General features: G+C 44.6%; 6 protein-coding genes across 6 annotated transcripts; 2 read left to right on the plus strand and 4 right to left on the minus strand.

Annotated features, from left to right (window-relative positions):
- Positions 1-5,324: 5,324 nt before the first annotated feature.
- Positions 5,325-25,369, minus strand: CFAP221 (cilia and flagella associated protein 221; the record flags this gene model as incomplete). Its single annotated transcript, XM_082284763.1, has 24 exons — positions 5,325-5,448; positions 6,061-6,090; positions 7,329-7,448; positions 7,646-7,735; positions 8,261-8,355; positions 8,758-8,916; positions 10,386-10,541; positions 10,659-10,766; positions 11,197-11,277; positions 11,722-11,849; positions 13,787-13,877; positions 15,083-15,178; positions 16,045-16,134; positions 17,246-17,333; positions 18,096-18,204; positions 18,418-18,529; positions 18,616-18,733; positions 19,160-19,319; positions 20,223-20,326; positions 22,423-22,523; positions 23,414-23,509; positions 23,615-23,701; positions 24,699-24,799; positions 25,234-25,369. 24 exons carry the CDS (start codon positions 25,367-25,369, stop codon positions 5,325-5,327), a joined length of 2,580 nt encoding a protein of 859 aa, XP_082140889.1.
- A 5,593-nt stretch (positions 25,370-30,962) lies between these two features.
- Positions 30,963-50,709, plus strand: SCTR (secretin receptor; the record flags this gene model as incomplete). Its single annotated transcript, XM_082285243.1, is given in 17 exon segments — positions 30,963-31,001; positions 31,005-31,025; positions 31,027-31,086; positions 31,089-31,136; positions 31,140-31,187; positions 34,693-34,819; positions 39,011-39,121; positions 42,983-43,086; positions 43,381-43,478; positions 44,438-44,570; positions 45,394-45,547; positions 45,637-45,697; positions 46,242-46,311; positions 48,968-49,059; positions 49,153-49,291; positions 49,470-49,511; positions 50,533-50,709. Coding segments are annotated over 17 exon segments (1,524 nt in total).
- Positions 50,710-57,905: 7,196 nt separating this feature from the next.
- TMEM37 (transmembrane protein 37) lies at positions 57,906-59,335 on the minus strand (the record flags this gene model as incomplete). Its single annotated transcript, XM_082284949.1, has 2 exons — positions 59,311-59,335; positions 57,906-58,478 (listed from the first exon to the last, which is right to left on the minus strand). Exons 1-2 carry the CDS (start codon positions 59,329-59,331, stop codon positions 57,906-57,908), a joined length of 594 nt encoding a protein of 197 aa, XP_082141075.1. The 5' UTR covers positions 59,332-59,335.
- Positions 59,336-67,753: 8,418 nt separating this feature from the next.
- DBI (diazepam binding inhibitor, acyl-CoA binding protein) lies at positions 67,754-70,853 on the minus strand. The gene is made up of 4 exons (XM_082285560.1): positions 70,792-70,853; positions 70,582-70,699; positions 68,770-68,832; positions 67,754-68,049 (listed from the first exon to the last, which is right to left on the minus strand). The coding sequence occupies exons 1-4, from the start codon at positions 70,798-70,800 to the stop codon at positions 67,976-67,978; spliced, it is 264 nt and encodes an 87-aa protein (XP_082141686.1). The 5' UTR covers positions 70,801-70,853; the 3' UTR covers positions 67,754-67,975.
- A 273-nt stretch (positions 70,854-71,126) lies between these two features.
- LOC309575234 (UPF0538 protein C2orf76 homolog) lies at positions 71,127-81,576 on the plus strand. Its single transcript, XM_082285559.1, has 7 exons — positions 71,127-71,262; positions 71,363-71,499; positions 72,727-72,879; positions 74,594-74,644; positions 78,126-78,163; positions 78,300-78,381; positions 81,383-81,576. The coding sequence occupies exons 3-7, from the start codon at positions 72,747-72,749 to the stop codon at positions 81,457-81,459; spliced, it is 381 nt and encodes a 126-aa protein (XP_082141685.1). The 5' UTR covers positions 71,127-71,262; positions 71,363-71,499; positions 72,727-72,746; the 3' UTR covers positions 81,460-81,576.
- Positions 81,577-91,869: 10,293 nt separating this feature from the next.
- Positions 91,870-112,996, minus strand: STEAP3 (STEAP3 metalloreductase). Its single transcript, XM_082284583.1, has 5 exons — positions 112,965-112,996; positions 101,222-101,705; positions 100,229-100,756; positions 98,502-98,666; positions 91,870-92,642 (listed from the first exon to the last, which is right to left on the minus strand). The coding sequence occupies exons 2-5, from the start codon at positions 101,702-101,704 to the stop codon at positions 92,352-92,354; spliced, it is 1,467 nt and encodes a 488-aa protein (XP_082140709.1). The 5' UTR covers position 101,705; positions 112,965-112,996; the 3' UTR covers positions 91,870-92,351.
- Between the last annotated feature and the right edge of the window lie 29,729 nt (positions 112,997-142,725).

The following is a 142,725-nucleotide window of genomic DNA, read 5'->3' on the forward strand; positions in this document are numbered from 1 at the left end:
TCTGACTGCAGCACAAAAAAGCTGTCCATGCTAGTTTCAACCAAGGTTGATTTAAATGGGAGCACCAGGAGCCTTCCTGGATGCTGAACACTGACCAGTCTGCACTGAAGCCTGTCTTTTTTACTACCAGGATTGGAACAGTTCAGTCAGCTTGGATCTCTCAGTACCATGAATAGAAGCTCACAGCCTCTGTATTACCTGCTTTTAGCAAGGCAGGAATGTGACTATACTAATTTGAGTGACAGTAAAATGATGGATAATGCACTGGGAATAGCACTGAAATTGCCCTGGTTCCATAAACCAGTACTTCCAGTGGTGCAGATTAAAAGGGAAGGCTGCAGACAGGAAAACCGTGCTGGATTAGGATCTCAGCACTACAGGCCAGGTTTGAAAGACAACTCATCTGTAGGATCTTCAGTGTGTTCCAGGAAGGATCCACAGAGGAAGGGTTCATCCAAGCAGCTGGAGAGGTGCTTGCAGAAGGGATAAATGAGTGACCAAGTTGGGTTTTGCTGTCTTAGCAGACACAGCTGCTTTGTTCCCTTTCAGCTGTTCTACAGTGTTACTAAACAGCTACTGCAAATTATGCTGTGCTCCCACAGGGGGATGGGAATACTCCTCACATTGACATGGAGAGGTTATTAGCAGGAAGAACCAAGCTTCAGAAATATGAGATTCTCTGGTCTCTATTCACACAAGGAACCAGAAGCTTTTCAGTCACTAGTTCTGGTGGTGGCAGCATCCTGAGCTTTCCTGTACCAATATGGAAAACAACTATCTGTGAGTGCTGACAGTACCTGCACAGGGACATCTGTGCCTGCTGTATCACCAGAAGTAGGAAGGAGGTTGAAATGTGATGCTGCCTGCAGGGAAAGGTACTTCAGAGGCAGGGAAGGAAAAAGAGAATTGTTTGAAAGCAATTCTCTCTTGATACTTCATGTCCATTTTCAGGGTAACATACAGAGAACTAATCATGCAAATCCAAACTCAAGGGAAATAAGCCTTGGTTTCTTCATCTGGTGCTCTGAAACTCAGCCAGTAACACATACAGCCAAAATCCCTGAGGTGACACAGTGCATTGTTGTTTTGTAGGCAGTGCATATTGGATTACTGGAGACTCCACACTGTGAAATTATTATAAACCAGTAATTAGTTGGTGATGGTGATAATTTGGTTCAGAATTCTGATACCAGATAAAATGATTAAAAATAATGCACTGTTAACTCGGTCTCTTGTGCAATTAAAAACTCATAGAAACTGACTGAAACATTTAGAAACATAAGGAAAAACCGTAACCATTTAAAAATGTGCTCAGCTAACAATAGGATTGGGTCCTGAACCGGAAATTTTGTTTCTTTAAAGGCAGAAGGACATGCTATTGCTCTTCACCTCGGAGAGCTCTCACTCACTTAAACAGAGTTTACCCTTTGGATGGTAAAAGATGAACCTGCTGGAACTAAACAGTGTTTGGCACAAGTGAGAAGCTCATCAGAAGATGTTTTCTGATGTACCAGTGCTTTGGAAAAATACTTCCTGCAGGTGTTCTGAAATCACCTGGAGATTTTCAGGAGCTGCCTGATTTAATTTTCAAGTCCCTGCTGTGGCCATATAGACATAATCTGGTAGGTCCCTCACGACCAATTACCTTCTGCAGGTGTTAAGTGGTAAAGATAGCACCATCAGATGTGTCTGGCTTCTTTTTTGGCCAAATTCAGCTTGCTTAGAGGACACAGAGGAACACAGCCAATGAAAGGATGGCTCAGTACAGCAATATTTATGGGAGACTTCCAAAGAATTCCAGCTTTGGAGAAATGACACACTATTTGAGATGTCCATAAAAACGAAGAATCACAAGACAATTTTGACCAAGTCCTTCAGTCTGTGGGAGTGGTAAGAATGGGACATGAGGTCCTTCTGAGCAACTCAAGAGACCCTGCTACTGACAATATCCCAAATCACAAGGCCCAGAGAAGAATTGTGTGACCATAGCACTGACCTCCTGATGGTTCTCCAGGCCCTACATCAAAGCAGCTAGCACTCACCACCCTTTGGCAGCAGGCAGAGCTGGAGGCTGCCAAAGAGGTTGCTCAGACTGGAAGAGCTGATTTCATACCAGACCAAACACTTGCAGACACTGGTCACTGCTTAGAATTCCTCTCTGAAGGCTTTTTACATTTCAGGAAAAAAAAAACCCCAAAACAAAAAAAATATTTTGAGAAGGATGTCTTATCAAGCTTGAAGAAAAGGACTTATTCCAAGCAACCAGTGCTGCTAGCTAGTGCACACACAAACAGCAGGACAAGCAGAAAACAGGGGAGGAAAAAACAATTTTTAAACCAATTCCGCCTTAAAATTCTATGCAAAACAGGTACATCAGCAACAGCTGTAGTTTTCAAAGGACAAAGAAGCCCTCATAAGAACTGTTTGGTGTCTCTAAAGGAACTGTAAAAATTATGCACTCACAGATTGCAGAGCAGCACTTTACAATTACATTTGCAAAGAAATTTACCCACACTTGTACACAGAGAAGTCCTTATTCTCTACCTTTATCCAGCTTCCTAAGGAAATGACACCATTTCCGTATCACCCAATAAATTAGAAACCTGCTGGCTGTTTCCAACTAAACTGAAAGAGCAGGACAGGGCCCAGCAAGAGCTAAAATTCTCCATGCTTAAATAGCTGGAGAGAAGCATTTGAGGTGTTCCCATAAAGCAAAGGATGCAGTATGAGCACAGACAGAAGAAAACCTGTGCAGGAAAAAGACCAGATGACAAAAAGCTCTTCAACTGGATCTTGGAATAACCAGACCTTGCATTACAAATTCAAAGGTAACAAGGTTTCTTTAGTTCATGAAATATGAACTGAAAATATAATTTCACCATTTCTTTACATCAGACACACACTGCTGTTTTTCTCCCAGCCTTCTTATAAAATATAATTAATTTACATTTTAAAGACCTTGATGGGTTTTCTCTCATCATGGAACAGTAAGTGAGATTAATAACCCTGTTACTGAGTACTTAAGATCATGGATCATTTGCACAGTAACATTTTCTTAATTTTTAAAACACACCTTTTATTTGATTTAGAGATTAGTGCTAATTTATGTAATAAGAGGCAGAAAAGCTAAAGAGTGAGTCAGTGTTTATTAACCTTGCTAATAGGACAGGCTCTTTCAGGAAAAATGGATATATCTTAATTAGTAAAACAGTTGCACTGTTATTTAGCCAATTAATCCTTTCCAAACAAGGGAAGCAGTAGCAATTTTACTTGCGGTGAATGGAAATAAACTTGTCTGCACATTCTGCACATCAATTTACACATTTTGACTTTCCCACCTCCATCAGTAAAAATGCAGCCCTTAGATTCCCAAAATAAGGCACATTTTCCACTATATCACTCCTTTTTCTTCCAATTAATTTTCTGTAACATTTCAGTCCTATTCATCAAACACTGAACATAGAAGTGTGGAAAGCCACTAACTGCAGGTTATAATTCTTAAGGTTTATGTCCCATTTCTGAAAGTGTTCAGTAGTCATCCAGGGGTTGACTTAAGAGGTCTCATGAAAACCTAAGACTTCAGATTATTTAGCCAAATTTCATGTTCTTAGACACAGTGGGATCGGCTCTGATAGCTCATCACCTGCATATCCTGGAGGGATATCATGCACAGATATCTGCACACTACCATCAATCCCTTTGAATTTTAGGAAGATTTTAGTGCAAGGTAATAGCATTTTCTTACCTTCTCTGCACACTGAAACCTGACCCCTAAAAGCCTTAGAACACAGAAAGGAGAATCACTTCTACAGAAAGGCGGTTCATTTCCTTGGAGGCTGGTGTCTACTGCTGGAGAATGGAGAAGCATGATTAATCTCCATTGAGATGACCAGGAAACAGTTTTGGAGGAGGGAGGGAAGGTGATACTGATGTACGAAAAAGAGATTAACTTTGTTTAATCACTGTTGTTTCTGGACACTTATTCCTTCTTTACTAGACTAGACATTTAGCTGATAGGTAACAGTTCCAAAGAATTATCTATGCTTGATTTACCTAAACTGTGCATTACGAACTGTGAACGCTTTCAGTGTAAACTGTAAAAATGTTTTTGTCATGGCCATGTTAAGAAACATGCTCAACTCAGCTTACCTCTTAAAAGATCAACTGCTTCCCTCAGGAGTTGCAGAAGAAAAAAAGCAATGTGTACAAATTCAAGCAGTTGTTTGTAGTCAGAGAAATCTGCAGATATCCAGACCTGCATTCTGAACAATCCCTTGTCAATTAGACATTTAGCAGAAACTTAACAGCTTTTTATTTCTTTGAAGGGAGCAGAGATAGCTTGTAGCTAGTATAATACAGGCTATTCTGCATCTTTTTCACCCTACTTTCCCATTTTCTATCTCCCTGGGCTTTTTACAGCTTTTCTACACTGATCACTCTCTGAAATAAACTTCTTTTCTTAGGGGTTTTAAGTATGCCTGGAAAGAAGTATGGATCCTAGGAATGTAGTGTGTATTGCTGTGATTTCCATGCTTCTGAGTACAGAAGATTTGTGCTTTTCAGCACAAACAGCCTGGAGCACTCTTTAAAATGAGCAATCAACTCACTATGAATAAAACTAATTTTGTCTGAAGTCTGATAAGAAACTAGAAGACACCTCAGCTGCAAGATGATATGCTGAGAAATCTCCTTTCCTAGGGAATACACCCTGACCATTACAGATTTCTCATGAGGATCTGCAGTTCATTCACTCAACCCATGCACCCTTTTGCCAAGATCCGTGCACTGAATTGAATCCCTGAACAGCTAATGAGACTTGTTTGGACGTTGTCTTTGTGGACAGTAATGGTGTTCAAGTCTTCCTTTTCCTTAAAAATATCAAATATATGGTTTATCGTCAAGTCTGAGATTTAGCAACTTACCTGCAAAAATTCAAGGACAGGTCGTAACTAAAAAAAACAAAATCAGAAGAATTCGGTCATAAAGTCTTTTCACATTTTATTTGACAACAGTGGGCTGTAAATTAATTACCAAACTATTTACATGGTATACTGAGGTTTTCTGGTCCTTCACACCACAACAAAATAAGCAGGTGCAAGGCTGAGGTTTCTGACTGGAGTAATTATTGTGTTTCGGGTAGTGGGCACAGTGAGAGTCCTTGACAGAGCCGGCATTACTGGCAGGCGGCATTACTGGTGGTTCTCTTCTTATTGCGTAAGAAGTTGCTGACCTCAGTGAACAAAAGTAAATGCAGCTGGGACAGAGAAGGCCTCATACATTAGCAGGATAAGCAGGGCCAGGCCATGGACTTTGTAAAATTACTCTTATCCCAGAATAAGACTTTTATTAAGCGCTTTCAGCTTCAATGCCTCCAGATGTTTTCGAACTTTCTCTCCAAGCTCATTGTTTTGGGGTCGAAAATGTCCACCTGGACCATTGCATGTGTCTCTGCAAGAAATTTAAAGCATCATTTGTATTTATAATAAACAGGGAAACTACTTGGGAATGCTGACAAAATCCAAAGAGGCACTCATGATTTCTTTTTTCATAACGAACACAGAGGTTATTCCATTACTTATGCAGAACTAGACAAGTAGTGAAACTGCAGAAAGAACACTTAACTGTTGGCTTGGCCAGTTAGGAAAGTTAACCATCTGACACAGGTAAACACAGACTGACCAAGTTTTACATTTTATCCCTGTAGGAACACAGGATGTGATTGCCAGAACAAGAGTAACCACATGAAAACCTGGTTTGCCTTAAGGATAAAAGCGCTGAAACTTCTGTAGAGGAGCAGTATGTTCTCTGTCATCTAGTGAAATACCACCCCCTCAACAACAACAAAGAACCTTTCAGTGACAACATAAAGGATTGGGACTTCAGTGTTTGCTAATAAATTTTTGCTTCCCTCTTTACAAACCCAAAATAATAGGGAAGATTTCAACAAGTAAATATCAATACCCAGAGTTGTCTAACGTTGAAAACTGTTTTCATTTTTTTTCTGAAACAGATATCTAAGATTTAAAAAAGAAAGACACTTATGGTTATAAAACCACTCACCCAAGAAAGGCACCATCCCGCACTGTATTGCTGTGGAGGAGGAAGGTCACTCTTTAGTTACACAAGCTGACCCAAATCCCCATGTTCTGACAAGCAGTGTCATAAAATGTAAAAAACAGCACTGAGTGTGACACATCTACATTTTTACAGCAAATTCTTTTCAATCAGTGCTGTAGTATTCACAAGACAGCAATCAGTGTTTTGTCAGAGACCTCACAATACTGTTTTAAAGTTTAAAGGCTGAATGGGATTTCAATGCCAATCAAATTATTCCCCTCTAAAAGTAAAGCAGACATTCAAATCTCTTGACAGCTCTGAAAGTTTCAGGTTATCTTGCACATCCTGGTATCTAAGCCACATCATGACCACTTTAAAGAGAGGACAACTGTTGGACAGAAATGAATTCACTTGCTCCAAGTCCCACAAGGACTGTGAAAACAGAAGGTTAGAACTCAGCACTTTAACCTGTGCTGCTCTGCAGTCACTCATCACCCACACTGCCGGCTGCAATGTGTGCTCGGGGAGGGTGAAGCTCGACAGAGCAAATGTGAAACACTCCCAGGAAAAGCTGGAGAAAAAAACACCATGCCAGGGGGAAATTCTAAGGGCCCTTTCCTCTGCAAGCTTTAATAAACACCTAACCAAAAAGGTCACTGAAAAGCAAAAGCCACTGGTCCAATATTGAATATCTCTTGAGAAAGCAAGCAACTGCCCCAAGTGTTAGATCATACTGATATAACCAAAGCCAATGTGTCATGTTCACAGCTGCTTTCTGAAGTAAAATGCAGAGACTGAATTTGCAGTGCAAATTTGCTCAAAGTACTAGATCTGCATCCCACTTGTGATAGAGCCCCTAGAGGATCTCAGTATGACTTTCTATGCAATTCTGAAAGGGATGCTTTGTTGTGCATAGGTAAAACCCTATAAAATGAAGGCCTTGTTGCCTTTGTAAAATCATGGCCTAGTCCTGTTACTTTGGCTAAGTAGAAAAGGATTCTGGGTAATGACTCAGCTGGAAGAGAGGTGGAAAACAAGTTATATAACCATCATGTGTTTACGTCGTGGTTTATGGTAGTTGGTTAAATTATGTTTGTTGTATTTTAAAAGTATGCAGCTGATAAAAGCCTAATTGCTTAAAAAGGCCTGGTTTTTGCAATAAATGAGCTCCCTTTTGCACCTGCCTGAGGACTCTTCGTTGCTTCTTATCACAACAATGCTGACTTCAGATTCCTTTCCATTTCTCTCTCCTAATTTCAAATTATACCTACCTTGCTTTTTTTGCTGATTCTTCTTCATCTTCTTCTGAGACTGCCTCCCCAATCTGTGGAAATTCAGCTCTCACCATCTCTGAAGTAAGAATCATGTTGAACTCAGCTTCATCTGTCTCACTAAAAATTAGTAAGATGATGAACAGTTTGTTTTTGTCCTTTTGAAAGTATTTTTTTTAGCCAACAATAACAAAAGTATGTTTTATGTACTTTTGCCTTTGAGGATCTCTTAGGACAGGTTTTGACACATCCATACATCTTGGGACTGGTTTAGACACAGTCAATCACACCATATACAGAATAGAGGAGAAACTTACTGGTCAATTATGTTCTCCTTGTCTCTCTCAGGTAAGTCAGACAGCACTGGTGGTACATCTCTTGGAAGCATATCTAAACTGTAAGGATCCCTGTGATGGAAATGGTACCAGTTTAATGTACAATACTAATGGTATTTTTGTATTTTGAAGCTCCACAGCAGTTGCAGTTACAATGAAGATGATGTACTTTAAAATATTTGCAGAAAATCTGGGTGCACCAGAAACTGCTGTGATATGAGGGAATGTGAGCCTGAGAGATGTTGGCTACCACTGGGTGCAAGTGTCTGTAAGTTAAAGGTTTTACAGACAGACTGAGTTTGCACCTCCTGGGGTCTTCTAGGACTGAGTCAACAAGCTTTCAGGAGAGATGTTATCAAAAGCCCAGACTGGAATTCTCCTTCCTTGGGCTAGCCATTTCTTCTAATGATACTGCTCTTAATCTACCCTTCTAGGAGTCCAGTAGGAGTTTTTTCTGCTGGTTTTGGATTTCTGAGCAGCAATTAATTCCACCTGTAGGGCCACTTTCATTTGTGGGACTAGTGACGGATCAATACAGTTACAGGCAGCTGAAACTAGTGTAGGGTAGAGGCATTGTATATTCAAATTCTTTCTTACCTAGGTATTGTATTTGTCAATGTGGGAATGTTAGAAAAAGTGGAATATTCCAATGGTGAGAATTTTCTCCATTCCATTACTCCACAAATCACTTCCTGAAATGACAAGTGCTACAACAATCAGACCTCTAACACATAATGCAGTGGGGAGAGAGGTTTGCAGGACAGAGCATCTTGTCTGAGAATTGAATTTGGGGAGCTGAATATTTCAGATCCTTCCATCACTGTAAGGAAGTGAGAATACAACACTGAACATATGGAAAGAGCAAGAAACCACTCAGGCATAAATAAGAGACGTGGATAAAGCCTAAGTAGAACTAGTTATTCTGACCTGTATACTGACTATTTAGGTGCAGGCATAATTTATATTTGAAAATATCTTCGGATTCTAGACTTCATTTAGAATGTCTCCACCTTTCAGTTTGATTCCTTAGAGCAAGTTCTCAGCAAGAACATACCCAAGGCAGGTACTCATACAACAAACCCAAAAGGCCATACCTTGTGATCCAGAAATTTCTTTTGTGTGACTGGAATACTGGATCCTTTGGGGCATTCCTTGGTAAGGGTATATTTTGGATGAGGACAAAGATGATATTCAATATTTGATTCACAATAGGCCAAAGGAAGTAAAAATGGAACTAATCCTGGAGTGGGGTTCTAAAAACAATGAAGAGATAATTTTAATAAATTGTTCTGAGCATCATAACAAATAAAATTAGTGAAAATTCAGTTCTTACAATTAAGGTAGTCTCCCCATATGAACAGCTTTGTCTCACTGTGACTGTTCTGTTTGGTGTGATCCTTCATTTTCTGTCTCTTCCCCTCATCCTACAATCTTGTCTGATTTATATGTGATCCCTACTGTCTAAAATACAGCAATTTAGCTGTTGTCTCCAAGTCTGGAAGAAAAAACTATTGCCTAATTACTCTGAAATCCATTGCTGATTCTCTGAACAGTTCAGAATCCAAGAAGGGAAGCTGGGCTCGCTGTGGTGGAAGCTAGTGAACATTTTGCCATCAATTTCCCTGCACTAGCATCTGTTTCTGGATAAAACCCAAAGCTGGGTAGTGTGGATCAAGCTGTGCCTGGCTTTTACACTGATGTGACAGAGGGATGAAAGAGGTGCACAGAGGATCTCATCAGCAAGTCTACTGGAGTCCTGGCTGCGTGCAGGGGTGACAAGTCTACATCACAGATATTATGCCAAGATCACCAGACTAGCACAGTGGGCTCTGGCCCCTTGCAGCTAAGAAGTGCTGGGAGCCAGAGCCACCCAAGCCAGGCCCAGTGCTATGCTGGCTGGGAGATCTGCCTGTGCCCATGCACAGCACTGCTCTGAGCCCTACAGCTGTCTCTGCCTGCTCAGAGGCACCTCGGGGACCTCTGGGCTGTGCTGCACTGTGTGGGAATTATCTCTTGCAGCTGGTGCCAAGTAGCACAGTGTACATGACAACAGTAACAGAAAACCCTCCCATGCAAGTGGTGGTGATTTCTTGAATCTCTGTGCCTAATAACTTGGAAATGTGGTTTGGGATGCTCTGAGAACTCTTAGAAACTGTAAGGCAGCAGGATGCAATGCGAGCAGAGTTTGACTTCACTTTTCTCCGTTCACCCAAGGATTAGGCAGAACTGTAGTCCCCCAGCTGAACAGCAGGGAAAGACTGCACCTGTCCTACCGACCTGGGCAAGAGTGTGAGGTTACAGGAGGACTGAGATGCCAGGATCATGGCTTTTCCTCTAACATCCAAATAGGGAAACAAATGGAGAAGCAGGGAGGGGCTCCACGGTGTTCCCAGAAATCCTGTGATCACTGATCATTTGTGGAGTGTCAGACTGAAAGGGTCTCCAGTTCTCTGCTTTCACTGCAATTTTGTCTTATTATCTCTCCCCTAAACTGATCAAAACACACCCTAAACTGAAATGGTGCCCCTCTCAGTGGGATTGAGCTCTGTGACTCCTATCCACCAGAACTTGCACCATGAAGGATTACTCTCACTCTGGATATATCGTTTTATAACCAATCTGAGTAAGAAAACTGCCCACAAATTCCACATCAGGCTTCTGATGAAACAAGCACACTTCTGCTCCTTCCTTAGGTTCTTCATGGAAGTCAACTCGTACTTACAAAAATGCGAAGTGGGTTGCTCTCTGTTGGGTGGACTAAAGCTTGGGGAGGAACCAAGTTTAAGAGGCTGATATCCCCTTCTGCTGCTTCTTTGTGAAAATCTGTCCTCTGACAGAGCTGCTTCTCAGGAGCAGGAACTACTTGAATCAATTCATCCTTGAAAAACACAGACATCAAAGGTTTTCAGAGTGTAGTAAATCTTTCAGTATAAAATGCCGAGGTAAAATTAATCAAATAATTGTAGAAATGTAGCATTAGGAGTGACTTTGTTACCTGGGCTCCCTGCCTCAGTGGTCGAGAAAGTTTTACAGGTTTGTAACTTGTAGCTGCATAGTGTGTACAAAATGGCTGATACTTCATAATGTTGCAATGCTGAGGAACCTAAATTCAAAGAAAAAAGATGTGCAGCAGGAAATGACAATAATCACTTTCTGTTAACTCATAAATGGAATGGAATGTTTGGTTTTATCATGGACACATCACATCTCCGTGGTAAAAGACACTTGGAACACTACTGCAGAACACAGTATGAAACCAAAACTCTGAGAAGCCATAGTTCACCAGGACTTTGATGTTTGAGATACAACAATTCCAGCTGAGGTGATTCATCTCTGTCCGGAGAGAGGGGACTATTGCTGGCTGTAAGCTGGTTACTTACAGAACTGGTGAGATTTGGTTTTAATAAAAGCATGCTAATCATACAGCCTTATTAAGGCAACATTTTTACTGGGCTGCACAGAGGCCACTGAATCAGGCTGAAAACGCTTAACTGGACAGGTAAGAGAAACATGAGGGAGCTGTACTGACTCACCTTCAAGTCATAAAAAGGAAGAATGTGTCTGACTTTCACGTCTACAGATTCAATAGGAACTACGCCAAGAGCATCAGGTGTCTGAAACAGAACAGTATTTAAAACCAGTAATATGGATGGCATTTTGTTTTGTATTGGCAGCAATCCATGAGTACAGCTAATTGAAAACATACGGAAATAATTATGCAAATATTTATTTTACAGAGTTTGATATTTCTGCTGTTCTTTCTTGGACTTTGGCATTTCAGTTTTTTTCTTTCTTTTTTTCTGAAGAATGGATGTTAATCAGCTTTGAACATTAATGTATTGCTCACAATTTCAGGATACAATTAGGAGAATGAAAAGATTTTTTTACTGTTTTCAACAGAACCCTCAGTAAATCTGAAGTCCTGAACTAATTTGTCAGAACCCCAGAACACCAGCCACATTGTGAAATTTTAATAAAGGGACTACCAACCCTGGAGCCAATGTCTTCAACAAAATTCTATCTAGACTGCTAACTAACGTTTTAGTTACTGTACCTACCAAATAACTGTGTAGTTCATGTGAACCGTAAAAGGGGAATTCAAAAGGCAATATACGATCTTCAGATATGCTGGAAGAAAAGCCCTTATGTTCTTCACTCTTTTCTGGTTTCCTGAAACTCCTTCTTTCTGTCATGATTGGAAAGCAAATATTAAGATTTTGTAATATATCTTAATGCACTGTTTCAGAAATGGAATCAAGTCACAAAACGTATTTAACATTTTCCTAAACCAGGATGTCTAGTAATTTTAATATAAAAAGTAAGTTAATACTTCCTAAAGACTTTAAATGTCTCATCTACAAGATATGAGCACAACACCTTGAAATAGCAGACAGATTTAATTTCCCCTTTCCTAGAAAGACATTACAACCCACTCCTTCCAGCACAGTTCTCATCAAGGCTGAAAGAAGTCAGAGGCCTTTCTTACACTAAATGTCATTACCCCTTCTATTTGTAGCATTCCTGCATCTTCTGCATCCTGGGAATTGAAAGTGCCTATCTGCAGAAGCAGGAAATGGCCGGAGATGGAACAGTGTTATGGGGAATTATAAGGTAGAACTGGGTTGTGAGCTGTAACACCTGCCTGCAGAGGCACATGGCAGCACAAAGGAGCACATGGCAGCACACAGAGGCTCGTCTCCACCGGAGCCCGGGGGGAGGAGGTGTCACACGGCAGAGCCCTACGGAGAGGAGCCTGCCGGGAGCTGACAGAGGAGTGAACAGCAGCGAGCACCCCACAAAAGGACATTGAGAAAGTGTTGCTGATGTGGCAACACGGGATAGGTCACATAGTGAAGATTGCCATACAAGGAAATACCGTGCCTTAGAAAAGAGTACAAAACCAGCTCATTCCTTCGAATAAACGATTCAGATTCCCTGCTGGTCTGGGTCTGTGATTCAGTCACTGACAAGTGTGTCTCAGGAGCTGTCAAACTGTCTCTCTACAAGGGACTGGGAAATAAGAGATCCAAATTCTTCTCTGTCTCCCATATATCCAACTGTGACTCCCATCCAAAGCCAGTTTTCTTCTATGATCTTAAATAACAAGTCACTTTTCCAGACCAGCACTTTCATTTCAGTGTGATAAAAAAGTGATTGATTAAAAGCACTTCTATGAGAAAACAATGAGGACAAAAACTCAACCCAGTACTGGCAACCTGGCAATGTGTCTCATGGTTCCTACTGTGTCATTTCACTGAGTTCAGATGTCACCACATGCAGGTGTCTTTCCCCCTTCCATCCCCCCTGCAATAAGCTCTTCTCATCCTGTGTCTCTCACCTCTTGGGCTCCCCCTGATCTGTTCATCTCCCTGTTTCTCATGCAGTCCCATCTGCCCTTTCATTGTTCCTCAGGCCTATATGTACAATCACAGAACGGCTGGGTTAGAAAGGACCTTTAAAGACCACCTAGTCCAACCCTTCTGCCAGGGGCGGGGAATATCCATCACTACATCAGGTTGCCCAAAGTCCCATCCAATCTTGCCTTGAACAGTTCCAATGATGAATCCACAGCTTCTGCCTTGTTATTATGTAGATAAGCTGCATGGCTCCTAAGAATAGGAATTTTTAAAATCTGGTAAATACTGTGTATGAAAAACAGATGTATTTTGACTACAGCCATTTCCACCTTTTAGCAGGGCCTGTTGCCATAGGACACGGGGTAATGGTTTTGAACTAAAAGAAGGTAGTTTCAGAGTAGATGTAAAGAAGAAATTTTTTTGCAACAAGGATGGTAAAACACTGGAACAAGTTGCCCAAGGAGGTAGGGAATGCCCCATTCCTGAAAACATTCAAGGACAGGTTGGACAAGGCTCTGAGCAATCTGATCTAGGTGAAGATCTAGGTCTCTGCTCATTGCAGGGAGGCTGGACTGGATGGCCTTTTAAAGGCCATTCAATCCAAATCACTCTATAATTCTACCTTGTCACACTTCTATTTTTTTCTGGAAGACTCCTTTATAAGGACTCTGTCTTTAAGTTTATACGTAATGAACCTGACACTGCAGCAGAACCTGAATTATCATAGCCCATGGCCAAAATATCAACTTGTTCTTCTAATCCTTACCAGACACAGAGCCCTCCTCCAGAACTCCAGCCTCCCTGGTCAGTCCACGGAACAGAAGCAATAAACGACTTAGACGAATCTGAACCAAAATCTGAGAGAATAATTTTTAAATTTAGGTTGAACACCTTAAGATTCACAGCCATAGAAATACAGTGTATGTGTTACACCTGTATTTATTCTCCAGAGTTCACTCAGACATCTCTATTTAAGAATTTTTAATATAGTTTTCTGTTCAGGAGAAAATGAGAAGGAAAGATGTAGAAAGGATCTCAATTCTATAATGACATTACACAATAAATACAGTTAAAACCTTAATTTAGTCTTACACATTAATCAGACTTTTTGGCTAGGTCCTAATCCTTCAGCTGTGTTTACTGGCATATACAGATTAAACAGAGGGTGAACAGTCAGTTAACCAGGGCCATATGAATATCTGTGGCTCTGAGAATGAGGAGAGTAAACAGCAACCTGCACTGTGTTTTGCCCAAACCCCACAGGGTAAAAATGAAGAATACAAGGTTTTAATACCACATGGGGCCATTTAGTTACTTCCTTATTTGTGCAATACAGAAAAGAGCATTTAATTTCCAGATCTCAATATTGTGAATAGATTGAAGAATATCCAAACTGGACACTAGAAGAACAGGACATTTCCATCTTGCTTACTACATTAAGATTTATTGGGGAAAGAGCAGTGGACATCCAAGATAATATTTAAACCAAAAGAAATAAGTGATTTTACTGATTAGTCTTTTTCTTCCAGGTCTATACCTCCCTTATTTAAATTTATACCTGTGTTTTTCCCATGTTTCCATCATGTACCATTGCAAAGATCCTCCATCATCAGTAACGTCAGAGGAGTGTGAAGGTGCTGCTCTCTCCCTCTACTTTCCCTCTCCAGATTAAGTGTCTCCTTACAGAGTGAGTGCTCTAAGCCCTTGGTGGCTCTACTCAAATAAACTTAAATAAACTCACTCCAGTTTACTAAAGTCTTTCTTGTACTGGTGCAATATTTTATATGCATTTTCAAATCTTCTTTTTTGTACAAAAGTATTCTTTCTTTTAAAAAAAAAATCTGAATTTATCTGCATTTGTTTAGTATCAATTCCAATATGAAAGACCAGCTGAATACAAAACTTACTCCAGATCCATATTTCCTGGTGAGGTAGGGGCATATTTACCAAACTACCAAATCCCTAGCAGGCTGTGAACACTCTTTATGTGCTGGTTGCACATTCTTTTGTGCTGTTTCCCAGGTGTCATGCTGTCACACTGTATTCTGGTTGTTTGCTTTACCTTGTATGCTGCTTGTTGGAATTTCCTGAGCATCCTCTTTCTGCTGTCCCAAGGGTCATTATGGAGCAAGTTGAATGTGGGATGGGCACTTGGTTGCTGCACGGTGCATTTTTAAGAAAGGAAACAGAAAAGAAAAAGAACAACCCTTTTTACAACTAGATAAGGGAGAACTTTTCTCCATCCCAAGCCATTCCTTGGCTTGAATCCATATGTTACTTCTAAATACTGAAATTAAGTCCAGTGAAAATATTTGCAGCATTGGCATTTAACCAGAAGTCTTCACTGCAGGGCTTAATGGGAGGTAATCACCAAGTACTAGCAGATGTAGTATGGGGAATGCAGAGATAAGATGGCATGGTCTGCATCCACACAAATGACCAACACAGACTACAACTTAAGTGCACTCTATGGGCAGCTGGACAGCAGACAGAATGGACAGGGGCTCTACCAAATACATACTTCATCTTGCACAGACATGAAGTTGGAATAGCTGTAAGGACTCAAACCAGGTGCTCAGCAAAACCTTTCTCCAATAATAGCACATACCCAAGGAAGGGTGAAAGATGCCCCAGAGAAGGGCAAAAAAAATCTAAGTACCAGAAAGGTTCCTGTCAATCTAACCTGCAGGCAGAGGCTGCAAACTTTGTGATATGCTTAACCTTACAATGAGGCATGACAAAGCTTCCCCTGAGAGATCTTTCAGAAACAAGCAATATAAGTCTCAGGTTAGGCCTGCAGATCTCCACTTGACTCTCATACTAGATCAGAACATTAGAAGATGAGTTGTGCATGTAGCATAGCGCTTGTCCTAGCTAAAAGTAAAATGGGAAATAAGGCACTGATACAGAAGTAGGAATATCAGGAGGAAAAGTATTCAATGTCAAACATCTATGGCTGTTTGTTAGCTTGGGAGGTGATAATAGAGCATGCACATAGCAGGCTATAAAAACATATGAACAAACCTGGTCAACATGCCGGGTAACACGTCTAAAGGAGACTTCTATTTCATCCCTTTGGAACTCCTGTTCTATGACAGGTTCTCCTCTTTGGATCTAATTTGAAGAAGAAGCACATTAGCACAAAGCATCCAGGGAATTCTTTCCTCCATTACAATTAGTGAAACTCACAATGTAACATTATGGAGGTGTTTCACAAAACACAGACTTCATTCTCTTCTAGGGAGGGATTATTGCAACCCTTAAGCAAGTCAAACCAAGTAAAAAAAAGTATTTTCAGATCTGAGTTTCAATCAAATCTCTGTCCTAATGCAACATGGTTTTCTTTGCATAGCCAGAATCAGCAGGTAAGAAAATAGATGCTTCTAAACAAAGTTAACATACATCTAATTCAGTGATACACCAATCTCACAATTTAGATCCCTTTTTTACTAATTTCCTTTTTAGTATTAAATATAGTGTTTTATATTGCCTAATTCAGTGTATAAATCAAGCCTTTATCCTATGTATAAATAATTTCACTCCCACAACCAGTTGGAAGTCAGTGGGATGTCAGAAGCTACTTGAATAGCCAGGAGGCAGGATAAGAGGGACAGGCTCCACCTGTCCCTGAGGGCTGTGCCACACGAAGAAAGATATTTCCTGCCACCAAGTAGTGCTTATTGCTGTTATCACCTCTGTGGAAGAGGACCTGCAGTCTGCAGTGACTGGAAGAAACCAAAGAGAGAGAGGGTGAAGATGCAGAAGTACAACCTGATATTATCTCCCCACGGCTCTGTGTGGGAGTACTGACTGGATCTAGCTCTTTGAATGTGAGCCATTCAGAACAGCAGCTCCTCAGAGGTACAACACAAACAGAGGTTTGGATGTGGTCTTGGTGCTGACAGGATTATGCTGGAATGTGGCATTCTGATGAGACTGGGTGGCTGGGTGCAAATCTGCTAGGTTGGGCAAATATTGTTATATTTCTGGTAATACCTTACCCTTCTCTCTGTCTACCTTAAAGATAAAACCATCCCTGAAAAACAGTGATGCACAGGCACAATAAAGATATGACTGCAGTAAAAAGCACAACTAGCACAGGTTTGCATTGATTAACAAAGAAAAACTGAACATGTAGAGAGCTTGATACAATTCACTAGCACACTGCATAATCTGAAAGTATAAGTTTGATTTCAAATTTACAGAAAAAACATCAAAGATTAACCTTGTATTGCTCTTCTTCCCTTTGTCGGCTTTCAATAATCTCTTTTTTAAACTCCATAGAGATTGGATCACTTCCCTTATGAACTTGCCTGCATTTGCAGTGGAGACAAGAAAAATGCTTTACTTAATGCACAGTTTACTTTATTCAAAGGCTAACAGACTTACTCTCCTCTTCCTGAGATGCCTAGGTGTCCATGACATTCAGTGCATAAGATGATCTGTGGATTTCAAATGAAACCATGATGTGCTTACAGACCCAACTACATTCTGCTTTGCACCATTTGATGTACAACAGAATCATACAATAAGTAAGGTTGGACAAATCTCTAAAATCATTAAGTCCAGCCATTAACCTAACACTGCCTAACACTCCACTAAACTATGTCCACATCTATCAGTGGGACATATCAGCACTACATCTACATGTTTTTTGAATGCTTTCAAGTGTAATTCTGCTCTCACTTCATTATTCATTTTAACCTGAATATATTGACAACCATGACAAAATCTTCTTTTGCCCTTAAGGGGCACAAGATGAGATGTCTGAGAACAAGGTTAGGCAAACAAGATTTTGAGCAGGTTTCTTTTTGAATGGAACCATAAGGCAATCAAAGACCTCATTGGGTACTACTATGGATTACTACTGAGTCTGCTCTTAGCAGGAGAGAAAAAAAATTAAATAAAACAACAGTAACTTAGGCTTAAAACAAACCTATTGGGACACGAAATGGCACCATTCTGCACTAGCAGATATTTCATACAACATTCATAGAGGCCTTGGTTAAGCAAATCCCAGTCTTGTTAACGTGGTTAATTAACATGGTTAACTAACATGGTTAACTAATAATTACCGCTTTAGATGATTTGCTTCCTCTTCCTGAACATTTTGTTTGACTTTCAGTTGAAATATAGTGTCCTTCATCTGCCTGGTTTTTATCCCTTCTTTGCCTTGGGACAGGGCTGCAGGAACATCAGAAAGCCATATACACCTCAGTCTAGATTGGGTTTTTAATTGTGAAATCCCTCCATTAAGATAACTGTACCCATTAATACATAAAGCTAAGGTGAGATTTCTCACAGAAACAACAGTTACATCACCTCAGCAATTCTGGAGCCAAGTTCCTCATCAGACCTACAAATAATGCTAAGACCAAGTTTATGCTGCTTAATTACCTTCTTTTATGTCCCTTATCTTCAATTTGCCTGGTTCCTGAATCAAAACAGTAGCTACAGCATATGGATTTGACAAGTCGGTGGGGAATCTGAGGTTCTGGTACTCAATTTCCTGTAAGATATAAATTAATAGGAAGAAATAAAAACAAGGAAGATTTCCTGCCCAGAAAAGTACTTGTAATTATTATCTTTTCACACCTTTAGTTTTGGAATAGGCTTTGACTGTAGTTGGCTGAACCGGTCTCTTCTCCACACCATGGATTTTCCAGACACAGCTTTTTTCTCTGGATGACGTTGTTCATCAAAATGTTCTTTTCTAGATGTCAGAAGGACACATATTGCTTTCATAAGTACTCTCTAAATGGCAATAAGTCCAATTTTTTCCCAAAAAAATTAAGTACAGCCCAAAAGGCTCAAAACCCCCTGCATCTTGCAAGGCCTCAGCAAAAAGAATAATGAGTGGGAATGATAGAAGCTGAGGATGCTCAATACTTCTTTAAGGATATGTAACTTCTCATTATATTTATTTTGCTTGTTTCACTTCATATAGATTAAGGATGTTCTGAGCACAGAGTGTAAAAAAGCAGGTATATGTATCAAAAGTAGAATTACATCAGTGCACTGTAAGTCTCCAAAGATACCAATGCTTAAAATGATCATAGCAAAATGGTATAAAATCCTATTACAGGAGTATTTTTTAGAACTGGGCAAAAATACTCAAAGACCAGTCAGCCACACATACATCAGAGCCAGATGTGGTGTTGATGTTCCTGTGAATACACACACATAGGGTTTTGAGTGAAACTCTACAATCCGTAACTGCATGGCCATTTGTGCTGTTCCATACTCAAATGGGGAATACTTCACAGTTACTTTGACTTTTCCATTGCCTGGAATGATTCCTGTGATTAGAGGAGAAAAACAGTGAGAGTCCATATAACATGAGCCCACTTAAGTATGCTGGAATTGATTCTGGGCTACTTTTTTTTAAACAACTTAATGTTTGAGAGGATGGCAGGAGGCATGGAAAATATTTCAGGTCTCAAAGCATCTTTCAAAAACAATGTCCGTTGCCAGATAATAGAAGATATTTTACAATAGCTGAGAGGTTTGACTGTAGGCCTATAATATTTCACACTGCTGTGAAAATGACTGCCTGTTTATATGTAGAAATTCTTCACTTGCATCTGCTAGACTTAAGTCTTTGGCACTTTCTGCTTTCATGGACAAAGCATTATAAACATATTCCTCTGTGCTTTTCCAAGCTAGGGGACTCATATGAATTTGATGCATTACCTGTCTCTGCTTCACCTTATTTCCTTACTACCTATTCCATTATTTTCTCAACCACTTTAACCACCATTCATATCCCTAAACATTCCCAACCTAAATGACTCTATGATTACTCTGAGCACAATGGCTTTAAGTAGGAGCTGAAACTTTTTAGTGCTTTAAAGATGGCCTTCAGCCATATTTTCAGGCTACCAAAATTTCTGACTTAAGTTTTACTGGGATGACCCTTTTTTTCAGAGATACTCTTCTGGGAAGACAAAGGCCACACAGACTGTTTGGAACATCCCATATTTTGTCAGAGCTCGCATTTTGTCATAGCTGGACATTGCCTAAAGGAACTTACAGCCAAGTTGGCTATTTGCCATGAGGCTGCAAATGACTGGCTGCATTTACCTGCAAAAACTTTACCAGAGGCAAAGGCTTTTTCTGTACAGCACTGAATAGACTGTCACAAGTAACTACACTTCATACATACAGATTTAACATTTAGAATTTTAAAGAAGTCAGTCTACCAAATGTTGGCTGGACAGTGAAGGCTCTGTGAGGCTGAATAATATCAATGTGGAATTCAAAATCTATGGGACAGCTGCACTGCAACGGGATAACATACTCCTTACTGAAAAGAGATAAAAGAAGAATTAAATTAATCAAACTACAGTTGTTCATCAATTACAAGCTGAGAAATTGTATTATACACACCATGCACTAAATTACCTGCATTCAGAGGGGTGGGTTACTTATCAATGTGAAAATCATAATTCCTCACTGTTCCAAAATAGCAAAATATTTCAGATCTTTCATTCCCCCAGGAAATAAGAGCTGAATCTTAATTTGAATGCTGGACATTACTTTCTCCTACCCATACAGAATTTGATTACAGAAAAATTTTAAAAATCTGCTTTTTGGAAGTTATTTATGTCCATCCTCAAATTCTTACAGACTGTAATATCTAGCAAGTACAAACAATGCGAACTGGAGCAATGAGTACAGAACCAGAAATCAGCCTTTGCCCATGGCCCTCCTTGTGAAAGATGATGAGAAAATAAAGTATTGAAAACTCCAACACATCAGAATGACTGGACTTCAACCACTGTAGAAATTACGATGCTGGGGCCTAATTTTCGTAATAGCCCTTTATGTCTCATGCACGTTGTGTGAGGACTATCAGTACACATCTTTTCAACCTGTCTTGCCTTTGTATGCAACTGTTTTCACAGACCAAACTGAAACACAAAAGCTTTGGTGCACCACCATTCATCACCCTGCACATCAAGATCCATTTACAAAGGCTTATTTCTGGTTTTTATCAACTGTCTGACTGAAATCCTACCCTGCTGATCAGCAAAGAATGCATGCTACACACAGTGTTCCTCTGGAAAGCACATTCTAAAATGCCTAAAGAAATAAGCAATAATAGCCAAGTTCTTTTATCTCTGCCTTACTATGGCCTGTTCACAAAGAAGATGCAATGGCAGACTGGGCAGGCAATTTGTTCTAGGGCATAGTGCAGCTGGAACAGTAGCCAAAGTGCCTCAAAAACAAGCCAAATATGCCACCTATTGCCTTACCTTCTGTACCTAAGAGGAATGGTGGGTGGTAGAATACAGATTTTATCCTACATTTATGGAAGTAAAAGGCAGTTTTTCCATTAACTTCATGGGCTATGGACTGAGCCCAGATTCCCTTGGGTTCTGTAAAGTACCAACTATCTCAGAGAGCTTTCCTCTTTTAGAAAGTTTTTAGTAGTTTAATGCTGAAAAATACTGGTAAAAATTAAGGTTTGAAACCACAAGTTTTCTCTTCAGGAATTCTTCCAAATTTCCTCAGGAGTATCTTTGAGCATCCCTGCTGTGTTGAAAAAAATTCTCATTATTTAAAATTATATTTTTTTCTCTTTCTAATATCTTCTCTGTATTCTGAGAATATGAAAGTTCTGTATACTTTAGTACTAACAGGAAGCAAATAACAGAATCACATCATGCCTAGAGGCCCCCAGAAAGTCAGGAGTTATGTTCAGTCCTGTGAGAAAGCCGCAATGTTACAATTCACTAAAGTTTAACAGACTAAAGGGGATTAGAAAAACAAACAAACAAAAAGACACAAATGTTATTCTGCAATGCTGGACTCATTTCTACTGCAGAATTTTGCATGTTTCTTATATATGCTTTGCCTATTTATATTTCTGTGCTTCAGTAAAATTCATGAGTTACTTTCAACTCACAGACTATGACGAAACCACCTGCTAAGACTTTCACTTCCTAGAATTCACTCAAATCTTTACACTCATAAAAATCACCATAATTTTAACTAATATAGCCAATATACTGCAGAACTAGACCCTAATAAACAGAACCTGCCTTCTCCTTTTCCTCCTCCCAGTTCCTATTAACAACTATTACTGATTACTTCATGAGAACAGTCAGTGTTACAGCCATGCAATAGACATAGTAAAATGAAGTCTAGGTCATTAAATACTTTTAAATACAAGAAGCAAAAAAACCCAGCTCCATCTCTACATATGTTTAGCCTGCACAGCATTTACTTCATGGTGAATGGCACCTGAAACAGTTTATATACAGAATTATTTTTCAGTCCAGATGGTAGATGAGTTTCTTAAGGCTTTCAAGACATCAAGTTGTACAAATAGAGAAAAATGAGATTTTTCAGTTTTTGGGCATGTCTCACAAAATGTGGACAAATGTCTGTCCTTACCTCTGACCAACTGATACATCAGACAGATTTATAAATGATGGAAATTCTACAATATTCATAGCAGGGTAAGCATGCATGGGAACAACTAAGGTATCATCTCCCTGCAAACAAACAAACAAACAGGTACAAATATTTATCTATTACAATTAGTAAGTCATAGAATCATAGAATGTTAAGGCTTGGAAGGGACCTTAAAGATCATCCAGTCCCAACTCCCACTGCCATGGGCAGGGACACTCCCACTAGACCAGGCTGACCAAGGCCTTATCCAACCTGGCCTTGGACACTGCCAGGGTTGGGGCACCCACAATTTCCCCTAGGCAGCTGTTCCAGTGTCTCACCACCTTCACAGCAAAGAACTTCTTTCTAATATCTAACCTAAATTTCCTGTATTTTGATTTGTACCCATTACCCCTTGTCCTATCACTACATTCCTCATGAACTGTCCTTCTCCAGCTTCTCTGTAGCCCCTTTCAGATACTTGAGGGTTGCTATGAGGTCTCCATGCAACTTTCTCTTCCCCAGGCTCAACAGTCCCAACTTTCTCAGTCTGTTATGGAAGTAAAAAGTTTCTCTAGTATTCGGCCAGTAAGACTTTGGGCATAGAACATCTTCAGGATTTATCACTGTGTTGTACCTCAGAATGTTACTATTCTACCTGCTTCCAGTATCAGTCTTTCCATACTTTATGCAAATCTCTAGAGCTCCTCTGAGCCTGCTCAGCTAAGAAATTACATCAGTGTGGCAAAAAGACTGATCTACTGGCAAAGAATAGCAGAATAAGTTATATAACCTTACCTACAGCTCCGGGATGTTTACAGAGAAAAAATTTTAATGTTTCAAGTTAAATACTCCAGTCAAGACTTACTGGGAATAAATCCATGTGTCTCTAAAAGATTAAGTTTTATCATTATCATCATGCTCTAATAGTTGTTTCATCCGACTCATCATCCCATTACAACTCTAGCTATACTTTGCAATGAATCCTCACCTCACAGTGAATTCGAATGCAGTCATAGTAGTATCGCCACTCATCAGGACAAAAATCAACAGTAACCACAAGGGACAAACCAGGGACAAGCCGGTGCTGGAAAATGACCCAAAACAAGATAAAAGGTGTGTAAGAGCTGCTTATATGACACAAAACCTGTGCTACATGCAAAGAGCAGTGTGAAGATTTTCTGACACTTACTGTTTTGCTGTATTTTATCTGAAAATACATTGTCTGGGGTGGTATTATGTGAAGGTTTAGTGCATTGGTAGAAATATTTATCAGCTTCTGCAGAACAAAAGAACACAAAGACCACAAAACACTTTACAATATAAGAGGTCAATTAAGAATGCCAACGGTACTTTTTGTAAAACCTACCATAGCAAAGACATAATCAATTTTACTTTAGTAAAAATAATACTAAATATGCTCTGAATTCAAAAGAAAATGATGCAAAATGTATATCCCATGTCTTTATTCTTTGGAAATAAGTCACAATTCTTAACCAAGGAATAAGTTAGTCTTGCTAGAAAGATGCTACTATTGAATTAAATTCTGGTGCTGTTTTTCTTACGTGCAAAAGGAACAAATAATGAAACAATTTATTGACCACTTCTAGGAACACCTGAAACAACAGGAATTGTATAATACTCTGTGGTTCTGTCTTGGTTTTCTAGCAACAAACCTTAGGATGGTGGCAGTTCAGCCAAGCCTATAAAAGCCTCCTGCATTTGTTTACTTTCATTATATTTGGAGAACCTAGGCCACCATAACCACCCAACCTCTGTCTCAACACACTTAAAACATGAATAAAAAAGGCAGACAAAGGCAGAGCAGAGAGTAGAAAAGGAAATACCCAAACCATTCACAAGGAAAGATAATCAAACCTATGCATACAATTTCCTTTCTCAGAATAAATTGTTCTTGGCAAAAGACCAGAGGTGCTTTCAAAACTTTCCCACCAGTGAACATGTTTGCAGACACAGTGACAGTCCAAGGACATTTTGAAAAAACAAGTCTCCTGTGGAGTTAAAGCCCAAATCCTTCACTCATGATGTGCAAACCACATATCACTAACACTGATGCAGACATGGGAAACAGGGAGTATAAAGGAGGGTGATGCTCACAGCCTGGTACTCGTCTCTTTTGTAACCGCAGGGCCACTGAATTTAAGTGCTGCTTTTTAGAGCACTCCACAGAGCAAAGGCCTCATGACCACAAGCAGTCAACTCAGATTCTGCTGTCCTTTTATGAGCCCCAAGGGGATCCCCACTCCAAAACTTACCAGCATCTGTTGGTGATGTTTTCCAACTTCATACCCTCCATAGTGTAACACAGCAGGCTCAGCCTGTACAAACCTGCTCCTCTGAAGTTCTGAATAAATCTCTATATATCAAAAAATAGAGAGAAAAAGAGACCAGAAACACACATGATGAGTGGTACTTACATTGATGTAGACTGGTTATGCTATACTGATGTATTACTGAAAGAAAAAGATATTATTTCTCCTTTTAAGTGGGCATAAGTTTATAAATGGAAAGTTATGGCAGCATCCACTACCCCAGCAGATCCATGATCCTGCCAGCAGTTCATCTCTTGGCATCATGGCTTCAACAAGCCACCCCAAAACTTTAGGGTCAGCCAGGATCAGCACAGCCACTATTTACTTCCTGACTACCCCTCCCATTATTTGGGCTCGCAGGAAGCTGCAATTTAAGCAACAGGATGGGAGTTTTCTCAGTCAATTGCAAAAAAAATAACAGCCAAGCATCTCCCAGAATTGCCACAAGGCTGGGAACAGTCAGAGAGCAGGAACTTACTTGATTCCAGCAGGTGATGGGGGACAGCTTGTCTTTTTTCAGGTTCCTCCACGAGGTGGCTCAGGACACTGGGTACTTTCTTCAAGGACCCCCTAGAGACAGTAATGTCTGTGGAGGCCGATGGAACCAGATCCATGTTAGGACAGAAACAGGATCTCAATGGCACTAAAATTCCTCAGTGCCTGGGGTCAAACAAAAACAACATAATGATCAAAATGTCTTCTCTTGCACTGGAAACATCTGCTGCCTAAAACTGCCTTGAAACATTTAGGAGAGGGAGCTACTTTCTCCCTGCTGAAGTAGATTACTCTGTGTGTGTGCTAAGTACAAGGAGAGAATGATTCCAGGAAACCTTGCTCCCACTGCAAGGCCTAGCACTTTGGGCATCTGTTCTAAGGCTTGTTGGGGACATCTGCCTTTCATGTCTGTGTAAAACACCTCTCTCTTCCTTATCCCCCAGCAGAGAGGAAGAGAGGAGGCTCTGTTAATTCCACCATCTGAACTAATTTCTGCAGAGATGTTCTTCCAATGTCTCCTGGGTGTTTGAGTTGTTAACTTGCAGATTAATTTTTAATTTTTAAATATTAATATGAGGGATAAGAAAACTGGCATTTGAATCTTGTGTTTGGATAGCACCATCTGGGTTATTAGTTCAGTGAAGATAACTGTAAACGCTGAAAGCCACGGGCATTACAGATCCTGTGTTAAGTATGCAGTTATCAGAACATAAACTTCTCTAATGACGAGTGCAAATTTTACATAATAAAGACACCAGACACGATCCATCCACCAGAAATTATCTTTGTAAATATAGCACACAGAGCCCTTGACTCTTGTATGAACTGGAGAACTGCATGGAGAAAAAGACACGATACTTTTGGAATAAGTACTGAATTCAAAAGCCATGCTGGGATTTTCAGTCCTCAAGCAGGCACCACTCAACAGTTTCAAAGCTGCATTACTCCACCTCCCCCATTACATTTTATGGTCTCATCTCTGGTATTTGTCTGGTTTTCCAGTCTGCTTTCGATCTTTCAGGCACAACTTGAGAGGTGCTTCAAGCTCATAAAGTGCTGTTTTGACTTATGGCTCTGTGCAGTATTAAATAATACATAAGCAAGAAGCTCAAAATAATGTGCCACCAGGACCCTGGCCTTCACAGTATTTTCCACTCAATAACTCCAAGCTCAAATTTTCCACTCACAACAGAAAACCTGTAAGAGGAGCTGCATTATTGCGCACTGCAGTAAATTTCTTCTGAGGTAGCAAGACCGACCACACTCAGACAAAAACACTGCCAAAAAATTTCTAAACATAAGGATAAGGCTTACATTTTTTCCACTTGTGTTCTTCAACTTTAATTTGTACCGCTGCCACACTTCTTCTCCTGGTCAGCATTCCGCATCGGGAACGCAAGGTTGGAAAAGGTGTAGGCAGACAAAAGTCTCCTCAAAGGATTCCTGGTGTAACTTTTTCCATAATTTACAGTGATGATGCCATCACGGCTCACCAACTTCAATAACACTGTGTGTTGCTCAAAGGGCTAATACAGAACAAATCCTTAAGGTCCTGGAATGTCTGAATACCTGATATTCTTAAATTTTCCAGGACAGCTGTGTCTATCGACTTTTTGTGTGTGCGTGTGTGTGTGAAGCCAACAGAGCTGTGAAATCCTGAGAGCCCATGGCAAAACTCACCCCAAACGCCCTCAGACCAGGTTATCGCCCTTCTCCTTGTCAGCGCTCAGGCTTTCTAATCCCTTCTCGTGCCTCGGAGCTCCTCGCACTCCTCACCCCACCAAAGGATGCGGTGCAAAGCCATTACAACTGCGTGAGGCTGGAAAAGGCATCGCTGTACACACAGCACGTACCTCCTGCTGCCACAGCCGCCCAGCCCTCCCGGAGCCCCGGCAAAGCCCGGTTCCCCCTCTCAGCGCTCCCGGAGCCCCGGCAGAGCACGGTTCTCCCTCCCAGCGCTCCCGGAGCCCCGGCAGAGCACGGTTCTCCCTCCCAGCGCTCCCGGAGCCCCGGCAGAGCACGGTTCTCCCTCCCAGCGCTCCCGGAGCCCCGCGGCCCGGCCCGGCCCGGCCCGGCCCTCACGGCGGCCCCGCGGCGGTCGCTCGGCAACGAGGCAGCCGCGCTGGGCCGCACCAGTCGCGGCTGGGCGGGATCCTGGCAGCGGCACTCCAGCTCCTCTCATGGCGAAAGTACAAAAAACAGGAAAAACAACGTCTCTCTCTCTTTTTTTTTTGTTTTGTTTTGTTTTGTTTTGTTTTTTTGTTTTTTTTTTTTGTTTTTTTTTTTTTTTCCTCCCCCCTAGTAAGCGTCGTTTTCAGGATTCCCACTGTGGTCGCAGACAGAGAACAGGCACTTCTTTCCCTTTAAAAACTTGGTTTAAAACATATTTTGAATGTTTTATTACAGTTTTAAAAAAACCTCAAAACCTTCTTTTTTCAAAGAACCTTTTTTTCAAAACCCCCCCCGCTTCCTATATGTTCTCGCTTTCAGCATTAAAGAGCCATCCCTTGGAAAGTAATCCTGAAAACCTTTCTTCAGTGTATTTTTCATACCACCCATAAATTATGAGGGCTTTTTAACCTAAATGGGTACAAGGGAGAAGGGGAGGCAAAATTTTCTTCCTTTTTTTTTTCTTTTTTTTTTTTTTTTTCCTTTCAGACAGGCGATCTGGACCAAGAATAAAATGATTCACTTTCAGTTTTTCTAACACAGAGGTAAAATGTGTCCAAAAGTAGTGCAGCATTCATTTTGGATAAAAAAATAAGGAAGAAAAGCTTCAGATCATAAAATTCAGATTCCAGGACATAGTTCCCATACTTAGTAAGATGTAATTGCTCTTGGTTAGGAAAAATTATGCCTACAACCTTGACATGATGTCTTAAATATAGGCTTAATATAGAAAGCCAGAAATATTCCCAGAATGTTTTTCTTCCTAACATATTTGTAGAATAAAATTGTTCACTTTCAGTTTTTCTAACATAGAGGTAAAATAGAACCTATTTCTCCTCCCAATTAACATGTACATCAGTCTGTTTGGACAATGATAGTTGAGTGTAAACCAAAAACCATGTCTGCTTCTGCATCAGAGGGTTTAAACATGATGCATGTCTGGAGAAGCACTTTGTAAAGTTTCCTGGAAAGCAGCAAATGAGTAGAAAATGTAGGTGAAAAGAGGGGATTATCAGCCAACAAACCTTCATATTTCCTTGGGAAGCCTGATATAAATAAAGATTGTTAACCAGGATTTAAATAAGTGATTCTTGCCTCAGTTTCATCTCTATATTCTAGACATCAGATGAAAAATGTGTGGCCTGATTGTCAAGCTGTAGTAGAGGCATTGCAAACAATTTAATTATTTAGCAAAGGAAGGAGAAAAATTAGTTATTTCCAGCACTAATGGAATTTTTAAGTATTAATAAATAAATACTTACAATCAAAGTTGGTTAGTGTTTGATAAGTAAACAATCCTACAGTCAGAGTAGTACAAAGCAAAGTAATTTCTTTTATTTACTCCTAAAGTTAAAGTGAAAAGTCCTTCAAAATTGTGTGAACAAATTCAGATGCTTCTTTCCTGGTTTAGACATGGGACTTGAAAGAAATTCCAGCTGTGACAAATTTACAAGGGGTATACTTAGTAGGTATAAAAGCAAATGCACACAGACATTGTTTAATTAAACAAAATTCTAATTTGGGGCTCTGTGAATTCTTGACAATAATTCTCTGTAGTCTGCTGCTGCTGTTAGGTTTCCCAGCTCTCACTGTCTGTCCCACTGCGCTGACATCTGCTGCAGGTTAAGCGATGGTTTGCACAGGTAAGAATTTCCCAGGTTTTATTTTGCATCCATCTTCTTTCAAATGCTCAGCCTGACCATGAATAAAATGGGAAGGTCACAAAATGTTCATTCACACCATTGGTGCTTAAATCCAGCATTCACTCTCCAAACTCCTAGGCCTATTTTGGAAAAAGCCCCACACTCCAAAGTACATTCAGAAGCAAAGCTCTCTCCATTACATAAATACAAGAAAGAGTGCTGGGTTTCAGGCAAAGATGCTGCAATATGAATGGAATAATAAAATATTCCTTCAGCCAAAGGAAGAGAGAGAAGGACTTGGCACCCTACTGAGATGATGCAGCATTGTCAGTGTGGTTTCTTCAGACTACTACAGTGACATTGTCTGGCTGCCTCTCAGACCCCCTTTCAACAGTTTGTTCAACCCTTTGATATTTTCAACCAAACTCTGTGGGAAAACACATGTCTTCAAGAAATGAAAGTCACTACAATTTTAGTGTGGACTAGGGCAAGGAAGATTGAAGCATTTGCCATTTTGGGGGGAAAGGATGCTGTGTGAATGTGGTGGATGAGCAGGACAGAGCTAGTGTGGGGTTTAGCAAATGCTGCTGCTTGCCTGACTGCTGCTCTGGGACTGTGGGGAGAGATGAGGGTGGTGTGTAGGGAAACAGGGAGCATTGCAACTCAGCGATCTTTGTGAGCACATATAGAGAGGAGCTGGAGTCAGAGTGGGCATAAAAAGGGCAGCACTTGCTAGGAAACCCAAATTCCTTCATTGTGCTGCTCGGCGCATGACTTGTTTAATCCAATGGCTAGATTTTCAGTGCACAGGCAATTAGCCATATTTTTTCTAGTCATTGACTTTACTGGTAAACCTGGAGCACATCTGTGTTCTGGGCACCCCTTCATTAAATTTGACCTGTCTGGTGGTGGTAAATTGGAAGAGGTGGTAAAAGATGTTTTGAGACAAGCTGAGGACTGTCGTGCTCTGAGAAAGAGCACTGGTACACAATGCAAACTTTGGCTCTTTTTTGAAGCCATATTCAGTATTATGCTACAAGTGAATGTGACAAGCAAGGGTTTGGAGTGCCTGCCTTGGCAGCTGGGAGCTCACAGCCAGGTAAGCACACAGCCCCTTTACAATAGTTTTGCCACAGAAACAAAACTGGGAATAACAAAGCATGCTCTGCTGATAGGCGAGGGGAGTGCCAAGGAACCATCTTTGGGGAACCCCGGATGTCTGGAATCTATATCCCAACAACGAGGTACCAATGGGATCCAAATGCAATGATACCTTGCAGCTTATAGCAGTGGGATGAAATGCAGACTGGCTGTTTCTTCAGATACTGGATAAGAGGATGAAGTCTAGGGAGTATTTGGAGTCCTCTTTGGAAGGGGAGGGAAGAGCAGATCCCCTGTTTATCCCAGACTCGAAGTTGTCTTTGGCTCTGGCAGCTGTGCTCACCTGGGCTTGGTGGGACATGCAGGCAGCTGGCTCACCTGCAGCACGGTCTGCCAGCTTCCTGATTTCTCAGGGATATGTGCTCCCTGTGGGAAGCATGTGCAGAGATGTCGAGAGCAGAAGCAATGCAGGCAGCCTGAATCACATTCCTCCAACTCGGCTTCTCAGCAGAGCACTTATTCCGGGCTGTACTTCCCCTTGATTGATTGCCCCTGCCATTGTGGGGCTGACATCTTACAGGGGAGTCCTGCTTGGTCCCTTATTGTGGGAGCATGAGGAATGATCATTCCCCAGCGACACCCGTCGATAACAGTGAATAATAGCCAGGAAGGGAGGCAGACAACAGTAGGAACATGCTCAAGAGAAGTGCTGTAATTCTTGGGACAGGGCACTTCTGCAGAGGAGGAGGAGGAGGAGAGCTTGCAGGGTGGACGGGAGGGGGGCGTCCTGTCACTGTTGATGCTCTCTAGAGCTCAGCAGCTGGAGACAAACATTGGCTAAGGATGGTCGAAGCTGGGAAGGAAAAAAAGCAAGGAGGGGAAAGGATGAAGTGAAAAGAGCTAGGAGCCACGCTGGAGAGCATACAAACAGCCGGGTGACCTCCGATGCATGAGGGATGAAGAAAACAGACTGTGATTCACTATGTGGACCATCTGGGTAATCTTCTGGATTTCAGCTGTCCCGGTAGGTGCTCAGATCTACTTATTCCCATTTGCATGGAATCACATGTTACCTGAGTAATTCTGCACACCTTTATTCCATTAAGTTGTGGTGTCTCTGTTTAAAAAAATCTATGTAGAACCTGGGATTTTTAAATTTTATCCTCGCTTCTGCTGCTTGCTGCACTAGTTGACAGTGGCCAGGTGACTAGATGCTGGATGCCTCAGTTTCCCCACCTTTATAAAGACAGCAGTGTTACTAATCCACTTTGACAAACACAGCAGGTTCTGTGATGAAGGAGAAAAGATTTGACACCGTTCAGAGAAGCTTTACTGATTTACACCACCTTAATCCCTTAAGGAGCAATGCCCATGTCTAGCATTGCCTCCCTGGACTCAGATTGAAGGAACCTGCAGCAATGTTTAAACCACAAAGTTTGTTTTCTTTTTTTTTTAAGTTTTATCACTTTGCTGAGATTTATGTGGCAGATTGTCACTGCTGAGCTCCAGGCATTGGATCAGTCGGAAAGGAGAGTGGAACCTGGGCTGTGATCTCCAGGTGCTGCTCAGGTTATGCAGATTTTGAATGCATATAAAACAAGGGGTGAAATATGTCCAGCTTGGGTGTGAGAAGTTAGGAAATGATCAAATCACTGTTTCATTGCAACTAATGGAAAAATCAATTTATTTGTCCTAGCAGGGGATTTGGTTCCAACTATGAGAAAACCTGAGCTCTGCCTAGACTTTTTAATTGCAGAGTGAATGCAATCTTCAAACCTTTTGCCTTTTAATCATCTTCTGCAATAGAAATAGTGACTGTGATGGTTTTCTTGTAATTTTAGTTTCTTATTCTTAGTACTACCTAAAGAAAGGACTCTGTAAATAGATGTCATTGCTCAGGGTATCCCCAAGAGCACCTCCTTCTATTGGTTCTTTTTCTAGTCTTTCAAAATACCTATTTTGATTTTGCCAGGCATCTTTTGTTTTTTAAATCCTATCATTAAACTAAACCCAGTTATTTTAAAATTAAATGGCTGTGAATTCTGTGAATTTGAAGTGTTTATATCCATTCATTTCACACTTTAAAAACTGTGTTGGCTGTTCCTATCAATATTACAAACTGCAGCTTTTTGCCCGTTCTGGAGATCTATTTATCACAGCTATCTCTGGAATGGGTTTGGTATCTTTAAACAAAATATGAGGATGTCTTGCTCTCTGTCCTGGTTTCAGTTGGGATAGAGTTAATTATTCTTTTAGTAGCTGGTGAAGCATTAAGGAGATCAAAACTGTTTCAGGGAACTGTTTAGGAAGAGACATAGAAACCGCACGTAGAGGAGCCCCTTTCCCTGCTCGTTCTCAAGCAGCGGGACAGGCTGTTTGCTCCCACTTGTGGATGGTAAACACGAGTGAGACTGAGCACAGCTGGTAGCAGAGTGGGGTTATCTGGCCGTGGCATGGGAAGCAGACTTCGCATCACTCCGCAAACATCCACGTGCTCGCACCCAGCCTGCCCCATCAGATTGCCAGCGCTGGCAAAGACTGGCTCAGGGACTTGTTTGTGGAAAACAAGGTCTTTAAACCAGCACCTGGAAGCTCTCTGCTTTAAAATGAAACAGGGATTAAAATCCTGTTAGCTGCATATCTATTACCAGGAAGTGGTATCCAGCTGATTAGAAATATAGGGTGAACATCACTTTGTGGGGTAAAACAGTAATTGTAAGGCACTACCTATGTTGTAATCCTGCTTGAACAATACATTTAATGTAAGAAAGTAATGCTGTATCAGATCATCAGGGTGGTCTTCACAACTGGGTGTGCTAAAAGCATGTGGCCTCATTCTAGCCATAAAGAAATAACACAGAATTTAAATCTTTCTAAACCAAAAACTTTCTTAGGACCCACATTTCTTAAAAGAAAACAGTGCCCACACAATACAGAGGCTTATTTAAGATGAAGTGTTCCCCTATTCCTGAGATCATTGTTAACATGATTCCTTGCATTTATTTTTACATATGTTCAGTATCATCCTAACAACCTGCACACAAACCAGACTGGTTATGTTGGCCACTTCAAATGCTCAGCATTCAAATCCTGGCATCAGAAGACAGTTTCTTTCATACAAGGTCTTGGAATGTGTGATTCCAGAAAATTCATTACATTGTGCAAAACCAGGTGGTTTCTAGTTTATTTATTTCATGACACACAAAGACAAGGGAGAAATCGAATGAAGTTAAACACACCAGACCAATTAGATGATACACTGCTGAAAACGTCAAACTTTGTTCAGAAATAGAATACTCAAAAAATTTCCAGCCAAAATAGTGGGAATATGGTCTTTAATGTCTGGTATGCTAAAATTTAATTGTAGAAAAGGAATAGTTCTCATTACAAGGTTTTCAGGGATTGTTCTTTCTCCCTAATCTAATCTGAAAGTGATCAACAATGCTACAGGATTTATTAGGTTGAGCAGTAATGTGATGCTGCTAGGTTAACTTTCTTGAACAAAGAACATAAACAAATTCTATCTGATACTTTTCAACTAATAGATCCTGATGATTGGCTTTTAATCTCCTAATTATGTGTATACATACATATGCATTTTTATATAAATGTACATAAAAGTTCCATAGTGAGAATTTATAGAGATTTTGGGTTTATCCATGAGAGAGAAATTTTCTAGTTCATTATAATGAGCGTCCACTTAAATTCAGGTTTCTTGTGTCAAAAAGAATAGACACTGGTAAAATAACAGAAAGGATAAAAATACTTTTTTTCTGAATGGTGTAACTGTTAAGACCTTGTTCTGCAAATAATTCTGCAATGATTTTCAATATCTGTCATTTTAATGGTCTGTAGCTGTTTGGTATTTTCACTCACTTTGGTCCAGCTGCATAAAACATAAACATACATTTAATTGCTACATCAGGATTGAGTGAACACTAACATTTCCACATGGTTTTATGAGAAAGGAGGATGGGAAGATGAGAAAATAACCTTAGGACAAATTACCATCTAGGTTCTCACAAAAATCTGGGTGAGATTTTGCTTTCAGGTGGGCTCCTGCAGCTACCAGATGGTAGCAGTGAAACAGGCTTGGGTGGTCTGCAACCAGTAGGTGTATTTAGATCACTTGTGCCCAGGAAAATGACCTGCCAGGTGTATGGTTTAACACTGCCATGGGTGAGTGATTAATTCTCTGTTACTCTAGGAGACTCCAGCAGTGTCCTGGATGTTTCTGCAGTCTTTTAGAAGAGCATCCTGCTCATGTACTTAATTTAGCAGAATAACACATTTTTCTCAATGTCAGTAATGTCAGCAAAAGGGAGAGGACATAAACTCAGTCTGTGCTTGCCTGCTGCTACTATAAAAATGCAGATTTAATTGGGAAAATTGTCTGTATTTAAAGGAAATATTGCCCACAGACAAGTGATAGATTTGCATGGGGAATGTGAGCATAAAAAGGGTAAATTCTGTCGAGATTTTGTAAGTTTTGAGAGGAAAAATGATTCCACTGCTTTTAAAATTTGTAGATCAAAGCTGTTCCACCTGTCTGTGACCTCCTGAGTGTCCTGAAAAGGGAGGAAGAAAAGTGTTTGGAGACTCTTTCCCTGGAGGCAAGGAACAGAACAACTGAAAATGATCTGCTCCTGAGCTCAGGTAAAGGCTGAACAAATGCACATGACAAAAGCTGCTCTCACATGAACTGGGTGCCTCAAACTCAGATACCCCTACATCCCTTCCCATAAGAGGCATGCACTTAGTATACTATCTCTCCTTTAGGAGCAGAAAAACAGGTAAGATCTGTTACAAGGTTTTGAGAGTGGGATTTGACCTTACTGTGACAGGAAGAGTTGTGGGAGCCTTCTAACCCAGTTGCTTGACTGCAGTCCTCACAACTAGGGAACACACCAGCAACAAAGTATTGCAAATTGCAATAATCTCTTTGTGGACAAGGATAATTTAAAAAGTCACCCTAGCAAGTGTAAATTTACTTAACTCTATTTGCCTTAAAAATCAATGAAGACCAGCAGCCAACATTTAAATCATGTGGCTTCAAAGTCCTCATTACTTCCTCCTTGCTCTAAGTTACTGTCACCTAACAGAGTTCTTGAAATTCAGTGAGGATTTATCATCATATAAAGGAGTCTTTTGGCCTGGGAAAGTTGTGGTACTGAGTCCTCATCATGTAGACAGCTTTGCTTTCACAGCTGAGCAACTGGGGTCATGTGCAAGAGATTATTAAACCTTGCCTCTGAACTGTGTGTTAGTTCCCCCAGGCAGCTGCCGGGTCAGTATCTCAGAGAGAGCACTGGGTGTAGGCAACATATGTGACTATTTTTGGTGTGTGACCAGCCATCGCCACTAAGGATGGGGTTGTGTCACTCACAGCACCTCGCAGACTGAACTGATTCTGGGTGGCTTTTGTGAACTGTGACATGGGCAAAGTCCTCACCTGCATGAGAAAGGAAGGAGCTCCCATGAGACGTGCTGTGTGCAGGCTATCTGGGCCACAGACAGGCTACCATGCAGAGCTAAGGTGTTTTCTTAGGTTCAAAGCCTTCCTCTCTAACAGAGTGTGGGAGACACAGAACAGTCTCACTATGACCTGGCCCAAGGGCAGAACTCAGAGACAAGATCTATTGCCTTGTTTTTAGGATGCCTAGCATTTTTCTCTGTCACTGTTTTATCCCTGTCCCTTGCAGACTGATGGGTGTGAGCACAGCTTCAGGACATTACAGCCACGTAGCAGTGACAGGATACCTTATGGCAGACTTCCAGATACTCCACAAGACAGACCTGTCTCATTGCGTATAAGAAGTTTGATGATATGAATAAATCAGTATTGCTTGTTTACTTCAGCAAAGAGGAAACCTATTTATTTTTCTGCTTAGATCCTGTGATATGGCTCTAACGTTCAGCTCTGTATTTGCTTTGCACCAGAGCTCCACAGATGCAGACAAGTAGAACTCCGCAGGACTGTGCAGGTGTGGACCCACTCTAGCATTAGCAAGCAGTACCATTGTACAGACAGTCTTGTTTTATCTCAGTCAAATAGTAGCTTCTCAGCAGAGATTTAATCCAATTTTAAACTGGATCCACATCTTAAAATTTCCCCAAGGCCTTTTGTTATTGGAATTTTTAAATGGGATAATTCTACCTAAAATTCTACCAAGCTCTAAGAGGGATTTGTTACCTTGGTAAATTAGGGAGTAATGCTTCTATTCTGGGAAATAACACACCTGAAAATACCTCCAGCTTTTAAGGTATCTGCATCCCTGAAGTCCATGTGGAGAAAATCCTATACAGGGATTTCAGTTTGAAGAAGAGAGAAACAAAGCTGAGGAATTTAGTGCTTATCCTTGGTGGGTCATGCAGGGAGGAAGAAAGGTGGCTTTGGAGGGTGTGGGGAACCTTCCATACCCCATCCTTCCTGCACCTGCCCCAGAAGCTTTGACTGGCACGGGCAGGGAAAACGACAAAGCAGGGGACAAGCTCCCACCATGCCGTCTCTGCCGCAGTGCTCACATCTCTGTGAAGATGGCACAAATAAAGGAATTCATTTCTGGAGAATCAGGCACAAAGTACCTGAGCAGTGAATGTTTCTTATCCTCCTGCAGGGTAAGGAAAAAAGGACTCTGCCCTTGTGATAACATTCATTTGGGAAAGGGAGCAGTGTAATATTAACGTAACCCAAGTCATGGTTATGGTCTTTTTTGTGCATGAGTGAAGACAAGAAAATTTTCTTGGGAGCAAGGAGCAGGGCAGGGAAGCTACTGGAGACCTGGAACCTCTGATCATGATGACACCATGTATTGCTGCTGGGAGAATGCTGTTTGCTACTTGAGCCCAAAGAGCACAGGGCTGTGTGAGGGAAGTGTTGCTGTCCTTTGTCTCCACCCCGAGGCTCTTTATCTAACTGGGGGTGGGAGGCACCAGCTTTCATCCATGAGGAGTGGCAAGAAGCCCACCTGCAGGAGGAATAGCTCAGCTGGTTTTTGTTTTCTCTTCCTGGATGGAAACCACCCAACATCATAATTTTGCCAGGTTTTTCTGTGCACTGAGTCTGATTTGGGGGTTTTATGCCCGTGGTGTTGGCATAAAGGTTCGATAACCCAAACAATGCAGCGCATTAAGTCATAAATGTCACCCAAGGTGAAGTTTTGCTTGCCTTTAAACTTTTGCTTTGAAGTAAATCCTTAGCAAGTCTTATAAACATTGGCACAGGGAGGACACCAGGGCTGAGGTGCTGCCCTGGCTGTGAACAGCTCTGTATTTTCAGGCACTAGGACTGTTGCGCAGGAGGAAATCAATACATTTCTAGAAATGTAAATATTTTTGTCAGGCTAATGGTGGTTGGCCTTATAAAGCATGAAGTGTTTGAGGAGATTGCTCGGTCAGCACTTCCTCCCCTCAGCTTTCAGGGAGTGTGCAGGGCAGACAGCACACGTCTGGGTACAGCAGGCACAGGGCAGTCCTGACATGCCCCAGTGGCCTTTTTTTCCCCTGTTATGTTGCAGAAACCACAAAGAAGGATGTACTAAAACCATTGACCAGTGAGTGGAGGCAAAAGGGAATGAACCTGAATGATTTCAACCTGTATCTGTAGAAGAGCAAAATAAGTAAGGGTAGGATTGCAATTTGTCTGTGGTACAAAGAGCATCAAATGTAGGTATTCTCCAATAACACTCTGCACCTCAGGCCAGAATTAATCCATGCCAGCCTCCAGCACCTAAGCAAGATGCCTAAGTAGAGATCACCATCATACTGTGCTCCACTGACCACCAGATTGGCTCCCTGAGGCATCTCTACTAGCCTTGCCAGAAGGCAACAGCGTCAAGCTGAAGGTGCAGCTGGAAAAGCCTCCCTCTCACCCTGACTGTGAGAGGGGACCACAACAAGCCCATCCTTAAAATAAGCAGCCCTTGCACATAACTGAGGGAAGTGGGGTAAGTCTGGGCAGCCACATTCAGTGAGTTGTTTGTTGGCATTCTTCACTTCAGCACAGCCTAGGCATAGTGAAAGAGAGGAGTATTTATGGTGATAAAAGGAAGACATCGATACTGTTCCCTGGTATGATGAGATTAGCTCAGCTGGTTAGAGCATGGTGCTAATAATGCCTAGGTCGTGGGTGTGATCCCCAAACGGGCCATTCACTTAAGATTTGTACTCTCCTTGTGGATCTCTTGCAACTCAGAATATTCTGTGATTTAAGTGATCTGTGGTTTAAGTATCATTGTGAAGCTGTTTAGACTCCTAGTCACAGAATTGCAGAATGGGTGAGGCTGGAAGGGACCAGTGGGTCATATGGTCCAACCTCCCTGCTCAAGCAGGGTCATCTAGTTGCATTTTTTCCTGTTTACAAAAATATTATGTAAGGAAAACATTAGGATGACTCAAAGTGGAAGCTTTAGAAACACTGAAAGTAAGGTAAAAAATTCCCATCTGTTTTCTTTTATCTTTCCAGGGCCATTCAGTAGTTACCAGCGAAAAGATACATAGCAAAGGCCTGATGTGATGTTCAGAATGACTCCAATTGCTATTTGTGTGTCTAGTAGAGACCAGCGGGGTCAATGACCAGACTGGGACAGGTCTGGGAGCTTGCTGGGGCTGGTTTGAAGCAATCAGGACTTCCTCTGTCCTATCCAGGTCTCAATAGGACTTGCTCTGTCTCATCCAGCTTGTTTTTCAGAGCACTGAGCATCTTTGTTCCTGTAGCTGCCTTGGTGGGAGATGTTGCATGGTGTTGTGCTGCTTGGAGGTGTCTCCCAGTGTTTCATTGTTGGAAGAAGTTGGAAGGTGTTATTTCACTGGGAGATGCTGTATGGTATTTCCTTGTTGCCCCCCCAGGCAGATGTGCTGGAATGTGGGATAACATGAGTTGCTGGCCTTCATCCACTGTGGGACAGATTGTCAATGCTCACTGCCCTGAATTCTTCCAGATGCTGACTGGGAAAAAAGGTAATGCTAAAATGATGTTTTTCTTGCCCAGGTGCTTTTTATTAAACACTTATTTTTAAACACTTTATTTTTTATTTACAAAGACCCCACTCTCAGGTCTGAATTTGAAATTAATTTTTTTCCCTCCTTCTTTTAAAGAATGAAAGCTACTTAGCAGCTCTAAGTTTCCAGCACTAAGCTAAACATGAAAAAGCCTGGAATTAAAGTAGCAAGATCTTTTTAGTGTTTATTTTTTCTAGCCAGTTGGGAAAAAGTGCAGGAAGTAAATGCTATCCTGAAATGCAGGTTTTTAGCATAGTTTCTTAAGGAAAAGAGTTTTCTCCACTCAGGTTCTGTGTTTATTTGTGTCTTTCCCCTTTTAATAACTCCTAGAGCCAGTGGCTGGTCCCAGATGAGCTTGATGGGGACAAAACTTCACAGAGCATTAGGTTCACACAAGTTTTGGCAAACATCCAGCTTGGCAGGCAGAAAAGATCCCCTTTTTTGCCTTCATTAAGAGGAAATCTGCCCTGGAGATTTCTCTCTTGGCTGTGACAGGATCCACACAAGTGGCACAAACTCATGGAAATTCAGGTTTCATGGCTCACAAAACAATTCATTCAGAGGCGAGCTCAAGCAATGCTTTTTGTCCTTTTTCTCAGATATCTAAGCTAGAAATGAAGTGAAATTTACTCCCAGTAGGTGACAGTAATCATGAACTATTAAGTAAGCCTGCTTTCTGTTCATTTCTGCTTTTCAGTAATGCCTTAGAAATGTGTTTACATTTCTCTTTAGGGAGTTAATGATTCAAATGAGAAGAGGCTTTTGCATTCTTCAGTTATAGGACGCAGATTAATGAGGTCCAGTGCTTACAGAAAAGCAGACAGATTGATTTTATGAAGGGAGGAACAGGAGACAAAGTATTAGATTGTCTAATAAAGATTACATAACTCAGAGGAGAAGCACTTAGTGCTCTCTAAATGAAATCAGACATAAGCCACTCAGATTAAAATAAAAACCGTGCTACTTTCTGTACACACGAACATTATCTGCCCTTTGAGCCCTTTAATCTGGTTTAGAGTAAAGGATAAACTACACAAAGGCATAGATCGCTGTCTGGCGTCCACATCTTTAGCATAGTGATCCCGGCCCTTAAATGCAGTAACTGAAATTCCTGCTGGTACAGCCACTAGAGGGAATTGTTCCCTGCCTCTGGCCTTCTCACCGGGGAGGAGGCAGGAATTTGTACATTCAAAGGTCATAATTACATCTCAAATGTTCACTGCCTTATCTTGGAGATAGTCCAAGAGCTTAAACTTTAGTTGCCCTTCTTATCGAGAAGCTGATAAACAATAATCAGCATTACAGTGTTCAAAACAGAACCCCAAGACCTGGTCCATCACCACTAGCATCTTATTTCAGTCTCTGCATCTGGAATTTTGGGTCAAAATCAGCAATAGTTTAACCTCATTCTCATGGCCACATTTTTCTTTGATTTAATACTGGGGTTGGCTTTTGACTCCTGACTTTATTTACTGCTACAGTCATTGCCCTGTTTGAAACAATTTTGAAAAAGCAAAACAAAGATCTGCTTGCCTCAAAAGAAAAGCAAAGGTTTTCTCTCCTCACCACTTACAAAGCAGATGGGCAGCCACAAATGCCAAAGGCCCATATGTTAAGCCATGCGGATGGCTCTGAACTCTGCCCAAACCCTGATCTCTGTGCTGACATCTAGATTTGCATTTGCTGCCCAGACTGCCTGGTCCCTTTCTACATAGCAGACCAAAGAAACAAAATCATCTGGAACCAAGTAGCAGAATTGACCATGGTGTCTCGGGCAAGATATGAAGAAAGGTGTGACTATTGTGAAGATTCAGAGGCAAAGGCCACATCACATGGTCCCAGTTCCACAGCCATCCCTTTAGCCAGAGTTCCTTCTTGCCTAGGCAACTCCAAAAGCCTCCAAACTATGATTAAACACCAAGCACAATCCTTAGACAGACTGCAGACCCCCAGTCTGCTCTGAGTGGGGCATGCTGCAGTTTCCCCAGTGGTGTGTGTCACCCATAACCAAGGAGCATTGCTAAAATTTTCCTCATGTCCATATGATGTGCCTGGCATAATCCCCTGTGCTTTGCATATAATGCAATAGCATGTGCACACCAACACAGAACTTCACCTCTTCTTGTCTGATCTGCTTTGACAGCCTCGGGCACAAAACAGTCACAGGCATGTTTACAAGTACAGTGCTTTGCTCCAAGTTAAGTAAGGGTGTCTTAGTAGTTGACACTGAAGTAGAGAATCTGCCACCACACCACCCCCTTGGTGGGTGCCAAGGCAGGCTGGGGAGAACTGTTTGGAGAGCTGTTTCTTTCCTGTTGTTGCTGCACTGCAGCAAGGCATAGAAAACCTGGCTTAGAAAGCAAGCCTGGCCCTTTCAAAGATGCTAAACTGGAACAGGATGTTCAAAAAAGCATCAGAATAATAGTCTGATAAGGACACACCCAGATCTCTTCCCACTCAGAGTTCTCAGCATGTTTGCTGTGCCTTGCAGGTTTACAGAGGTGAGTTCAACTCAAGTGCAGACATGTTGTCAGGTCATCAGCATTAGCCCAGAGGTAGCAGGAGCCCTGACTCTGTCCTGACAATTCCAGCAGGGCTCCAGAGAGGATAAACCATTGCCAAACATTGCTGCATATGCATCTCCCTCAGTTCCCTCAACACTGCAGGGATGTTTTGCAAGAGCCAGACAACCTGAAGTCCTCATGGCTAAATATGTGGGAAAAAACCCTGAATTTTATGGAGCCCTCTGGCAAGGCTTGTACTAAGAAGGACTGCTGATTTCATGTCCCCTTTAAGTACCTGCTAGCATTGCCATCACTGCAACAAAGCCAGGATTTCACTTCAGGTTTCTAAAGTATGATTCTTACTGGACAGATCAATGAGATTAGGACAGTGGGCAGTGGTTTTACTTCTTTGTAAAAGTTTCCCTTCAGCACATGCCTGCTAGGGCCACTTTCTTCCAGACACATTGTAAGTGGTGTAGGGCAGGACTTCCCACTTCCACTTTAGTGCCAAACATTAATATGGACGAGTTCAAAACTATCCTATTCAGCCACGTGCAACTTGCTGGGCATTCATCTCACTCAGCTTTAGGAGTTTAAAAGTCAGACATCCCAGCAGAAGAAGGTCAGACAAACTGCCCTTTGCAGATACCAGTCCAAAAAATGAGTTGAATTCTGCAAATACCTACTTTTCTCTGAAGACAGCCACAAGGGACACAGTTGGACTCAAGTACTCAGCTTTCAAGAAACTGAGCTTAAATGGGAAATTTCCTCCTAACATTTAATTTGCAAGTAAGCAAGGAAATCAATTGGGCAAAAGAATGTGCAGTGCAGGGAAACGACTTGTAGTTTTCATTTAAATATTACTGAAAATCTGTGGCCATCTACAGTTTTGTGTTCTATTTGGAGCATGACAAACCACAGTAAGGAGGTGGGAGCATTCAGCAGAGTATCAGGTTTGCATGAAGTTTGAATCTGTGATTGAACAAGTCGTGTGTTTGCTGATCTTGGAATAGTGGCCAAGAAACACCAGATGTACTGAACAGTATTATTTATGTTGCAATTAATAAAAACACATCCATCACAGTCATCCCTGAGTGGGCAAACAATGTTATGACCCACACAAGTACACTGGGCAAGTATCAACAGAATTAGCTCAGCTGCATTTCACCTCCAGCTATGCAGAGTGCACTGCCTGGGGGAACATACTCTCCTGGCTCCTGGAGCAACCCTACATGGTGATTGAACCCTGAGAACAACAAAAATACAACTGGAAATGATCATACCCCATTCTGTCTTTTTTATTGTTACCACACAGGTTTTGTGTACCGAAACTGTACAAGCGAGGGCTGGTCAGACCCATACCCAAGACCTGACATTGCTTGTGGCTACAATGTCAATGACACAACCAACGAGGCCAGAGTGAGTCTAAGTGCCCATAACCACAGATCTGCTGCTCTGGGGTGCTGGGGAGAAATGTGTTAAGGAGAGGCTGGTTGATGTTGTGATTTAACTCAGGTGGGGCTACTGCTATTGGTGGTTTTAAGCGTGAATGCTTCCTGCAAATGATTGGAAGTGGTTGCTCAGGCTGAAATTTCAGTAGCTGATTTTACAAGAAAATTTATTCATTAAATACAAGGAGAGATCTTTTTATTGGTGTGGGCTGATCTCTACCAGACAGACAAGGTAAAGATGTGATTATATGTTCCCCTGCAGCGTTCCTATTTCATGACCCTGAAGACCATGTACACCATCGGATACTGCACCTCCCTTGTGACGCTGATGATAGCCTTAGTGGTCCTTGCCTCCTTTAGGTGAGGAGAAGTATCTCTGGTTTGTGTTTGGGCAGGACTTCTGGTCATCTCACCTGACACAAATCCTTCTATTTATTTCAGGGGAAATTAAAAATTGAAGTATTTCCGAAAACCTTCACAGAAATCAGTGACAAAATTTATCTCTGTCTCCCAGAAAATGTCAGGACTGCTCATTATGTTGTGCTCTCCTTTTCAAATTGTAGCTGGATGCATGTTGCAAATGGCATTTGCACCAACTCCCTGATGAGGTCTTCCCATGATTTCAGTGTCCCTTAGGCAGAGTGTCTTTCCCTCTGCTGCTCTTTTCCCCACTTGAGACTGTGGCTAAAACTTTGTTCTAAGTGCCACTGCACTGACTTCTGGAAAGGTGTTTCTATTAGCAATGTGACATTCAGCTTATCTTCACTCATCCCTGTAACCTGGAATTTGTACTGTGCTGCTTATTCAGTGAAATTAATTTCCCTTACAGTAAGTGTCAGGGCGGCTCCTCTGGGCAAAAGGAAACCAAACTACTTTGCAAATTTATATTCAGGCTGCATGGCCTCTGGACACGGATTATGTGGAGATTTAATACAGAAAACCCTGCAGGCACAAGTGCACTGTGCTGGCAGAATAAATAAATTCATCCAGGTGTGAATAAACACCTTGGGTTCATGTTACTCTGGAAAGGAGGGAGGGATGCCAGAACAAGCATATTGGCATGAAATCACAATTTTCCTGGCAACATTCAGCTTGTTTTAGTACCTGAGTGGAGCAGATGTGACTGTAGCTTTTTAAGGTCTTCTCTAGGATATCCCTCCTGGGAGATGCCTTAGCCTTCCTTTCACAGACAGAACAACACTGTTCTTCATTTGTCAGTTTAACACTACTAAGGATTGAAACCTGCTGTTTACAGCCACAGGCTCCTTACATTGGTAAAGAATGTCACTTCACTGGATCTCTCTCTCATTTTTTTGCAGAAGACTTCGCTGCACAAGGAACTACATCCACATGCATCTCTTCACATCGTTCATTTTGCGAGCCTCGTCCAACTTCATCAAGGATGCTGTTTTGTTTTCCTCTGAAGACACAAATTACTGTGGGGCATACACGGTAACCCTCTGCCTGCCAGCTTGCTCCACCCCTCAGTTTCCCAGCAGGATCCTAGCAGGATCTAGTGTGCAGGGAAGGAACTCTCCCTTCCAGCTTTATATTCATCATGAAGGGTTATGGGAGAAGAGAGATATGCTTCTGCCCCTTCTCTGAGAACACAATAAATATTGCTGATGTACACTGCAGTGTGAGACCTGATAGTAAGATAAGGGCTTGCACTCAGAGAGTCTGGGACCTCTCAAATTTTGAAAGGTTTTTGCCTTTTTCTTTTTATTGGCAGCAAAATATTTTGAAAATTTGGGGCTGAGGAGGGGTGAGCAACACTGCAGATGATGGTCAATGCTTTAAACTAAAATACAAGAATTAGGGAGAGTAACAAAAATAGGTTTGTTTTGTTTTGTTTTACCCCACTGGTTTTGCTGGATTCCTGTTGCAGAAAAATAATACTTTGAGAACATTTTAGGTTGTCTTTATCAACTGATTTTCTTGGGGAAAAAAGATTGACAATACATTCATCTGCTTCTCTAAGGTGATATTAGTGTTACTGGTACTAAGAAGGTAGTAATAGTGAAATTCCCCTGAGACAGTAACCTGAATCCATGTGTCCATGACACATTCAGTTCTTCTAGTGAGGCAGTTGATTAATGCATTTAGGAGCGCCAGCTCTGCTTTCTTGTCATGTGAGCCCCTGTCTCAAGGACACCCATTTAGTCCCCTAATTGCTATAAAATCTCTATTTGCCAAGATTAATTTACAGCTTGCTCTTTCTGGTAGAAGGTAGGCACAAACCCAGGCAGGAGCTAATTACCCTCTCTTTCCTCAGGCTGGCTGTAAGCTCACCATGGTCTTCTTTCAGTATTGCATCATGTCTAACTACAGCTGGCTCCTCGTGGAGGGACTGTACCTCCACACTCTCCTGGTGATTTCTTTCTTCTCGGAAAGGAAGTACCTCTGGTGGTTCATCGCCCTCGGATGGGGTACTGGTTCTCCCTTCAGCAAGAATAACTGGGTTTTTTCTGCCTCTGGGATGAACTCATGAAGCAGTAACTGGTTTTTCCAATTGCAGGTGCCCCAACAGTGTTTGTGGCTGCATGGGCGACTGCTAGGCAGCTCCATGAAAATATTGGGTGAGTGGTATGGAAGGGGGAAGCTGGCATGCCAGGGGAAGCATGCAGCCCCTGTGCAGGCTGTTCTATGGCATCCTGCTCATTTCTAATTGCTGGGAGGAGATAAATCAATCAACACCCTGCTGTGGTGGGAGCCTGCACCCACCTAGTGTGGGTGTGAGTAGAGGTACAGCTGAGCAACATGAGAAGAAGCTTCCAATTCCATTTCAGCATTTTCAAGGGTAGGAGGTAGCTTTCAGGTATGAATTCAGACCACAGTGTTTTCAGTATCTGTATTTAACTTTCTGAATAGTGAAACTTTGTTTCCTTCTCTTCTCCCTTTCAAAATTTTGAACAGTGTTTATACTTTAAGGGAAGGACATATTTCTGTCCAGTGCAGGTGGGCAGCTTTCCATCAGACATGTTGTACCACTAAGTAAGAACAGTAAATTAGTTTTGTAGAGAAGGGAATAGGGGCCTATCTAAGGTACAAAACAGACTAAACCTGTTTGAAAAGATACCAATGTTTTGATAACTGACTGCACCTTCTCTTCTATTTTTACAGGTGTTGGGACATTAACACTGATGCCAATACCTGGTGGATCATTAGAGGCCCCATAGTTGTGTCTATTTTTGTAAGTCTTTTCTGGGACAAGCAGATTCAAACTGTATTTTCAAACACTGTGAAGTCAGAGCTCATCTACTCAACATGCTTTAGAAGTGTGTTAATGAACTGATCTTAGACATGTGTCTGAACTGGTGTGATCCATGAGTTACTGCTTAAGCAACTTCTGCTCAGCAGGACTTAGTAACTAATGCCCCAAAGCTAAGTTCACAAGGAAAGCTAGAATGTCCTCCCAAGAAGCAAGAGCCTGAAGATCAGGTTTCCACATCCTGTTGATTTCATATGAACTTGGCTGGTTTGTGGAAGCTTGTTTTGGACTGTTTCAAGGAAATCTCCGGAGGAGAAAAGAGTGGCTGTACATTTCAGTACAATTACTTTTGTGTCTGCCGGTCAGTGCCTCTCTCAGCAAAGCCAAAACCAACTTGCCTTACATGACCACTGGCTTTTGTTTTCAGGAATGAAAACAGCTCACAGGCTGCATGCACCATGTATTAGTGGGCAGCACTGAGGCACTGCTCAGTGAATTAAGGCACAGGCGTTGAAACTCAGTGTGAGCCCACCCAGTGCAAGGCAGCAGTGATGACAAGAGCAGTTCGGTGGATATAATACTCAGCACCTGTGTTTTGAGCATTTGCTGATACTCTCCTTCAGAGCCTTAGGTACCAGGGGGCTGGACCTGCTGCTTGGGATAGTTGTTCTGCTCGATGAACATGCTCTGGGTCAGACCATGCTGCAATGACCTGTCTAAAACCCTAGCCCAGAAACATGAACTGCTGGTTACTCTCAAGTAACCTGCTGACACTCCAAGTGAGACCCCAAGAGCTGGTTGAGGTTTTCACGTTTCCAGTAAGAACCGTTATGTTTGCAAAACACAAACTGCAACTTCTGCACACTCTCAGAAACCCAGGCAGCTGAGATGGTGGGTTAAAGTTCTGCTCCCACTGACCAGTGAGCAGTCCTGCATCCCCACAAGACAAGCACCAGACAGCACAAGTGATTTGGGATCAACTTAACCAGGCCGTGGCACTTATTTTTCTTTATGAAACAACCCTCATGCTAGGAGCCACTCAGCAATATTTAAGAGCCAACAAGACCCAGGCATTCTGCAAGACAGAAAGCACAATCTTAGTTTATCTTTTGGCGGTCCCCACCCGCTATCGCCTTCCAAGTGTCCTCAGAATGCTGATCCTGCCTGGTTTAGCCACTGAAGGCAGAAGCCGGCTGCCTGACTCTGCAGGTTTTACCCAAAAGAGGCTTTACTCAAGCCCTTAACCAAACAGTCAGATCTTAAGAACCCAGATCTAATATTTGTATTCCTCACAGCCCCCAGCAGTTCAAAGGGCAGAAAATCAGCGCCGATAAACACCTTTGTGCTCCCAGGCTCACGCTCATTCCTGCGCTGCCCGCGGGCAATGCCTCCCGGCAGGAATCGCACCGCTCCCCCTTCCCCGGTGGTTTTTATCAGTGAAAAGTCCTGCTCAGTCTACACGGCTCGTCCCTGGCCTAATGGGTTAAAAACCCAGAATACCCCGACCTGAACCTCCTTTGCTCCCCCCCACTCATGAAATATTTCTTTCCTTCATGCTCTCCACCTCTAGCTCCTCCCAGCTCTACTCCTTTCCTCGTCCCTCCCCAGCTTTCCCAAACTTCCAGCCCTCTCCGGACTCCCTCAGCAGCCACAGTTGCTCCCTTTCCATCCAGCAGCTTTAAAGAACTCAGGGACTTCCTGGGTCTGTCCCATCTCCAGTAGACCCGGTTCTTTTAGGAAAACCCACCACCCCAGAGCCCTGCTCCAATGCCCACAGGCACGGACGACCCACCATGAAGAGGATGCACCTCTGCAGTGGTGTTTCCCGGCACAGGGAAGGGTTAAGGGCCTGCCGCGGTGCAGGGTGTTGCAAAAGGGGTGCAGATGTGCCGGCTGTGCAAGCCAAGGGCAGAGCAGCCCGAGGTCGCTCCCCACGGGGTGCAGGGCACTGGCCGCGGGACAGACACACAGACACGCTCAGGCGGCTCTGCCTCCCTGCAACTCCCACTCTTTGCCTGAGGGTCAAACGCGCAGAAACAGCTGTTGCCTCATCTGCACCCAAACTGAGCAGATCAGCATTTTTACCTGATATCCACCCTTCAAGAGGGGGGAAATGCGAAAGGAAGAACTCCAGTGTCGACTCTATCCTCTCCCCATTTTTAAATAATTTGCCTCGTGATCCTAAACCACACTGAGTGTTTCCGGCAGAGAGTACACAGCACTTGCAGTCCCAGTTAGCAAGTGATAGCTCCAGTGCTGCCCTTTGCTGGCATCCAAAGTGGGGCCAGACTGTGCAGAGGCTGCCAGAACCCCACAACCACAAGGGGCCAAACCGATGCTCCTGGTCTCCCTGTCCTTTGGTGATTTGCCTGGATAATACGGCCTGACCATCTCCATAACTAAAGCTGCAGCAAACCAGCAGGGAAAGCAGCCTGCATCCAAGCCCCGGGTGGCCAAGCAGGCTGGAGAAGCAGGAACAAAGACTAGGATGGGAACATGGACACAGGCAGGCCAGACCCAAGCCCTGTAATCAAATCCCCAAACTGGCTCTGCTGATACGTGGCAGTTATACAAGTGGATACTGGGTTTGTTGTTTGGTGGGTTGCTTTTGCATTCTTACTTTGGGGTTTTTTTTCAGATTAATTTCATTCTCTTTGTCAACATTTTAAGAATCCTGATGAGGAAGCTCAGCTCCCCTGAAAAACGGAGCAGTGATTTCAACCAATACAAGTATGTCCCTTACACCTCTTCTAAGACATGCAAGGCCACCTGAGCATTTCTTGCTCCTTCTACACCAGCTTTTCCCTCTGTTTTCATTCTCAGGAGACTTGCAAAGTCAACACTCCTCCTCATCCCTCTCTTTGGGGTCCACTACATCATCTTTGCTTTTTTCCCTGAGGATGCAAGCAGCGGCACAATGGAAATTCAGCTGTTTTTTGAATTGGCTCTTGGATCATTCCAGGTAATATTTGACAAGCTATTACTTCTTTAAAGTAAGAAAAGGAGGTAGAACATATAACTCTGCAACAGACTAGAGCTTCCAATGGCAAAGCCAAGCTGTCTGATTTCCCTTGAGATGCCTCATCCCCATTCAAAAGCTGAAACTACAGTTCTGTGACCATGGTTCTTTTATCTTTCAGGGCTTTGTTGTGGCTGTACTTTATTGTTTCCTTAATGGTGAGGTGAGTTTGGTGTATATAACATTCTTTTTTATTGCTGAAGCATGCCTCATTAATCAGTGGGATACATTCCCCCATGAATTACATGTTTTATCTGAGGGTTTTCTTCCCAGCTACCTAACATCACTCATGAAATTCCTCCTAGACCTGGCAAGCCTAGGTAATTGTATGCCAGATGCAAACTTCACCTCTCAACTACTGCAACCCTTTCATAAATCAGATAACATTATTACTGTCTGGGAACTGAGGGTGGGAGCACCATCCCTCACACAGTCACACTGACAGCCGACTGGTTCTGACGTATGGTACCATTATCTGTCATCCCATCCATGGCCATTTTATTTACTCAATCCTTAGGAGGGAATTTATCAAAAGCTATACCCAGTCCAAGTTTATTAGGACTCTTGTAAGGTAAAGCTTTTGGTAGAGAGACTGTTTCCTTTGTAGTTGCATGACAACTCCCAGGCTTCTGGGGTAGAACTTGCACTCTCAAATGCTGCTGCTGGTAGAGGTGAGGGGAAACATTACACCAACCTGGAAGATCTAGAGCTAATTGGAAGGGGAAAAAAAAACCAAACCAGTGCCTAAGGAGAAAAAGTCACTTTGAAATGACAGAGGGTTTTGAAATACCCTGACTGATCTTTCAACTGGGTTCAGAAAAAGTGGTTTTAAAAAGAAAATCTGTTTGGTTTTTTTTTACCTTAGAGTGCCAAAATGTCCTGGTTTTATATCTAAACTTAAGATTCTGGAAAATTTTAAACCAAACACTTCATAAGGCCAACTAGATTCCTTGAACAGTTTCACCTGCAGTTAAATAGCAAATTGTGTGGCTGAACAACAGTATCACCAGAAGTGTCAAGAAATAGGCCTTACCTTAACCCCTTAAACAGGGGGTTAAATAAATAAGCAAACCCAAACCTTGGCAAAGGTAACCCACTCTCATTTTCCTGTTATACTACTCTCTGCAGTGCAGGGCTCCAACATAAACTAGCTGAACTAAGTATTTTGTGGCCTTTCTACCTAGGTTCAGCTGGAAGTTCAGAGAAAATGGAGGCAGTGGCATTTAAGCAAACACTGGCGTCAGCACCTCAGCACCTCAGTGAGTAACGGAGGAAGTGGCTTGACTCAAGAGATGCAGATGGTGAGGTCCAGCCCACCAGAGCACAGGAGAAAAACCCTCCAAAGGTCAAGTGTGCTTTAACACTGTGCACCTGAGGGTACCTCCATGCTCAGATACACATGGTTGTGTCCCATGGACTGAGCTGGGAGCCTTCTGTACATATCTGACAGCAGGACTTGGCTGTAGATCAGTGGTTCTTGGAGCACATCCGTTCGTGTATATCCTGTGCAGCACCACGGTTATTTCGCAAAGCAAAATGGGCCAAAAAATCATGCTTTTCCTTGAGTTTCTGGCCACAGTAATTTCTGTTTCTTTCCACACCTGCTGCTAGTTCTACCTTAAATGTGACCTTCCATTTTCCATGTGGCTCTCCAGTGTGTTCCAGGCTAAGCCAGGCTGTTGAGTTTTTTGATGTTCTCTATTTCTTCTGCTGCAGAAGCTGGGAGGACATTCAATTTTATCTGATGAAGGTTACATGCCATCCTCCAATACAGCCCATGGGTTTGAAATGTGAAACTAATTAATCCCTAAAATCTACCAAGGTTCAAAGACTCTGTTGTGGTGATGTATGATGGACACTGAGAACATAAAGCATAGCTGAACTTCAGTTTCCTCTCTGACTGCATATCCATTGCTCCAGTGACAATGCGTCAGACAGCTTTTTGCCTTTGCCTCTTTTAATAGTGGATACCTTGGAAAAAATAGTGGTCCAATTTGGATATTTGTATCATTTTGAAATGGTGAAAAAGCTATTACAGCATATTCCAAGGGTGACCAAAAAAACTTCAGCAAGATAGCTGATTCCTATTGTGTCTGTACCTCTGAGACTTGACCAGTTTGTATTTGAAGGGAATTAATGGAAGCTCTTGAGACCTCTAAAGCTCAATTGAACTGGACAGTAGAAGCTATCTGGTGAAAAACACTACCATAGTGGTTATCAAAAATCTCAGTAGAGTTTACAGTCCCTCACTGTACTGAAATCTGCAAGGCTGTGCACTGTAATACGCTGTCGAAAAGTATCTGAGCTACTACAGCTTTATGCTCTTAAGGACATAATTAAGCAAATTTCCCTGTTTTGAATGGGAAAGGGATACAATAATTCATCTGACAAATGAAATCAGATCTCCTACTTGATTTTGTATCCACATTTCCCTAGTTGGGGTGATTTTTTGCTTTGTTTCTTCAAGGGCAAAGATGATTGAACCAAAAGCAAATGGTGTTTATCACTTCTCCCTCCTACAAGACATTGGCAAAACATGCATGGCATGTCAAATGCTGCCTGAGCAGCAGTCCTCAGCCCCCTCTGCCAAAACTGCTCCAACGAGCTTTTAATCACACCAAATGCCTACATGGTAGGCTTCTGCCATTTTATCAGAAGGCAAACATGCAGACAAGTTAAAAGGATATGTTCAAGGTTAAATTAACTGTACTGAAGCAGGTTTTTGAGTGCTGTTAGCTCTGTTTGAAACTCTGAGATTCGGGAAAAAGAAATTTTTTTCTCTGGCAGTGCTGACAGTTACCCCACACCCTCCCTGGTGCAGCAGGTGCTGCAGGCAGCAGCACACGGAGGGCAGCCAGGAGAGGAAGGGCACTCAGTAGCAGAGAGAGCTTCGTGGTTGCTCCAGCCTGCCCTGCCTGGTTGGCTCATGCAGGTCACCCAGCAGTAGGACAATTGAACCTCTTTTCCATGAAAAAAATAATGAGATGTAAAGCTGTAAACTAGGAGTGTTTTAAGGAATTACTTTAAACTCATATTTTTAGAAATAGCAAGATTTCAAGTTGGCTTTCTCCTTTAAAAGTCAGCCAAAACAAGTGGAAAGAAGAACAGAAGTAGATCAGTCCCATGACCAAAGGAGAAGTGAAAGCCCCTTCATGAAGGTTGGAATGAAAGATCTCACTTTTTGCTGACTCACCCAAGCCAAGCAGAGCCTCTGAACTCCTTGGTGGTTCACTCTGTCCCAGTGCACTTAGCAAGTGAGATACTTACAAAAAACCATAACCTTAATTTTCTCTCCAGCCTATGAAAGAGACCAAGAAGGGTGAAACAACTTGTATGTTCCCTGAGAATTAAACATTCATCCTTCAAGCCAAAGCAGCTGTTTGTTTTAAATGCAAATGCCTCCTTCCAGCATAAATGAAGAAATACAGATTCAGAGATACAATAACATGCAATTAATTAGATCTGTTGCAATTATTGGCTCTCACGCAAGCCAGTGTAAGAGCTCAGCCCTGCAGTGCATAGTTAGGACCAGCACAAGATTGGGTGGAGCCCAGGCTGAGCGTGATACCTGTATGTACACGGGCATACCACATGCCCCAGAAAAAAATGCTTCTGGTTTTTATATTTAAAAGCCCCCAGTTCTAGCATAAATTATTTTTTTACACATTTGGTTTTATTTGTCTTGCCTGGAATAACCAAGAAAAAGGAATCATTCCCAGATTCCATATTACATGTTTGCTTCAGGCATCAAGCACAAGCCTTGTTTGTATGAAGAGCTGAGGCTCCATAAAAACTCCTAGATGTCAGCTGGAATTTGGAGTCCTCAGCTCTTGGGGAAGAGCACATCCACTCGGGAAGATGCCAGAAGCGGGCAGCCCCTGGAGTTATGATGCTGTGACCTGGTCCTGCTCTCCGCTGGGTGTAGGAAGCTGCTGCCAAACACCACCACGGGGGAATGGGTTCTTACCTCTCCCATCTCCTAAGCAGGCAGTGCAAAGGCTGCCTGCACTGCTGGGGATCTTGCTTGTTTAGCTGTGCTGAAGGATACTAGAGAAAAGAGCTGCTTAGCTCTGGGGACATTGACATGTTTATAAGCAGATGAAGAGGAACAGGAAAGCAGATCTCAGCAAGCAATGCAAAAAGCAGGAGATGAAGGCACACAGACTGAACACAGACTCCATATTCACAGGCCCCACCCACCTCCCTTTCACTGCACTTGCTCCTGGGTAATCAATGTAAATTACCAGTAAATAGGACCCGAGTACCACCTTTCACACAAGTAGTTGTCATTGTTCAGGGACACTGGTGACAGCCTCTGGCTATTCACTCCAGGTGTTCTGAGGAGCCAGTTGTCCTTCTGCAAGCCAGCAAGGCAGCCAGCAGCTCCAGCAGCTGAAGAGCTAATGTATTTAAGAGGAAGTCGTTAATGGATTTTCTCTCCGACACAGCAACAAGGAAGTTCCCAGCAAAACCGTCAGAAGCAAAACCCAATAGCTGTGCCGTGAATAATTACACTGTGCAATGCCTGAGTGCAGGGGAACTGAAATGGGCTGTTTCAGAAGGGTTGGTATGGATTCAATGGGGTTGGGTCCAGTGAAGGTGAGAGGCCTCAGGAATTCAGGCAACACCCCTTCCAGGACAGTGCCCGGGGCAGACCTTGTTTTCACCCAGAAATGAGGCCCTTCTTGTATGTGCCAGCTGACTTAGAAGGTTGAGAAGAAAGGCCATTATCAGCTTACCACAGGCGCCAGCAGAGGGAAAGAGAAAGTCACGCAATGTATCTTTGTAATCACCTTCCTCCGGCTTTCAAAAGCAAGTGAGGCTCAACCCCATTCCAGGTGTCCCTCCAAGCACAGCTGATGAGCGTACTGGAGACTAAAAATCAAAACGAGATGCTCTAGGGGACCCTGCTGGAGCAGGGAGGCTGGACTAGATGACCTCCAGTGCACCCTTCCAACCTTAACCATGCTGTGATTCTGGAAAAATACAGTCCAGGCAGGATACCTCCCTAGCTAGCATGCCCTGTATCAACATTTCCTTATTCTCATCCACAAGCAATGGCTTGTGTACAAGTGTCCAATTAAAGTTAGTAACTACATCTAAACGGCTCATTAACAAGAAGTGATGTTCATTACCCTGCTTTTAAGAGATGTTAAACTGCCTGAGACAAGCCAACGACCTCTCCTGTTGGAAAGAGAACACCAGGTGCTAATTAACTTGAGATTACATAAACTAATTCAGTGGTGTAGCTGGGAAGCTATTTTCCTGACATTTAACTAAACCTGCTAATACAGTGAGCTCTGAGAAAAATACAGAAATACATTTGTACTCTGACACCACTTCTTGCAAGCCAAACAATCAGAGCTTGAAGAGCAAGGATGCTTCAGACATGGGGGTGCAGTGTGGGAACAGGAAGGTGAAGGACACAGGAAAGAGCTCTTTAGCTGGTAAAGAGCACATGAAACAGCAGGAAATCGTTGAAAAGCCTACAAGGTTATCTCAAATTCCCACGGACCAGCACAGCTGACTGCCCCTCTTGTTCTGCAAGACAAGAAAGCAGTGCTGGTTTCTTGGGCTGGTGCAGACACACTGGAGGGAAAAGGAGAGGGGAGCGTGTGGTGGCCTCACAATTCCCTTGGTCAGAGCTTGGCAAAGCACCAAGCAGTCATTTCTTCAGCAGTTTAGCTGTGTAAACACACGGAATGATGCCTGGGAGATTATGTAAAACTCTACTCATCCCCTTAAATCTGCACCCCAATATCTAAATATAAAAAGACTGAATTACAGTTCTTATTTCAAATCAATTTATTTAACAAACTTCAGGAATATTGCTTAACACTTCCACACGCTTCAGAAAATGAACAGTGACCCACTTCTGCACAGGTTACTCTATAGAAGGATATCTCCAAGACAATCAACTCTGCTTTGTAATATTTAGCTGTCAAAATGCGTCTTTTCCCAGCATAATTAAGTTGAGCAGTACTATACAAAACCGGTTGGAAAAAAGAGTTACTCTATTTTCCCCAGAGGATTCCCTACCCCCAACAAAAGGCCTCTTCTTCAGCTAGCAGAGGGCATCCTAAAATACAATTGCACCACGTCTAGGGTGAACTCAATGGCCAATTGTCCAGTCTCTCTCTAACCCAAGTGGGAGGCACCAGCCTGGAACCCAGTCTGGCTATGGCTGCCTTCCAAGGAAAGGCATGGAGGCACAGCCTCCCACTAGCATGAGGGAGTGTCACACACAAGTGATATCCAAGTCTGGATGTCACCGAAGCATCACTCTGAGGTTACACTAATGTTTCTAGACAAGCCATAGACACCCTTACGTGTAGGGGAACTGTCCTGCCTGGCATGGGCAACACAACTGAATCACTGGTTAGATAAGGTAGTCCTGGTGCAACAGTTTGGGACCAGACCTCACAGGGTCTCTCTGGCCTAAATGGCTCTGCTAAAGCAAACAGCACTAGCTCACACAAACATCTTCAAGTTCAGCCCACCAGTATGTCTTCGACAGTGCAGTTCAGCAAATCAAAAGCACCTTCACAGACACAGTCACAGCGCAGTTTTCCAGAAACAAGTTAAAGGCACAAGTCCTTGTCCTTGAGAGTGGGCCAAGAGACCCCAACAAAGCCCCAGACATTACAAGAGCTTCAGGAGCTGTCTGGGTAGCACAGCTCTGCATCATCTTGACAGAAAGATGAGCAGATTTGTGTGCAAAAGTACAACTGGCACTGTCCAGAGTAAGCCAAGTCTGAACCTGCATTGCAAACTAGGCTTAGGAATGTTGTCTTTAAGAAGTTACAGAAATCCAAGAAGGAATGGAGACTGTCCTCCTGAAGGCAAGCGAGTCCACAGGAGCACATTCATCAAAGTGTGGCACATTCAGCTCAGGCACGGCTTAAGATTCTTAGCTTTCAAAGACAAAGCTGTTTACTCATGGCTCACCTACACAGGCTTTTTGGCCTCTGTGCTACAATGCATTTGTTTCAGGTGAAAAATTGTGTCAAACTTGTTGTACAGGAAAATAAAACCTTGCTCAACAGACAAGGTACAGGAATGAAACACACAGAAACATTTGTTCTAAAACAGATATAAGCAGCTTTACCAGTGGATACAAAGCAAACAGTAAACCAGAAACCCTGAAATACTCTGAAGACATTTTTAACTGTGGGCAACCGAGTGCTGTGTGTTGGACAGGGAGAACACATGTAGGGCAATCTACTCTACAAATGAGGTCTTCTCTCCTTTTACGTAAGACACCATGGAGAACTTCAAAGCTGTAGCAATTTTAGAGATCTTGACTCAGACATTGGCAGAAGGAAGACCAGCCTTAGTATAATAATTTTGGCCAGGTCTCTCAACATTTCTACCAGTGGTGACAGATTAGAGCTGCACCCATCAGCCCCTCCTTAGGCAATCACAGGCTGCTTCTCCTCCCAGGTTCACTGTTAGTCAGGGGAAAAAAAGGACCTGGTCTGGTCAGGAGGATCTAGGGCTTTCTCCTCCCATAAGAAATGCTCCAGGAGACTCTCAGCTACAGGATACGCAGATTTCCCACTGCCCCAGTGCAAACCGTGGTAATGAAAACACATCCCAGAAGCCATGGTGGTCTCTGCATGGTCTGCTCAGCCACAACACCCCATGAAAGCTCCACAGAGCTTGTCCCTCTTGCCCCAAAGAAACAAAGAAAAAAAAAAAAAACCTAAGAGCAATGCCCTGTTACCGTAAACTTTGCAAGGGCTGGGAGAGAGCCAGTTTGGTTGACCAGTTGGTATGTGTCCTTCAAGGGTGCCAGGAGAGTGGTGACACTGGGGAGAGGCCACAAGCACAGGGACATGCATGGCTGCCTGAGGAAAGCATCACATCCCTTCCCTGTACACCTGCATCACCCAGCACCTACCCCTGGCCCCAGGACAGCACCTCTGTCTGAAGTGTCCCCAAAAAAAGCTGACCGAGGCAAGGACAGATAAAGGGAATGTGCCAGAAGGAAACAAAACCTGTGACCAGATCAAGTTCTGCATGCCTTCTCTTTTGAAAGAAAAATGGTGAAATAAGATCCAGTGAAGATTTTCAGTACTCCACACCAGTGAGTGTGGCCAGGCAGAATTCATCCATCCCCAAGCCAGAACAAACCCATGAGACACTCCAAAGTTGTATCACACTCTTCACAGGCTCTGGAATATGGGGAAAAGCACAGCAACACCAAACCCACAGCAGTACAGGTGTTGTGCAAGCCTCAGAACAACACGTGGGATAGATTGCAGTCTTCCAAACCTTTGCAGGTTTAACGGGACACCCTCTGCTTTAATCCACTCCTCCAGAAAACCACATTGCAGGAGCAGCCAGTCCCAGTCCCTGCTTGGCTGGTGTTGCACAGCCCTCCATGCTGACCAGTGGGTGGGTATGTCTTCTACAGGCATCAAGACTGACTCATGCTTCCCCTCCTTGCACACAAATTAAGACAGGGCATCCTTTTCAAACTTCATTAGGCTCTCTTTTTTCCAGTCTAATTGGCAAAGCTGATTACACAAAGGCAGAGATACATCCTTTGTGCCTAGATTTTGCCTCTCCCGTTCCTGAGGTGTGTGAGGCTGTTGATGTGAAGTCCACTGATCCCGTTAAGGAAGAAGAGAAATGCAGCAATGAACTCACACCAGTATGTCAGCGTGAAACCTGTGAAGGTGAGGTGATCCTTCACGAGTATGGAGAAGCTCAGAACACCAGTGGCTGACAGCAAAAAAGAGATGAGAATGAGAACGGAACCCATTGCCCATTTCCGCCTTGCATTGGCATCATCGCAGACTTGGGACACCATCAGCAGCTCCAGGCCAAATATGGCAACCACAACAGCAAAGGACACCATGCTCCTGATGGGAATCACCCCCACGCTCAGCCCCTCCACCTGGGCCAGGCTGAGGTTGGTGACACACTTCAGGACGCTGTCGTTGCTAACGGTGCAGAAGTGCCACAGTCCAAAGAGCTTCCCCCTCGCAAAGAGCCAGCGGCCATCGCAGATGGAGATGGACGACAAGACCACGGCTATCGCCACGCACAGGATGATCAGGCTCCTGATGAGCGTCTCAAAGAAGGATTTCTGTGGTCTCCGGTGCACCAGCAGCTGCTGTGCCTGAAAGGAGAGCATGAGGGAAAAAGAAAACAAGAGTTAACAGCGCTACTTCAGGGTGAGATGAATCCAGAGGGACAAAGCTGTGGGATTCAGTATTTGAAAATATTTACTTGTGCACATCAAACCCCTTCTCGCAGGGGAAGGCTGTACACAGGAGAAAGGAAGGGTGGGTGAAGCTCTCCCGGGTCCCTGGCTGCATAAACAATGCTCCCACGTCAAGGCCCGGGACCGGCATCACAAAAGCTCTCGGCTGAACCAGGTCCCTGCCCTACGGTCTTGCGGCACAGCCTCCTGCTCTGGCAGGGCTGGAGGAAGCCACCGGCCCCTGGGAGGATGGAGGCCGGTGGCTGGGACGGGGGAGGCGGCAGCCGTGGGCAGAGTGGGCTCCTAGTTCCCAGTACTGCCCCCCGGGCTGCAGCCAGCCGGTGTCTCCTCCTCGGCCGGCAGCAGCCGCGGCCCGGACCCGAGTCCTCACGCCGGGGTCGCACGGCTCAGTTGCCCAGGGGCTTGGTGGGGGGGGAGGGGATCTTCGGCTCCAGCCCCCGCGGACCCGCGTGGGCGACACACCTCCCCTCCTCACTGAAACCCTCCAAGGGACCCGAGATGTAATGGAAAGTCGAGCCAAGCGCTCGCAGCCCCCTCGGAGAGCCACGTGCGGCCGGCAGCGGGGAGCGGCCGCCGGTCGGAGAAGGCGGGAAGAGGGGATCCGGCCGGCTGCGCCCCGCTGCTCAGGGAAGGGTCGGAGCTGCTCCGGGAAGGGTGGGAGTGACCCCGGCCGCGCACGGACGGGCCGAGGGAGCAGCCCCGCGGCGGGAGGGAGCGGCGGACGTACCTGCGCCCCGATGGCCGTCATGCTGCCGGCGGCGCCGAGAGACGCGGGCGGGCTGCGGCGGCCGCTCTTTATCTCCCCGGAGGGCGGAGTGCAGTCCCCCCGCCCGCCACGCCCGCGGGGCCGGGGCGCCCTCCGGGCCCCCCCGCGGCTGAGTCAGCAGCGCGGCCCGACGGGCGGAGCCGGGCCGGATTGGGTCGGGCCGGGCCGGGCCGAGCGGGGTTGCTTCCCCACAGCCCGGTATAGCGCGGGGGGTAGCGCTGCCCTGGCCCGGTGGCACAGACTCGCCCAAGTCCGCTCTGGAGCACGGCCGCCGGGCAGGAGGTGTCCTGGGCGGTGGCGATGCCTCTTGCTGCGCTGCAGCCTCGCCCCGTCCCGTGTCCCCGCGTGTCACCGGCTGCGGGAGGGCTCGAAGTGTGTTCCTGCCGCCAGGAATAGTTTGTGGTGTAGCGCCGGTGCCAAGCACTCGTGGACGGGGAGGCAGCCCCAGCCCTGCCCGCTCGCCCGGGACACCGCAGGAGCCTCCGGGAGCGGCTCTGGGGCTGCGGTGATGGGCTGCGGTGACACCCAGCCCCGGGGACGCCGGTGCGTACAGGAGCAGCCCATCCTGCCCTCGCCGCCCGGTCCCCGCCGTGTGTGCGCCTGTTCGTGTCCCCGAAGCAGCTCGGCACCGGCTCCGGTGCAGCGATGGCCTCGCACCTTGGGCTGTGTGCGCGCTGTTCTCTGTTACCAGACTGCTCTGCCTTACCTATCTGTACCTGTACTGTCAGCAAAAACCTCTCTGCTCATAAAGTTTTACGCCTTTGCTCTTTTTCTCACTCATGTTTTGCCATCCTCTAAGGAATTACTGATTACTCTACTTTTTTTTTTTTTTTTTTTTGTCTGAAACAGCTTTTAAAAAACCCAAGAAAGTTGGGTGTTGCTGTGTCATCAGAAGCTCTTGTTTTAGTGCCAAATTCTGATTTTGACTCCAGCACAGAGTCTGCAGTCCAGTGGACAGACCCACGGGTCGTTGTTCTCAGCCTCCCTCATATGCACAGGGGTCAGAATTTGGCCATTCCCTTTCTAGACTAAAGGAGTTGGAAGGATCTCCTTCTCCAGTATGGGGTGGTAGAAGTTAATCTAACTTTACCCTTCTTCCACCTTCTATTTCTGAACTAATCATCTGTCCATACAGATTGTCCCATTATTTTAATCTCGATGCAATTTCATAAGGGCTTTCTGTGTTTCCTTTAAAACACCATTCATGTCTGCTATGATTTATCTGGGGGTGTTTTCTGTAACACTATTTCTAGTAAGAGTGAGTGTTATGAACAACGTTTACTTTAGTTTTCATACTTTTAATTTTAATGATGAATATTGACCTTTTTCTTCCTGCAGAATCTTTTGTTTAAATGTTTCTCTACAAAGCTGTATACAGTGTTAGATTATATTTCTATCAGACACCAAATGAGATTTTCTGCTTTTGCAACCCTCAGCAAATCTTTGCAAGGTCTGTTGTTAAAATTTATTTTTGTGGGTTTGTGGTTTGCAACATATTTTATTTCTGAATGTGCTACAAAACTAGCAAACTTGATGCTTGCCACATCCTTTCATCTTAGGTTCACCAGTTGATAGAAGAGCTTTATGAACATCCTGAGCTCTTTATTCCACAGGTTAAACAGCATTTCTGCATTGCATTGTGCAGACTGATTGCATACATTTGCTGTTATACCCTTCCACTTCAAAGTTCCAAATTCAACTATATATATCTATTTTTGGCTCAAAAAGCATAAGCAGGTCTTGTTGTCTCATTTGTTGCATGAGCTGAATAAATGCTGCATACATATAACCATGCTGAGCAAATGCAGACTTGGACAAAATACACCAACTCTTATCTGGCAAAAACCTCACTAACTTATACTTCCTCTAACATTGGCTCAATCCTGCAAAGCATTAGGCAATTTGGCCCACAATTAGCAAAATCATTAAGCATAGATCTGCATTTAAAACATCTGAGTCATCCTAATGATTTCAGCAATTAAAAATCCTAATTTTTAATGGTGAGGAGTATTCTGCTGAGCAAGATAATTTTTTTTCCTGTAAAAGCCCATGGTAAGGCTCACATGAGTAAACACACACATAAAAAGCCTTGATGAATGAGGAAATTGAACTGGTTACTTTGGAAACCACAACTGCTCCCCTGTCATACCTGTATTCTTTAGTAAATATATAGTTATGTGCCAAGCCTGTTCTTTGAGGAAAAAGGGTGGTTGGGGATGGTACTTTTTCTGCAAATGAGAAATAGTTTTAATGTTTTGTATTTAGTGTCCCCAGATATAAATGTGAATGAAACTTGACCTGGAATTATAATCAGCATTGAATAGGTACTTTCAGAGTCACTTTTGTGAAGTCACCCCAGAGAGGATGATTGTAACAAGTGAGTGCTTCATTTCTGCACTTGTTTGGCTGGAGATACCTTCTGGTAAAACTGTCTGGCTTTAGAAAGCCTGTGAGAACTCTGCACCTTTTTCAAATGTAATGAGTTTATCTTCATTGTCTCATTACAAAACAAGCCAAACATATTATCTGACTTTAAAAGAAAAAAAAAAGTGGGAAAATGCCTCTATACTGTTTTTGAAAATCATATGTGAAAACAGTATTTTACAATAAAAAGATCCCAGTGCCTTAAAAGAAAAAAAAATTTGTCTGAAAAATACATTACCTATGTAATAACAACACAGTAAATGACCTTTAAAGCACTTTAGAAGTATTTTTGGTTCAGTTGTGTTAATGTAGAGTTCTTGGTATATTGCCAGTTTCATTATTTTGTTTAGAAAGTCCCTTTTCTCTATTGTTTAAGTAGGCATTTCACATCCTATCCCTGGAGAGAAAGTTTTCGGGGAAATGTGTTCATAAATAATGGAAATTACCAGAGACTGTTGTACAACACAGAAATAGGTTCATCTGGTTCATTTAAAACCATGAGAAGTTTGACACTGAAGAATCTGTTCCAGCTTTTCTCCTGCAGAAGCTTGGAGAAGGTTCAGGACCGAAATCTGAGAGTCACCAGGGGCTTAGGGAACAGTTGCCCAATGAAGTGAAAATCACTTAGAGGTGAAGCAGAACGCGAGTGACTGAGGCACCACCAGTCCACGTTCATCTAATCTTGAAGCCAGTTACTTCTGTACATCCATTTTTCTGTTTAATAAAATTCTTTCTGATCACATCTTTAATTCTTGACATAGCAACTCACCTGGCAAGGCATTTAAACCCTCAGTTTTTGTTAGATCCCTAGTTCAAGATACCTCTCCAGGCAGAAGTTGACCTGATCTTTGAGACAAATAGATCTTGAGTACCTTGCAGACTGAGACTTTGGCAGGTGTCCAAGATCTGTATGGGGGGAAAAAAATGTTGCTATTTTTTTGTATCTTCTCAAAGCAGTGAGCATGTAGAAAATGTTATGAGGAAGAAGGAAGAGGCTAGGTGTCTCTTGTCACTGTTCTTTTGCCTTCTCTTTTTCCTGGTAGTAGACTGAAAATCCAGGTTGAAGAAGTTGCATTCAGCTCAGGCTGGGTTCAGCCTAGTGGGGCCAAAACAGAGCTTCTGGAATGGGGCAAAAAGTCAGCAAGCTGCTGGCAAGCTGCTGAAGCCCAGCAGCTTCTGGGAACACAGGCAGTCATCCTAGGTGAATCGTGCCCCAGGCAGCAGCATATGTACCAAAAAGGGGTTTGTGTTGTGCCAAGGCCCACACAGCTCAGACCAGCCCCTTATCACAACTACTTTACCTCACGATTTTCCTCCCATCACTGCAAGTTATTGCAGCCAAGCGGACAAACTCATCCTGGCATGTAAAAGCACGTGAAGAGGAGAAAGCTTCTGGGACAGATGGTTTCACTTTGCCTCCTGCCTGGACACCTCTTCTGTGCCACAGGAAGGCAGACTGGCCACCAGACAGGGGCTACCACGTGTCCCTGCAGCCCCAGGCTCTCCCACTCACTGCTGGATGTGCATGGGAGGCCTGGGCTGCTGCACATGGTGATAATACCCAGTAATACCCACCACCAGGATCTAGGTCCTATTGTCCACCCACATCAAACATTACTTGCTAAGGGACTCCGAGCTGGGTTAGAAACATGCTGATATTATGGAATCCATTACAGTGATTTTAGCCCCCACCTCAGTTAAGTCTAAGAAGAAGAGAGATATTAAGCAGGACAGGCTTAAAGGAATACGTATTGTATCCCAGCAAAAATTGCTTTCACTTCTCATCAGTTTTTGGACCTACCTCAGCATCACATTGCAGAGATCCAGCACTGGGTGCTCACTCATTATGCTTCAGATTCAGCCTTTTTCAGAGATCACTGGCTTAAGATATACCTCAAAATATTTGCATCTGACCATTCTGACAAATCTGCTTTGAAATACACACTCAATACAAACCCCCCCCCCACCCCAAACTTCAGGCCTCTTAGCACTACTAGAAAAACTTGGCTCCATATTTTAATACTACGTAAGTTGGGGGAAATCATTCAGTTTCTCAGCTGTCACATACAGATTTCTTCTCTCAGTAAAAACTCAGATCAATGGATTTAAAAATACCAAGTACGTTAAGCTGGGGAGTCCATCTCTCAAATTCAGAACTTACTCAGAGGAGCAGTGTTTGTTAGGAGATGACATACCATTACCTCAGCCTTCTGGGGAACACAAGCTGGTGCCTTGCACATTTTGATGGAGACAAATAAGGTGTCTACCTGGCTGTGTTGGCCAAGTAATTTAATTGTTTTTCTGCCCAGGGTGGGGAAAGAAAGCGTGTGGTGATGCTTCTTTTGATGTAGCTTGTAACTGTATGTGTACAGGGAATAACTGGGAAAGAAAGTTAAAAGATCACTGCAGACAAGCACCATGTGAATTCCCTAAAGATAACACTACTAAGCTGTGTTTAACTTTCACAGATACCCTGGTTCTAGAAGAAATACAAGGTCATTCTATAAATGATGAAGACACATCTAAAATGGATTGATGTTATTTTTACTTTAAGTGAGCAGCTGAAGATTGGTTAATTCATAGATCAGAAGGTACTTCATAGACTTGTGGGTAGGAGAAAAAAACCATAGATTCTATTTTTGTTCTATCAACTTTTACCCTTCTGAGTTTGTTACTGTGAATGCACTCAAATGTCTTGCATCAGTGTAGTACCAACTTGTCTTATTTCTACACAGCTTTGACAATTTGGAAGACTGTGTAACCCATTTCTGGGGTGACTGCTGTTGGTATTTAGAAAACTGTCCCAACCAAAATACACTTTCTTTTTTGTCTCCCCAATTTAAGATCAATCTCACAAGATAGCTTAGATGGCCAGTCACCCCCAAGTCGTGTTGCCCAATACTGTTTACCCCGAACACTCAGTCGGAAGAGCAAATATTTTGAACAGCAAATGCAATTGTCATTTATTTTTAGCAGTATCATCAGGGTGAAATAAGTTCAAAGGTTAAAATGCTTGCATCATGAAACAAGTACACTCTAGATGAATACTGAAAAATTTTGGGTCAGTTGCATACTGCAGTCAGCCTTAGAGCGCTTTTTAATCAAACTGAAAAATTTACTTCACGGGGTTGAAAAATCTGTTATGGATCTTAAGCAACACACCAATACTGAATTGTTAAATCTGTGCTAGGAGTGTTGCACCTTCACATGTTTGTTAATAGCAAGCAAAACCTGTCAGAAAGAGATTTCCAAGGAAAACATCATCCCCTTTCTTATCTCTACCTGCAGTGGGTGCCAACCAGCTCTGTGCAAGAGCTAATCATGGAAGCACGATAGAAGGAACACCATCTTATCACACAGGAGTGTTGTTAACATTAACAGGAGTTAACATTTGTTATTGCCATATCCAAAGTCCAGGTTCCGTCCTGCACACTGCAAGCTCAGCAGAGCAGAGCTGAGTGTGTGTGTGCCAGCTGGCCTCTGACCTCCTGCGTGTTGGGCTGGCTTCAGTGCACGTCTCTCCTCCTTCCCAAGCACTGCGAGGATCAGGATGTTGCTGGCCTTTCTTTGATCTAACAAAGAGGAAATAGCAGCAACTCCCTGAGTGGGTGTCAGAACAATCCCCTGTTTTTCAGCAGTGCCCAGGCATCAAAAACATCTGATCCTCCACCTTACCGCAGGCAGAGCAATGGCTCTACAATTATATTTTGGTTTGAGGCTTGCTGCTTCTGTTTCCGATCTCAAGGCTGTATATGATAACGGTTGTCTCTTTTTACCACCTTATTAGTTTAATAAAAGCAACTCCCTCTACCTACAAATCTGTTTGTAGATGCTCTTAAACCACCACTGCCCAAGTGTTATTTATGCAGCCCAGGTGCCTCACACACCTGTGAGCACTAGGCAGTCACTAGGTCAGCAGTATTTTCAGGCAGCCCAGCATCCTATACATTTACAGACGTTCATCCTGCTGCTAGACAACCACAGCAGCCCCTCAACTCAGCTCCATCTGTTTCAACTCTTCCCCGCAGTGGTAGCACTCACAGTTACTGCCTGTCCAGCCAAATTTTGTGTTGCTGCTTCTTGTCACAAACACTGTACGCAGTGACCACCAGTACCTTTGCTTCTGCCTTTTGTAGTCAATTACTTCAGAGCTTTTATTTCCACATCTTTAATTTCTCAGCTTGCTCCTGAGACACAGTTGATTGCCAAAGGGCAAGCTAAATAGTAAGACCAGTGATGTTACTTTCTTAAGGATGGTGAAGCTGCAAGCAGAAAGGTGTTACTACAGTTAAAATAAAGTATCCCAATAAAGACATACAAGGTAGAGTTCTCAATCACTTGTATTACTTGGCAAATGGCATTATTTGTAAGCCTGGCCAAGAGCAAACTGTCTCCGGGATAAGCACTGTGTACAGAGTGATGTCTTCCTAATGCCAGAGATATGAGAAAGGAGAGCAGCACTGTAACAATTAATTGTCACAGGGGAAACAAAGCCAAGTGAGGACTGGGATATAGAACTTACTATTCCCAGCCATCCTTTAGACCCAACTCCACGGCAGTCAAAAATTCTGACTACACCTGTTTTGACAGAAAACATGCTGGCAAAGCACAGTGTGCTCACAGTGCTTCCAGCTAACAAGAGCAATGTGGGAACATTTGTTGGTATGTTTTGATAAAGGTGGGCAGAATCCTTCAAGGATAACCAAAAATACAGCTGCCAAGATGGAGCTGTATCACAAAGATGTGGAATTTAGGGCTAGAGAGGAGGTAAAAGCATTTCTTATGTTGAACATCTGCTCTTACCCCTCTCTTGCAAAGTGAATTTAATTAATACAATCTCGAGTAACAGAGCATACAAGGGCAGGCAGAAAAAGCCAAATGCTTATTTTGCTTACCCAGAACAAGGAGGAACAAGAATAAATAGCCTTTTTTTGTTGTTCTTTATCCTAACACATTTTAAAGGACAAAAAGCAACTCTAATAGTATTCCCGACTAAAAGTAGCAAAGGTGGAAGTTTTAATTTTTGAAAGCATGTGAAGTAATCTCTAAATCTACTACTCACCATGTATAATTAGCTACAAAACTGTATTTACCTAGACAGACAGGTAATGGTAGTTTTCATCCCTATGTAGTTCTATAAATCAGTAATAAATCTTATCTGAAGAGTGCTTGAAGTCCTCACCTATTCAGATGCTAACCAGTACAGCAGGAATTATAATGCCTTATTCCTGTAAAAGGTTGGGATTTCATTCTCAAATGCTCTATGCTGGAATAGTTGAATGTCCAGTTTTGAAAGCAAACTCTTCCCTTTCCATCATCAGCAGTTCTAAGAGACTATAACTAGGCAGACCAAAACAATTAAAAGCCTACTAGAGATGGTCACAAGTGTGTGTTTTGTAATCAAACTTTTGCTGATGATCACTGCAAGTCTTTCTCTTTGAGCAGCCTTGCCAATGTTCAGCCAGTCTATACAGGATTCACCCCTCACTGCAGCCTAGTACATGGCAACACCAAGTTGATTCTTTTGCTTTTACAGCATCAAAACAATCAACTCCACTGCCTGTGGAACCTTTCCTTTCCCAGGGAAGGTTTTGTGTTCAGTATTTGCCTTTTCTCTAGAAGCCCAACACTGTTGTTGGGAAATAACATGTTCCAGAAGCGTTTTATGAAAGATGATTTTGCAGTTGTTGACTAAGTCTCTGAAAGCTCCCGGCAATAAGTATCAAGCAACCTTGTTCTTAGCACACACAGCATTAGAGATAACCTTTTCCAGATAAGCTCTGTGGTGCTCCAGCTGCTGTTGGTTGCCACTCACCTACCTGGGAAAGGAGGCAAGGCCGACTGGTGTGGACACGAGTCAGCAGTGCCCGAACCCCCTCTAGTGGCACAAGGACGGGGAGGACGGCTCTGCTCGGCAGCAGCAACACGGCAACTACGGGATGAGCTCACAGAGGTCCTAAGGGATGACCAGCACAACAGCTAAAGTACCAAATGCACTTTAATGAGATCCAGATTTTGTTCCCAGAAGGAATTTATACCGTGTCAGTGTATTAGGCAAGAACATAATTTCTCCTGAACTACAGGCATGAGGAGAATCCACTATGACATACTAGGTATCTAAGGTTACTCTTAGAAACCAGTTTTCCACATTATTAGAAATAAGGCAGGTTTCAGGCGTGCATGTAGCTGATTTATCCAGTCCTCAGATGCCATATTTGCCCTTTAGTTCTTCCACTTTTGCTATGTAAGCTTTCATTGCATCTTCTTTGGACATTCCTGAAGGACAAAACACAGGAAGCAGTCAGATACCTTTTACAGATTAAGATGCCTTTTACAAGTCATAATTCCTTGCTACAGCCTGTGCCACCTGAGAGCAAAGCAGCCAGGAGTGTCACTTGGCTGTGAATCCACTGATGAAGTTTTAAACAAATGTGTTCCATCAGCCATGAAAAAACAGTGTTTCACAGCAAAGTTATTTTACAGACAGCAACCAAGCAGTGTATTAGTTCTATTAATGTCATTGACAATTATTACAGGAAAGCTATTCCTTAAAATACCAGAAAAAAAGCCCCATTGCCATAGATTAGACGACTTGTTTGGCTCCTCATTTAGAGCTAAGAGCTCAGTTGTTTCTTCTAAAGCTTTCCTAACTAGAAGATGCATAACAGCTGGAGGGAGAGCTCAGTCTTTGGGGGTTCCTAGGCTGGGACCAGGAAAACAAATTTAGGTTTCTGCTGCTGTTATTGTTCTTCTTTATTTAACATCTTAGGCCAGCTGGGCATTTTGTACCCTAATTCCCTTTCACACGGGCCATATTTTTCAGGATTATTTCTGCCTTGCAGAGGTAATCAAAAGTAGAAGTTTATTATGGCATTCTGAACTTCTAGAACTCTTGTATTGTAAGGTACCACCCCTCTGTTTCTTGCTGAACTATATGTGCCTTTTTGACTAGTTTGCCATTGGTAATTTTACTCATTTCCTTAATCAGACACTTACCTTTCAATGCACTCCAGGCATCCCACTTTGCTTTGCCTTTGAAGTCCAGCATACCAGGGCGCTCTTGAGAGAGACAGGATAAGCAGCAGGATTAGTTTGTGTGATCTGGCTGTAGGTAATACCCCCTTGAAGGCTTAGTTAGCTCTTAACCATGACAAAATACAATGGCTCATCTCTGCAGCTGTTGCATGCTAAGCTGTAGCCAGCAGATCACCTCAGGGGAATACGTTACAACATTGTTGGTGACAACAGAAACAGACATTTTCAAATTTCCTTGAGACAGCAGCATTTGAGCAGAAGAGCACGAAGTATCATGACGTGGTTTAATTGTACTTTCTGAAGAGCCTGATGTCTCATAAGAGCTATCCAATAAAGAACACCAGCTCTAAAGTAAAGCAGAAATACCCCGAGGTCCATTACAGGTAGAGACGTGAAAACAGACAGCTGTTTGTAGTAACATACAGCTTAGAACTCATTACCATCAAGTTAGTGGTGTGTTTCTAACCTATAGTTCTGCATCTGCATTTGGAAACCTTGGAAATCTAACTCACTTCACTGCAGGCTGTGGTGTGGCTGAGTAGAATGACGTGTATATGGTTATGCTTCACGTATGGTATTCTTCACGTAAAATCTTTTGTGATTTTACTTCCTTTCTCTCTCCTTAAAGACAATTCTTAGAACTCACAAAAGGAACGGGGCAGCATCCACAGAACACCCTTGTGCAGCTCCCATGGCACAGTGACCTGTGGCTCCAGTTGGCAGCTTCACTCCTCTCCAGCACAAAGCCCACCAGTCACCCTCCCACAGGCTGCTTCTCTGCCAATTCAAGCTGGCTGCTGCTTCACAGGAGTGCAGCCACTTGCAGGAATGGTGGCACATTCACAGCTCTGGAGCACTGTTTCACCCTGTCAAGCACTAATAATGCTGAGGTCCAGCCACATCAAAAGGATCATATCTTAAACCCAAAGTCACTTTTTTCCTCCCTCATGCTGCCCACTTTGGAAAAAGATTAAATTACTTACCATTTCCTGTACACTTCACTGCCAGCTTTTAAATCAATGGACACTCAATAAACTTTGCCAGCTACTGGGTTAGGAGGCCAGCACTCCAAAGAAATGACCTTTTCCCTTTCTATTTCTAGCTACTCCAGTGTCGATAGCTACTACCAAGGTCGATAGAGACACGCTTCACTCTACATGTTATTCCAAAGGCTGAGCTGCCATCGACAGCAATGTAGTGAGAGAAGTAGCCAGAAACATTCTGCACTGTGTCCTTGCAGACACATCATTGGTACAGTCTTTCTAAAGTATAATATTTAATTGCAGCTCCTATAAAAGTTTTCTCCCGTTCTTCTGGTTCTGCTTTCCAATACTATTTTTAGCAGCCAATCCACTCTAAATAAACTGTGTCATCCCATCCAGTACTGCAATTCCACACTTGTATCGTTTGCTTTGCTGTTTAAGTCTGTATAACCGAGAAGTGTTTGCATTAAAGCAGCACCCCTTGGCCTGAGCAGCTACTTACTGACAGAGGTCTCCAAAAATCCCAAACCCAATATTTGCACAAAGCTAACACAAAGCCTCCTCAGGCCCTCGCTGCACGACGAGGTTCAGACGGCGGCAGCTGGGTTAATCTAAAAACCACGAATTGCACAAAGCCTTATCGGGTCAGCCTGTGCCCTCCCGCACAGCAATCGGTGCCAAGTCGGCACTGAGTCACTTTCGCTGAGCCGCGGGATTGCGGGAAGCGCAATGGGGGAGAGGTTTTGCCTCCCGAAGCGTCTTCAGCGCGGGCAGCCCGGGCGGTACGTACCCGTGTTCACATCGCCCACCGTGGCCTGTTTGTAGTGGCTGTAGATGTCCAGCATCTCCTGGTCCGCGGGCTGCGACTTCAGCTGCTTCACCTCCTCGGCAGCTTTCTGGAACGCGGCCTGGGGGGGAAAGCGGCAGCGGGTGAGCGAGGGGAAGGTACCCGGAGCCCCCGAGCCACCCCGGCTCCCCGCAGTCCCGGCGCCCCCCGCACCTCGGTCATTGCGACGAGCCCCGCACGGTCCCTACCCCGCCGCTTCTGCCGGACCGCCCCCGCCGCACGCCCGCCTCACCCCTCGCCAGATCGGCCGCCGGCCAATCGCAGCGCCGCGGGCCCCGCGACAGCCAATCAGCGCGGGCCGGGGGCGGGCGCAGGCGGGCAAGGGTCCAATGCGGAGGCGGCGCGGGCGCCTCCCATTCGCAGGGCACCGGGGCGGGGCGGGGCGGGGGGCGGGGACAGGACGCTCGTAGCCAATCGCGCGTCCCGCGGGTGGCACCGGAAGGATGCGATTGGAGGAATGGGGTGGGGGGCGGGACCCGGAAGTGGCAGCGGAGAGCGGTAACGGGCGGGCGGCGGGGCGAGGTCGGGGGGCTGTGCTGGGCCGGGCGGCGGGCCCGGTAGGTTCCTCTCTCCAAGAGGAATGGGCCACCGGCGCCTCCCACCTGCCTTCTTGTCCCCGTGGAGGTGCGGGGTCGTACATGGTCCCAGCCCTGCATGCGATCGGTTTTAGTAAATATGGAAATCGGCGATTTCTGACTGTGCTCCCGATTCTGTGTTCCCACAGTGTTTTTCCATGCTGCTGAGGAGCAAGTGAATTGAATGCTGTGGCCTTTACTGTATCCTCCAAGTCGCCAGCCCATGTGGAATAGCACCAAGAAAACATCCATCTTTGCCGTTTAGTATAAATCGAGTTATTTTCAGGTGCAAAGTGTATATTTTTTTGATTGGCATGTGTTATTTGTGTGTTGGGTGATACAGCTCATTTAAAATAGAATTGGAACTCGGGGAATTATTAACCAAGGGGGTGTAAAAGCAAGCTGCCTTGTGTGGTGGAAGGTCTTTGTCCCCATTCTGTAGATAGTACTCGATGAAAATATTGGTAGTTTGCTTTGCCAGGGTATGGGTGGCACAAATACAGTGAGGGTTGGGGTGCACCTGCATGATGGTGGGGCACTTAAATAACCTCACAGCAAAAAAAAAGGAAAAAAAAAGAAAGACACACAAAAAAGAACATAAGAAAGAACATAAGGGGATGAATAGGTAAAAGATTCCCTTTCAGGACTGGAGGTGGTGACTGAGATGCCTGCTTGGGGATGGGAGGTGCAAAGGTTGTGCTGATGTTGCAGCATGTGGGCTGCAATCCTTGCTCGCTGCTGTCAGTTTAGCATGTGGGCAGGAAGCTGAGGGATGCCCAGCGCCAAAAATAGAGAAGTTTGTCAAAGTAGAAAAGAGCTTATTTTCCTGTGGAAAGGAAAAACCCAGCAGAGCAGTATGTGAGCTTGTTTGAAGAGGGACTTGGGTTGACAAGGCCACTCTGTTGTAGGCTCTGCTCTCTGTTGAGGTAGTATAAGCCCACAGAGCTGTTCTAGAGACCAGCTGTTATAAATTAAATCCCTTAATGATGCAGTAGTGTACCAGGAGAATTATCTGCCTGTGTATGTGGGGGCAGTTTTTCACTTTCCCTGGGGAGGTGAAAATGAGCATTGTATAACAGCTTAGGCATTTTTCAGGGTGTTACACTCTCTGCAGCATAAGTATATTAAAAAGGCTTTGGGTTTGTTTGTATTGGGACATTCTTCTAGAGCGCAGTGTTACTTGCCCAGCAGGTCAAGTCTTCAGTCACTTAAAACCCAAACAACACACTTGCATTTATCCATAGCACTTCTGCGTGTTCAGTAGGGAGTCTGGTGTGGCATTACACAGCACAGACACTGGAGTACGTGGTGTGCAGTGTCGGTAATGCCCTGCTTGTTTTGAGACCCCATTACTGCTCCAGTAGGAATCATGGAAGTGAAATCCTGAAAGGCACAATGCCATTGAGTTTCTCACCGTGTTTTACCCTTTGCATGAGGCCCACCTGCACCTTGTTTTCCAGCTGTGCTCATACACAGAGGAAAGGCAATAATTACTCCCTTTAATGTTTCCCAGGTTATTCAGAATTAATTCTCATGTCAGCAGAAAGCTCAACCATCACAGTTCGTCTTGTGCGCTCTTTTGAGCACCGGAACTTCAGACCTGTGGTGTACCATGGAGTTCCCTTGGATCAGACAGTGAAGGACTTCATCGCTTTTGTGAGGAAGGGTAGGAGGTCTTTGTCTCATTCGTTTGCTTCAGGCCCAAGTGTTGCTGTCCCTGCACAAGAAAGTGGAGGGGAGAAAATGAATGGGAATTCTGTGGCTTTGGTAGAGATGCCAAATTTGTGTTTGCATCCGTTGTGTGCTTTTCTTCCTTAGATGAAAGGTCTGGAGTTAATAAGGGCTTCCGTAGTCGGTGTGCCATGCCTAAATTTGGATGGACTGCTCTCCCTGCCCAGATCCTCATGTTTAGTCAAGAGACATGGACAAGTCAAAGAGACAAGGACATTGCTGCATTTGGCTCAGTGCCTCAGGCTCCTTGAGTGGTGCTGTCAGGCAAATATTCATAAATAAATAAGAATAAATTAATATAATTTAGAAAGTCTTTGATCCTAACTACACAAATATGTGGAATGCAGGAACGCAAGTCTGTTTGCTATTTGTGAGAAGAGAGAATCTTGAAAATTTGTTTTTGACACTGTGTGGTCTCACTGTGCATGTTTGTTTCTGAGTTCCTGTCTCCATTTTGAGTTTTGTTGTGCAGATTTACTCATCTGTGGGCTTTCTGTTTTAGAAGCCTGGTTAAAAGTAACAAAAGTTAAGTACTGCAGACCAGCCCACACAGTGACTTGGTAATTAGGGTGTTACTCTTAATCTTGCAGCTGTATTTCCACACACCTAAATGGAGACATCCAAAGGGTACAGAATAATATAATTTGGTTTTTTTGCATGAAGTCAGCTTAAACAAGTCTGGAGCTGTTATAGATAACATTTGAGCGACTCCTAGGACATTGCCCTGGGACTCACGGGTGTATTGTGTTTGGCAATTTCCATATTTCTGGACAGTGATAGGCATGGCAAGATCTTAGGATGCTTTTAGAAAACTGCAAGCACTTTCAGAACATATGGCACAGCTGCTGTTATGAACAAAAAAATAAAAAACAATGCTAAGAAACTTGCTTTTGATGTGTGCAGTATTGCAACTCGCTGTTATTTGAGACAAAGCCAATGTCTTGAACAAGACTTTTTAGAACCTCGTTCCAGAGGGGTCCAAAAGCCCTGTTCCTTCCTTTACTGTTATCTGTTTTGAAGGGGCAGTTTAAGATAAATTGTTAAACTACTGAAGAAATCATGGCTTCAGCCACCTTGCTGCTGGGCACCCCACAGCTGACTGGGTCTTCTGAGGTCCTGTTTAAGTCACTGGGAGCACTGACACCAGGGAAGGTGTCAGCATTCTTGCAGTTACTTATGGGCTGTGTCCTGCAAGCAGCTAAAGAGTTAATTTTCTACAGTTTGGCTTCGTTTTCGTGGCTGGTTCTCATGGCTGTGTTCACTGAACGATTCAGTTATGAATGACAGCTGTCAGCTGTTTGTATAAGGTAAAGAGAGATGCTGGGAAAACCATTAAAAGGATGTTCCTGGCAGATTTCTGAAGGATCAGACTCCCGTGATCATACCCTAATTGCACTGTCCTCATGGGGTGTTTTGTTCAGAGGGACTTCATGCTCAAATGGAGTTATTCACATATGGAGTCACTATAGAATCTGAGCCAAAGGCTGTGTTTTAGCATTTGATGCTCAAACAGATCTCCTATGTTGCAGATTTATTTTGATGTAAAGGCTGCCTGGGGGATGCATGCATTGCACAATAATGGAAAATGAAGTATTGGAAATAATTTAAAAAGAGAGCTTTGTTTTAACTTTGTGCTTTTATTTTAATAGATGTGTCTTCAAGAACAGGACTTCCTCCTCCTTTTAAAAATTACAAGTATGGTAGGTGTTTCTTATATTGCTTGTTGTAATCAAATGCCCACATAGTATTTTACACCAGCATTTATACAATTTAAAAGATAACTGCTGTACAATCCTAATGTTGGTGCCAGTACCTGCCTACATTTGTAACTCTATCCAACTCTTGTAGCTGGGGCTATGCCACTGGGATCTTGTCTGCAGAACTTGACCATTATTTTAAAGATCTGTTCTAATCTTTAAATTAGGCTGCATGGTTTACATTATTTGCTACTGGGTACTGATGGGTTTTGCTATTATTTTTTTTATTACTTTTATAAGTGCCTTTTTAACTGTGTCTTTACCCTAATGAGCAGCTTGTGATCTCAAAACACTTTGTAGTTCTCTGGGTGCTTATGTACTTCAGTATCTATTTACTGATGGTGAAGCAGAAGCTGAAGGCAAGAAGTAGAAAATGCTTAAGACTTACATACTTAAATAGTTTACACAGTATAAGAGAAACAGGGGAACTTTGGTCCAAGTAGATATGAAAGCTCTTAAATACAAGCTGGTGGTATGAAATAGCATGATAGGAAATTTAAACTGACTTTATCCTCTAATGTAAAGGTATATGTGTATTTCCTTTTTGTGCAAATTGGCATGAACATGTGCAATTCATCTGTTTGGGACAGAGAAAACTTTTTAAATATTGCTAAATTACTTCCTTTCTTGGAGTTCGTAAACTCGGATGTCAGTCACATATCTTTTTCTAAACTTGGCAATTCTCAATGTTCCCTTGGAGTTTCCCTGCAAGTGATCCTCTGTCTCCCATGTTCTTGGAGTTGACAAACTCCTTCCTCTATGGTGATGTAAAGAACTGAATGAGAAACCTACTTAATACATGTGAATGGTAATAAACTCTATTTGCCTATTTGAAAAAACGGCACAGATTTCATTTTGTGCTCTTGCTAATGGTAAAACAGAGAGTGCACATTGAAGCCAGAAAAAGAGTTAGGGATTAAGACTGATGATACATCAGTGGCAAGGATTTGAATGTTACTATTATTTTTAATGTTACTTAAGGTCTTAACATCTGTAAATGTAAGTTTGAATTTGGAGGTGCCCTTCACCCCATCTGTGCCTTTGGATGAGGGGTCCTGTCTAGAACTGCTGCTCTCAGTTGTATCCCTGGTGTGGCCTATCCCAGCTGCTAGTTCTTTCATCACTCAGAGATCAGTTTAGTTTCTCCCACTGCATATGTGATGGCCGAGGGCCTGATTGTGCTGTGTAGGACTGAGCATAACTGTAAAACCTGTTGCACCAGTTATGGGGGCCTACTCTTACTGTGATGGTGCTAACTGCAGGAAAATTTTCACACAGGAAAATCAAAGCCAGGTTCCTCACCTTCCCCTCAGGCTGTGAATCATCCAGGTTCATGTTTTTGGCATCTCTGCTGTCTCTACACTGCTCTACTGTCATGTTTTTGTGAGGAAAGGGCAGTGAGACTTCTGCATGAATAGTGCCAGTAACACACAGATTTTTCCCCCCGTTTTGTTTGGCAGTGCCAGAAATCTCGGTTGGATCTGGTTGTCTCTCACCTTGCCTGTTTCATCTTCCTTCCCTGCAGAATTTGGCACCACTTTGTTCTCTTAACATCATATATAATGCCATCACATTTTTCCTCTTGGATTAGTGCTCCAATTCACATTTCAAAGCTTCTGACTTTCATTTTCTCTTCTTTTCTTTGTATGGATCATTCTTGTTCTTGGTCTAGAACTCTTCTGAGTCAGTCTTATCTTAGTACCTTATCACTGCCATCTTTTCACTGATGTTGGCAGCCTGGGTGCCAACTCACTCCATAAGCTGCTTCTCAGTTTTATTTCCTTTATCCACAAATGTGGAGCAGTATGTCAGGTAGTTCATAAAATCACTTAGTGGTATCTTATCAATTGCCATGATAGACCTATTATCAGAAAAGGCAAGATAAAGAATTGGCAGTGTGATTGAGTGGGACTAAGTGGGGATGAAACAGCAAAGGCTAGTGAGAGGACTTAGTTTATGAGAAGAGACTGTAGTTTCATCTCTGTTACAGAGTTAGAGAAGCCATTTAATAGCTCAGATGAAGACATGGTAAACTGCTGGGTGCAAGGGATGGAGTTCTGAGCAAATAAAACTGAGACAACACTTCAGGGCATGACGGGACAAAGAGAAAAGGGAACGTGTCAAAGTAGACGGAGGAGCTTAAAACTAACAGGTGCAGGCTGGGTTTATTTGCTGTAGTAGAGAGGTTTCATAATTGCAATATATTTTTTCTGTGATTGCTTGGTGTTTTTGTAATGTTTCTATGCAAGATGGATCCTGGTAATTGCAATTTAATGTCTGTCTTGCTTCTAATAGCACAGTTATTACAACATGCCAAGGCTGCCTTCTCAGTGACCTCTGCAGTGATAATACAGAGTACTTTTTACTTTATGTAGTGTTTTAAATAGTGTTCAAAATGGGCCAGAATGGTATGGAAGCAAACTTCTGAGTGGGAATGTGATCTCTGTTATTCTGAACATCTGACTACTTGCTCCTGGTAGTTTGAAAGTTGGTTTAGCCAATGTTTAACTTTGCTGTATCCTTCTCTTACCAGACTATTTCAACGTGAAGTGTTCACTCAATGCACAAAACTAAACTAGAACAGAAAATGAGCAGACAAGCAGAACCGGTTTTTCTTCTTTGCTGGGAAGGCATTGATGTGTTACTCCAAGTTTGTTCAGACACAGACTCTTTAGAGTTCAATCTTTTCTTTTTTTTTAGCATTGCATGGCTTTAAGCCATTCCCTCTGGATCTTCACACACATCCAGTTGCTTTAGTGTTATTTTCCCCTGTTTTCCCCTTCTGTTAGCAAAACCCTGCCCATATTGCCAGAAGAAAGTAGTACTTTTTAAAAAAAAATTCTAAAAGCACTACACTGCACAAACATGAGATAAAAATTATTGAAGAGAGTGTAGCATTAAAAAGAGAAGAGGCTGTACATGATCGTGGAAAATGAATTTGCTTAACGAAATTTCTACCATGGATGGTGGGTGTTGTATTCATGAGAAGGAAAATTTCAAGGGATGATCTGAAGTGGTCAGGTTACTGTGTCTTAATCACTTGCTGCCGACCAACTTAGCTGTGGTAGTTGGTCCTGCCCCAATTGCATGTGTAAAACCTATTAAGTTAAAACACCCTAAGTGGCATTTAAATTGATGTGTTTTGACTGGCAATTGAGACGGTTATTAGTAGGTTATTGTAATTCAGCCAGCAGACAGAAGCCCAGTAGGATGTGGTACCTTAATGTTGCATTGACTGCTTTAAGACTGTGGCCCAGGACTTTGAGATTAAGATGTTTTCTCTTCTTTCAGGTTCAATACACAAAATTGTTAATAACAAAAGATCTTGAAGCTTCCTGCTTTGTTTGTTTGTCTTTCCCACGTATACCTTTCAGTGTTGTCTGCTTATTAAGCCTTATTTTAGGAAAACACTATTTTCTTTCAGATACAATGAAGATTATTCACCAAGCACACAAATCGAAGGTAAGATTATTAGCTGTGTTCCTCCCCTTTTGCATGCTTTGATGCAGGCAGATCTCTGCACTGTCAAACAAGACGGGGCAGAGGCAATCAGTAAATTCTTCTTCTTATCTTCCTATTCTGGTTCTCTGATTTGTAGACTGGTGAGCTTGTAGTGAGTTTGGAAGATGATGACAAACTGATTTTGAAGGAAGACAGTACGCTGAAAGCAGCTGGAGTAGGTGGGAGTACATTTGTATTGACTGAAGATGCTGTTCCTTGTGCTAGCATTAAACTGATAACTGGCTGATTATGTTTGGACAGGCTGCCGAAAAGTAAATGCTATTCCTGATGCTCTTTACATGACTTGATAATTATTCAGGGAAGCATTATTCAAATCATTGGTCTGAGGGCAGCAGGTATCTGCACTCCGAATGTTCAGAATGCAAATTGTGATTTTTAGAGGGTATGCTTATAATTCTGCTGAGAGTAATTTTAAATGATTGACAGATAGGTTATTAGTACCGTGTCTGCTTAGTCTTATCAGTAACATTTAAACTGATGTTTTGGTTAGAAATGTAAGTAGTGGAACCAGCACGGAATAATGAAATAAGATTAGATTTGTTTAATGTGCAGCATACAGTGCCTGATAGCCAGATTGCTCAGGAAAGTTAGAGCAGAATCATTTAGAGAATGTGCTGAACATAGCAAAGAGTTGAAACTTGACCTGATTTCTCACATTTTGACAGGAGATTACATATAGGGCATGTCTTTTGGTAATAATGTAAAGAAATGTCTGTCATGATAAAATTGATGGTCCCTGGATGTCCTTTGGGCTTCTCATAAATGTGGCTGAATGACTTTGTGGCAGCAGGGCACTTAAGGGATGTGTTTGCATTCCACCTTGATATGGACATTTGCTCATTTGAATGTGATTTGCCTGGCTGGAAAGCATTAACTGCCTGTGCTCTAAGTGCAGGGGCTTCACAGAGGAGGCACCTTCCTGCTCCTGGTGCTCACTGATTGCTCCCCAGCTATGGAATGGGATTTCTTTCTCATAGGTTACTTGGCTCTCCTGTTTCCTGCAATTTATTTTCTGGTTTTAAGTGACTTGGGATGTCTCTTCAATGTTCTGCTCTGGTGTGAACTGCAACTGATCTCAGTATACCTTTCCTAAAGGTCTTTAAATGTTCCTATAATATGAATAGTAGTTTTTACTACACCAGGTCGTTTTGTCGGGGGGGGGGAAAGATGATGATTACTGGCACCCAAGCCTTACAGATTTGTAATTTAGTTAGCAGAAGATTGATTTAATCATGATCTTTATCTATGTAAGGCATAAGAGGCAGTGCAGTTCAGGAGAGGGACTGATGACAGTGCCAAATGTTGAATTAGAAACAGCAAAGCTGTCTTGTTTCAAAAAGGTATGGATAAATATTTGTGTATATTATCCATCTTTGAAACTGGGTTTGTAGCTATAGCAGTGAAACAGTTGGACATGATCTCAAAAAAGGTGTCAAAACATCAGACTAAATGTTACAGTGAAAGGAAATAGGAATACAGCAGCTTGTTCTGTGTCTCTGTACAAAGGGAAGGATGGTTCATTTAGGGCAGAAAATGAATTAAAGCTGGGTTTTTTTTCTTTTTTTTCTGAATAACAGCAGTTATTAGTCATTACTATATAGAAGATATTTGTGATAGAAGGGGAAAACCCTTTCTTTGGATAATGCAATGTGCCATTATCCCATTTTGAATTTGGATATGTTCCAGTGTATCTGGATGTGAAAATGAACTAAGTTAGGAGTGGGGTCTTTGTAGTAAAATCTTGAAGATTTTACTTTTCTTCTTCAACAAGAACTGGAATAAAGTAAGCCAAGAAGTGAAGTATGATAGCATGTACCACAGGTCCTCATTTTGTACAAAATCACAATTTTGTACATTTGCTTTAAAATCAGTAAGAAAATTTGAAATCTCCTATTGACATATGAATTTTTTCCAATATCTAGTATGGACAAGACTTACTGGAATAAAATAGTCAGAATCACCATTAGAAGATCTGGGAAATTCTGATACATGCAGAACATTTTTCCTGAGCTGCAGTTGATTGCCCTTGGCTCTATGCAGGGGTGGGCTAGAGAGTTATAAATTATGAGGACATTAAATAAGTATCCTCAGGAAAGCCTCTGTAGTAGTGATTATTATTACAGTTATTATCCAGTCAGCAAAGTTAATGCTTACATTTTTTTTTAAGCAGGGTGTATGTTAATAAAGTGTTCAGTATTCATTACAAACAGTCTTGTCTATTTTCTAGTTGAGATTCTAAAATCCCTTCTACTGTTTTTTTTTCTTTTTTTTTTTGAAGACAGGCAGACTTCATTAACTTAAGGTTTAATTTAAAAAGCGAATGTGGAACTTATTGGCTCAGCACCTTAAAGAATTCCATGTTTAATAATTGTGAAGGCTTTCCATCAGATTTGTCTCTGTTCTGAATTAGTAATGTTGCTGACTTATTGTTTTAGAAGAGGAAGTCCTTGACCTACTGGGTTGAAAGAATTGTGACTGTTCTGAACCTTTGTGGGTCCTTTAGCTCTGCCATATCCCCTGTGAATAATTAGAGGTATTTGAAGGTATTGCTGGAGAAGCCAATTTGTGTCTTTCACTTTGCATATTGTTGAAGCCTCATGAATTAATCATCACCAGGGCAAAAAATTAACTTCTTCAGACACATATTTTGATGGGTCATGAGGGAAAATGTAAAGTGATCTGTAAAATATTCTACTGATCCTCTAAGTATTAAATTATTATACCTACAGGCTAATTTAATGGGAAAAAGAAGTTTCTTTCTCCCTCTCCTAACAGAAAAATGCACAAAAAAAGAGTATATAATGCTTCATTACTTTCCTAGCATTTGAAGGTGTTAGAAATGCAGTCACTTAATTTGCTGAATGCTTATACAAACAATTCTGAAGACTGTGTTAAACAAATCTTGAGGGGTCTTGTGTACATATTTACTTCCTTATATTCATGTTCTTGGTGGTTTTGTTTGGGGTGCTTTTTAATGAGGTTAAATGACATCTTTAATACTGGAACCTTTTTTGCAAAAATATGAGGAAGAAAAAGAAAAGTGTGCGGTGATTTATAATTGACCATAAAGTTGCTAATTGTCTTCTAAGATTCTAAATAGCTGGCTGTTGGTGGTTCATTTACTGGTGTGCTAAATATTTAATTTTTTATTCATTCTAGCAAATGAGACAGAATTAGCATTCTTCTGTGAGGAAGATTACAGAAACTACAGAGCTAATCCTGTTTCGGCCTGGTGAAGATCCCAAGAGATTGTTTTGTTTTCCCATACCTGTTGTAAATTTTCCTTATTCTGCTTAATGAGATTTTTCTTAAAGATCAATAAATCCTAGAGGATTTCTTTGCAAACAGTGCAATTCCCTGCCTATAGAAATTAATTTCTGTCAATATGCTAAGGCTGAGAGAAGAACTGGTGGACATAAATGACTTTTTTCTTCCTCCCTTTTCTTTTTGCTGGGCTTGGCTCTTGAGCCTCAGGCAGTGCCATCCCTGACCTGTGACACACTTTTGTGGTGTGATCCCACAGCAGACAGTAACTGCATATGGAAATTATACAAGGCACGGGAAGATCCCAGCCCAGTACTAACTACTAATGAAAATGCAGTGAAACCTCCTTCAAGTGAAATGAAATGTTTTATGGCCAAATCACTGGGTATTTTAAAGAACTTGAGAATCTCTCGGTTTCAAGTCACAGCTTTACTTCTCTCATGTTATGTTTGGTCTCTTTTGTTTAAATAGTGCAGACTGGCCAGTGTTCCATGCTTTGCAGTGATGAATGCTTTCCATTATCCTCTCTTCCAGCCCTCTTTAGCATGCTGAAAGGGACAAATGTCTGTTGGGAGGCTTTTGTGTCCAGGGACCAGCTCGCCTGTTGCTAGCTTTACTTGATGGAGACACCTTCACATAGGGGTAGCAGCTCGAGTTCTGCCAGGACATCAGTGTGCCTAAGTAGGAACTGGGCATTTTTCCAAATGGAGTGAAAGCTCATGGTTTCAGTTTTAAGAATAAAACCTGAATGATTGTATTTTTTTGCAAGGAGAGGCCCAGTCTGTGAGCCACATGTCTTCAAGACTGGAATTGATTCCTTTATGCTTTCCATGAGCCAAATACTCTGTTGCTGTGTGTTTGTTCTTGGAAATTCCAGGCTTTCCTACTACATGAACCAAATTAAGAATGACAGAAAATAATCATGCATCCAAGAAAGTACCTTTAGATAGATACCACTTATGAAATGCTTTTTAGGGGGTACCAACATGGGACACTGTGCCTTTAAGCCTCCCTTCATTGAAATAGGAATGATGGCTCTCTGCCTTAGCAGTCTTTTTGGGCATAGGCTCTGCTCAAATGAATGAGACCTCACGTGCAATTGCTTTAAACCTGCGCATCGACCCTGAGCTCTGTGTGAGAGCTGACAATGCTGCTTCCATGAGACTTTCTGGAGGAGTAACCCTGCCATTTCCTAGAGCTTTGATTATTGTTTTTATTGACATGTGTTTATCTAAATAAAATTTCCCTTTATTTTACATGTTGGGCCAAAGAACCCTCTGTGTATTGTTCCCACCTCATTTTCCTCATCCTTCCTGACACCTCTTTGGTCTAGGCTGTTTTACTCACTGACAGCTTTGCTTCAGAGTTTTATTTTCTTGTGAAAGAATGATACCACTTCATCAACTTGTGATTTAAATGATTTAATCTTAATCTTGTAAGGAGGAGTCCTGTGTCAACTATGTTCTCCTGGGATGCAGATGTTGTGCATGCCCTGATGAATTTATGAAGAGAATTTACCTCTTGCCTTCTCTTTCAGCCCAGGCAGCCTCTCTGTTGCTGGTACCTGCTCCCCAAACATGGTCCCATGTCTCAGCTACCTTACACAGTCTGTCACTTTTGCAGATTTATGTGGTTAATACAAGTTTGTGCTCATCTTCTCAGACAGTTCAAGCTGATGCATTGCACTCCAGACTCTCCCATCCTTGTTCAGCCAAATTTACAATAATGAAGCTAACACTGTAAGAATAGATGGTGTACCAGGGAGATCAGTGTCTCAGGCTGGCCTGCCAAGGCATCTAAATGGTGTCTGTCAGCCCATGCAAGCTCTCAGACTGAGCAAGCACTGCCATTCTTTTCCTCCTGTTCTGGGGATTTGAATTTGGTCTCCAGCCCTTTCAGACATATTTGGATTAGTTTTGTGATCCCTTTTCTCTAAAGCATTTGTGTTTGAAAGAGTCACCACATCTTAACAATTGTCCTTCCTGGGCTTGTACAGTTCCCAGCTTGCAGTGTCACATCAAGTGTGGTACAGTGGAAGAGCAATTCTACAGCATCACTGAGGAAATCTGTAAATGTTCCATTGCAAATATTCCAGAATGATGTGCCTGGCACTCCAGATTAACTTCTCTTTCCAAGGGAAGAGTTAAACTGCTGCTTTGTGAGCTCAGTTAGCTCTGGCAATGGCACTTCATTGGCTTCTTTCTCCAGCAGCACAGTGGAGCCTTTTGTAATGCTCTCAATGGCCATACTTGTAAACTGGTTTCTTCCTGAAGTGTTTTTCTACTGTGTTGGGTTTTGTTTTTTTTTTTAAATGGGACTTTTAGTAATGTTTCTTTCAAGTAAACCCCACAAAACCACAGATAAAAACTGAAAACTTGTTAGAAAAGATGCTGTTCCAACATTGTTTTGGTGGGATATGGTACAGCCTTGTATCAAAGTGGCTTTGATTCCAGGATTGTTGAGTACTGAAGGAAATCACAGAGTTAGTACTGGGGTTTGTTATCCTGGCAGAAATCATAAACTGCATTGGTTTACAGTTGCTTTTAATCAAAGGTGTAGTGGGGCAAGTCATACAGCTTTGCCAGTGTTCTTAGGCATTGTTCTTAGGGTTAAATAAGGATTCGTGTTACAGTGCGATGTTCTTGGAACCATTCACCATTTTTTTTGCTAAACAAAAGAACAACATCCAGAGAGGACACTGAAATAAGATAAAATTTATCCTGGGTTATAACACTCTAGCAGGGAAAGGCAGTCAAACTGGAACCCTGGAGTGGTATGTCAGGCTTGGCTGTCTCTTGGAGAAAAAAATCACTCCAGAGAGACTGGAGTTTTGATTAGGAGGTGTGAAAGCTACTGAAGAAGAGAAGAGGAAATTTGGAAAGGAATTATAAGTAGGAAGAAAAGGTAACAGTGTAACTGAATAAACAGCAAAATCTGCATGTGCAACACTCTTGGTGCAGAGATACCAGAGCAGTGCTGCTTTCTATAGAACTAAAGGTATAAAAATGGTGCTTTTTCCTAATTTTTGGAATTTAATTCATGAACTGCTCAAATAGGCATCTGTTTTTTTCTGAGTTTGTCACATTATACTTTCTTCATTCAACAGTTTTAATTATTTTTCTGCTCAGAGGTAGTTATGTTGCCTTTTGAAGAAGCAAGAGTTAAGAAAAATCTGCTGACATGGACAGCTGGGTTAAATGTTGACCAGTGACATAAAGGAGTCCTCAAAGATCTGATAAGCATCAGTGTTACAGTTAACTGCTTTATTTGATGTAAACATTCTGACTTAAAGGTGATCCAGAAATATGTTGTAAACTGTGGTGTTTCTCTTTCACTCCCTGGGAGTATTTAACATCCCCTGACACATGATTTATTTAAAAATGAGGTTGCAAGCAGCAGTCCAAGGGTTCCTTCCCATGGCCGTGGCAGGACATCTGTGGGCCCTGTCCTTGGAAGCTACAGAAATCCTGAGTGTCCAGAGATCAAGAAGCTAAAACCAGAACATGGGATACTCATTCTTGGTCTCCTGTGACTGATAGGATCCTGGATACAGAGCAGGGCAGATGACTGGAGGCATTACAAATGCCTAAGGCAAGTGCACACTTTTGGTTATTGAACAGTTTGGACTGAGCTCAGGCTTCTTGGTGGGTACCTGATCCTCCTTTCATTGCTTCCTTTCCATAGTTCTACTTGGCACAGATCCAAAAGTGATTAATGACTCAAGAAACACCCAGGAGACAACTTCTTCTGCTTTTCATTTTATCAGGATATTGACTTTTCTTTGCTCCCCATTTCCTATTGAGTCAGAGAAACAGACACAGCTTCAAACATTTCCCCAGCCACTTCCTTTTGCTTCTTCTGCTGATTTGCAATGCTTTAATGGTTAGGTTTGCACCTCAACTGGTATGCAATAGCAGCATTTCCTGTGGCAGTGAATGTACATTTAAAAAAATTTGTTCATGAAAAAATATGCTTTGAAATTGAGACCTTTTCTACACTGTCACTAATGGTGCACAACAAAGGCTCCTTTCTTGCTTTGCAGAAAGACTTGCATAGGACAGCACTGTCTACCAGTCAGTGGAAACAAAAATGTTTTTATCGTGCTTTGTATCTTGTAAGGAAATGAAGAAGTTACATCAGGAATGCATTAAAAAAAAAAAAAAAGGCAGTGAAAAGCCAAGACCTATTGCCATGAACTCTTTGCCTGCAGAGAAAGCCACCAGATGTCAGCACAGCCTGTTCTTTGCTTCTCCAGAACCTCTGTCAGCCAAGAGGTGTGTCAGGTTTATGAAAAGTGCTTATCTGCGAACTGGTTTAGCCTGAGAAGTCTGTGCCAGGGTTCTGGTGATGAAAGCTGAATCTTTCCTTGCAGAAAGTATTTCTTTTTATATTAAAATCAAAAAGTGGCAAATCGAACTGGTTTCAGGGCTTAAATTCCTCTTGTTAGAGAGCATCCTTTGCGGAGCCAGTTCCCAGCGTATCTAAATCTTTGCATGCTGTGAGGAAGCATTTGCAGAACATTCATCTGAAGAATTGTCTGGAAAAGATCAGTGTTAATTTGCTGAGGTTTTGTAAAGTAGATTTTAAGTATGCCTATTTCTTTTAAACACAAGGAAAACCATCTGGAAGAGACACACATGCAAAGCAGAGCAAAACATCTTCAGCAACACAGCTTAAACACACAACAAATGTATCCTCCATGCTTCTGACCCTAAGCTCCCACTACTTCTTCCTTGTAGTGCAAGGGTTGAGGAGAACCTGGTACTGCATTCTCTGGGTCGTGCTTCCTGAGCTGGGATGAGCTGAGGTGGGATATGAGTTTTGGAGCCCAAATCCAAGCACTGTGCACAGCTTTATGCTGTGATTAGAGCATGCATAGATGCTGCTGGGTTAAAAGGCTAAATTTGAATTTTTGCACAGGGACAAGGTGTGACAGAGCTTTCTGCTCAGATTCCCATCACTTTCCTTGCAGCAGCTTGCAGGTGCCAGGGAGGTATCGAAGAGAAGGAAGTTAAAGTGGCAGATAGAGCCCGGGTGATGTAAATACTCCTTCCCCCTGTTTTGGGCTGCTTGTTTAGTTCCTTTCTTGTAGCATTATCATGCTAGGGGTTTGCCACAGCTTGCTGTGGGAACTGCTTATTGATTCCAAGCTATTACTATAACCCTCAACCACTGCTCACACTCTGAAGGTGATACAAGAGAAATTGCAGCTGTGCAGTCTTGGGCTGTGTGCAGAGGAAGACTGTGGTGTGCATGGGTCCAGCCAGTGTGGTGTGCAGGTTGTTTAGGAGCTGTTATTCTTGCTTCTGTCCCTTCTGCACAACACCCACTTCTGCTTTGCTGGGGACCAGGATCTTGTCTGGAAGCTTGGCATGCATGGCAGATAGATGAGAGGTGAGTGTTTGGGGTGGTGGTGCAGTGCAGGAGATGATGGGGCACAGAGCTTTCATGTCTCAGTAGATGTGGTATTTTTGATCCCATATGGATTGTAACTTCTGTTTGTTATCATCCTCTCCCTCTGATACCAATAGATTCCTTTGTAGTGGGACAGAAACAGCTAGCCAGAGGAGTTGGAGTTTGTTGGTAATGAATACATTAATGGAGTCAGTATGACAGATTAATATAAGAATTTACCTTTGTCTGTCCATTCCTGCTCTCTGGCAGGTGACTTACAGTGTTGTGTACTAGGAATGTCAACAAATACTGTAAGAACTGCTGCTGTCTGCTCTCATTCCACACCTGAGAAGGTTTAATTCTGCTTTCTAACCTAAAGCCCATGGAACATGTTATTTAAGAACAGTTTGGGAAGCCCCTTTTCTTCAGTGAACTGGGATTTTTAAAATAGAAGGCATGGTGTTGGTCTGATTTCAACACTACTTTGAGGTCACAACTTTGCCTCCATGCTTGTATTTGAGTGTTGGTCTCTTCCTTCAAGTTTCCAGTGACAGGACAAGAGGAAATGTCTTCAAGTTGTGCCAGAGGAGGTTTAGATTGGATATTTGGAAAGATTTATTCACCAAAAGGGTTGTGAAGCTTTGGAAGAGGCTGCCCTGGGAAGTGCTGGAGTCACCAACCCTGGAGGGATTTAGAAGACTTGTCGGTGTGGCACTTGGGGACATGTCTGAGTGGTAGGCCTGGCAGTGCTGGGGTAACAGTTGGACTCGATGATCCTAAAGGTCTTTTTCAACTTAAACAATTCTGTTTCTATGATTGTGTCCATCCAACTGGAGGCATCAGCTGCCTTTAGAGTCAAAGCAGCAATCTAGCTATAACAGCTTTATATCCCAGCAGCTACTATCCTGGCCACTTCTTCACACCTATTCCCCTGCCCCATCCCTCCCAAATCACATACAACTGGTTCTGCAGAACACAGGCTTGAATCTTGCACAGTAACTTTGTTTTCTAGAGTGCTGAATGAGACAGCTACTTGAAAGCAGACATCTGGCTGCAGACAGCTCTTTAAGGCAGCAGGCTGGCATGCAGCAGCTGAAGGTAGCTAATTGCAGATCAGATATGGGAAACAGATAACAACAGTAACTAACCAGCAGAACAGCAGCTGTAGTGCATCCTCCAGTGTTGAGATTTCCAAATCTAAAGCAGATTATCTTTCTAGGAGGATGCACTTGTGCCACTCTAAGTCTTTGAAAGGTTTTATTAATACTATGGCTTGTGATATGCGATCCTCCTGACTGGCCCCAGACAATGCTTATTTTTAGTCTTTGATTATGAACATCCTGTACATGCTCTGCTAACAAGAACTGTCCCTAATCATAGATGGTATCTGTGTATTCTGTGCTTAGCTTTAACATGTGTGTGGTTCTCACACACAAAAAAAACCTCAAAAAACTTGTGCAGAAATTCTCCAAAACGGATGCTCCTTATTAAGGCACAATAAACAGATAAAACAAAACTGTCCTAGTGTAACAAATCTCGTTCCTCAAACCCAAGGCACAGTCTGCAAATCCCGCTAGCTCAGGGTGTGAAATTTAGAGCTCAAGAATAACACCAGGTTTTGTTGCTGATTGTAGCTGTGCTGGCCATCTTGGACAGACTGGAGGAAATATATTGCACAGAGGTGCTGAAGCAAGTGCATCCCTCTAAAGATTTAACTACAGTTTGATATATCACTTTGATAAATCCCTGAAGAGCAAGAAACAAATCGCACTGTTTAAAGCCTTGTATTATAAAACTGAAGGAGTAAGAGAACTGTACCTGCAGAGGTTAATCTTCAGCTCAGGAATTTAAATGAACTCATTAAAATCAACTTACAAATTAGCTCATTAAAATGCAATGCTGCAGATCCAGAAGTTGGTTGATCTGGCATGCCACTTGTATGAAAAAGTGACTCGAAGCAGAGAACAAATTTATAGTATTAAAACTCCATCTTTCTTTGCAGTCCCCCATCTGGAACGCCTTCTTCCTTGAACTCTGTATCAACAGCACTTTTTATTTAGTGAATTAAGCCTGTTTGATCCTGTGCTACAAGTGCTGTGTAATATCAGTAGCCCCCTGTAATGAAATATATGTCTGTACACACTTGTGCCCTTTCACATGCATAGGAACTCTGTAATTGAGCCCTGGCACCATGGGTCACAGCAATGATCATTTTATTACCTTGATAATGAGATTCTACAAGCTGCTGGCTGTAGTGGGTTTTATTTCTTAGTGGTTAAATTCCAGATAATCACACTACTCTACTACTGCCATTAAAGTAATGGTTTTGTTTAGGGGGAGGCAGGAAAAAAGACTCACACAAGTTCTAACTATGTAGACCTGTTCAGAATATCTTTATATAACTACAGAGGCCAGTGATTAAAACTGGCCTTACTCTTACAGCTTTTCATTTGGCTCTTACATATCCCAGAGGCACATAGTAGGCAGTACAGAAAATAAAAATACAAAGATTTTTACATTCCAGCTATATATTCTGCAATAAGATATATATATATGTGTGTGTGTGTGTACATATATACAGACAGAGAGAAAAACTTCAAGTACAAAACCAGTTAAATGGTAAATTTTAAGCCAGTCTCACTGAATGTCCTATGCACATCAAAAAATGCTTAGGGAAAAGATAATTGAAAAATTCCTTAGTTTCATTTTCAGCATTCCAGGATCAGAAGAAATTACTCAAACTGTTGTGTCACATGTTTTAAGGACCAGAGGAATACAGAGGGCATCATGTGAAATGCTGTTCTGCATTAGAGGAATTGGTTTTGGTCTTCAAAAGGGATGGTGGCTGGCTGGCCAGTCTGTTGGCACAGGCATTACCTGGACACACCTGACCAGCTTTTTTTTTTTTAATGCTGTAGAGCTGCAGTAGCTGTGGGGATTTTGAACTGGTTTGTCTGTCCCTTTGGGCTTGTGTCCATCTGAAAAGCCCCATGCTGACTCGCTGACTCTCCTTCTGCTCATGGAAACTGTCCCTTTGCCATGGGAAAGGGTTTGTAGGCATGAAAGTCCTGTAAACAGAGTGAGGGTGCAAACCTTTTGCTGGGCAGAACAGTGAGTCTTTAACCTTGCAGCGACTCACAACAAAACCATGCTTTTCCCCTTGAAGACAAAGCCTGCAAGCCTGTGTAATGTTCTTTCCCTGCCTCCTAATCTTTTTTGGCTGCCAGACAGTAGTCTTGCCTGACCTAAAGATGTGAAAAGAAACCTATGGGGGGAAAAAAGGCATTCAAATACACGATAAAGTGTGTAAACTGGTGCTTTTCTGTTGTCTTTGCCTGCTGATGAAATGGAAAAGACAAATAAAAAAACAGGCTTTCTGTAGCCAGTTTTCCCTCAAGGATGAGTTAAACTGGAGTGGGTGAAATTATATTCAGGTGAAATTGTCTCAGATTCATGTGGAAATTTAACCTATCAACTAACCAGAAATAAACAGTGTTGGGTCATCAGTCTGCTTGGAGAGTGATTTGGTCAGGTGCCAATCTGGGCTAAGTTCTGGAGGTGGATGGGGAAACCTAATAAACAGCTTGCTGAGGGGGACAGTGGGAAAGAACGGTATCTTCCCCATGTTGCCCAAACCCCATCAAAACAACAAAAAAATCACCTGATTATGAAATCTAGGCGTTTCCCTCAAGCCAGTTTCTTTTTATTCAGCCAAAAGAAGCAGCTTTTGGAGACTTTACTGTAAGTGTTAGGCAAGAACTAAAATTCCTCAATATCATCACTGGCAACATGAGCAATATTTGGAGAATGTTACTCACTGTAGTTACTTGAGGCTAAACAGAGAATTCTTACGATCCTCTGTTTGGGTAGAACTCTTCCAGGTTACTGGAGCAACGCTGGCTTGTAGCAGGGCTTATGTGCCCTGAAGTTGATAATTCCCCCTGCCCTTTATATTAACTGCTCCAGTAACAAGTACTTCCTTGTCCCACAAGCTGTACCTCATTTGGTGCTGACAGCTCTTGTTTCTCAAAGCAATACTGAACACTGAGTGTCTTCTCCTTAACTGCAGGAAAATGAGGCTATTCCAGGCATGTCCTTGTACCTGACCTTACTGAGGTAGTATTCTTGTGTCATCCCGACTGCTTGCTTTTAAATGAGCTTTAGTGAATGGCTGTCCATTCACTATTTGGTGATTTGGATGTCCAAAACTTAAAGAATTATTCTGATAAAGAGTAAGAACTTGATAGAAAGTGACAGGTGAAACATGAAATTAGGACAGAAATCTTCTTTGCCCTGTGCCTTGTCTACAGTGGTGTGAGGTCAGAAGAGCATTTCATACCTGTTTTGTGATCTAGCAAGTGACTTTTTAAGGTGTAACGCAATGAAGGACTATGCCCAAAATGTACAACTGCTATGTTTTCATGTTGTGGTCGAGATTTGCTGATCCCTTTGCAAGACTGTTCAAAGATCTTATTATTGCTAGTGAAACCAGTGGGTTTAGAGCTGCTGTTTTGTTTACTTAAACGGGAATGTTCAGGTGACAGCAATTTCTAAAAGCGTCACCCTATTATTTGATGTAAGGCCAGCTGGAAGGCCTTGGTTTTCTCCAAGTAATTTTGTGAAGCAGCAGGCCTTTCCAATAATTATCCTCGCTCTGTTTCAATCAAATACTGCTTGAAACTTTGGCTCAGTATAACAGAGAACATGGAGCAGTAGCTGTCACCTCAGAGCCAGCAGTGCAGACCAGACGTCTGGTGTTGGGGATGTCTCTCTCTCTCAAATGCTTTTATACTGCTGCAAAAGGTGCTTTATTTCCTCAGCTTATGAACATGCACCAGGCACAGCTTCCAGGACCAGAAGTGCTGTCTGTATTTGAGAGAACAGGAATACTGGGCTTGCTGTCAGATTTGATGATTTTAGTAAAATCTACTGTCACAATAGCATGGATACTGCTGTTCTGACTTGTCCATAGAGTTCATTGAGGAGAACAAAACCAGAGGCAATTGATCTTTCTAAACCTCACTGCCTTGATTGATCCATACACTCAAGAGGCAGGGTATCTTTGCTGTCATAAACCACAGAAAATCTGTGCTTTTTTTTTTTTAAAAAAAAGGCATTGAAATTTATGAGAGGAGCTAGGAAAGCAACTGAGGAGTACTGGTTTGGGGAGCTGCCACCCAGCACCTCAAGTGACTGATCTGACTAACAGAGTCCATCAGTTTCCCATGTCTATTAGTGCTGCTAGCTCGGCTTTCCCAGTCATTTTTAAGGCAATAATTGTCTTAGCAAATCAGCAATATAATTTAACTACTACTGTCTAACCTAGTTTGATGGTCATCTATTTTCTAAAGCCACCAAATTTTATTTTTTATCCACAATACCATTATACCAAAACATACATATGTTTAAGAAAAAGAAACACCTTTATAGAAATGTTGATAGTGCTTCAAAATCCTCAAAGCTGAGGCTGTTAGACGTTGCTGGAGGTCTCCCCGCTTGAAAATTCCCCCGTTGTGCTGGGCAGAACAAACTTGACGTATCTGCCCTTCTCCCAGCCCCTCCTGATTCGCAGAAGTCTGTGCTGGATGCAGGGCAAACTGAAGATGACTTTTGCTATGATCACAGTGCATGGGACGAGCAGTGTGAGGGTGTAGGTCGGGGGCAGGTAGAATTTGTACTGATTCTCATCGAAGGCCCTCGACCAGCCATATGTGAGTGTGTGCAGAGTGCTGATCACCAAGGCAATAAATCCAAGAGAGGACTAAAAGGAAAAGAAACACACACCAGTTAGCAGAGTACCTTGTGCCTGGCCGTTTTCCTGTATTTTTGACATTATTTTCTAAGTGTACGTGACACAGAGAAAGCTAAGGGTATTCCTGTGTTGCCTGCACAGAATAAAACATGGCTGGAAACCTTTCCTGGATAGTGTGCCAGACTGCGTTTTTGTCTAATCAGAGGTTAAGTGTGACATTAGAAGCTCAGCATGAATTTCCCAGAAAGTGCTGCCAACTCAGCAGAGAGGGGGGCTCCTGCATCCGTGTGAAGCAGCAGCCCCCAGCCCCTGCTGAGCAGGTGGGCACACGCAGCTCCCAAGGGCTCCTCCCGAGCTGCTGCTGCCAGCTCTGCTCCTGCCAGTCCCTGGCTGGCTGAGGCTGCTGACCAGCAGGATGAAGCATCAGTGTTGTGGCTCTGGACCACAGCTGGCACTGCTGGAAGTGGGTGAAGCCGCAGCTCCACACAGAGCAAAGACATCTTCAGGTGACTGGCGTCATCTACAGGAAAATGAGATTGTGTAGGCGGAAGTGCTCCGTTCTGAGGTGAGCAACAGCCCTCAAGGGCTTCCTCCTCTGTCTTAAAGATCTGAGTTGGTTTGAGAGCCAGACCATCAGGCTGTGTGATAGACTAAGCCCTTGGACTGGCGAATCAAGAGCCCTTTATTCACTCATGGAGGCAGCAAGAACCCAGCCCCTTTTCTACCAGCAAGAACTTCCCCCATTTTCAGCTGACATGTTCCCAAGCACCCACAGGGATTTTCCCCTGAATATTTCCAGCTCCCTCTGAGGGTTGCTCTCAAAGATAGGTTTTAAACTGTTTCCCTCATCAGTGGCTTCCTGCCAGCATCAGAGGTGGTGGCTCTTGAGCTTGTCAGCTCCCACTGCCTGCTGGCACCCTGCAGCACCAGGCACTTGCTGTATTTTCCTTTGTACAGGTCTTTGCTGCTGTATTTTCAGAGAAAAGCGCAGGTGTAGCATCTTGCTCTGCTGCCCTCCTTTGAACACTTGGTCTAAGCCTGCAATAACAACCAAATTTCAAGATGCCTAGAGAGGGAAAATTTTGCTGCTCACATCCCTAACTTAGGGAAGAAAGCCTTTACAAGCCAAAATATCTCTTGGTGCAGAGATCAGCAAGAAACACGGTCTTCCTGAAGATATGTCCAGGAAAGAGGACATGGCAGGGAAATAAGGAACCAGGGCAAGATGGGAGGAAGGACTCATCATCTTTTGAAAAAATAGTTTCACCCAAAAAACTACTCAATTCAAAGCTTCCCCTTCTATTTTTGATTGCTGAGAAGCAATTAAAAAGCCCAGACAACTTTTAAAAATGTACTACATTGTTACCAAAAAAAACAGACTAAGACTCCTCTAAACTTCAGAGCTAAACTGAATTCAGAGCAGCTGCGGGGACTGGGCAAGAGAGGGAAGGAAGGCTCTAAAATGTGCTACCAGATCTAGGTACTTCACTTTTACAGTATCTATCAGGCACTCATGTGGGTGTCGCTGAGTCCTGCCAAGCAGGGAACAACTCTTCTCTGTGTTACAGCTGAGCACTGCTCATGGTTGTGCCAGAAGCCTCAGTCCTGTGTGCAACCCCACACTTTCAGGGGCAGATGTCCTTACCAGAAGCCATGTCCATGTCCTAAACCAAAGTGGCAAAAAGCAGCAAACGAAACAGGGTCAAGACTAGTTGCCCTTGGAAAATTAAGTAGGAGTTTACTGAAATATGCCGTGGTCACATTGAACCTAACAGCAGGACCTGACCTGCAAATCATCCATCATTTATAGGTTGAGCTTCTTTCCAACAGGCAAAAAACCCCCTGGGTGGCAAAAGGTTGGAAGTACCAGCTTAGGACTCATCTGGCAAAGCAGGGAAGGAAAAAGGGGACAGAGTGAATCCAAGGGCAGCAGATGCTTTCTGCCCTGGGCAGAGGGTGCATTCACAGTCAGCCCGAGCAGAGCTCCGTGCATGGCAGAGATGTCATAGCTGAAGATGAATTACTTTGTTCCTCTACAGTTTCTCTTCAAACTGCTGCTGGTGCTGTGGGAGAGCAGGAGTGGAAGTTAATAGGACAAAAGGTGACACACCATCACAGGCACTCCGTGACTGGCCCACCTTTGCGTGGATGGCTGGGTGGGGATGAAACAAAAAGGTTAATTGGCAACAAACACTCGGCTTAGCTGTGGTGGCTGGAGACAGGGCTGGCAGCTCCTCTGATGGCAGTGATGGGCTGATCTGCTTGTAACACAAACAAGGAGCTGACTGGGGAGAGCAGGGGGTGCCTGGGGGGTCCCAGTGCTGATGCTGGCTGAAGGACCCACGGCTGCAACCGCCAGACAGCTGGATTCAGGCAGGTCTGTAAGTGCACAAAACCCAAAAGTTTTGCTGATTGCAGCTTGGCTCAGTATTTACAGCTCAATATACACCCAGTATAGTACAATGCAGAGCCTGCTGAGCACCTCAGGGGGCCGATTTGCCAACGTGCCTAGCCCTGATACTGCTCTTTTGCTCTCATTGATCCTCTCTGTGCAGTTTCTGGCTATGAAATCTATCTGGGTTTTGTTTTAAACAGTGGCAGAGGTTTTTTTTTTTGTGCTGTCACAACACAGGGAGTTTGGAGCCAGCACCCCTGTAGGGTGTTAAAGTTCTCTGAAAGATGCTGTATGAAGATGGTACCTTCCTGATGCAGGCTTTGCATATATTTTCTATTCTGCATTAACTCTTCTACCTTCCTCACTTCCTTGGTGCCTGCAGGCTCCCTGTAATGCATCAGTGAAGGTGATCCAGTCCCACGTGGCTCATTTAGAAATGCCTGGGCAGCACTGAAAGCAAAGACCCCAAAAATTCCTGACCCAGATATGTTTCTGACTTGTGCAGCCATCAGTACTATGAAATTATTAGCTCAATGGAAGCAGCTCTGGCCTCTCACACTGCCTCGACAGGAGGGCTAGAAAAGGTCTGATTACAGATCCTTTACATCTTACGCTACATGAACTATGAAAGAAACCAGGTCAATTCAACCTTCAAATTCCAGGAGGACTTCTCAGGATGGGAAGGTAAAGGCAATCATACACATTTTTACACCTCAGGCAATTAGAGTTGATTTGTAAATCACTGGGGAACATTAAAAATGTCTCCTATAAGTTGAATTACATATAAATCATTCCTGTAAGCCAGTGTTTTGATCCTGTACATTTTCTGTTAAAACTGGACACACGGGGGAACTGTGTATCCAATTTAACTGTATTTGATTGAAATTTGTGTATGTGCAGGAGCTACTGTGAAAATTAACTTTCTTTTCCTATAACTTTGGCAACAATACAAATGGGATTTTCGACCCATGAGGCAACAGATGTGTATTTTAATACTGTGGCAGTGCATGGCACTAATACAGGTGTACACATTGGCTGCTGGAAAATGTCAGATTTGGGAAGCTCTGGGTAAGGAGGGGACTAAAATGGCTCCTGAATTTGTTTCACATGTGGCTTTTGGTACAGCATCTCTCAAACACCATCCAGTTCAACTGAGATGGGAACAAATTACTGCATTTTCTGGAAGGCATCTGGCTGGGCTGTCTGCACTCTGCATTTCATCTCTTTTATGCTGTAGAAGTGCTAAAAATTCCAAATATTTGAGAAAGAAGCCTCATGCTTCGCCCCTTGTATTTACACTGTGCCACTGTGCATTAATTCAGGAAGGCTCACACTGAGCTATGTGAATGTAACCTCTGGAGCCTGGAAGCAGTAGCTGTAGCTGCTCTTTTAATTTCCTCAAGAAAGGCATCACCAGCTTATTGAGGAGTAAATAATTTAAAAGATCTCTCATTAAAAAAAATATATATGGAAGCTAACATGCCAGGAGATCTGCAACCTGCTCTTTTTACATGGTATTTCCAGAGTAAGGCACAATAACAGCCATTCCTCTCCTGCATGTGATCAGCTGGGAGCTCTGTCACACTGTGTCACCTGTCACGCTTTATTCCATGCAGACAGAAATAGGTGTGAGTATCTTTCCATGAACTAAGCCAGGCAGTTCCCATGTGGGGCAGCCAAGAGCTATTTTGGAACCGAGCATCACGCATTTGTGTGGTCCCAGTTGTGACATACCCTTGGAAAGGCTCGGGAAGGGCTCCCACAGGGCAGGTGCGACAGTCGTGTTACACACACTACCTGCCACGACAATGTATGTGTTACATGACACAACGCCAGCACCCTCCAGGACAGCTGCCAGGCTGCCTGGGAAGCCAAAGGCAGGTTTCAAAGCCTCCTTCCAGGCTGCAAGGAGATACTTCCCTTCGTTTGGGATTCCTGGTATGAGATGCCTAAGTCAGGACTGATTTTTCCAATGTCCCAGCAGCTGCAGCCCTCCCCTGAGACATGCTGGTGAGAATAAATATGCTCCCATTGTCCAGTCTGAAAGAGAGGTTTAAAGTCAGGTCTCCCTTCTCCTTGAGGGATGATCTCTTGGGGTCAAGCTCTCCTGGTGCAGCTCTTCTACTCAGTGTAAATAATTACTGGCTAGCCCACAGCAAGAGGGGGAAGAAGACAAACTGGATTGCTCATTTGGTGATCGGGGCACTCATGGGAGCAGGGGAGCAGGCTTCAAACTCCTGCCCTAAAGAATATTGAATTATTTATATACCACTGAAGAGCTTCAGCAGAGCTTAACAGAGGCTGGATGATAACTATTCACCTCTGCATCCCTGAACCCTGCCCTCCCCTTTGGAAGGGTTAGATGTGTGCCAGTGTGGTGCCCAGGGAGGCTCCACAGGGAAGCTGCAAGGGGATGGGGTCCTGCGGGGGCTCACGCATGTTGGGTGCCACGGGGGTCACTGCAGTGGGACACGAACCCTGGTGCATGCTAAGCAGCCCTGGTGTAGGAAACACAAGTAACAAGGGGTTTTAGTGCTGTGGGATATGACTGTGACAGAGTGAGTGGAATCTGGCCTCAAAATCAGCTCTATTGTGCAAGGGGATACTTGAAAGGTTCCTTCTCTGCTATCCCTGTTAATTAGCCCTAAGCCTGGCTCCAAATATATCCCTGAAAATGCTGCAGCCCCTGAATATGGTGTCTGTGAACATCCCATGGGGAAGACTCAGGTCACCAAGGGAATTTGGCCTTTAGGAGCTTGGCCATAACTGCAAGTGGGAGGAAGGCTCCTAAATCACTGAGAAGGAAAAATTACATTCCTAATACAGTTTTTAGAATCAGACATGGCCTTTTCATTGAAGCCATACCCAGTTCTCTGTGCTGCTTGGGCTCTGGCACTTCACAGACCACTCTGAGCTTTTTGGACTTACTGAACACGGGTGCATGCAAGCTCTGCCAAACTTGTCTTTCCCCTGCACTGTCCTCCCAGGCACTTTTCTTTTCAGCAGCTCACTCTCCCTGAACAGGAGACAAGGATGAATCAAGGACAGATCTGTGTCCTGTAGCCAGCTGTCTCCACAGTGAGTTCTCTGCCTGCCCTCCACAGTCTGCTGTTCCCCACAGCAGCTCTGCTGCTGCTGATCCTCATGTGGATGCCCGTGACACCTTGCATTTCCCCTTCTCCCAAGAAAAGCATCTTCCTTAGGACAAGTCCTGTGTGAGAGCAGCACGGCCCCAGGACACACCACAGCCCTCTGCCCCTCACTGCCTCTGGGTCTCACCTCCTCGACGAGGGGTCTGTGGCTGTGGGGTGCACAGGAAGGGTTTGCTGCTGACACCAGGGCACAGCTTGCAGCTGCCATGCCAGAGCAGGATGTTCTAGGAAAGCAGGTCAACCCTTGCCCTCCCTGCTCTGTGTAAGGGCCTGACTCTGACTGCAGAATCACTCTCTGGCATCAGCAAATGTCGACTTTACCTGAATGAAACTGAATTCCCTCCAGTTGAGAGAGTTTGCGATGGATGGAAGTGAAGTGATGGCAAGTAACGACAGCAAGCCCAGGGCAATTATTCCAACAGAGATATAAATCTCCATCCTCCAGACTTCCTCCTCTACCCAGATTGTCATCTTCTTCTCCACAGCCTGGCATGACAATGAAGGTTTGTTAAAACGGAGCGCTTAGGGACAGAAGAACTGAATTTTATCTGTTTTGGTTTTGGAAGCAGGTTTCCTGGATGAGCACTGGGTCCTATTCACACCTCCAGCACTATCTGCCTGTTTGGGAGATGTGGAAATGCTCTCTTATCCCACAGCCATTTGGCCAAAGCTAGACCTGGTTTGAAGCCTGCTGGGAAGAACTGCTGAATGCTCTCAGCTCCCATGCCTGTAACCACAGCAGCAAGCCCTAAAGTCACATTTGGAAAGATAATTACAATGAGAACTCAGTTTAAAGCCATGAAAACAAATACAGATGCTTGAATATGCAGTAGTCTCCTAATAACCTTTGTTTTAAGTGCATTTAGGGGGGAAATTGTTCATGCTAATGGAAGGGAAGATGGGTTTTATACTGCATGGCAAAGAGGAACATTTAGAACTGTCCTCTTTAGCCCATTAAATGGGTTTAATTTACTAAACAAAGATGTTGCTAGAAAACAGGAGGTAGAGGGGAAATGAACACAGAACGCTTGCCTGAGATTAATGTGCAACTGTGGCAATCGAGAAGAACCTGCTCAAGGCTGGAGCTGAGAGGCTGGGAATGGTGTTTGATGGATGCTCTGAACAGGCACTGCTGCCAAAACCAGCCATCCTGCTCCCCTGTGCCCCCACGGCTCCTTCCCTCCTTTTTGGGGCAAGCATTTGGAATCACTTGGGCAAATACCCCAGCACAGAAAGTGGAGTGGTTGTGGGGTAATTCCTTGATCACGTTCCCCACTCAGCTGCACGAAGCCTGTGCCATCCCAGGAGGGAGCACTGTGGTGCAGTGAGAAGTCAGGGGCAGCAAAGAGCAAATCCCATCCTCCCATGGTACTGCCGAGCTACAGAGCTGGCTGAACTGCCTGAAGGCAGCAATCTCACACTGGATAAACACTGCAGAGAGTCTCCATGAAACAATAAAGTCCTTTTCCATTTCCTTGTTCTTATATAACCAGTTCTTCACCACCATTTTGTTAAACTCCTGCAGGCACATGGTGATGAGGACACAGAACCCTCCCTGGCTTATGATGTGGTTATTCCAGCAGGCACAATTATGAACATCAGTGTGAACCAACAGGGATCTCCCAAGATTTTGGAAGCTGAAGGAAATCTCCTCCCTCCACCATTTGATTTCTCCTCTCCTAGCATTTTTCCTGCCTCTGACCTAGTCTCAGACACACCAGTGCTGGGCAAGGCTGGTTTCAAAGGCTTATCTGTACTTCTGGGGAGCAATGGCACAGGGGAGGGTGATCCTAGCCCTGGCTGTAAATGCAGAGGGAGCTGTGTATCCAGGGAGATGGTAGGTCCTCAGCACAGATGGGCGAGTGTCCAGTGTGTGGTGTGCAGCTGACCTGTGCGGGAAGAGCTCCTAGAGGTAACAGCTTATTGCCACTGTCCCACACCTGCTTTGGAAAATGAATGAAAAAGCCAAGATATTAAGCCCACCACCCAACACCTGTATGAGTTTAGAAGATTCCTGCAGGGGCTGCCCTGAGGAGCATCCCCGTTACCTGCTTGACGGCCGTCTCGATTAACAGGTAGCGGTGGGAGCGGCGCATGGGCAGGCAGAGGCTGTACACGGCGTGCAGGGCGGCACAGAAGAAGCTGAGGAGGCCAATCTGCTTTCGGTGCAGGAGCCACTGGTCCAGCCAGTCTGGGAAGCGCCTGTACTTGGTGCCATAGTAGAGCTGGGAGCAGGCTGCCAGCACCCCGGGCAGGTAGACCAGAGACAGCATGACGTAGGACACGCACGGCAGCGTGGTGTTGACCACCTCGATGGGGATCTTGTACAGCTTGTTCTTCTGCTCCCTGATGTAAGGGTGGATGACCTGCCGGATCAGGTTGTAGGTGAAGAAGCAAAGAAAAAGCCCCAGAGCCAAAAAGATGGGGATTTTCCAGGCTGGGAAGAGGCGCAGGGGAATGTTCTCGATCTCACGGGCTGATGACATGCAGCCCATGTCCACAGGGGTGAATCCCATGACTTGAGCAATTTCTGCTATGGTGCGCTTGGCTTCTTGGTTATTTGAGCAGATCAGAACCTGCATTGAACAGAAATACACACACAGGGCAAAGAAATCAGGCTGCTGGGATCGAGTGCATGGGGAGGGGTTCTGCGTCACAGGGAGCCTACATTATTCCACTGAGCATCATGATTCCTGGCAGGCTTTTTGACAGGGATTTACCACGGCTGCCAAAGACCTCTCTCCTGGACAGGTTTCCTTTCATGTGTGCACTGCCAGTTTGTTTTACGGGCTCTGTTTAGATAAACAGACAATTGAATAATACTTTCCACTTAGGCAGATGCTCCAAAGACTACAAAGCATGAAGTGAGTGAGGGTACTTAATTTCTGGATAAAGAAATGCAGAAGCTAAGGGGTGGTGTCTGGATGCCATGGCCAGCACTCAAGACTCCTTCTCCTGGAGCCTAAGGCCATTTGCTGATGCTGCCAGCCCTCAGCTGCTGGAACAGTTGGGATTTAGCCCTTGCTGGAAGAAAACAATACCTGCTTATTTCCATCCCTGGCACCCGACTGCAGCGTCCATGCAGAAACCACATTAAACCCCTTCACCACGGTGCAGGCTGGGAACAGCGAGGCCAAGTACTCCGCGTTGGATTCTTTGTGATGGTTGATCTCGGTGTTGTTGCTAACATCCACCAGGATCTTGCCTGCCAGCACATCAGCCAGGTCACAGAGGGTGGAGTAATGTTCCCTGAAAATGGCCACAAAGATGACATCTGCCTTCTTCACCGCCTCTGCCTGGAAGGTGACCTCTGCTGCAGCAGGGAAGAGGCTGACTTTGCGCTTGGGGTTGCGGCTGCCGACCACCACCTTGAAGCCAGAGCACACCAGGCGGATGGCCAAGGACCGCGCAAAGTCCCCGCTGCCCAGCACCCCCACGGTGTGTCCGGCCGGCGGCGTGGGGCTGGAGTCACCCTCCATGCTCCGATGGCCCAGCAGGGGTTTGGCCATGTCTCCTCTGGACATCCTGGCAGGAAAAACAAGGAGAAATGGAAATTCACTGTGAAGGTCTCACAGAGACCCAGACCACATCTGAGGTCACAGGGAAAAATGACACTTAGGCCACTCGAACACATGGTTTTGGTCCCAGTAGCCCAGGATCCATGGGCCAAACCCACCAGGAAGTGTGCAGTAATGTACAGGCACCAGTGGAGGGGCATAAAACACCATGCTGGGTTGGAAGGTGAAGGCTTTTAGGGAGGTTTCCCAGGGCTGTCATCTGACATCTGCTGGATGCACGCATCCATCCTCTGCTGTTCTTCATGCTGGCATCTCACACTGCAAAGCCAGGCCAACACTAACAGCAATCAGGACCAGAAACTCTCAGATTCCCATGGGGCTACCAAATACCTCCAGAAAGAGGGGTCCATGGAAATCCCTGAGACTACATTTGGAAAAGCTGGAGGGGTGCTTCTGATTTGCCGGAGCAGAATCAAGGCAGGGAGTTCAAGTTGAAATGAAAGTGTCCTAAAAGCGGTAAATGAAGAGAGTTGCAGCCCTTGCCTGTTCCAATATTTAGGTCTGACAAGTGCTGTTTGCTTCAGATCTTTAATGAATAATGAGAACTTACTTGTGACATTTAAAAATATATTAAAACATGATGGGATTTGCTCATGAAAGATCTTGATGAGCTTTACAAACGTTAATGAATTTTGCCCCGTAACAGATTAGATATTGAGGGCATGGAAAGGTTTTAAGCAGATCAATAAATTCACAGGCAGCACAGCAGCTGAACCTGGAGGCCAGAAAAAACTCAGGCAGGGAACTGCCAGACTGTTCATGGGCTGTGCTTGAGGCTCAAATCTGCCTCACAACTTAAGGAATAGCAAATTTACCCTAAAGGATTGGCAAATTCCTGAAGGTTGGATTTTTAAAGGGCTCAGGAGGCAGCCCAGGGAACTTATACACCAGTACCTCTGGCTTTTGTATTGGCACACTGCTAGAGATTATAATAAAGACCATAATTAACAGACTCGTGATATACTGAGGATGGAGACAACTTGACTTTGGTGCAGTCTTGCCTTGTAGCTGGTCAAGTTCTTTCGAAGTGAAGGTGACCATTTGGATGGGGTGACCTGGTCCCTGGTGCAGGTGTGTTTTTCATGGGCTTTTGGAAATGTCCTTCATCCAAGGCTTTTCTGGGATTGGCACAGTAGTGGTGCAAAGGGGAAGGGCACTTCTGCATGAACAGCTACCAATGGGAAACAAAGGGTGAGAAGAAATAAATTATTTTTGTAATGGGAATAGGTTGCCAAGGGATTTCCCTGAGGATTTATGCTGTTCAACATGCTCATAAGTGATCTGGGAAAGGGAGTGAATATTGGGAAGATGGAACACATGCGTGGTGATCACAGAATCATAGAATGGTTCTGGTTGGAAGGGACTTAAAGATCATCTACTTCCAACCCCTTGCCACGGGCAGGGACACCTTCCACTAGACTGGGTTGGTCAAAGCCCCATCCAACCTGGTCCTGAACACCTCCAGGGATGGGGCATCCACAGGATCTCTTCGCAACCTGTTCCCTTGCCTCACCGCTCTTATACTAAAGAATTTCTTCCTAATATCTACTCTAAATCATTTAGGACAGTCACTCTTTCTTGTGAAGAGTCTGCAAAAGGATTTCCTCATTCGAGGTGCCTGAGCACCAAAGCTCACTACAGACACTAGAGACACATGGCAAGAGCTGCGCCCGGGCATAAACTCCCCATACCATATATACACTTTAATGAGCGGTAAATTTGTTAAAACCCCTCAGAAAAATGACCAAAGGGTCACATTACTCTGAAAATACCAACTTGGTGGTCCCTGGCAGACACACATCGAGCACAGCCGAGTTACTGGAGGAGAAGATCTCTCACACAGCAACCACGATCTCAATCCTGCTCCTCACTGAAAGCCTGCAAAACACCTTCAGCAGATGGACTTTGAAACTATAATTCACTGTCCTGGGTACAAACCCATCATGGTTTCAGTGACAACACTGTTTCTATGGCAGAGGTCTGTCTGCTCTCCTTGCCTCTCACCAAGCACCCCCTTGTCCCAGAGACCAAAATGTGTGCTCATGGAAGAAGTGCTATCAGGGGAAAACAAGTGCCAAAGAAAGGCACACTCACTTCTCCCCTTTAAAAGCACATGTCCACCATATAAATACAGAGATCAAACAGCACATTGCAGTTTGGCTCATTCCACTACTAAAAAAAAAAAAAAAAAAAGGGGGGGGGGGGGGAATAAACATAGGAAAGTGCCAAAGGGAAAAAGTGAGAGAGATGAATTTCAGAGCTCTGTCTGCAAAGATGCTGGGTTTTTTCCTGGTCCCTTCTTATCAGACACTTTATCAAACATTCAGTGGTTTACTTTTCAGAAACCACCTTGCTTCACCTGAATTTGTTAATGTCCAGAACTATTTGTTCTAGGGCCAATGCCATTGTTCAGCATAATTAGCTTGCTCTCCCATACCCGACCTCCCCTTTTCCTGTGCACACAAAATATTACCCCGAAATAAAGAAAAGCATCTCTGGCTCTCAGCTACAGGGGGAGAAATCAGCATTCAGGGTGACAAAGTGATTGTTACCCACAGACTCATTTCATAATCGATTTAAGGCACCTCAAGAGTTCTCTCTGTGGTCCCACTGGGATGTAAATTTTGCTGCAAGCAATTTTTCTTGTGGTGTGTTTCCTCTGTCCTGCAGCTGCCACTGAACATGTAGAGAGATGTTGGCAATGTTTGGAGATAAACATCTTTGCTGTCTCCAGTTATTTTGATTAAAAGGGATGACAGAATTAAACAGCCTTTGAAGTCAGCAGGATAGTTACAAAGTAAGAAGACTCAAAATCTCTTCTTTGGATTTTGGTGCGATTATTTCAGTCATGCTCTGACTGGTGGGGCTTTGGAGCAGGCACCATCCCCGCTGCAAGCCCTTGGTGGGATGGTCCCTGCTGCTGGCTGCCGCCTGTGGGCTGCATTGCTGTCACTGCCACGCCACTGCCACTGAAATACTCCTGAGAAAGGAGGGGAACATCCCTCTTTCACCATAAACACATTTCACTGAGACAAACACTGTGGTCTCTGCCTAACAGATGCCTGGCAATGGACTGTCTGATTAGGCAACAGCTTTTTTTCACTTCTGTATCTCTGGGGAGCACGCAGACCCCCTGCCTCCTGCCACCACCCCTGACTTACCATGTCCATGCTGCTTTTTGTGCACCTATGGACATGTTACCTGCTAAAACTCTCCCTCCCAAAGCTAATTCACCACAGCAAGGTCAACCCACCCACAGTCAGTGCAAAGCACCATGGCCAGGATGCTGCAAAGCCACTCAGATGCAGACGATCTCATGAGTGAATACCACAGTGCTTGGACACATCTTTAGCATCTCCAGACTTAGATAAACCTCATTTATTGATCTTCCTTATCAAAGAAACCGCACTCTTGCTGAGTTATGGCACGTGCGATTCAAGGAGATCAGTTTCTTACCAAGGAAGCTACAAGATGATTTAAAGCACAGCAACCCAGTGGGAATAAACAAGCTCCAATCCTAATTAGGCAGCAGCTCCCTAACTAAAATATTGAATGCAATGTACAGCTGCCCTTCAGCTAGGCTGCTAATGCCACCCTTACATCACTGCTGTGTCCAGCTGGAGCACACTTGTTCCCACGTGGAGTTCAGCGACTGCATTGCCGTTACTGCTATTAATTGCAGGGCAATAGCAGGGAAGGGCAGGGAGCAAGATGGGGAGCTCCCCTCTGCTGGGCACCCTACAAAAACTGGCCAGAAGGCAACTTCTGCCCCAAGGAGTGGGATCAGACAGACAGCAGCTACATGAAACGAAGCAGTCGAATCTCTGTTGCCCAGGCAGAGGGAGGGAGGAGTTCTCACAGAAGAAAAGCCGGGATAATTCTACATATTTGGCACCTGAGGCTTGGCAGAGGCTGTTAGCTTAGGCTAGGTGCCAGGCAAAGAAGGTTTTTTTGCCTGTCTGCCCACACTGAGAGGCCTCACTCAGGTTTTGCAGCAGGACAGCCGTTCTGGATGGAGCTGGGCTGCAGGAGCCCACTCAGGTGTCCCTGGGCTGACAGCAGAGTCAATCTGCCAAGCAGATCATCCCTCACAGCTACTGGGGAACGAGCACACTTGTTATCCTCTTTCAACAGACGTGGGGGACCGAGATACTAACAATGATGAGACTCCAGCAAGTTTGCCTGGGACGACCCAGATATCTTTGACCATGTCTTTAACAATGAGACCATCTTTTGGGGCCCCTTTCACATCCTCTGGTGCAAGAGGATAGCCTTGCTGGTTCCTGTAATTCGCAGTCCAGAGGTGTTTGAGTTGCACATCCTGAAGAAGGATGGACCTGTGGTGGCAAGGCATGAGCTTTGCTGCAGTTCTGGACAAAAAAATCAAGATTCATTTCAATGCCCTGGTGTTCAGATTTATCAGATAAAAGACACATTAGTTTTTCAATAACTCTAATAAAAAGGCAGTGTTTTAAACATATCGAACTGTACTGAAGAATATGGCAGCAATCTCATATGGAGCTCCAATGAATGTCCTGTCCAGTGAAACCAAACTGGTTCCTGTTTGCACAGAAACTCACCTTTGAGCTCAGCCTCACATACTCAGTCTGCACGACCTTGGCTAAAACAACTGCTTTTGTGTCTTCCCCTGAAGTCAGTGTTTGTTTAGACCGACCACATCTGAGTCTCCAGAAGCTGTGGATTCAACCCCTGCAGGTCATCAAAGAGCCTGCTCTATGCTTCAGCTTCTGCTTGGGTGTTACTCGAGATAAAGCACATGATTATTATTCACATTCCTTAATGAGCACATGTGTTGAAAGACCAGCAAGGCCCATGAGGAATCAAATGATGCAGCAGAGCCTTTGGTCTGGTCATTGCAGAGGAACTTCTGCACTGGGAAGGTCCCTTTGGGCCCTGCCAGCCATGGCTGGCACCCAGAGCATGGTCCCATACACACACTCACTCCAGGGACAGGGGTGATCTCTGCCCCCAGGGGACTTCCAGTCTGCACAGATGGACCTTTGAACCATGAAGCCAAAGCCCTCCAGCCTCTGTTTGCAGAGCATCTCTTGCTGTGTTAACCCTCCAAAAGCCCCAGCTGGAGAGGAGCATTCAGCACCTGAACCGTTCCACTCAGGTCTTGCTGTGAGCAGAAATATTCATTTTTTTTTGGCTAACACCATTTTATTTCCAGGGAAAATCAAACATTTCAGTCTCTTTCCCACACACAGAGAATCCCTCCCAGGAGCACAGCAAGTGCCATGAACCTGAACCTGTTGGAACTGGAACAGATTTAAGTAATAAAAGAGCTTATCCAAAGCTGCTTTAATCTCAGCTCTGGTGCACATTTCTGGAGACCTTTCAGTCCTGCCCAGGCTGACTGGAAATGACTTCCCCGGCTCTGCAGGCAAGAGAAGGAGTCAGGGAAACCAAGCTTGCTACCCCTTTCCTTCTTTCTCTTTCCAAAGCAGTTATCTCCCCAATGGTGCAAACCAGGAACTGGCAGAGGATGTAAATCAGCCTTCCAGAAAAGCCATGTTGCAAACCTACCTGGGCTGCCAGCCAGGAGCGAGAATGAGGAAATGCTGGGAGCTGGGCTGTCCCCACTGCTGTCCTTCAGCCCCTTCACCCACAGGCACACGAGACAGGGATTGGGGGGGGGGGGCTGTTCACCCCCTGCCCCTGCTGCTGTGGTGGGGAGGTGAGACAGGGACCTGTGGCAGGGGAGGTGGTCCTGCCCCGAGCTGGCATCACTGGGTGCTGAGTATGTCCACTGCGATGCAGTGGGGACAGACCTGCTGTGGGCTCCAAGGACTGCTGTGACCCCACACCTGCCACAGGACCTGCAGAGTTGCTGTGACTCCAGACTGGCTGCGGGGCTCCAGGAGTTGCCACAAGTTCCCCTGCAACTGCCGTCCACCCTGAAGCCTTTGCATTCACAGGTCCTCATCCCTCCTCCTGCCCCAGGGCAGCTCTTTATCTCATTATCTCATTTATCAGGTATTTATCTGCTAAAACCACTTCCATAAGCTCCTGCGGAGCCCTGCTTTCTCTCCTCTTTATCTCTCAATCCAGTTAACCTTATCCCTTCCTCTTTTACCCCCAAAGGACACAGCAAATGATTTGCCTTCTCCTCTGCAGACAGACACATTCTGTATTTGGAGAACAGGTTTCACATCTCCCTTCAGTTTTTCCTGCACAAGTGAAACCCAATTCTTTCATCAGAGCTGTTATTTACCGAATGTCCAACAACTCAGACTGTTCCTTGCTCTCATTTTTCTTGGAGGATGCCCAGAACTGCATTTTCCAATTGAGCCCCTAAAAGGCACCAGCTGGAGCGGAGACGACGCTTCCCCAATGCCCCACTTCTCTTTCTTCATCTCAGGAAGACTGTTTGCTTTTGCACAACTGTGTGACCCTCTTGACTCACGGGGCACAGTGTCCCTGTCCTCTGGCTCCCCGTGGCCACTGGCTGGCTGGTCGCTCACCTGGTGTCCAGGCGGTCAGTCAGTCCTACCACACAGGACAGAACACGTGCCCTGTTTTTTTAAGCCAGCTCTCCAGCTTGTCACAATCTCTATTTCTTAGTCTCTTCTCTAAAATGTTTCCAGTCTCTCCTAGCTCAGTGTCACCTACAAATTCAGTGCGTGCCTCCCAATTCCATCACACACTAATGAAAACACGGGCTGACAGGCACTGACCCTCCCTACTCCCTCTGGTTTACGCACTGAAAAATATTGAGAATGTTGTTTTTGGAAGCCAGCAGTGAAGCCTACGGCATGTCCATGTTCCTGACCACACGATGTTCTTCCTCAGGACTAAAATTCAAAAACATCTTTCAGAACAGGGGAAAGTGGAGGAGACAGGGCTACCAGAATTTCCCACGGGGGCGAAATAGCCTCTTTTTCCCACACAAGCTCAGACATTTTGGCTACAGTTCTCCTGTAGAGCTACACCAGCCTGTGATCACTTTGCAGGGACAGTTTCCCTCCCCAAGGATAAACACTCCACTTTAATGCTGAGCAGAAAAATTACCCATCTATGATAAATAACTGGAAAACAAACCTTTGGCCTGTTTCCACCAAAATGATGTACTTTTAAGCAGTTACCAGTAGGTTCTGCCATAGATACCCTCAAACTTCTGTCCCCCAAATTTGCCTCCATTTGCAGTACCACTTCTCTGCAGCAAAGTCCTTGTCTGAAGAGCTTCCTCTGCTCTTCTGCAAAAACATCTTGCTGCCTGTGCCCACTGTGTTGATAGAGTAATGAGAAGCCTGAGAAAGACCTGCCCTGTAATAAAACATCATAAAATGGGAATCTGATAGCCTGGAAAACCCTGAGGTTTTACTGTAAGACCGTGGAAAGCCCAGACCTGAAGCAAGATGGAGTTTGCTAGAGCAGTGCTGATGCTGACACAGCACACAAGAGCTTATCTAGCTGATGTGACTCTGAATGAGAAGGTTATTTTCTCAGCTTAGCATCTCACAGTTCTTAAGTGACATAAAGGGGTGGTTTACAACAACTTCAGGTGCTGTACCTAAGTCTTATGTGGCTTCTCTTGCTTTCTTTTGGGGTCTTCATTCTGTTGCTGCTCTTACCAAGTTAACAACTCAGTGACCCACCCGTTTCTGAGCCTTCCCCTGCCCAAGTGCAAGGAGAGCAGGAAAGCAACCCAAAGCCTGGATGGTGGAAACTTCTCAGGTAGATCTAGTAATTCCCTGCAGCCAGGCACGATGGGAGGAGGTGTTCCTGCCTAAAATGAGCTGGGGCTTCCACCCTTCTCTGGGGCTTCAGAGATGGGAAGACCTGAGTTCAGCAGTCAGCACAGGGAGCTGGCAGGCTCCAGCACTTTAAAACCTCTTTGTTTCTTTCCAGGAAAGACATGGAGGGATTGCATTGCGTGTGCATGGAAATATTTGTGTTGGCTATTTCCGTGCCGCAGCGCCTGTTAGAAGGGTCTCCAAGATCAGCACTCCCTCGCCTCTCTGATTTTGCTTCTCCCAGTCACTCACAAGATGCACAGGACCACACGGAGAGAGGACAGCGTGGGAGGCAGAGTGGGGTAGAAGGAAGACACAGCCTATGGCAGAGGGCCAGCCCAGCTCCTGCCGATCCCTTTTTCCCCCTCCATGGAGCACAGGCATGACACACAGTACAGAGGTAGCTCTGAGCCAGCCTTGAATAAGCACAGCAGTGAGAACAGGGAGCTCAGCCCAGGAAAGGCAATGAAGCTCCTGTAGGGCCATGTGGTGCCTTTTCTGCCTTTCCCAGCAGCTCCTGGGAAGCTCCTGGCAGAGATGGGGCAAACACAACTGGCTGACCAGGTAGTTAGTTATCTTTCAGGATCCAGATGGGTATCTAACCCGAACATTAAGACGGATGTGGAGACCTGCTGGAGTGAGTCCAAAGAGGGGTCACAGAGATGCTCAGAAGGCTGGAGCACTTCTCCTATTAATACAGGCTGAGAGAGTTGGGGTTTTTCAGCCTGGAGAAGAGAAGGCACCAGGAAGACCTTAGAGCAACTTCCAGTACCTAAAGAGAGCTGGAGAGGGACTTTTTACAAGGGCTTGTAGTGGTAGGACAATGGGGAATGTCCTTACAGTGAAGGAGGTTAGGCTTACAGTAGATGTAAGGAAGAAATCCTTCACTATGAGGGTGGTGAGGCACTGGCACAGATTGCCCAGAGAAGCTGTAGATGACCTGGAAGTGTTCAGGACCAGGTTGGACAGGGTTTAGAGCATCATGGTCTAGTGGAAGGTGTCCCTGAGCATGGTGGGAGTTGGAATAAGATGATCTTTAAGGTCCCTTCCAACCCAAACCATTCTGTAATTCTACAATCTATTTAGTGCTTGCACATGGTCAGCAGTTGGTATCAGCCTCCTTCAGTGGTGGACACGTTATCTACAGACCCTGATTCTTGAAGCCTACATCCCCTAGGGAGCTCTTAGGACATTTCTGCCAAAGACTACAGTGGTGTACTCATACTAAATGGAAATGCACGTGTTACCAAAACCAAGGCTTTACCAAAACCAATCTGAGAACCTGGAAAAAGGATGGGAGGAATTTCTGTCTCAGTACCTTAAACCCTGGGAAAATTTTCAAAATGTTTAGGCCCCAGAGTATGAAAAGGCTTTTGGAAATGTGTTGGAAGCTCCCATGTCACTGACATACTTTTAGAAGCTTTTTACTTTCAGTTAAGTGACAGTTCACTTAAACTTAGATGAAGATGGGAAGCTGCTTAATCCACTGTAGGTCTGCAGGGAAAAGTACTCTAAGAAGAAGCAGTAAATTCAAATTTGAAAATAGCATTTTCTTCCATTATGAGGTTGACAAAAAAGCTAACTCTAATCAGTGATGGTAAACTTATAGATAACAAATTGGTGGGTTTTAATTCCTGGTGTGTGACATTTCTTATCACAGCTGCCACTGCCTTTCCCACCTCTCAAGAGAGCTGGCATGGCTGGCCTACTTCTTCCATCATCGGAAAAAATGTGTTTCCCCTGAATCTAAACCTGCTTCTATTTATGGGTGGGATGTTACAAGGGCACAGTCAAAGCATAGTTCTTAACAATAAAACAAAAATAAAAAGCAAAATAAACAACAAAAAAATTATTATGCTTTCAAAGAGCATGTTTTCCTGGGGTTTGATGTGGTTTTGTTAAACACAGACTTGTTGAGTCATCAACATTTTCTTCTTTACAATCACAGAGGAAATCAAATATGTGCAGTGAATGCGGCATCTTATATTACTGTATATTTATTTCATAGCAAATGTGATTTTAGAAGAAGAGAAAATGAAAGCTTGATGCAGTATTTAAATCTTATTAGTCCTGCATCTCCTCAGCCCACAGGAGTATTGATGCTGTAGGCGACAGTCTTCCTCTGGTGCTGTCTCTCAGTTTTGGTTTCTTGTCACAGGAGGCAATTTTCTATGTGTTAGTTTTATTTAGACTACTCTGATGGAAATGATCTGGGGTCCTCCGTACCCCTCTGCCCAGCTGAGGCATAACGAGCACAAACACTCCCCCAAGCTGCCCGCTGTTCAGCAAAGGGGCCGTCATGGGCAGATGTCACACCCCGGCCAGGGCCACAGGACAGGGCCACAGGACAGTCCCACCCCAGCTGCCATCACCTGTGGGATGCTCCTACTACAAAGTCACCTCTACAATTGCTTCACAGCTTTCATCCCTTGTTATTCTTACACGGATCAAATGCTGAAGTCCCCCCACAAAAGCATCCAACTTTTGTAGCTTTTACAAGTCCCTGCATCGGTTCAGAAACCACACAGCCGCTCCCTGCTCGCCCCTGAGGGACCCTGGGCTCTGGCCAAGATTTTCCCCAAGTTTTTTTTATATCTCAGTGCTGATTTCTTCCTGGCTGGAAGAAGCCGCTCATCTCCTCAAAGCATTTAGCGAGCTGAGAATGAAAAGTGAAACCTAAGCGCCAAGTGCTGCTCCCTGAGGAGCGCAGCCTGAACGTGCATCCATCCACTCATCCATCCCCGCTGCGCTCACGAGGACCGCATCCCTTGGAACAGCGAACTCGACCCGTTCCCGGGGGTTTGTGCCCGGTGCCAGGGAGTTTCCCGCACCCGCAGGGATGCGCCCAGCAGCCACGGAAAGGAAAGCGCTTCCCGCGGGAACTCCGCACCACAGCCCGGCGGACCTGCCGGGGGCGAGCATCCCACCGACTTCTCCCCGGTGGCCGCCGGCACCGAGACACACCGGTCCCCGCGGAAATCTCCGCCCGGGACCCGGCCCCAGCCCCAAAACCAACCCTCGCACCGAGGCGGCTGCGTCCGAAAGCGCCCTGGGGGCCCGGAGCCCCTGTCCGAGCCCAGGGGCAGAGCGGGCCGCGGGCAGGAGCAGCCCCGCTCCCCAGCCCCGCCGCGGGGGTCCCGGGCCGGGGGTGCGGCGGAACCGGGGCCCGGGACCCAGCGCTCGGCGGCGGGGGAGTCCCCGCGGGCCCGGGACGTTCCCTCAGGCAGGGCAGCCCCGGCGGCGCCGAGCCGAGCCGAGCCGAGCCGAGCCGAGCCGAGCCGAGCCGAGCCGAGCCGAGCCGAGCCGAGCCGAGCCTCCCCCGCCCCGGCCCGCACTGCACGCCCGGCACGGGCGGTCCGAGCCCCGGTGGTTCCTCGCCGCTGGTGGCGGTGCCCGTCCCCCGCCGAGCCCGTCCCCCGCCGAGCCCGTCCCCCCGCGGTGCTCACCTCTGCGCGGCGGCGGGAGGGCGAGCGGCGCCGTCCGGGAGCGCGGAGCGGAGCCGTGATGTCAGGCCGCGGGCTCCGCCCTCCTGCCCATGTGCCCGCCGGGGCCGCAGGCACCGCTCGGCTCGGCTCGGCACGGCACAGCCTGGCCCAGCACGGCTCAGCACAGCTCGGCTCAGCGCCCAGCCCGGCACCGCCCGGCTCAGGGGGAGGGCGCGGGGGCGGTGAGACCCCCGGCCCCGTCCCCGCTGTGCTGCCCGGGCGTCACTGCCATGCCCAGGTTAAACACACGCGAGCAGGAGGGCATCGCTGCCAGGGCAGCCGGGCCGCCGTGTCCATTACAGACAGGAGTCGAAGGCAGACCTTAATTCTCTATTTATAAACGCATTTCAGGGCCAGCCGGTGTCTCATTGCAATGGGCGGGTGCGGCTTGTTGCGCCTCTGCCCCTGCTATCAGGGGCCATGCACTTGTTCTGAAAAGCTGTGCCGAGAGCCGTGGAGCAGATAATGGTTCTTCCCCCCACGCTGGGAAAGAGTTGTCCTGCTGCAAACACCCCAACACTGCCACACGGCCCCGCTCCGATAGAGCAGCGGCAGCACGCTCCCAAAGCCGCCGGGAGCGGGCACCGAAGGGAGTGTCTCCAGACAAAAGCACTGGGGCAAAACCACAGGGACTTGGAAACAAATCTCTCTGGAGCTTTGGTCTGCTCACTCAGTGGAGGAGAGGAGCACGGAGGGAAAGGACCTGAAGGGATTGTCTCATCCGTTCCCGAACCGTGGCATAGCTGGGGGGATGTGGTTGCAGTGTGCGTTTGAAGCCCGGGCAGAGGGATGTGCAGCCCCTCTAAACAGCCTTAAGTGCTTCACTGCCCCTGCAGTCAGAAGGGTTTTCCTAATCTTTGCCGACTGCCATCCCCTCTGTGTCCTCCTTGCACATGGCATATGTCTTCCTGGGATGAAACAAGCTCCACTTTTTTTCTCTCTCCTGGGCAGGCTGTGATTTTAACTATCTCAGCCCATTCTCACCACTGTCCTATGAAGATGTTCCCTCTCTCTGGTCTCTGTGCTGCCTGCAAATGGGGCCAGATACCAGCCAGGGCTGTCCCAGCTTGCACAGGTACTCGCCACCTCTCACATCCATGGGGTGGGAGATACAGAAATCTGCAGATATTTGTCTGCAACAAAGATGTGGGATTACTGAGGAAAGTTCCCATTGGTGTCTCCCAGTGACTGGACCCTGGATAAGAGAGAGCTCCAGAAGTTCGGGATGTTCAAGCTGCAAACTTTGAGATGCTGTGAGTTCCCTGGGTATTGGACAGTTGGAATGGTTAGGAGAAGGAGGATCATTGGGATAGCTGGACTTCATCACACCTCTGCAAAGGCCATCTGTGACTGAATGCAGTTGAGAGAACCAGATTACTCCTTAGCCCTTTCTTGCTTGTTGTGGCCCCTGCCTCCTCATGCCTATCATGGTGATAATTTATATGCCACATTCAGCTCTTTGTGGAGACTGAAGGAAAGAACTCTCCTGTGACTTCTGTATATTGTTACCTACTCTCCCACAGTATGTAAAGGACAAATTTTTCCTTTAAATTTATTTACAGAACCTGTAGTTGTTGGCTTGTTTGCCTTGGTCATTGCAATTCATCTTACTGATTCCTCTTTGCTCTCTCAGGTCTCTGCACTGTGTGGGTCTCCCCCTGTCCCTGCACAGGGCAAGGCTGCTGCCATGGCAGTATGATCACTCCTGTGGGTAATGACCAACCCTCTGGAAGTGCTGAAATCTACTTCTCCTTTTTTAGATTGCACTTCCTTTTCTGTAAATTAGCAAACCTTCCACCGAAACACCCTCTGTTTTTACACCTTTCTGTCACAGAGAAGCGCCTCAGAATGAGCACTCGTTTTATACCTGTCTCCCTGTTCTCAAACCTGTGGCTGGCCCTGTCCAGGCCACCTGTTTGCTGGACAATTGGAGTCCTGCAGCTCCATATTTCCTGCAGCCCTCTCAGCAGGAGAGATAAAGCCTTCTCAGCTCCCAAACCTTGACTGGCTTTATTGGTTGTTCAAAAGATTCCCTTGGGAGCTCTCTTCCTGATGAGGGACCTGACATAGGCTTGCAAATTGGCTTAATTTCTCTCCTACCCTGAGAGATCCAATGTGCCAGGATCATGCTGGACTTGGCCAGTGTTTCCATGTGTATATCTGGGGTTTTTCCCCCTTTTTCTTTGCTGGTCCTGAGCAAGGGCTTTTCATTGTGTCATCTGGACTGTTCTTCTCGTAGCAATCCTCTTTCCTGGCCCATCACTTGCTGGTCAGAGCTGCAGCTCTCTGGCAGCACCATCTGTGCTCCTGTGCCCAGCTGGCTGTGTCCTGCCGTCCTCTCTGCTGCAATGGCACCTGCACCCCCTCTTCCCTGTCCTTCCCTCCGTGGGGACAGGGAGTTGCTTTAGATCTGCTCAGGGCTGGGGCTGCCAGGCCCCACCAGTGCCCGTGTGCTGGCACAATGGCCCCAGTGAGCAGATGAACCTCGACAGCTCCTGGCTGCCGGGCCAGGGAGCCATGGGGTGTCCCCATGTCCCACACTGTGTCTTGGGGGGGCTCGAGCCATCCGAGGTGACAGCATGGAGGGGTGCACCAGGCCGGCTCAGCTCCTGCCCTGCACCCAATCAATAAGGGGGGTGACCCAGGGCATTCCCAGGCTTTGCTGTACCCAGACACAAAGGCAGTGGTCCCTGAGCCTTCCCATGCCCCTTCCCCCTTGCCGGCTCCGTTGGGTGCATCATGTGCCAGCCCAAGGGCTGGTGTGCACCCAGAGGCCACTGGGGATGCAGAAGTACTGGGCAGCAGTGGCTGCACCTGAGCAGATGCTGTGACAAAAGCAGAGTTTGGGGACACCGCCTCACCCCGCCCCTCGCAATGTCACAGCAAGGGAATGGCTCAGCTTGCCCCTGAAATCCAGAGGTAATAAGTGGCAAACTTACCGCTGGGAAACCAAACCTATTTGGCAGGGCAGTCAGTAAACGTAGCTCCTCCTCTGGCTGTCCCAAAGCTGTGTTTTGGGCTGGAATCTGCTTTCTTGGGGCCCGGTGGTACCGTTTGGGTTGGGAAATTGGGTTATCAGCACGACAGGGTTCTGTCTGCTCTGGACTGGCACATGACCCAGGGGTGCTGAAAATGCCAAGCTCAGAAAGGAGCTGAGAGGCTGGAACATGTACAGTGTACATGCACAATGGAGGTGGAGATAACGTGGTTAATTATTGCCAGTGAGCAGAGGCCAGGAGTTAGTCTGGGACAGTTGTGAAACAGAGAGCTCATGTAGGGGAATGAGTTGGGGACTGCAAAAGTGGGATGTGGGAAGATTGATGGCTCTGTGAAGTCAGAGCTGGGCACACAATGTCTTTGTTGGGTGAAGAAGTGGTAGCTCATGCTGTCATTTGACCTTGCTGGGTTACCTGGAAGGACTGGGAGTGATGCAGACACCTGACAGCTCTGGCTGAATCCTCATGGAGCTGCCAGGAGGGAGCAGGCAGAGGGAAGCAGCCTCTTGGCAGGTTTCAGGCATGCCAAAGCACTGCTCTGTCCCTCTCAGAATATCCCAGGGTGGGCTGTGGGGGTACTTCTCCCACCTGAGGGCTGTGTGGGGGCTAAAAGTCTGGTCTGTAGCCACACCAGTCATGCCATCAGCTTCATGTCTCCCACTGATGATCCAGAAATGCCACTGAAATGCCTGGTTTTTGGACCAGGCTTTTGAGGTGAGATATGGCCGAGTGTGGGTGACTGCACAGCCATGCCGGACACTTCAGCCCCAGCATCCTCCTTGCCACTGCCTTGTCACAACTGTGCTTGCCAGGGTGCTCAGCAGGATGTCTGGGCTGGAAGTGTCCATAGAGGATTTATGCACACCTGGGCTATGCTGGATACAGCTTCTGGATGGGCCCCATTACTCCCCTCCCTCCTGGGGCTCTGGCAGCATCCCTGGGTAAGTACAGTTAACGTGGTGCTACCAGAAAACGGCTTCCTGCTGCTAATCAGCTCCCGGCAGGTTATCGCCTTCTCAACTGCCTGGCTTTTCGGGGAAAAGTGTCATTTATCGGCCCTTCACGGAGGAGACCTGTTAGAGATGCTCCCTGCCGGGGCTCGTCTCCGCCTGTCATGCAGGCGCCATCTAGGAGGAAAAGGAGAAAACAGACAGAAAGTCGAGGAAGGTGGATGTAGGAATTCAGTTTCTCTCTGGGAAAACTGTTTAATCCAACACAAAGCTGCTCTGGGGCACGGCTCTAGTGCTGAGCCTGTGGTTTGGGTACTTGCAGCAGAATTCACTGCCAGGAAATGATGAAGTGTGGAGATGCCCCAAAAAATGGAGCACAGCTTGTCTGGGATGGGTCTGGATTTATTTGATCTAAAAATAGACTTTGACATAAAGAATCATTTCCAGGCAGCTCCTTGATAACATTGTGGGGGCTGGATTTGATTAATTAGCTGTAGGGGTTAATTGCATTATGCTAGCTTCTGCTCTTGTGGGTGACAGATGCTCCTGTTCTGAGCACCGAGGTCGTCTCATCAGCTGGAGTCTTTACTTACAGCTGGAAACCTCTGTCTGCCATCCGTGCATGTGCAGTTCACATCATGGAGGGATCTCTGGTCATACTGCATGATTTCACCACAAATCCCATACTGCTGTTGTCACCTTCTAACAGTCATATGGATTTTCAGTGTGATTTCCCAGCCCTAGAAAACCTCCCAAAATCAACCCTTCTCAGGGTGGAATAAAAGCGGCCTATAACAATAATTCCCTTTGAACAGGAAAATAAAAAAGAAAAAAGATTTTTCACCAATCTTGTGATTTTTGTGCAGCTTGACTCATCCTTTCCCGTGTGGGGAGGTGATAAATGCTGGGTGTCTGTTATCTGCTGAATTCCTGCTGGCAGGCAGTGTGTCCCCTGCCGTGGATACACGGCTGCACACCCCCATGCATCAGGTCTCTCCTGATATGCACATGCTGTGGCGAGTCCTGCTCGAGGCATGTCACACTCTGGCCTTTCCCCTTCATCCCCCAAAATATCAAGAACCGGAGGCCAGGGATGCTGCAGCATGAGGGATGTCACCCAGGTCCTGGAGGTCCAGTGGCTTCACCCTGCCAGGGACTGCACAAGCATCATTGCCCTTTGCCTGGAGCAGGACCTTAATTCATCTCCACTTTCACAGATAAAAGCTTGAATTAATTAAAGAAGAGAATAGAAACCACTTTGATTTCCAGAACACCGGAAACTCCTAATTATCACAGCTCCCAAAAGCACTGCTATAATTAAGGGGCTCTCACTGTTCCCACCGCAGACCCAATTTTTGCAAAGATTTATAAATGGAGCCTACATCTTTTGCTTTTGGTGAAGTACGGCAACTGAAGGCATGAATTCTGGCTCCAGGTGCATCCCTTAAATCAGCCAGAACACCGCTGAAACAGCATCTAATTCCCTCATGGATTTCTTATTAGAAAACCAGAGTCCCCAATGGCAGTGTGCTACAGACAGCGTCTGCTCTCCAATTATAGTCTGATTATACAAAATAATAAAACTGAGGCCCTTTCTTTCTTTGCCTGCTGGTCTTTCCGTCTTCAAAATACGCTTGGGGGCTGTTTCTGGCTTTTTTATCATGCCAGCATTTATTAGTATTTAAAAAAGGTGGTGGAAACTGAATTTCTCACCTGATCTCTGGTCCTCTGGTTCCTGTAACCTTTCCAGAAGCCCTGAAAGCATCATGATGATACTGATGGTGAAACAGCCAGACTTTGCTGCAGTGTGAAAGCAGCAAAACATCCCTAATGCAATAACTTGAGGAAATCTCATAGGAGCGCTTTCCCTGCAAATGCCAGGTCTTGTGGTCACTGGGGAAAGCAGGGTGCTCCTAGTTGCCTTTTGCACTCTTGTGTCAGACAACTGGACAGGTAAAGATGTAGCTGATAATATACATCACCTCTGTGTGCAGAGGCGTATCCTGGGGCTGCAGTGGCTTTTCTGTCTTTATCCTGAAATAAGGTAGGTTTAGATAATATATTAGGAAGAAATTCCTTAGTTTGAGGGTGTTGAGGCACTGGAACAGATTTCCTGGAGAAGTTGTAGATGTTCCATCACTGGAAGTGTTCAAGGCCAGGCTGGATGGGGCTCTGAAGCTACTGGTCTAGTGGAAGGTATCCCTGCCCATGGCAGAGGGGTTGGAACCAGATGATCTTTAAAGTCCCATTGAACCCAAACCATTCTGTGATTTTCCGTTCTATGGCCTCCTTACTAAGTGTCGCCTGAAGTCTTCCCACTGCCAAGAGTTTTCTTGATGAGTATCAGCTTCACCACCAAGGTGGTTCTTCTGCTCCCTGGGTGCTTCACAGCTGTGCACAAAACTGTCCTAAAAATTCTCCTTCCTTTTGTCAGCTGCTTTCCCTGTCTGTTGAATGGCCCTGGTTTTTCCCAGGTCTCCCCATCCTGACCAGGAGGTACTGTCTGACTGCAGAGGCCTTGTGGGACTTCAGAGTTGGTGCATAGCTTGCAGGAGGGATGGGTTTGGATCCAGTATCGGGCAGTGAGCTGTGCTCTTGTGCCTGGAGTGCTGAGCTGCAATGCACTGAACATCAGACACTTGAAATCAGCAGTCAGACTTGCTCTGAGCTCTTCCAGGTACTTAAAATCTGTGTTTAACACCACCCTTTCCATGGAACACTTCCTTTTCTCTCTCTAGAAGGGGTAAATGCATAAAGGCTGTGTTTTGAAGGGGCACTTAAAAAAGCAGAGGGATGCTCCTTGACCTCTAACCACCAGGTTTTCCACCTTCACCTGCCCATGCAGGAGCCTGTCCCAGCCTTGCTGCCCCATGGCTCCGGGTTTCCTCCCTGCCACGAATGCCCCAACATCAAGCAGAGGCAGGTAGCCTGTAAAAAACATATTTTCCCTCCCAGCAGCATTGTTTTAGTAGCCATCACTCATGTATGGGCAACAAAAATATAATCAGGCCAAGCCATGGCTCTGCTCTTATCCCATGGCTGGAAATTGGTTTTGTTAAGCAAAATGTCACCAGACTGAAAAAAAAATAAAATAAGGGAAAGTAAAAGGAACAAATGCAAAATTTGCCTGTATTAGAGATGCAAGAAAGCATTGGAAGTTAGGAAGATCATAGACAATTGAATTTAATTAAAAAATATGATTAACTAGAATGAGACTTGAATATGAAGATCTAATTTGAATTAAAGAAACAAGCCAATTGCCTGAAGAAAGAAGCTTGAGGATTAAAATTATTTTGTATAATACGGGTTCCAGTATAATGGGTTCCAGCTCTGCTTATACAGGATAGCTCATGAAAAACCCCTCAACTGCACCTTCAAAGTGCTTTTACCATTGAAATTACAATTTTTTTGAGATGGTCACAGGCAAACTGGGCTCTTACTTGATCTCATGGGCCAAGGGGAGATTTGAACTATGGATGGTAAAATGGAAGAGCTTGATCCAAGACTTAGAGCTTCCCACCATCATCTCAGGTCTGGTAGCAAGGCTGGCAGCTCCCATCTTACAGGGAGGGGAACAAGACACAAACCCATGGAGCAAACCAGGGGTCAGTGACAGGTGGACCCTTGCCTCAGAAAGGGCAATGGAACATTTTCAGGCTTGTCAAAGCCTGGTGCAAGTGGCTCCGAGCAGAAGCCCCACAGGCAGGCAGTGCTGGCAGATCATGCACAGTGGTCATGGCCAGGCTCTGCTCCCACACCAACTTCTGAAAGCAAAATCAGCAAGAAAATTGTTTTAGGGAAAATGAATAGTCTGTATTCACAGCACAAACAGGAAAATTATATACCAGCAAGTAGCACAAATGGGAAAAATAAGAGCTTAATTCACCTTATTTTTGTAGAGTTATAAGCATCTTTATTCCAAGGGAGTTCTCCTCAAAGTGGCAAAATGGTTTAGTGCTTCCTCCCGCAGCTTTTTAAATTTCCACTTGGCTGCTGCACCCTCTGCCACAGCATTTCCAGCCACCAGCATCCTCCTCCCCACTGAACAGTCCCATGGGCCATGGTGACACCGCTGTGGCCATGACCCCCAGCTTCCTGCAGGCAGGCAGAATCCATCCTCTGTGGGATGGGCCATCTGGGAGCCCATGAGAGGCCACAGGCTAGCTCTGTGCTGGGAGCAGCTGGGTGTGCTGGACACTGAGGATGAGCCAGCAAAGGTCACTTCCATGTCACCCTGTGGCATGGCTGGCTGGGAGAAAGCTGCGGGCACACCGGCCGGCACGGCGTGGCACAGAGCCTGGCCAAGGGGCTATCAGAGCCCTCGTGCTGGGAGTGGGGATGGGGACGGGGGAGGGGGGGCTTTGGAGGATGGAGAATTTGTTGGACCCTTTCCAGATGATAATTCTGACATTTTGTTGTCTCTTGAGAATTTTGAAATAGGAATAAATGCAGCGTCAGTGCTCATTTGTACTGACTGTCACTGCCAGACTGGGGGCTGACCTGAACGTGCTTTTAATGCATATTTAATGGGTATAGTGGTTGCTTGTCCCTGTCTTTAGCTGCTGCACGCCTGCACTTTGACACCACACGCCTGGGCCGATCACAGTGCACCCATTGCCTGCCCCTCCTCGCCCGTCCCTGCCGTGGGCTTCATTCCCAGCCTCCCCTCGCCTCCTCCAGTCCCTGCCCAACCAGCATCTGCTCCATCCCAAGAAAACACAGACAGGGATTTACTCCAGCACATCATGGAAGAACATGAGCAGGGTAGTGCATGTCCTGCAAGCTGGTCTGGTAGCACATCCCAGAGCCGGTGATAACCTGCCCCACATCCCAGGGATTACCCCAGGGATTACCCTCTGCCCCAATATTGTGTGAGGATCTCATTTCTGAGCAAAATCCAGCTGTGGTTTCATTAAAGAGGCTCTTACTCCTCGTGCTCAATATTTAATTTAGCACAAGTGTGTGTGTTGAGTTCAGGGTGTTGATTAAGCATGACTTGCGATAGAGGGAAATTAGTAATATGGGAAAGTGCAGTCAGTATTTCATGGCAAAGAGTAATTGAGCTAACAGTTGACATATGGAGTTGTGTGGGCAAACTAATTAAATTTTACATCTTCCCAAGCATTTGTGAGTTTTATAAGCATTTGATTTATATATTAATTAAACCTCAGAGTGAAATAAAGAGGACACAACTATTTATACCGCAAATGTGTCCATCAAGAGGAAGTGCTTTAATGTATTTTCAAGCAGATGCCAAAGTACCTCTGTGAGTCCCCAGCTCAGCTCAGTGGTGACATCTCCTCTGGTGTCTCTTCCTCCTCTTCACCACCAGGAAAAAGCTCTGTGCTTTTTGGTATCTCCCTGACGGCCTGCAGAGCCCAGGTTTCCCACTGATCTGGGTGCTTTGCAAGTAGCTAGTGAGAAAGCTATTACATGATTTAAATATTTTTCTTTTATTATTATTCTATTATTGTTATTATTTTTATTATTATTATTATTCTGCATTAATAAGGCACTAGAGGTAGTTATGGCATGTCCTGGGGTGATCTTGCTGAGGATTTTTGGAGTTGTCTTATTCACATTATTTAATATTTAAAGGGAACTTTCACTGTGTTTATTTTCAGATGGACAGAAGGACACGTGGAGCATTCATGGTGGCCAGCATTGTTTTCAGCCTGGTTGATGCTCTATGGAAAAGAGTTCCTGGAGTTATAGGGTCAGTCATGCTCCTTGGGGTTTGCACCCTGGGATCTTGGGCATGGAGCCATTTCTGCAGCTGGGAGGAGATGGTGTTTGGGTTCAGTGACCGTGAGGAGTCCTAAAATGTGCAGCCCTGCCCCTGATTTTTCTTTTTGGCTGTTGTGCACTCCCCACCACTGACACATCTCTCTGGAGGCCAGCACACAGCCCTGGTCTGTTTGGGTGAGGTGGGAGACCAGTGTGGGGCTGATGTTGGGGCAGTCCTGGGAGGTGCAGGGCTGGCTGGGGGCTTCTGGCTGTGCTGGGATGAGCTGAGAGCCTTTGTGGAGTAGGAGCACTGAGTTTTGTTCCAGGGTTGAGTTCCAGAGCTTGGGCTGCTCCTGTCCAGGGCAGTCTGGTTTACTGCTCCAGTGAGTGTCCCTCTCCAGAGCTGCTCCTGCTAAGCCTCCAAACTGCCCTTACTGCCGTGTACATTTTATTCCCAGGGGTTACAATGCCTGTAAACCCCTCTGATTCCAAAATAAATAAAATAAAGAAGTGTTTCTATTCTGCTCTGCAATGATGCTTCCCCAGCAGCAGGGGTGATGCCATAGCCATAGCGCTTGCATCCACTTCTACATCCTGGCTCTGAAATCCTGATGATGCTAAAAAATAAATCTGGCCTTTATATTCCCTATTATTGATGGGTTATTTTTGCCTCTTTTGAATGGAGAAACAGCAGCTGTTTATGTCAGCAGTGATATAGGATTCAGAAGACATTAGGTTTTGGTAGGAAAGTGGAATTACAGCTAAAACATGGGTATTAAAACTCCCTTAAATTTGGTAAATTATTGAGGTACATAGCATATTCAAATCTACAAGTACTGTGAAATAGATGGTAGCTATATTAAGAGTCATTCTGTGTACCACCTCACTGTCCCACCTGGCCTCTGGGGACTCCATCAATCTTGTGATGGCCAATGATTCCTGTTCACGATGTCAGTGAGTAATATATTGGCCCATTGGAGAGGAGGAATTACAAAAACTTAGTGTTTGTGTGCAGTTAGAAGCTGTGGGGGCAGGAGCAATCAGGACCAGGCTGGAAAGAAAATGGGAGGAAAGCATCAAATACTTTTAAGAATTGGTGCTTTGTAGAACATCTTCCCCAGAAACCTTGAGGAAAGCAAGATGCAAAAGGCTCTATGTCACATGGCATGGGGGAGTCGTGGTGCCTCCTGCAGTGGTGCATTGCAAGCAATGTCTCAAACCCTGGAAAAATGCAGGCCACTGCCACATCCTGTGGGCTCTGCCCTGTCTCTGAAGAAGGATTCACTATGTGAGAAGCAAACATCTCCTGAAGCCTATGATCATCTGCCTGGATGTGGCTGAAAGGTATTCTTGGTGCAGGGACAACCTTACGGAAATCAAAGCTACCTGGGAGCTCACTGTCTGGAATGAAGATCAGATTCTGCTGCAGGTACATGCTGGTGTTTGGAGAAGACCAGGGGCTAATCCACCCCCACTGATTAAGCACCTATAATTAAATAGTTGACAGCAACTGTAGGGTATTGATGATCCTTGAAAAACCTTGGGACAAGCATGCCCTTGCTAAGGTTAACATCATCTGAGGTCAAACAGACCAGCACCACTTTACCACATGGGATTTCAAGAATACCCAGCAGCAAGCAGACCAACACCTCTTCCCCCCCAGTTCAGCCTGACTATTAATACACCTGGGAACAGCTCATGTCTCTATACACAGCATTACATTTCACTGGCATTTTCGCTCTGATGTTGGAGTACAATGTGCCACCAGCTTGTGCATTCCTCATCTACGAATCAATGTGGCAGGTACAACACGTGGTACCTCAGTTTTGCTAGCAGTGCCAATACTTTAAACCTAGGAATGCAACCAGCACAGTGAATTTTAATTTCATATGATAATGGGACCCGCAGATCTCTTTGTATGTAATGAAACCAGAATATTAGAATAGGGTGCTTTGGAAACAGCCACGTGCTGTGTGATGGAGGGGAAAAGCTGGAAGATCACCTTGAAAAGGTCTACCTTGATGTGCTGGAGTACCAGAAATTGTCCTAAATGGTCATGTAGTCCATGGGGGCTTTTGTGTAATGTCACCTGTAGAATCAATAGCCAGCCTGGGGGACTAAATAGGTGAAGCAATGTAAAATCTAAGCAGCCTCTGTCCTCTGCTGGCACTGATTTTGAACAGGCAAGGGTGTTCTTGAATGTCCTGCATAAGTGCTGTTTATCCTGCTGGAGCAGATACCAGGTCAATGCTGCAGCCCTTCCCAGGGCTGGGGCTCTGCAGGATGTGGGGATGCCCATCCTGGGGCATCTCTGCTCCTCAGCATCCCTTAGCCCTGGTGGCGCTGCTTGGCTTTCTCTGCATAGTCTCTATGTCCCTAGCTGCTTTCAGAGTAGTGGGGACTGGAAGAGTCACTCCAAAATAACATATAAATAGGAAGTGAAAGGTCAAGACTTCCTACAGAGTAATTTGCCCAGAGCATCAGAAAACATAAGGGATGAGAAGGGACGATCGACTCCTGCGGTGATCAGCTCCAGGTAGCCCAGCCCTGGCCCTGGGCAGCCTTCTGGTTTCTGTTTCCTCTCTGGTTTTTGCAAACTGTCCTGTCAGACCTCACTTACTGAGAAGACTCATGTGCAATTTTTAAGATGCCATTGGCTGTTCCTCCTCCATCCTAATGTGAAATCTGTCATTACACTCTATCAGGGTGCCTTTCTGCCTGCATCCTGTGTGAGCTCCAGATTGCTACTGATAGGCAGGAGAGCCATGACAATCTTGAGGAAATCTGTGATCTGGTCCTGGCATATTTGACAGATAACACTCCAAATACAAATGTCAAAATGCATTTAGGTTTTTTCCCTTTTCTAACTCGCCCTGAAGAAAATGCAAACACTTTTTGACAGAATCAGTTCAGGAGCCTCCTCTAAGCCAGGCCCTGAGTGTTAGAGGAATCTGCTTCTTAAAGCCATATAGATCCACTGCTGTTGTATAAAAAATTGTTCTTTACCCTGAGGCAGAATTACTTAAGAAAATCCTGACATGATTAGACACCACTCTATTCTGAGAAAAGAGTAACTATACTGTTAAAGGATAACTGAGATGCTGCACAAACTGACAGTATTTAAATTACTTGATGTTGCAGTTCTGAAACATCATTTGGCATGAGGGCACGAGGAAGGACTTGAATATTTTCTGAGTACCACTGTGCAGCTATTCTGTAGCCTGAGTGTGATCTGCTGGGAGCACTTGCAGGTGCTGCCCCTCCCCTTCACCTGCTGACATGAGGTATATTTAGGCTCTGGATTTGTAAAATTTATAAATACAGGCTTGAACAATTTATAACAATAAATAAATAAATAGTGATTTTAGCATATGCTTTAGCATGCAGGAATTCCTCTTGCCTTAAATTAGTGTAATGATGTCAGTTAAACAATTATCTTACTTGTAGTGCCTACGAGCCTGGCCCCACCACTCTGTTCAATGATACACAGTTTAAACACAAAGCCAGGGTCTATATTTATATGCAAATACCATCAAGTTCAAGCTTAAATCACAGTATTTTTGAAGACAAGATTGTGTGTTAAACAATACTCCATGCATGTACGTAATTATACATCAGTGGTGTAAAACCCTTCAGACTCCAACCCTAAGCCACAACAGGCAGAGGGGCTGAGCCCAGAGCACGTGGATAACCACAGCCCTCGCTGGCTTGTGTAGATTTTGGGGGGCAGCATGAGTATTTTGTGCTAGCTCAGAGCTCGGATCCAACCAGCTTTGATAGCTCTTGGGAATATGTGTGATTAACCAGCCCAGCCACAATATGTCACCAGCACTCCACACAAACAGCTCTGCTACTGCTGGAGAGCACACAGAGAGGGAAGCATCACATCCTGCAGCCAGGGGAGGGAAAAATAACATCAGAGGACAGGGAAGAAACTTGAGAGGAAGGTGATATGGGAGAGAATGGAGATTCCTGGAAAAATGTTCATAGGGAAGGTGAGGTCAGCAGCAGGTTAGGTGGAGCTGCATGAGTATGAGAGGAGCTGTCCTGGTCCCTGGGGTACTCTGGCACCCCAGCACTGGGCTTTACAGGCTGTAACTTAAAAGCACTCATTCCTTCAACTTTGGTTTCCGTTTTGAGGGATTGTTTTTCCTCCTGATCATATTAAGCCTTGCCTGTTGTGAACTGGAACCACTCAGTACATTAATTAATTCCCATTCCCAGTGCTCCTCTCCTCTCCTCTCCTCTCCTCTCCTCTCCTCTCCTCTCCTCTCCTCTCCTCTCCTCTCCTCTCCTCTCCTCTCCTCTCCTCTCCTCTCCTCTCCTCTCCTCTCCTCTCCTCTCCTCTCCTCTCCTCTCCTCTCCTCTCCTCTCCTCTCCTCTCCTCTCCTCTCCTCTCCTCTCCTCTCCTCTCCTCTCCTCTCCTCTCCTCTCCTCTCCTCTCCTCTCCTCTCCTCTCCTCTCCTCTCCTCTCCTCTCCTCTCCTCTCCTCTCCTCTCCTCTCCTCTCCTCTCCTCTCCTCTCCTCTCCTCTCCTCTCCTCTCCTCTCCTCTCCTCTCCTCTCCTCTCCTCGATGCAGGGAGGTGGCTGAAAGCCATGCTCAGCTCCAAGCACTGGGAATTACCAACAAAAAAGCTGTGTCAGAAATAAAATGCATGAAAATAATGGAGCTTCAGCAGCTACATGCAAGTGTAAAGAAAACACATCCCGATGCAATGAGCGTAGAGCCCTGATAGAGCACGACCTTTGTCAGGGGCTAGTAATCATTCTTGACAGTGTTTGCTCATGAGGATTAGGAAATGTGGGCAGCCCATTAACCTGTGCCACTCAGGATCCCCATGGCTGAGCATCACAAGCACGGAGTGACTGAAACAGCCCTTACAGCTCTTGGCTCTCTGTGCTGGGTCTCACAGCACTGACGGGGACTGGGGAATTCACTCGAGGTCTCATGGGTTTGGAATGGAAGGGATGCAGTGCAGTCCTATCCAGTGCTGTAGTGCAGCTCCTTCCTTCCCTTCATGGCCCTGGCAAAGTCATCAGGTCATGTTGCTGCTTGGCCAAGTGGCAGGGGAGTTGGTCAGTCCTTCTGTAGACACCTGGAGATTTGGGAAGCCCAGCTCCGTGTGTTTGCACGAGCACTGTACATGCTGATACCACTGGAAACAAAGCTGGGGTGATTACCAGGCACTGCCTGGGATTTAAGCAAGCATAATATATTCAGAAACAGAAAAGAGGATGCATCTCTTCATGGCTTTGCTGTCTTTTTGCTATTGGGTTAGAGTTTAAGAATCTTTAATTCCCAATTTATAGGATAATATGCAGTTCACCTATAGATGTGCATTAATGTGTGTTTGAAATGAACCTCTTTGTGCCTTTATATGGGGAGCAAAGCTGCAGGGAGGGAGGAGGAAAACATTTTGGTCAGACACTTTAAAGTTTAAATCAGCTTGCCTGGCACTATAGGGGTTTGGGGATGCTGAGGAAATAGAGATGTGATGTCAAGGCACGGTATTCAGCATGTGTAATACCAGGGGAGTCTCACTGGGCAGTGACAACCCTGTCAGCCCACCCCAGCTGGGATGCAGTTCTTCTGGTCAAACCCCAGGAGAGCCAGCAGCAAGGCTGGGGTCTCTGTAGCTGGAGGAGAAGGCTCAGCCAGCCAAATTTATCATGCAACATAGCCTGAGGTGTGTAAAAAAGTGTTCTGACTCTATTTTAGTATAAAACTCTTTTCCTTTAACATGAGGTATATAGTAAAATTATTTACTAGATAGCAAAGTGGCGGACACAGGAAATAAAAACATACAGGATATTCATGCTGTGTGATGCTAAGCACCTGTTTTAAAGGCTTGTGTCTGAGTCTCTCTACAAGTAACGGAGAGAGATGTTCCCCCAGAGCACAGCAGTGTTGTGGCTGCTCTGAATTATCCTCCTTTTCCCTCTCACTCTGCAGAGACACTGGTTGCATGTGATCCCTGGAAGGAAGAAAGCCGCTTCCTTGGTATCCAGGTGGATGCCCTGGTTTCACAGTTTCTGAACTATTTTTAGTTGTGTGCACTCACCCTGATACCCAGCCCTGCAGGCTGCCTGCTGTGCTGGCTTGGTTGGTGAGAGTGTGATGGGGTGTCTGACACGGGCCCGGGGGGCTCCAGGCTGTGGTGTAGGGACATCAGCCTGCGAGCAAAGCCGGCTTCTGGCTGGTGCTGCCAGAGAGGTAAAACCAGAGCTTTATGCAATGGTGTGTGCAGCACGCCTGGGCCAATTAACTTGGAAAAGGATTACTGCTATGCCACTGGGATGCATCTGTGACAAGTTCAACCTCGGATGGCCACTGCGTAAGGCAGTGCTGATGCAAAGCATCCCAAATTGTCAATGCATTAATAAAACCAGGAGCAGGAACTCCCTAAGGGTGATTAAAACATTAAAGTCAGCATTGATTTAAGGCTGACAACTCTTATGGGCACTGGAGAGAAGGAGAGGAGGATTTGGGGCCAGGGTCCCTGCAGTGGCCCTGGGGACATGGGGTGGGAATGTCTGTGGTGCAGGAGGCACAGTTTCCCAGGCAGGTTTATCAGGAGACCCTGGAGGGTATTGCTGTGCTAAAGCAGAGTGCAAGGCGCATCGCAGAGATGAAGAAAAGGCAATGACAAATGTGAAGTGCTTTGTTTCTGTTTTTATATCTGTGTTGAGGATGGGTTGTGCAGCTCAGCCCTCACTGCAGAGCTGTCGCTCACAGGGAGCCTGGAGCGGCTCTGGGTACGGGCTGTGACGTGCGGCCGGTGCTGCTGCCAGCCTTCGGACGCGTCACGCTCTCCTGAGCAGCCATACAGGGGTTTTGCTTGCTTAAAACAGTGTTCAAGTCCAGGAGACGTTCTCCAGTGCTGGCTCCACAGCAGGATTCTGTCTTTCTGTTGCACCTTGCAACCACCATTGGTGGATTGTGTTTACCTGTGTTCAGCTCCCTCCTACCAGTGGCAATGTTTTGTGTGCTCCTTGCCCCTCAGTCCCCTCACTGACAACCAGTGTGCCCAGAGGCAAAAAACACAGGGGGATTTAGACCATGAAACTTTTGGAGCTTTCCTCCTGAGGGTCCTACTGTGAGTTGTGTCCCAGCTCTCTTGTGTCTGCCTGAGCATGGGGCTGAGCATGACCTCGTGGAACTAAAGTGGCCAGTGAAGTGTCACGGTCCCTGCCTTGATTGAGGCATGTCCCTACCTTGGCTTTATGTGTTCTGTTAAACACTGCCTAAGTCTCAAACTCTGTGTGATGAATAACAAGGATGGTATTGAAATCAGCCAAGAGGTCTCCACACTCTACCAGGGTGTCAGCAAGTGAGCAAGACTTCAAATGGGACTGAGAGCACAGCAGCTGGGACAAGATGGACTTGATGTGGGGACCTGATCTCACATCCTTGTAACAGCTGAACTTCAATTTTACACTGTATTGTGCTCAACTGCTCTGTCAGATCAACAAGAAAAGCCCACTATATCCTTTCAGCACCTTTGTTCTACATATTTTGCTGTTAATGGGGACAGGAATTAAGGTGGGATTTCGTGGTAGCACTGCAGGCTCAACAATGCTGCATCTGCAGCAAAAAGCCCATTCCAGCCCCTACAGTGTGGGGCTGCATGTCCGCATTCCACAAGCAATTAAAACTGCTTAGTAAGGCAGACAGATCACTTATTACTTTTCCACCCTGTCCTCTCCCATTTTTATATCTGTCGAGCAGGCCATCACAGCTTTTGCAGAAGTCCTGAGAGGAAGTTTTACAAGTCATCCTGCCTTCCCGTTTGTTTAAATGTGTTTGTAGTGAGGTTCTGTCAGTGCTGGCAAACTCAGAGGATGAGAATCCTCCCGGGGTTTATCCTAAGTGACACTTTCAAAGTCAGATCTGCATATGCACTGCATCACACACCATTTAGAGAGCACATGTAAGATCCCGGTTAGAAGAATCACATTTGCTAATATTTTCCCTCTCTTTATTCTGGGTCAGTGTGCATTATAGAAGAGGCAGAGATGACCATGTTGCTGAGTTTGATGGGATAATGGCAAAGGGAGAACAGATGAGTTCGGAGAGATGGGAGATGCTGATCCAGTTTTGTAGGACAAGGTAGGATTTGCAGGGCATCATTCAAAATAATTGTGAAAAGTATAACCGAAATGGTGGAAGCAGAACAAATCTGAATGCACTTTGTTTTTGTGGTAAAGCATTATTTTCAGCTAACATTGATTTGATTTGAAAGGGAGTTTCAGTAGTGAAGAATAAATGAAATATGAACATTGTTTTCAGATTTCTCTGTGATACAGAGTGATGTAGAAATTAACCTTAGTCTGTTCTAAGTAATGCAGACTGTGATGTCTAGTTAAGATGTCCAAACATGGTAAGATTAAGGTTTTCATTGGATTATAACTTTACTAAACATTATCTCTTTGCATGGAAGTTTTTCAGCCTTTGGTTGGTACAAATCTGGTCATTTTATATTTCCTTATATGTACCAATGCAATTTTTCAGCTTAGAGAATGCAGTTATTCTTGGAAATAAATATAGAGAAATACAGGCAATTAATCCACATTATAGAAGTTGCTACGGATGTTTTGCCTAGAAGAAACTCCATGCTTTGGAGTGGAAGCTCCAGATTTGACAGCAGGGATGCTCTCCAGGTGGTATCACCCCTATTTACAACCCCAGACTGGGTGAAGTGATAAGCCTGAAAAATCTCAGTCACATGAACTTCACAGAGAGACAGGGGGCCCAGTGGCTCCTTTCCTGAAGGGTTCTGCCATCACTCAGCAGAGCCTCTGTGTGCACTGCTCTGGAGGTGATGGGAGGGACCTTTACAGACCAGGCTGTCCCTGTCCCTACTCATCCTACTGGGATGCTGGGCACAGCCTGAGGAGTGTCTCCTGGTGCCCTCCATGTTCCCAGGGTAAGGGATGGACCTTGCTGGGTTGCTGTTGTAGTGAGCTGTGTGGAGTGCAGTGTTTACAGTGTTAAATGAGAGATGGGAGTTAGATTTGGTGTAGCAGACAGACCTCAGTGTGAGGGAGAGCCACGGACAAACCACTGGGTCCAGGCCTTCTCCAGGGCTGGTTCTACAGCAGGATGCACTGCATTTGGCTCATCATCATCCAGAGTGGTGAAATCTGGGCACTAGAACTCCAATTCCTCCTCCTGCTATCTGCCCCCATCCTGAACTCTCCCTGACCCATGGAACTAGAACAGTTACTCATCAGGAAGCTTTAAAAATCCTTTGCTTTTAAAAATCAGAGGAAAAGACACAGTGCTTCACTTCAAACTCATTTCCAGGGGCAAGGTCTCCAAAGGCCAGAGACTCTCTGCCCAGTGCCATTTGACTTCCTCCTGCATTAGCATTACACACTGGGATTTGGGCTGATGTACAAGTTTCTTTTCCAAGATGCCAGCCTCAATTGGTGATGTTTTGCCTGGTTTTGGGATGCAGGCTGGGAAGCCGGGAGCAGCCAGCCCCAGCTCCTCTCTGCCAGCCATGCAGCAGTGACTTTGGGGAGAAGCTGAAGCAGGTCAGGTGGTGTTGGAAACCACCAGAGCAAGGTTTGCTGAAGCTCATTTATTGTCACCTCCAGTTAGTAACCCCAGCTGACCTCAGGGGGTGTTTTAAGGTTGCATTCATTAGTGTCTGTAAGAAATTAAGATGCTTCAGTGTTATAGCTGTGGAAAAGTACAGGATGAAATTTGTGCAGGATTTAGATGCACGGAGTTAGACATGTAGACTGATGAAGAACAGAAGCCTGTTTTCCAATGGATTTGCACATTTTTCTCCCTCCATCCAACTCGTCCCTCTGCACTGCAAGCACCACCCTGTGTGTGACACTGCTGGTGGCTGGCTGAAAGTGGCCTCCTTGGCTGGCCTGTCCTGCCAGACATGGTGTAACCCTTGGGGACACTGTCTCCTCTTACCAGAGCTCTGACTTGTGCCTCTCCGATTTTCACGACACTTATAGGAACGTAATTTTTTGAAAGGCATTGTCACAATTTGGTTGAAGCTGTGAGTATGGGCCTTGCCCACTGATGAAGGGACAGTGTGGTTACTCAAGTATCATCTCTTTTTTAGTAACCTGGATAAATATCCTCCTCACCACCAAGGGGTAAAAACCGTCCTGTCCTGGGGGCCTCAGGGAGGCCTCAGGGAGGCCTGCATCTTACTCCTTGCAGGCAGACAAGGAGGAAGAGTGTTACTTTGATGTATATTTAATGTAACATACACAACAAGGGTAAGCAGGAAAATTGCAAATTTTTTAATGTCCCATATTTTTTTCACATTTTCTTGCTCAGTCTTAGCATCACTTTGGGGTCAGCTGATACCACCACAGTGCTGATGCCCATTCAACACAGTCATGCAGATGATTTGGGATTGGGCCCAGTGACTTCAAATAATTTTACTCCTGATGTAAACAAGAGCAGAATAGAGCTGTGAAAGTTTATAAATAACAAGAGCTGGGTTTTGATTAAATCTATAGTATTTCTTTTCTGGCATTCACCTTGCATAAATTAAGACATTTCCATAAATAAAAAGAAAACTTAATAAGCCTCAGAAAGGTTAGTCTGTTTCCACTGGATTTTATGCCTGTTGCATAAATCCTACCCGAGTAATTCCATACTTTGTGTGGACGTAATTTTTTTACAGTATAAATTCCATTAACACCTTCATGCCATATGTGCCATATATTAAAACAAGCAGCCTCCTGCGCTCCCAGTAAATCACTAGCATCCATGCCTGCTTCCCAGTTCCATCAGCATGGATCTGCTGGGGCAGTGTGGTGGTGAGACATCCTGTATGGAGCCTCGGGGCTGCATTCAGCTGCAAAACCACTCCTGTTTGCAGTGAGGCTCTTCCGTGATAAAAGACGATATCCTTGCTGTGATCCCGTGATAAAGATGATGAGCCCATTGCATTGGCTCTCCTCTCCTCTCCTCTCCTCTCCTCTCCTCTCCTCTCCTCTCCTCTCCTCTCCTCTCCTCTCCTCTCCTCTCCTCTCCTCTCCTCTCCTCTCCTCTCCTCTCCTCTCCTCTCCTCTCCTCTCCTCTCCTCTCCTCTCCTCTCCTCTCCTCTCCTCTCCTCTCCTCTCCTCTCCTCTCCTCTCCTCTCCTCTCCTCTCCTCTCCTCTCCTCTCCTCTCCTCTCCTCTCCTCTCCTCTCCTCTCTTCTCATTGACACTAATAACCTGGCATGCAAAGAATTGCTTTAATTTCCAGATGTTCTGAATATCCTGAGAATTTGTAAAAGAAAATTATCCTCTTTATCCTAATCAGAAGTAATTAAAAGTACACTTAAAGAGAGCACAAATCTGTGCTTAATTCCAAATGTTTTGCACGTATAAACAGCAGGAGTTGTTACTAAATCTTCAGCTCCAGAAGCAACAGCAGAGCCCACGTTTTGCTGTCACAGGTGCTTTGCAAACACACAGTCACAGACTTTCTGGCTGGAATACTTTAGCTTGGTATTGGCCTGTGAAGATCAAAACGCCATAAAATAAGATGAAGTTTCATTGCTTGACACAACCAGTGCCATGATTTAGCTTCTAAAAACTGGTTTACTCTGCACAACAGGAGTGGTGCAAAATGCCACATTCTCTTTACCTTGCAGTCTTGGAGTGGATGCATTTTACTCATTCACTTCACATAACTATATCCTTGCCATTTTTCCTTCCTTTGGACAGAGCTCTTGGCTTTCAGACAATTCCTGCAGACCCTGCAGCAGTTGTGTCACCATAAGATGTGTCACTCAGACTGGGAGCAGTCAGGTTTGAAAACCAAGGAGCTGCCTGACTCGCATCCGAGGTGCAGCAGACAGTGAGTGAGCAGACAGCAAGAGGGACACAGACAGATGAAGTCTTTTAGACTTAAGCAAGGCTTACTGCAGTTAAAACCAAGCCTTAAATATGGCTCTTGATAATGCTGGTAATAACTACTTTTTTGGGACTTCTAGAAAGAAGTGGTCATCTCATTTTGTGATAAAACAGGTGTGCGAATGGTCTCATTTTTCCAGATGCAAAGTGTGATAAGGAAGGAGTTGGCATATCCCTTTGGGGTAAAAACAAAGTTAATTAGATTGTTAATTTCTTGGTACAGAATCCATCTTCCATTTCTGATTTTGCATAGCACTTTTCACAAAAGGGTGCCGATGCATAACAAGCTTCCTGGCAGCTACCAAACCATGCAATACTCATGTGGTAGAGGGATAAGTGATAGCCAGCACATGCATCTAGGTCTGGTACTACTTAGATCACTAGTAGAGGCACTGATGATGGGACAGGGAACACTTATTAAACTTACAAGCACATGGTGACAGCTGGCAGGCTGAAGGAGAGGCTGAGAAGTCCAAATAATAGTGGCAAATAATGGATTACACAAGTAGACCAGAAAGTCATTCAGATCAAAAAAAGGCATGAACCATCAGAGAAAGTCCAGGGGGAGCAGTGGGAATGACCAGAACTCTAGAAAAAAAAAAATTATTAAGAAATGTGGAATAGACTGAGCATCTGGAATATGGACTGACCAGGGAATCAAGGTGGCAACTGTCAAGTGTGTGAAAGGCTGCCACAGAAAGGGAGGGAATCACCTGCTTCCTCTGTCCATGGTGGATAGACAAGGAATTAGAGGCTTAAACTGCAGCAGAGAAATTAAGGTCAGATCCTTATGAAATTTTTTTTGTGTGTAGTAGAGATTATAAAGCATTGCAACAGATTTCTTGGGGAGGTTAAAATGTTTCTGTCCCTGGAGAGACTTCCATGTGTTAAACATTGATCATGGCCAAAGGCAGAGAAAGTGGTTGCACACCCACCTTCCAGATATGCCATTGACCTTCTGCTACTGTGAATTACAAGAAGACGACCTTGCAATCAAGGCAGTGAAGAAAAAAAATTAAAAATTCAGGTTTAGATCTCAGGTGTGGCAGATTTCTTTTGTGAGCCTACCCAGAGAGACAGCAGTGTCTCGGAAGCCACCTGAACCCAGCAGTCTGCTTTCAAGGTGGCTTGTTTCTGTATTCTAGAAATTCTTGGATTTTCAGAGAAATCAGTGTCTGTTGTCACTGTTTGAGGTCATCATTGAGGACCCATTCTCAGGACAGTATTTTGGATTTCCCATGGAATCAGATCTATAATAATAAACTTCATATTGATGACAATATGTGGCCAGATGTCTGTTACCTTTTCTGTCTAGCAGGAACTAAACCAGATGGATTTAGTATTTACTCCATCTACAGCTTTATCTACAGTTACAAGAGTCAGTGGGCCTCAGACCTGCCACACAGGGTGGGTACTTCTGGCTCACAGAAGTCCATTAACTCACACCAGGCTTTCATTCCACACCACGTGAGGCATGGAGAAGGGCTTGCAACCCTGCTGCCCTTGGAGGAAGGTGACCAGCCGTTCCTTCTGTCATTGCCTCTCCTTCTTCTGTGTCCCTGTGGTCTGCAATTGGCCCTGCTTGCTCAGGAAGAGATGGCTGGAGGTGAGCACTTCGGGAGGGCTCTCCTCCTCCTTCCACCTGTTTTTCATTCCTTGACTCACTGGCTTTAAGCCGTAAGCAGTGACGTGACAGCTGAGTCATGGACACACCACCTGGATGCTGTCAGCATCAATCTCTCTTATAAGGATCATAGAAGAACAAATAGAGAAGACTCTTAGGGCTTCTCATTCGTCTTCCTGCCAGTGGGGCACCGAGTCCTGCAGTGCAGTCTCTGGCTTTGCCCAACCTTGCTCTCGAAATCCCAAGCAATGGGATTCCATTGTCCTTCCCCAGGAACTGTTCTGCAATTCAATAAACATCATTACCAAGGAGAGTGCTGCTTTTTGATGATTATTATTTACCCTAAGTACTCCTAATGTGAGCAAATAGCTTCTTACTAGAGGGTTTTTTTTTTCTTGTGAAGAAATTCGGTAAAGTTGCAAAATCAGAGATGAAATGTTTTATTTGTGTTCTGTTTAACAGTTTTAAGAATGTCCCTGCTGCATGCATTGTTGTACACAGTGGATGAAAAAACCCAGAGATGCAGCCCTGTGCCCTGAAGAGCTTGCACTTTTCATTTAAGCAAGATACAGTGACTGAGAATGACAAGTAACGAGAAGGCAGGACAAGAGTCATACAAGAAAGGTCAGGATGTTTCTAAATAAAACCTATTGTCATGCTTTTAATTTGGGTTTATATTGAAGACATCATACATGGCTACATATTTTTGAGACAATTTCACCAAGTTTTAATCAAACATTTTTAATCTCACAAAGTCATCTTGCCTACTTTGGTTTGGTGCTTATTTAAAGCTTTATTTTAATAGAAATTTATGTTTTTCTCTCACGGTTACTCTTTCAGCTTGATGGGCCTTTTGCAAAAACAGTTGTTCCAGTTAGTCTGGTTATTAATTCCCTGAGTGTCTCAGAGGTACAGGAGGTTTTCTGGCTGTTCCATGCCACTGGACTGCTTCTCCTTGACCTTTGTCTCCAGCTCTCTGTCTCCTCTCTGCAGCTCCCCAAATTGACCCTACTCCAGAAGTGGCAGTCAAAACTCTTCATCCATTTGCCTGTGAGTAACAAAGCACCCTCTCTCTGCACAGACCTTACAGCTGCCTCTGAGCAGCAGTGAGTCCTCTCCTGGGCACCAGTAAACCAGAGCACAGCATCACTGAGCCAAACCATCTGCCCCACCTCCTCCATATGCCTTCTCCAGCTTTTACACCCCGCTCACTGTGTGTTTCCTAGAGCTGATGGAGGGGTAAAGCCAATTCCTGACATCCTTAGCTTTGGGTTTCTAATCCACACCTCTTCCTCTTCATGCTACATAATTAGCAGAGGAGCACATTTAATTTTGGGGGATGCAGGGTAAAAGTCTATGATGGTAACTCAATGTTATTCCAACAGATGTCCATTCAACGCCATCTGTCCCACCTGTGGCTTTGGCTACTATTTCTTACTAATTTTAATCTTGTCTTCGCCTTAAGGGGACAAATCCTTTCTGGTACCTGACTGCAGGTTTAGCAAACTCCCTGAGGGAAGCCCAAATGCATTTCAAAAGCATTTTTAATGTGTGTCTTTCATCCTGGTGAAACCAGCTGTCCATGCACATCAATCCCCTGCAGCAATTCTTCCTTTCATGGAATAGAAATATTCAGCCTCATGGTTGGGTATGGAAATTTTGCTGAATTGAGACAAGGGGTCTGCATAAATGGACTGAATTTAGTACTCTGACTTTCCATGATCCCTCTTACCTCTTCTGAAGGAAGTCATGAAGGCTTGAGAGCTGAGTCCTGCTGGGAATTTCAGAGGGCTTGGAAGAGAGATAGGTGATTTTCAGCTGGAGAACCTGCCAGGGCTTTGGTTTTATGCACACACACTTTGCTGAGCAGCTTGGCCAAGCGCACACCTTGTACTCAGAAGGCAAGGGGAGGATCTCTTTCTTCTACTAGACCTTCCAATTCATGTTAAAAAAGTATATACTTAACTATTACTAAATTATTTGTATTTTGTGTGGAAGGCCCTAGCTCAATTAAAAAAGGCAGATGCTTGTTTGTATAGATAGTGCAGAATTATTGCAGCAGTCACACTGGAAAACCATTAGTTATCCAAGGAGACAAATTGAACAAGACAAATCTAGGGCCAACCTGTTTCTCCTCAAGCAGTTTGTAAACACACACTGAGAAGCAGAGAATTAGGAAAGGAGAGTTGAACTTGCTCTTGCTGTGACCCAAATTCAGCTGGTTAAGGGCAAGCTTCAATTTAATTTACTGTTTCTTAGCAAGACATCATTCGAAGCTGATGTTTGACAGGTGGTGATGCTCACATACTGCCTTTTCTTCAGGACAGTTTCGTTTCTCTCCAAACCTTCTTTATATCCATCTGAACACCTGCTCTGCGAGCAGGGAGCTCCCAAACAGCTTGGAGTTCCTGTGATGTTTCCTCTACCACCTTGGCTGCTGGGGCCAGGTATCAGCTGCTGCTCTCATACTATTCCTAACTGTTTCCTGGGCACAGGAGCAGCCACATACGCTGGGATCAGGCATCTTCAGCACCAGATTTAGCCATTGCCTGAGGCTGCTCTGCTCTCACTGAATTTATCTAAGCTTTGATGCATTAACTTCAGGGTGTAACCCTACTGTGAGAGAAGGCAAGGGCAAAAGTCCCAGTGGGACAAAAGTGGGAAGCAAGACTCAGTTGCTCTGATTAATTTTTTCCAGAAAATACAGGCTGATTTCTTCTGAGTTTGGTGAACAGTACCTATTTTGGGAATATGAAGGCATGTGGCTCTCACTGATCCTCTCCACACCTTTTGGTATTTCTCCAAGCAGCGCCCTGAAGGCAGCTCTGGGGTTTGTGAACTGCTCTCTTGTAAACACTCAAAGGTATTTGTCCAACAGAGGGAGAGCCAGCTTCCCTGTACAGCAAGTGGATGTGGCAAAATGCAAATAGCAGCAGTTCACAGGGATCGATACCTGCAACAGAGCCCATCCAGCTGCAGTGTCTGTTTGGAAGGTGTGCAAGCTTCTCCTTGTGCAGGATCTCTAATGGACACTGGGCTGGTACAGGGGGCTGATTCTGGCTATATGGACAGAAATTTATGTATTGTTACAGCAGCTCAAGTGCCTGTGGGCTATTGCAACTCTGCTTCACAGACAGTAAGACAAGGGCCAGCTCCCCTCCTTGTTCTATGTATTAAAATGCTTTTGCTGCTGTGCAGGACCTCATGTACCCACTGGGTCCATCAAACAGGAAAGAGTGAACTGAGCTTTGTGCTCTTAAGACAAGTCCTGTTGGAAACCCTGGGATAGGTCAAAAAGAAGTGCACAATATTTGTGGGGAATGATGGCTGCTAATAAAATAAGCCTAACCATTTCTAAACTTTTCCCTCCATTAAGCAAAAATAATCGGTGTCATTACATTTTATATTTTGTGAATGAAAATAATATTATATGCATTCTGAACATTAGCAGATTCGAGTTTGCTTTTAGCAAGAAATGTGAACATTTTAATGCCAGGACTATATGTATTATATTTTACTAGCTGTTGAATACACCAAGTTCCAGATGGTTAGTTTTGGCAAGGAGAAATATCTTCTGATGCGATAAAGACAATGAATGAAGCACTTCAGAGGATCAGAGTGTAATGTTATCCATAACTTTCATCAATCATGACTAAAGACAGCAAAACAAAGCTACTGGGATGGATGAGGGTACTGATCTAAGGGTACTGTGCCTTTACTCAAAGTAATCTTGATTTCAGCTTCTTAAAAGTATTTTACCATGGCTCAGGAAGTCCTTAAGCCATGGATTGATGGAGATTAAGAGACAATGCCAGGGCACTATCAGCATAGACTTACTTTGATCTTGACATTTTTGCTAAATAGGGTATCTGAGCTGGTACAGTTCTTATATTTTCAAGTTAATGGCCAAATCCAAAAAGTAGCTAAAAGAAGGAATTAAAGCAGAATATAAACATCTAAATCCAGCATTGAAATAAAAATATTCTCGCAGCTCCTGTCCAATCCTAGAAGCACCTAAGGAGGCACCTACCTTCGGTTTCCAAGAACCTCAAATGTACTACAGTCCACTTGCACCTGTGCCTGGAACATCCGCCTCCTCAGTGGGTCTGAATCCTGCTGTATCCTGCCAGGGTTACAGATGGTTCAGCTCTTGTTGGACTTGGAGCAAACCACGTGCTTGAATTCATGAGCTCAGTTTGTGCAGCTGAGAAGGCAAAAAAAAAAAAAATTAAACCTTCTGAGAGAAAAGAAAGCAAGTGCAGAAGAGTCTTTAGTTCAGTCAGGATTGGTCTCTCAGGAAGGGGAATTGTGTGTGTACCACACCCTCCTGGCTGGAATTCACAAAGAGCTTTTGGAGAAAGACTGTAACTCCAGATCAGGTAGGTGCTCTTGCCACTAAACTAAAAATTATACTCACCTTTGGTCTTCCTCTTATAGCTCAATGAATCTTTAATTCTTTTTATGCAAAGAAGAACAGATTCAGCAGAAGGGCATGCAGTGCTTTCCTCCTTGCTCTCCCCTTCTCCTCTGGGTATCTTGCACCCTGGAAGACTTTTGCAGCTCCCCAGGGAACACAGGTTGGTATTCCTTAGGCAGCAAATTAAGCTGAACCCAGATCTCCTCCTTGTCACCCTGCTGACAACCTCCCAGAGAAATACAGATGGCCAGCTGCAGCCTGCAGGAGTGTCCTGTGTTTGCCTCCCGATGGACAGACTGCCCATATCCTGAAAGGTGGCTCAGCCCTGGTGACAGGCATAGTTTGAAAGCTCATCCCTGAGCTACTTCAGTCATCAGATTGTTTTCTTTGTGTCTCTTGGGAGGGGGCATTTTACAGCAAAATAAATCCCAGAGAACATGCTGACAAAAATCCAACCCACTACACCCAACACCTGGAAGTCTGAGACTACTCTCCTGGAAGACTGGAAAGGGTTTTGAAAACCTGCACCGAATCTGGTAAATGGTGAAACCCTGGAAGGAACATCCAACCTCCCAGGCTGGTGTACTCACCACTGCCTGGTATGTATGTAAGTGCATGCAATAGTTGTGAGAAGCCCAATCCAGCAGACACTCTGGAATGACTGTGGGAAATGGATCTGATATAGCACAGTGTCTTTTGAAAGTTACTAGTAACCCGAGGTGGGTGGGTGACTGTTCCTTGAAGCAGAAATTAAGGAATGGAAATTCATGTGCTCCTGGAATTTTGGAGCTTCAATGCAAAGTGTCTGGGTTCTTGACCTGTCCAAATTTGGGAGCTGTGTCTGAACTGTCAAGTGCTTCCCTGAGTGGTCAGGTTCCCATGTCCTTACACCACATCTGAAAATCATGTTTCAAGGTGCTTAACAACTTCTTTGGCCAACAACAGCAATCACCAAAGCTCCTGCTCAGCCACCATGTGATGCCGAGATCCAGACAGCCTTTGTGTTTCACCAGGGATGCTGTGTGGGTGCCTTATTCCCCTCTGAGTACACTCAGAGGCACCTGAGTCTTGCCAGCCCTCAGCATCCTGCAATGGAGCACTGGCCTGACTCACTTTTTGAAAGATGTGAAGTGCCTAACTCTACGAGGGGCTTTGGTACTTGTAACCCTAAATTAGGAAAGATGCCTCTCTGCAGGGCTGGCGGTACCTGAGACACTGCCTCATTAGCTGATTTGGTAATTCTCTGCTCCTTGCGCTGCTGCGGTGCATGCCGTCGCACACGGAAAGCAGCATCCCAACAGCGTAGTAGCAGCCTGTATCAAAATTGTAACCTAAGTGTTGCCATGTACCTCTTTGCAACTATACTCGTAATTACTACTGCGGGTTCAGTAAGCGGTACCGGCTGCCTCGAGGATCACAGCGCTACGTCTTGAGGCACAAGATGCTTTACATCAGTCGGGCTGGAAGTCCACGTCTCCAGGAATATAGATCCTACTGGAATTATACATTAAAGTCACACTGTGTTTACCTTAAAGCAATCTGACGAGGGATTAACTGGGTGATCACTCCATCTCACCACATCACAGAGGAGTAATTAAATTATTCTGGAACAAAATTGCCAGAATTTGACACCTAATCTAACTGCTGATATCTGTGTAATCTTTTCTTCTTACTTGTTCAAATGCTCAACCTTCCTGACTAGGAACTGCGCCGATTTTGTCCTGCAGAATGTTAGAATATATTTCTTCTTCTTCATTTGTCCTTGCTGATCTGTGGGAATAACAGACCCCACCACATAAAATTATTCTGGCTTTGCAGAAGGGGCTGGTGAGCCTCTATTTGGAATATAGTTCCCAGTATTGGTCACCTCATTAGAGAAGTGAGTTGCTGCAAATAGGAACGTTCCAACAGAGTCCAAATGATGCAAGAACTTAATTATTCAGAGACGGGTTAGAAAACCACGGTGTGGCTCCTGCCTTTGGAAAACAGGAGATTAAAAAAGCCACTTTAGGCGGGTTTGCAAAGCTCTGGGGGAATAGCAAGGATTCACATACACGGGGAGAGCAGAGCTAGTGACAAATACGAGAACAAAAGGGAAATTAACAGAAGCTTAAGTAGGGATG

Source organism: Coloeus monedula, assembly GCF_965178545.1.
Source record: "Coloeus monedula genome assembly, chromosome: 7".
NCBI lineage: Eukaryota > Metazoa > Chordata > Aves > Passeriformes > Corvidae > Coloeus > Coloeus monedula.

Excerpts from the sequence above, each read along its gene's own strand:
- DBI (XM_082285560.1), bottom strand. Across the intron at positions 68,833-70,581 it reads GGTGGGCGATGTGAACACGG|AGCGCCCTGGTATGCTGGAC; the intron begins GTACGTACCGCC and ends GTCTCTCTCAAG. Across the intron at positions 68,050-68,769 it reads TGCCTGGAGTGCATTGAAAG|GAATGTCCAAAGAAGATGCA; the intron begins GTAAGTGTCTGA and ends TTTGTCCTTCAG.
- LOC309575234 (XM_082285559.1), top strand. The coding sequence starts at position 72,747 with ATGTCAGCAGAAAGCTCAACCATCACAGTTCGTCTTGTGCGCTCTTTT. Across the intron at positions 72,880-74,593 it reads CATCGCTTTTGTGAGGAAGG|ATGTGTCTTCAAGAACAGGA; the intron begins GTAGGAGGTCTT and ends TTATTTTAATAG. Across the intron at positions 74,645-78,125 it reads TTTTAAAAATTACAAGTATG|ATACAATGAAGATTATTCAC; the intron begins GTAGGTGTTTCT and ends ATTTTCTTTCAG.
- STEAP3 (XM_082284583.1), bottom strand. The coding sequence starts at position 101,704 with ATGTCCAGAGGAGACATGGCCAAACCCCTGCTGGGCCATCGGAGCATG. Across the intron at positions 100,757-101,221 it reads CCAGGGATGGAAATAAGCAG|GTTCTGATCTGCTCAAATAA; the intron begins GTATTGTTTTCT and ends TGTTCAATGCAG. Across the intron at positions 92,643-98,501 it reads GGGAATTCAGTTTCATTCAG|TCCTCTCTTGGATTTATTGC; the intron begins GTAAAGTCGACA and ends TTTTCCTTTTAG.